The 101845-nt window shown below is 34.4% G+C and overlaps 2 protein-coding genes across 2 annotated transcripts in view; both read right to left on the bottom strand.

Annotated features, from left to right (window-relative positions):
- Window positions 1-2631: 2631 nt before the first annotated feature.
- Window positions 2632-70320, bottom strand: LOC128983428 (high-affinity choline transporter 1). Its single transcript, XM_054402716.1, has 13 exons — window positions 70207-70320; window positions 45888-46302; window positions 39166-39334; window positions 36760-36867; window positions 34960-35115; window positions 32487-32635; window positions 23198-23344; window positions 22426-22555; window positions 16394-16611; window positions 15640-15743; window positions 11535-11807; window positions 9465-9633; window positions 2632-7534 (listed from the first exon to the last, which is right to left on the bottom strand). The coding sequence occupies exons 3-13, from the start codon at window positions 39329-39331 to the stop codon at window positions 7397-7399; spliced, it is 1758 nt and encodes a 585-aa protein (XP_054258691.1). The 5' UTR covers window positions 39332-39334; window positions 45888-46302; window positions 70207-70320; the 3' UTR covers window positions 2632-7396.
- A 30364-nt stretch (window positions 70321-100684) lies between these two features.
- The window catches only part of LOC128997760 (pro-resilin-like), a 21714-nt gene continuing 20553 nt past the window's right edge, over window positions 100685-101845 (bottom strand). Inside the window, exon 3 of the mRNA XM_054423431.1 lies at window positions 100685-101845. This exon is cut by the window's right edge and continues 1988 nt beyond it. Within this exon, the coding sequence (XP_054279406.1) occupies window positions 100970-101845 (876 nt within the window). The 3' untranslated portion in view covers window positions 100685-100969.

Raw genomic sequence — 101845 nt, 5'->3', positions numbered from 1 at the left:
GACAAAACAGTGCAATTTGTGAATAACTTGTGCAAATTGCTGAAACAATTACGGTTCAAAAGTGATTGCAACTTTTGTTATTTTCACTATAAAATATCATAGTTACTCCCACCGCTTACCCATGTTAAAGGTTGACAAGCTTATGGGAGAAAGTCTGTGTCATATTGCTGATACTGTTTATTTTGGGCAATTTCAGTTTCTTTTCTAAAGATTTAAGGTACATTTTTTTTTAAGTGAAAGTAGAAAAGTAGCAAGTATTGAAATGATATGATAGGCAAAAGAATATAATAGGCTTATATATTTTTATATTTTACTAGCAGATTACCCATCCTTCGTACGATACGGGTATGGTGTATAAGTATGAAATGCTTATTACAGTTACGGTACTTGTATGCTATAGTATAACACATCTACCATAACCATAATGTTCTACCACTGTACCTAAACAATAGAATTTTTTTCATATAACATTTTATTTAATTTACACCTGTTTGGTTTGACAAAATTGAACATCAAGCAGATATGATACAATTTAAATACAGTTAGTTAGTCTTTATCCAAAAATAGTTATTTGTGTAATTAGTGAGAAAAGTGGCACTTTGCTGCACACGAGAGCAACGTTTACTTGATCTCGAGTGCAGCAAAGGCCTTTTGCACTCAAGTTACACATTATACAGGGTGTTGAAAATGTCTGGAACCAGCATTATATCTGGTGAGTGGTTAAAGAAATACAACTGATATTTTGTGTACGGATATACTATGGTTTTACCTATCTTTTGGTGCCTTATGACATTTTTTACCACTTATAGGGAACGTCCTGTGGAGGATGCAGTAAAAAGTTTTAATGGAAGCCTATGGTAAATGATACATCATTTTAAAGGCAATTTTTTTCTGAGTAAGGAGCCACAAGTTCCATCTCAAAAGGACCACTCTAGCGAAAATGGTGACTGTTGGAAGTTTTTGAAAATAATTGAATTTTAAATTTCAAACAGTCGCCATTTTTGCTAGGGTGGTCCTTTTGAGATGAAACTTGTGGCGCTACGTGACGTTCCCTATAAGTGGTAAAAAATTTCATAAGGCACCAAAAGATAGGTAAAACCATAGTATATCCGTATACAAAATATCAGTTGTTTTTCTTTAACCACTCACCAGATATAATGTTGGTTCCAGACATTTTCAACACCCTGTATTTTTCCTACAGTCACTATAAAGCATATAGGTAAATAATTAGTCTTTCAAACAATATAGACCTACAACACGTTTTAGGTTCAGCTAGGTGCCCTAGAGAAAGTAGTCCCCGGTCCAAATCACTACGCTATTTTTTCCTCGGCAAGCAATGTGCTTAAGAAAATAGTTCCGTATATTTTTGTAATTTGCAGTGGTTTCCGCGCCTAAAAAAAATTCTTTGAAGGTATTTTCTTGTTTATTAAAATCGTAGGAATGTTTTAAAAAAACGTTTAAAAGAAAAGTCCAGAAAGTTCAGAAATACCGAAAAGAGAACATAAACTATAAACACGAAATGACAGGTTAAATCGTAGTTATAATAGTCAATCAGCTGCTCAGAGTAATATTATCTTTAAGTGTTGCCAACCTATTTCCAAGCGTACATGGATTACGTGCATAATAGAACCAGGCTGTTTTGTGTTGTTTCGTTGGAATCCTGATGTGCGCCAAAGTACAAACCGTACGCCAAAGTATAAACCGTACGACAAAGTATAAACCGTACGACAAAGTATAAATATGCAGCAATTAGCAGCTTTATGTACTATAAACAATACAAGGAAGCCAACTTTGTCGGGTGACTGTAGGAAAAAAAAACTTTCCATATTTTGTTACAAAGTTTAAAGTCCATAAATTTCTAAAAACTATAACTAAAGTCCAAAACATGGCATATTTTCAATCTATATATACACAGTTGCTGTTGTCCAATAACTTTAAAGCAAGGTAGGCTTTCTAATATCTTCAAGTATTCGGCACTTAACCTTGAAATTTCTTCTTTGGTCTTTGGGATTCGACTGTCCCTGTGAAGCACTTTGATATTGATGAACCATAGTGCCTGGAGAATGTGCCTTAGAACTTTAGATTGGAATCTTTGGACAACGTTAAGATTTGATTCACTGGATGTTTCCCAAAGTTGGATACCGAACGTCCACACTGGTTCAGAATAATTCTGTATAACAGCAATAATTTATTTTCAGTTGTTAATTTTGAATTTATACAGGAGAAGGGAGGAGTGTCATTCACTGCTGAATATTATGCCATTTATTTTATTAGCAATGGAGCACTGGACGGTAAACACCACATGTTGCTACAGCAATATCTGTAGAAGCTGTGTTATTGTTTGTATTATTTTGGCTATCAAGAAAATAGTTGTAATATTGTAAAACTATGGAAGGAAAGAAAATGGGTTCTTCTTAAGATTCGTGGTATTATCATATAGTGATTGGGAGGATCTGACCCCGCGTTGTAGGGGACCAAAGTCCCCCCTTTACTACTAGGCCTGCTTGCCACCATTTCCCATTATACTGTTACCAACATCTATCAAAACCGCAAGGGAGCAAGCATTAACTGTATAGTAGTAGACATTTATAAGTTTGTCGAATGTACAAAGGGTTATAAAAAATGAGGTACTTCATACATGGAACAGTACATTTTATTGCATTCTGAGGTAACCCCTTGCTTCTAACAAGACTAGATCTAACACATTATATACAACTAGAGTCAGTAAGTAACACTTTGACATAGATATAGTGGCAACACTGAAGGTAAGGCTCATTTACTGGACTACCTAACTAACCTGCTGCTAATACAGCTAAATCTCTCAAACACAACAAGCCTAAGTTAATTCAACTATATTATACTTTATTTACTTATACAGTATTTTAATTAAGAGACAGATTTTGTATCATTTTAATTTTAAAATGTAGTAATTGACAGTTTTAAAAATAAAGAACAATTTTAAGTTATAAAAGGAGCCTTACCATTTATTATTATCTGAAGTATCCAGTGATGTGGGGAGATATCGAAGGAGTAGAACATGTGTATGGATTCAACTTTTCATATCTAAAGACCAACTCAAGATATTTTCTATGGCTAATTCATAACCCTACAAAAAATTATATCAGAGCTTTTTTATAAAAATATGTTTTGTTTGATATGATTTGATTTTAAAAATACATCTGAATTCACTTTTTTACTTAACAACCTTCCACATCACTGCAAGAAAAATGAAAATACTACAAGTTAATCTTGGACATGATGTGTGCGTGGATAATGAACTTGAAGTTGAATGCATTAGACAAAAGTAAAAAAAATGTACTGCAGTAAATAAGGTTTTAAAAAAATAAAAATTCCAGCATTTCATTTGCTAATCTCCACTATACTTTTTAAACGTTTAAGATGACTTTTATATTTGATCATAAACAAATTTAAGTGAATTACATTAATTTCTAAACTGAAACTGTCATCTAAATTTGAAGCAAGGCTCTCTCTTCCACATCAACTTTGCATTTTTAACTATGTTGTGATTGAAACCTCACTAATGTAAACTTAAAGTATATTGGTTCAAATCTTATTAAAGTTGCCAACAATTCATTTTCAAAACATACAGTATTTTGACTAGGATTACCTTAACTCAAATTTATATACCTAACAAGCTTTTTTAACATTTTAGACGATTATTTTCCGTTAAAACACCATCTCTAACCATTTATATATTTAAATTATCTCTCCCAAAGATAAATCTTAACACATTTCAATTGACAAAAAATAAGGTTTTAGTAATCACAGCCTAATCTATAACCAACAAAGATTCTACAAAAAAATCTCGGGATAGTAAATAAAAGATACGTCTAATAACTCATAAAACATTGTATTTACGCTGATTAATGCTGATCAAGAAGTTAAAATCTCATGACATAAAATGAAACTGAAAAATAAAAGAAAGATATTTTAACTCATACAGATCATGATATCCTATATTGTGTGTACTTAAAAAAAACAAAAAAAAAGAATGCAAGCAGTAAAAAGGGGTTGGCTTTTTTATATGTGAAAAAAAACACCCTCTTATATACTAAAGTAACACCAAAGGGAACACTGAATATTCCGAGACCACTGGCCCCTTGTAACTCAAATGTTCAGATTTGTGTTACTTTAGTGAAATGGGACGCCTACTATTTCTAAGGTACACCTGCTTATACTATCCTTTGACTCCTTAATTCTCAGGCAATAAGCCCTTTCCAATAAAACTTAGCCTTATAAATAAGTAAAATACAAAAACATTTTAATTTAGACTATTTTATAAACTTCTCAAATCATAAAAAACTCATTGTTATTTCGTTAAACAAAAATATTTAATATCATAACCTTTAACATATACAAACATCTTTAGTATACAGTAATATTATAGGATATTTGATCATTTTAAATTAAAACTGAAGAGTAATTTTATAAATTTCCAAAAATATACATCTTTTTAAACATAGTCTTAAAAAAATTCAACAACTTAGTAGGGATTTATTTTTCCTCTTATATTCTGGTATGTTTGGTAAAAATATGATATTTGCTGGTAACATGTTTTGTAAAGATAATTTTGCACCCTAGCTACAAAAGCCATTTCAACGCTACTTTACTTTTTTAACCATATATACTAATAACAATCTATAATAAAATATTACATTTAAGTAATTGTCGGAGTACAAAATATTCATAACAACTATATAGACATTTGATCTCAGGTGATTTAAACATAATTCAACTAATAAATTGAAAATGACACATACCTTAACCTTTCATTAACTTTTTACCATCACTTATATTAGGGCTTATGAAGTTGGATAAAAACATTTGACTCTTTAAAACATTACAAGAAATAAGTAACATATAGAATTATCTTAAGCACAGTAACAGCAAGATAAAAGAAAACTCTGGCAACAATGAATATAATATCTTCTGTAATACTGATTACACGTTTACAAGTAGATTATGGTATGGAAGCAACACAGTACATGGCAGAACAAGTCAACAACACCTATAAATCATTTAGGCCAACATACGATATGTATAGGTTGCTTATCAGTATTTGCTTTACAGATTGACCAATAGGGATCAAGTATAATGATATGTATTCGTGATGATTGGTTCCCTCAAGCCAATCACACTGGTTTAAATAATGTCAACCAATATGTGTAAGGCATTCAGAGATCTTATGAGACTGGTTTAGATGTAGATAATGATCTTACCAAGATTTCATAATTAGAGCACATAATGATATGTATTCGTTTCTGTACAGACTAACATCTAACAAATTTACAATAATTACAACTACCGGCATTACATAAAAGCGTATTAACTCTATTTTACATAGTCTATGAAGGATATGATCGGCAGTCTCATCTTCTAGACTTGATAATTAAGTATCGGCAGCACTCCAATGTTAACTTAATATTTTGTTACTATTTTATATTTTAATTTCAATCTAAAACATATTGTGATAGAATAACAAGAAAGACATTCATAGAAAATTTAACAACTTTTACTATATCACACAAATAAGATAGTTTTGACTCATATAAAATATAATCGTTTGGTAATGTTTTTAATGGATATAATGCATTGAATTATACATCTTTTAAGATAGTTAACCAACCTTTCCAATCATCTTATATAATATATTTATATAATCTGACTTTTTATAAGATATTGCTTGGTTAAAAGCACGGAAAAGAATCATTAAGAACCAAGGAAAGCAGTTTCATTAAAAAAATGAATTTCAAGAAACTAAATTTTTGTCCCATAATATAGTTATTACTCGTTCACTTGATCAAAATTTCCATACGGTACACAAGTAAGCAGCCTGGACTAAGTTGAGTTGCTGTTTGAGTACCAATGTTAAGCAACATGGTTTTACTGATGCTCTTCATTTATTTAATTCAATAGTTTACTCTAACATAATTTGAGGAAAACTAATAGTTTTATAATTTGTACACACATATCAAGCAGGTCATGGGGAATAAACTTCTCCCCTAATTTCTTCTATTACAGTAACAAATGCAATTATTGCTATGTAAGGTAGTTCAATCTTCACCACTCTCATGACGCATAGTTGATCACTGTGACAAGACCTACTTAAAGTAGTCATACAAAATAGTGTTGTAAGCTGAAGAAGAAACATTGAACTGTATTATTAATCCTCCGCTTGGAATTCATAGTACAGTAACTAGTCATATTTAAAATTTTGATATACAGTACCGGGTACTGAAAAACTTGAATAACAATTACATTATGCTGGACTTATATTGTTTTAGGAAACTGAATTTTTCCTTGGTTTTCCACTTCAATTATATTTAGAGTTTGAACTTACTAAACATTTTTATGATTAAAGTTTGATGGTTGAGTTGAGCATCAACATTTGCCACTAATAAGTTATGTTGTAGTTTTAACATGTAAAGTTAGACTATACTCAAGCTTATACATACTATAATCTTCATCCTCACAACTGGTGCCTTGTTAGTTACAGTTGTATTATACATTTACTAAATCACTAAAAAGCGGGTAACTTAACAGTATGGTACACAATTATTTTTACATTAAGGATATACAATTTATAGACTATACAAAATATGCTCTAACAGATATAAACTAAGAGGAATTTGCCTAGATAAATTAACTGTTACAATCCAAGGTACATCAATCAAAAATTGCATGAATCATTTTGACCACATCTGGCTGTTTTTAAAGGATAGTATGCTATCATTGCAAAGTATGATAATTCAAAACTATATTTCATTTACTGCCCCCCACCCCTGGGACGTACCCCTTTATCATTCATAAGTTAGGAAGAGAAAGTCCGGGCTTTTTTCACAATTTAAAAATATTTCATCATATTATATATTTAATGATTTATGGCTTGGATATAAAAAAATATTATTCTTTAAAAGAAATGTTGCAATAAGGTCAAAAGTGTCAATATTCTGTCCTCTAAACTCTGATGTGCATAACATACAAAAATTTGTTTTATGCAGTTAATATTTGTTGTGTTGATTTCACCAAGGTATCATCAGCCGAAGCACCCTTTCTCTTTACCCCAGTGTGTGAGTTAAACAAATACATTTTTTATTTTGTGACAAGTACAATAGTGATTTTCGTCATAAATTTAGTTGAACAGTGTAAAATGGTTTGGTAATTTTTAACAGGTTATTTTAATTGGCCCCGAGATAGAACTCTTTGAGTGAATTTAAATTTACGTTTAAAAGTTCATAAGAAAAATAATAACAGTTTTACGTATTATTAACTAAAGAAGTAGATATTGGGGCTAACTCTGAGGGACACACCTTGTGCGTATTCAAGTTGTTGGTAATCTGTACACCATGAGACAGAGGTGGTCATAGGCAGATGTTTACAGAGTTGTCTGTCCTGGGACCATACTGCCTCCCCCTCCACCTCCTGTCCCTCGTCGCTTCATGTCCGCAAGGTCCAGTGCTGGGTCATCATCATCCGTCTCCAGAGCTGGGTTGATACGCCCATTCATCTCATCCTTAAACATTTCAAGAAAAATATAATTTGCTCAATACTATTAACCATTACGCTCAGGACCAGGAGCGTGACGGTTAAGCTAATGGACGGAAAACAGAAATACTGTTATAAACCTGTACAGTAAGTTGATTTAAACGGTTCTGGAAACATTAAATCCTGTACAAGTGAATAATACCATTGTCTATTAGATAATAGTCAAAGATAATACATTATATTATTACATACGGTACAAGGTTAATACAGAACTGTTATTTTGTATGTTTGTGTTCAATGTTTGTACAGTGAAATAAAATCACCCCTAAAAATAATCTAAGTACTGTAGCGGTGTGACAGAAAACAGAGGGTGAAGGTTAATCGAGGTTCTACTGTAATTGTAATTACTGATATCTATCTATCTATCTATCTATACTATTATAAAGAAGAGTTGGTGTCTGTGTGTGTGTGTGTTTGTATGAGGTGATCTCAAAAACTACTGAACCGACTGAGCTCAAATTGCACACAAATGAAGCTACTGCTCCGAGGATACATATAGAACTATTCCCGCTTCGATATTGTCCTGGGGCTCTGCCCCGTAGGCTTTCAAAAATTTGAGGTGACAGATTTAAAAGTAAATATTGATTGATGGTATCCATGGTAACAAAGAACAAACCTACAAAGTTTAAAAATGTAAACCAGCAGAACTAACTGTCAAATGAATGTATATATAGATATATAAAAATTTGAACGAATGGTGTTTTTGGCCTCTGGGGACATCAAAATGAAAAAGTAAATCGGTCCCGGGCCTAGGTCTTACCATGAGACATACGGTAATAGCTACTTCCCTATAGGGAAATTCGCTAAAACTGTAATTGAATAAGGTCCTTACAAATATTTTGTTGAATAAAGTACATACGCTCCTCATGTCATGCTGTATCTAATTTAGATCTATCTAACACGCAAACACAATATTAGCTTGCAATCCATCTCGATGATTCAGGCATTATAGAATACCAACGCTAATTCGGTTGCACGGTAATATGCAATAACGAATGAATGAATGAATGAATGAATCTATATATAAAGTCAAAAGTATCCATGAACTTTTGAGAAAACTACAAGTCACACCCCCATAAACCATATAAATGTTCGTCATGACGAGAAACCTTGCGCAAAATTATTCATTATTTCATAACCTGCCCTATAAGGTCGTAATTGCTTTCCAAAAGGAACTTTCCAGTTACCTAATGTTAAAAAATACCTCAGCTGTTATTATTTGTTTGCATAACCATTACTGTATTCTGTTTAGTTTATTTCATCTTAACTTAACCAATCAATAGTTTTATTAATACTAATGTAGTAAAACGGGGTGGAGCCCGTGGGTAACAGCTAGTTACAAATATGATTTAAAGAAATCTAATATCTCATAACGTGCAGTAAGAGTACCACTGGTCTTATGACATCCTAAATATGACTATTCCATGTCACAATTGTTTGGGTCGGTGGGTTGCATTAGTTCATGGCCCATCGGCAAAACAAGATCTTAGAACAGCTAGGAAGGAGATTATTAATGTAGTAAAGTGACTGGACTGAAATAATAGCAACCAAGTAATGTGATCAAATTAAAGTTCTTCCGAATGGTGTTCAGTACTATGACTTTAATATAGGATCAATTTCCAAATTATAACCTTCTCGAACAAGATTCATAGTTATGTTTGGAAAAGAGTTTACGTAGTTGAGGGGAAAAAGATATATTAATTCCATCCATAGTTTCATCCACGTGAGTAAGTGAAAAGTTACTCTACGTGACCAATTTAGTTGTGATTTGAAAAGGTACGCAACATTTTTTTGTCTCGTGGAATGGTACACCGGGAAAATGGTTATAAAAAGATGCAGTGAGCGATTGTGTTAATTGACTTGTTAGTGCATTATAAAAACATAAACTCTAAACTAACCTTGCCAACCATAGTTGCGGCCCCGTAGCCCCGGCCGACCCCACCAGTCATCACTGACATCTGTTCACCCTCCGCCGGCTCTCCTACATGCATGGCGTCCTCTGGGATGTTGACAACACAACGGAACCAGTCATAGCCTGGAGCCAACATCCCTGTCTCGAACACATGTCTGTAACAAACAGTAACATCACTACACACTGAACATGTGTGAATGGCTAGTTAGAACTACAGAACAAACACTCCTACTCAGCTAAGTCTTATTCTTTAATACACCAAAGCGAATCTGACATGGCAAGAATGAGAATTTATTCAAGTACAATATTTTCCCTTTGTGAGTGATGTAAAGTAAGTTTGAGTGCATCTACCTACTCAGTTAAACATAATAGTCTTAGTTCCATGGGTGAAGATTGATAGAGGTTTTATTGTAACTAGTGTACATGTTGCTCGAAATCGGGCAAATGCAAAGAAGTACAGGAGTTATTTATAAACAAATAACTTGTTTAAAAACTAATAACAGTCATAATTTCCGATGATTTTAAAAGAGTCAATTAAAAGATTATTAACTAATGGAAATATTCACAATTTACATAACAGTCCTATTCTAGTTTGAAGGGTTAATTTTTTACAATCAAACTGCCCATGAACGGGAAAAGGTACGGTAAGCTTACAATTTAAGTCAACGTAAAAATAAGGCTCTCAGCTTTTATAAAGTACCGTAATTAAGTTACTTAGCCAATTTGTAGACAATAAGGTGTAGGCTACTTTAAACTCTACAGGACAGAGTTAGGCGAAAACTGGCAGAACTCTGAAATGGTGTTATTTATCATAGGCTTACTCATATGCCAAATCCTTAAAATAAAAATTCAATAACTAATAACTTATATAATTAAACACAAACCAACATCCAAAACTATACACATTTTTAATACAACATAGATAATTTACACATTGACTGTTTACAATTAACATATGTTCTTCTTCTCACTATTAATTTTTGCTTCGCAACGGGAAAAATCAGTTTCATAATCATTGAAATAGATTTATAATAACTAATCCATCATAAAGTTTAAGATTAAATAAACCTACCACATTTTGTTTAATTTTTTTGGATCAGCTGTCTGAAATTTTGAAATAGGCATTTGACAGTTCTGGTTGTTTACATTTAAATGTCAAAGCAAATGTAAACATTGTGAATTTTCACATGCTTCCATGTCACGATTACTAGAAAAATACCGGTATGGATCATAAACATAAACAAATGACGTTTTTGGCCCGAAAATAAACATTATTTAACATTGCTTAAATTGAATTGCCAAAACATATGTTCAATGATATTAGTATAGGATTCGGGCCAACAACGTCATTTGTTTATGTTTATGATCCATACCGGTATTTTTCTAGTAATCGTGTTCCATGGAGACCAATTATTAATACGAGAGGTCGTCCAGTGGTCGAAACTCGACCAAAAATATGTAATGTAAACTTACTCACTTCTCTATTTTCACCCTACACTGTAAATAAAACATGTGATTGGAGTTTCATCTATTTGTTTTGATTTTCTGTTTATATTTCGTTGTTATTTCGTCACCAGCATGGCAACGCATAAGATCCATGTTAATTTTTTCAAATTTTTAAACTCATTTTTTGTGCTTATCTTTGAGCCTATTTAAATTTATAAAGGGATTCTGCACACCTACAGGAAAATAGCTTTCTAACGGTATGCGTAGATTTACCCCACGATGCACACGAGCTGAGAAAAAAGGTTTTAAAGAAACATGCTTGCCTATTAATATATAGATTTAATTTCTGACAACAGCTGGAGTTTCAAAACAATAATTGTTTCCCATGTTAATCTTATGGAGAAATACGAAACTTTAAAGGGCCCCAGCACCTCACCCTCTAATTATTTCCCTAAAAAGAAAGTTTCCTGCACAACTTCACGTTACGCTCTTTCCAATGACACCAAGAACATGTCAATCGGTTCAGTAGTTTCGGAGGAGTAATTGTCACAAAAAACCTGCTTGCGTATTAAATAAGTATAGATGTAGGGACATAACTGATTTTACTCACTTAGTCCCAGCGGACACCCCAACTAATGTTATCAAAGATGCGAGCATAGCCATGGTGCGGAATGGGAAGAGTTGCCGTTCATTCTCGTAGTCGTAGCCGGGGTAGTGTATAGTGGCCGGTAGACCCAGTAGAGGTTCTCCACCACTCATTCGCACCAGGAAAGCCATGATGTACGCAGCCAGTGAGCCGTAGGTGTTACAGTGGTGTTTGAAATGTACCACCATCAACAACTGGGGGAACAGGATGCAGTAGACCAGGTCTGAGCACATGGACCTGTGTAAAACCAAGTGTGTTAATGTTGAAACTATACAGTAATTAATAAATAAAACACAAACAAATCAAAAAGGTTAAATATCCACTCCAGATTTATATACTTGTTTACAGCATTGTGAACTTGTTATTAGTTTATAAGAAGTTTGTTGATAAATTAAGGTCTCCATCGAGCTCCTTTTGCAGCCAAGCACGCCAGATAAAATCTGAGACCAACGTCTTGTCCACCACCATTCCCTACTGGACAAATAATTAGTCTCTAGATTGAATTCAAAAACGTTGTGAAAGAAATTTAAGTTCCTGCCAAGTATAAATTGTGGTCTGTGATTAGATTTCTGTTGAATCGGTTCTCCACCGCTATATTTGTTCATCACCACATGGATGGACGTGAATGGTGTCAAGTGTATGGACATATAAAACATTTTGATTGGTTGTGGGGAATTTGGAGGTTCAGTAGTTGTAAACATTTGGATGGTGTAAACATTTGCAGTCTACTGCGGTCATTCAGCAATCTTGTTTGAAGCAGCCACCTGATGAATTTTGCATGTGGATCACAGGGTGACTGAGAGAGAGAGAGAGAGAGAGAGAGATTGTCGAATCAATAGCATTTAGCACGTCTCTATAAGTCAAAGTCAAAGTCAAATAGTCAAATTTATTATTTTATTGTATATACATACATAAACACAATAATAAAGTTGTCACAAAATAAAGTTAAATAATAGGAATCTTATGGTAAAGTACATCAAATTCTCTTAAAGCTATTTAAGCTGCTTAAAGTTTTTGTTTTTAATTTTGCTTTTTAAATTTTCAGGTAAATGGTTTAAACATTAAGAGCAAAAATGAGAAGCTTAAAAAAACAAAAAAAACTAAGTCTATGCTGGGTTAAATTTAAATTGTTCTTATGTCTAGTATTATGAGAATGAATACTAATGCAAAGATCTAATTAATTATATTTATATCTAATACACATTATATGTACATTCAAGGATATATTGGTCATAAACCGTCAAAATATTTAGCTCAGAACATTTATTTTTCACTGATATTTAGTCTTCTAGATTTAATATAATTCTCAAAGCTTCCTTCTGAAATATCAAGAATGTATCTAAGTTGTTTTTACTTGTACCACCATAAACAGCTAAACCTTACCACATGTGAGAGTGGATATGTGCAAAATAAATAGTTTTTAAAGTGTCAAAGACTACATAACATTATCAACGACATTTTTCTAAAGAACATAAGGTGCGATGCAATTTTGTTAGCCAATTATAGTGTATGTTGGTCATTTTAAGTGATTCTATTTTATATACCAACACTAAAATATCTATTTCTCAAGCGTTTTGCTGTTTCAAGGTCAAGGTCAGATTTAGCTTGTTACCTAGTTCCCATCAGCATAAAGTACCAGTACCAACTGACTTTCTGTTCCTAAAATATTTTTTTTTGAAGGCATTCCTTGGACATAACATAGAAATAGTAATGAAAGGCCCAAAAATTGAGCCTTGAGCAACTCCATGTTTAATAGTTAAAGTTTCTGATCTATACCTGATGGTTAGTATATTTTGGTTTTTTGACATTATTTCTACATATTTCTACATATTGCTCTTTCTGAAAGATACCTATGACCCAAACCAATTTAAAAAAGTCTTAAAAATACCTATAAAGCGTTTAATTTATGTAAAAGAACTTCTTGAAATATGCTATCGAATGCTTTTGATAAATCCATAAAAATACAAATTCATATAAGACTATCAAAGACTACGCTCAGCCCTAGAAGTTTAAATCGTAGTGAGTGAAGTAAGAAACACGACGTTTGTCTTACAATTTGATCTAACATCAATCCTGCCATTTAATAAGGGATTTCAAAACGTCTACGATTTTATAGAAAAAAGGGAATATCATGACAGTTGTTAGTTAATGTCTGTCAGGAGTGTAAATATTCTCTTGCATAGTTTGTGGCTACAGTACTATGAGGAGACAGATTATCACATTCGGCTGGAACCGACTAGAATAGTAGTGGGTGTATTAGAAAAAAAAGAAAACCGGTATTTCTAATGAAATGAAAATGCTTCTTAATTGAGGCGAACTTAGGACCTCACGGTCCTTTCTTATAGTTAACGACTATATAATAATAATAATAGTAATAATAATGATACAACATGTTATGAACAAAAGTAAATTACGCTACCAATTTCGTGACATAAGAAAAATAATATTGAAATATAATTGAAGGTGAAGATGAGTAAATGATGAGTGTTGGTTAAATGAATGAAGTGACAGCTTTAATACTGATCAGATGTGTTTTGAGCCAGGGCCATTTACTAAGAGAGTTGTGATCAGGGGCAGCTGGATCCAGTTTAAAACATCAAAAAGCTTCTGACTTTTCTCAAGATCTAACTGACGGCCTACATGACACTGTTGTACATTTGGTTCACTTCGGTTGGACGTAATGGAAGATTGTTGGATTTCACAGATGACCATTGTATAAAGCACCATATTTAAATATAAACTATAAATGTTTCTACTCTGTGTTTGATGAAAATATATATAATATACTTATTACAATAAGGGTTTTCCCCGTAACGTCCCAATTCCGCCCACCTGCAAATAGTAATTAAAAATGTAATTCTCTTCAGGGCTTCGCTCCCTCAGGTTTGATTTATTTCTAGAGTCCATTTTCAAAGATCCAATTATGCTAACCAACTTTCTTTATTACGGTTTAAATGTTAATTGTAATTTAAAAGGTGATACTTCCAGGGCTTAATTTCAGCCGGAGCACACCGGAGCGCAGCTCCGGTACTTCTCAGGACACTGGAGCGAAGCTCCTGTTATCTGGATTGATAATTTATTTTTGAATCGATCTTAATTAGCTGTAAATAGTATTTTTATTTTTCAATTGTTGACTTATGGTTTTCAATTCTTTGTAAAAATCGTGTCAAATACCGAATCTTTACTTCAGGGCAAAGTATTCAAAGTTTATTATACAACGGGGAACGGTGTTCCTACTTGTAAGCCAGTCTGCCGACAGTGCCGTCTGCTGACCAGGTGCCGACTGCCACTGACTGAGTCTGTGTTCGTTCAGATCGATGATCTCAGTCCACTGACTGCGTGCTGCGTGATTGGATTGGATTGGATTGGAACAGTGGAGTGGATGTGTAATATAGGCCTATGTCAAATTTAACTCTCAGAAGAAATAAACAAAATAACAAAAACTGCATGAGAAATACAACGACAGTTTTCATAATAAAAAACTGCATGGAATGGCATTTTACAACCCAGTTAGCGGGATTATTGTTTTGGTCGTGTGGATACACTGCATACTATACTAAGTGCTTCTGCTTAGTTGCTGGCAAACTTCTTTAATTTTTACACCTGTTATATTACTATTTTGTATATAATATAATGCTGTATATGTGCATTCTTAACCATGCTCAAATGTGTTTAAAATGCACCAATTCAAGTGCAATTTTTACAAAAATCTTCCGGGGGAGGACCCCCGGACCCCCCGGTAAGTCATGGCTCCGGTACTTCTCAAATTAGAAATTAAGCCCTGGATACTTCCGTTGTTTGTTTAACCACAGTCAAGTTGTAAATAAAAGAGGCGAAATAGTTTATGTAAACGGAATTTAAATAGGCTACTTTTAAAATAATTGCAACCTGATTGATGAAAGAAAACCACTCTTTATAGTGTGAATCTAAAGCTGACAAATTCTTGAAGGGGGATAGCATTATTTGTTTTTCCCCGGGAACAAGTTTTCCTATTAAAATGCACAATTTGAGGACGGGTCCCCTTGTCTTATATAGAAATAAAAATAACATTAAGTAGCAGGTATCTTACCATAAGCCATAGATTGAAGGGATGGTCAGAGCCATGATGGTAGACAAAATCCCAACAACAAAGATGGATATTCGCATCACCCAGATTATCTCCATTTCTGAAGCCTAGAAAAATCATCATATATAGTGAAGTCACAACAAAAATATGTTAAAGATACACATCCCATCTGTTCAGAATTCCGTTCTGTTCTTTTGAAAATATTCTCACATTGATACTGATCATTTTATAACCGTAGACGAATGATGTAAGGAGATGTACTTTGTTGAAATTTGGTAAAAATGTGTTGTATCTACACTAAAATACCTATATAAGTGAAACATTAAAATTAATCAGAAAAAATAAAAGATACCGTATACGGTAAGCCAAAAGTGATGGATTAAAAGATAGAATGTAGTTCAGGTTCAGTCACCTAGATAGACATTGAAAACTGGTTTGTATTTGGTACTGCGAGATGGTTTAAAAACACCAATATAGGCTATAAAAGATATATTTAAACGTTTTAGAATCACCATTTTATTAAAGCCTCCAAAAAAACAAAAAATGAATTGCTTACCATTATAATAATATACTGAAAATGGTGTAAAATACCTGCTTAATGTAATGCACTAAATTGCATTTAGCATCTCTCTAGCTTAAAGTCTCAATAGAGAATTAGTTTTTACATCTGCTCTGTACTGTAGTGTCACTTAAAGTCTGGACTCAACTTACAGGTAGGTACTGAGTTGTGTCCTGCCAAATTAGCCTATTCACTTACTCGTTGTCTGAAGATAAGTTTATAGACGTTGCGAGCAAACATTGAGCTGGCGGAGAGGACACTGGAGTCAGCTGATGACATGACGGCAGCAGACACAGCCCCAAGGCCGAAGAAGGAGACAAAGTCTGGAGTCAGATACTGCAGCACCATCGGCAGGATCATGCTTGTCTCCTGAGTAGTGAGCGGGTAGGGACCCTTATAGGCTGTCTCGTTCCAAGCTGTAAAAAGTACACTCAAAGTGAAAATGAAAAATGAATGAAAAATGAATGAAAAATACTTTATTCCATCAAAACACAAAACACAAAAATTGTTACATAGGGTTGTACAAAACAGATGGATTATTCCCCACATAGGCACAGCCTGTGTGTGGGGAATGAGCTTCACCAGTAGTCAAACTTACATATTGATATAAAAATTAATTAATAACTAAAATTATTATTTTACATACTTTGGAAGGGAGTAAGATTGCACATTGAGCTACGGTAATACAAATTAATTTTAAAACTGTAGGAACCACAATAGGAAATAAAGGCGAAAACAAAACTATACATACTAAACAAACCGCGTACGTATCAACTGAGACTCGGAAACCACACACACACACACACACAGACATACACACACAGACAGACAACAGCACACACACAACACACAACACACTTCAGCTCAGTTGCTCAGTTGCACCAGGACATCAGGCGGCTGCTGGCCCCACAGTTCCTTTAGTTAGGCCGTCTCTGCTCTGTCCCCGCATGTCCTATGAACCATTCACTCGCTCCCTCTCACTCACACTCACACGCATGCACATCCACACACAAACATCCCAACCTGACAGTCATTCATCGTTGTATTTAACTATGACGGCTTTAGAAGGAATACATGGACACAAACAAGCTGTTGATATGCCCGCGTCCAAGTTCCACTAACCATTTATTTACCAGTTTTTTATATTTTAACAGACTGCACGGCTCCGGATTTTTTAGCTGAGTGGGTAATTTAGAAAAAATAACTGTTGCAATGTATTGGGGAGACGTTTTATTAATACTTTTAGTGATCTTAGGTAACTCTATCCCAGTGTTCAAAGCAAAATCTTGTAGAATAGTTGTGAGAAGTTTGTTTAAAAAGAGAATTTTTGTTTTTGAAAATGTATATAATTAATGATCTTATATAAAGCTGTGAAAGATTAAAAACTCTGAACTCGTCAAAGACAAATTCTGAGGGGTAGCGGCGAGGTTTCCGTAGAGCAATTTTTATAATGGCTTTTTGAATAATTTCGATAGGGGCCAGAATACTTTTATAGCCACCACCCCACGCTAGATTCCCAAATTGTAGAATAGACTGTATGTATGCATGGTAAATGTTTTTTAAAAGATCAAGAGGTAAAATTTTGGATATATTAGAAAAAACAAAAATGAATTTACGTAGTTTACATCTAATTTGATTTATGTGACTAGTCCATTTCAGCCGGCTATCAAACATCACCCCTAAATACTTATACTCATTCACACGTTCAATACTTTCACACTTGTCACATTCAATCTCGGCACCACAACTATGCAATTTTAAATCTAGATCTAAAGGATCATAATCAGATCTTAGTGAAATCGGCATGAATTTTGTTTTTGATAAGTTAACAGTTAGCTTATTCTGGTCGAACCATCGCTTGACAGTGAGAAGGCCGCGCTCGGCGTTAATGTACACCTCCAGCCAGCTGTCGCCCTCGAACAAGAGCGCCGTGTCGTCGGCGTACAGAAAGATCTGCCCTTTGTTTAAGTTAATTTTGCCCAGGTTATTTATGTATATTAAAAATAACAGAGGCCCCAAGGTCGAACCCTGGATAACTCCATAATCAATTCGTTTTTGTGAACTATTTTGGTTTAAAATCGAGACAATTTGGAAACGTTCGGCGAGATAATCTTCAAACCATTTTAAAGTGACGCCTCTCACCCCTATACATTTCAACTTATTAAGAAGTAATCGTCTGTCAACGGTGTCAAAGGCTTTAGCTAAATCTATAAAGACAATCAAGGGTTTTTTGTTTTTAGTAATAGAATCATGCAAACTATTAGTTAAAGAAAAAAGGTCATCATTTAAATTTTTGTCCGTACGGAAACCAAACTGTTTATCAAAAAGTAATTGAAAATTTGTTAAGTAGTTTTCGAATTGTTTTCTAACACACTTTTCAATGAGTTTAGCGAGTACACTGGCCAAAGTAATTGGACGATAGTTGATAAATTGATTTTTTCACCATTCTTAAATATAGGAACTACTTTACCTACTTTTAAAATTTTTGGAAATGTGCCCTGCGAAAAACTGGTATTAATGATATGTAAAAGTGGATATTTCAATTCTTCAAAGTTATTTTTGATAAGTTTTGCCGGAATGTTATCAGCCCCAGGAGCAGACTCCCCTCTCATACCCCGAACGACAGTTGACAGCTCCGCCTCACCCACGGGCGACAGCTGGAAAGTGGTATCCGTCCGGAAATCGTCATCGTTGATTACCGGCTCCAGAACCTGAGGGACAGCACGAGCTAGGTTGGCACCTACATCTACGTAGTAGTCATTAAAGGCATCAGCAATTTTTTTTATTGAGTCCTCTTCTAAAGTTTGGTTATCTGGTATAAAATGTTTTACAGGAAAATCGTCCTTTTTTTTATTAAGTCCCATAATTTCTATCATGTTTTTCCAAAGGCGACGTTTGTTATTTAATGAGTCGGATATTTGATCCTTATAGTATTTTTCTTTTGCACTTTTGATTGCAGTATTCAAAGTGTTCCTGTAGTTTATGTAATGTAATCTAAGTGCCGGGTTGAAAGGTTGTTTTTTCAACTGTTTACTGATTTTATCCCTAACACGAATAGAATTAACCAGTCCAACAGTGATCCATGGTTTTAATTTGGTTTTTTTGGCAGAAAAACATTTATTTGAAGTAGCCGCACTTGTGATCTCCTGCAACTGTCGCACAAACTCCTCGCAGGCCACATCGACGTCCTCAGTAGCGAGTACCGAGGACCAGTCATGTGACCGCAACAATCGCTGGGCGACCTCTGAGTCGACACAAGTAAAGCTTTTGTTGGAATATCTGTTTGTTACCTTATAATGATTATAGTCAGCCGATGCAACAGTTATAAAATGGTCGGTTATAGAAGTGTGTATTATTGCTGACTTAACTGTATTTACATGTTTTATGTTGGTAAAAATGTGGTCAATGCAGGTCTTGGAATCAGCTGTAACTCGAGTTGGGTTATTAATACATGGTGTAAAGCCTGCCGTATAAAGAACGTCAAGATATCTCTGGGACACAATATTTTTTTATTGTTAGGCAGAATGCAACAATTGAGGTCACCAACCAGCCAGCACCGCCCGCAAAGGGACCGATCATCCAGATAACTCTCCAGATCGTCGATAAAAGGTTCAAGGTCAGACGACGGGCTCCTATAAACAGCCAACAATGACAGCCCCTCACCGCCAAGCGATATGTCTAATTTGATAGTTGTGGCACCATACAATCGCACTTCCTCACAACTCACAGCAAAGCATTTATTCACATACACAATCACACCATCATTCTGATTCCTTCTAGCCTTACTTACAAACACATCATATCCATCCATACTTACAGGCACACAACTTTCATTGGTCCAAGTCTCAGTTAAAACTATAATACCAAATTTCTTATCATAATTATTTAAAAGAACAATTAACTCATCAAAATTCCTATTGTAGCTCCTAATATTCAGATTAAGAAACAACACACTATTTTGTACATTACAATCCACCTCCTCGAAAAAATTAAAGTTGTTGAAATTATTATAAATAAACTCATTTACTTCTAAAAGATTTTCAACATTTTCTAGCTCCTCGCTTTGCATCTTACAGCGAAAAAAGTAAAAATATTATGAAGATTAAAACCCTACCTGCCCGATTTACAAGAAAAGTGGTATAAAATCACTAACTAAATCGTCTTAAACTTAATTATTAATGAAACATTACCAGCAACAGACTTAACTAAATGACAACAAACTATCTAAAACTGTATAAAGAGCGATCAGATTGCGCTTCGGAACGGTTTTATTTTAATCAAACATAAATACGTATCTTACTTATGAATTGGCTTTACAACAGAAATTGATTAAATTCTTAAAAACTATTTTGGGATCCATGTTGTGAAATAAAAATACAATTTTAATCCTCTATCATTAAAAATGTCAGATAAGCAGAAAAGATTGTAGACAAAAATATATATTTAAAAATATTTAAGTAAAATAAAAAGATAGATTAATGATCTATCGGCTTGGCCATACTTTCCGAGAATAAAGTTACAGAAAGTTTAGTGGAGTGAAATTAATTAATAACTACTGTATGAAGATTGACCTAGATGTTGATTATTCAAAGATATTTGAGTTTATTGACGTGAATAATGGAAGTTGGTAATTTATAATTTATATAAATCAATAAACATATAAAATAAAATGAAATATATATTAGTAATAAAAATGACATGCTTCGAGTCTGCTTACGTTTCCCAAAAAGAGTTTGTCCAGGCCTATAGCAGCACTTCAACTTCACGGAGTTCCGCGTGGTCCCGTCTCTGTTGTTGTCTTCACAACTTCACCACTGCCGCCGTCCTTCGCCCCCGCGACCTCCTCCACCTCGTCCAGGTTCGTCACTCGGATAGCTCGGGAGTCTGCCGTCTTCCGTATAAAGATTTTACCCTCCCGGGTCCAGGCGTAGGTGAGATGTCCTTCTTTCACATGGTTTTTGGCTTGGCCCAGAATGGCTTTATTTCGCACGGTCAGATGTTCGACGACGTAGACTGGTCCAGGAGGCAGTGTTGTAGCCAGGTCTGACGTGTTGATCCTCTTTTGTCTGGCAGCGTCTAACCAGGAGGCACGGATGGACCTTGAGATGAACTGCACCACGATGTTGGGGTAAAACTTCTTTCCTCTCGGAGTAGGGAGTCTGTGGGCCGCAGAGATAGAATCTCGGCTAAAACCGACACCCAAGGCACGTGCTACAGCCTGTAGAACCTTGTAGACGTCCTCTTCTCTCGTTGGCGGGATCCCTCTAATTTCTAAATTATGATTCCTGGAGTATTGCTGCAGTTCGGCTACTTCGCTTTCCAGACAGCTAACCTTATCTCTCAACAATACGTTATCTTTCTTAACATCCTCGCATTCCGCCTTCAAAAGCACGTTTTCAGATTCGATGTCAGCAATTCTGCACTTTAATTCTTCTTGTGAGGTCTGAAGCGTCTCCAGTTGCTTCTCGATTGTCTCAAAATGTTGCTCCATGTATTTTTTCATTGACACAAGCAGATCTGTCACCTTGGTATCTTCAGGTTCGGACTTGTTGCTGACGGTCGATGTAGAGTCCTGTACACACTCGTCACATTTCCACGCCGACACACTACGTAATGACATCGCGTTCAACTTGGCCACGGTGCGGATGCGACAACACGCCGCGTGAAACACTGCACCACAGTCCACGCACTTAATTACGTCTTTTGCGTTCGCGATGTCACGGTTGCACCTAGCGCAGTTCATTGTTGAGGGAAAAAAGAGCCAACACGACGATAAAATAAAACAAACTACAAAGCAAAAATAGGAATATTAAATTTATATTCCTTTCAAGCAGACGAAAAAGAAATACATGTATATTCCAAGCAAACGACAGGTTGATACGGGCAGGCAGGCCGAAACACTGACTCACAACGAGGAAACCGGTAGGACGTCCGCTCGCATTGACTAACTGATAAGAACTGAATATGTGGGGGAAAGTTAATATACGAAGTTTACACATCCCATCTGTTCAGAATTTGTGAGATAGATAGTTCCTTGGGCTCGTTCTATTCTTTTGAAAATATTCTCACATACACTAATTTGTTTTAAAGTGAAACCCTAACAGCGGCCCAATACATTTTATAAACTGTATCTATTTAAAAAAAGTTAATACAATGAATAAACAGTCCAATTGTAAAAGTAAATGTATAAAAAAATTAAATTCATGAGCTACCTATTTAAGTTTGCCAACCTGTATTTCTAGCAATAGCTCCGATCAGAACTGGTGGAATGGCCATAATGATGCAGCCAAACGCTGCCACGTAAGACAAGATCTGTGCCCGGCCTGCAGACTTTGAGGACAACACTCGCTGGAAGTATACCTAAAATACAACAAATTTCTCATGTATACTTAGCTGGGTTTTTCAAATCTATATTTCAAGATTATGTTTAACTTATTGCTACCGGTACTCAGTTTTTGATTTAGAAGAACAAACATCTTCATGACAATTAATTGAGATGCCAGTGTAAATTAGTTTCATCATTAGAATCATTTTGAAGTCAAAACTATCTGTCTCAAGAGGAACTTTTGACACTGTCCAAACTGGGGTTTTGTCTATGATTAATTATTCTCCAAATGTGGTGTAATTAGACTGAAATGTCAATTACTGGGTTGCAAAGGATCAAAGTGACATACATTTATTTACAATTTGAAAAAGGCCAAACCCCCATAGAATAGCTATTGTAAAATGTCACAAGTATTTGTCCTGAGGACAGGCAATATAGCATGGTCATCCTTGCCTGAAATTTAAACACACTAAGCCAGACCAAAAACGAAAGCATAGGTTTCTTGCCACCAGTTTTGCAGGACGAGGACATACCAACATAATGGACTTCCTGGCAACCCCAGCGAACACAGAATCTGTGCAACCCGGACTGAACGTGCCAAAAAATAAAAATAGCGGGCCGCAAAAAAAGACAAAACAAAAGTGTGAACAAATCGCAAATCAGAGATGATCACTGACCTGCCAAGGAATACCTCCAAATACAAGAAGAAGTCCGTAGTCCACATAGTAGCCGTACATCTCTGAGTCTATAGATCCAATCCAGTCCTCCTTTACTGAGAGTGATGCAACGTGTTCATTCATCCAGGCGAATGGAACACACATCCACTGCAAGTTATAAGTAGTGTTACAGATTAGATTCATAGAAATCCAGTTTTGAGAGAGTAGCCATGCAAACCTTTTACGCAAATCACACTCTAATTACATTCTCAATCAATCAAATCAATCATCAGCCATTTTTGTATTCTTACAAATACACTTATCAATACATCATCATCATATATACATATATTAAAACGTGACAGGGGTTTTTTATTTCACGATTCTGAATCAACCACTTGACGGATTTTCATGATTTTTTGTGCTGAAAGAAAGATAATTTTGAGAACTAGGGAATGTCGAAGCCATAATTTTTAGTTTAGGGTTTCAGTTTAGACTTTTTGAGGAAAGGTTGGGAAAATAACAATGATCACATGTTTTAATTAATCTTGGAAGCTTTTTCTTTACTATATTTTTTGAACTGCTTTAACTAACTATGATGGAATTAGTAATAGACACTGTTGAAGAATAAAGATTGTTTGCCTTGAATGAGTAGGCTTTATTTAACACAATTCAAGTAATGGAATTCATAAGTAAGAGTTAAATCTAGAGAATGAAATAATGATTACAAACATTCAACATAAACAAATAAAATAACAATGTCCAACAACAGCTGGGAATATTTTCTATCACATTCTTCCCCGCTAATATAATTTAAAGTCTTTAAGGTGAGAAGGTAGTTTCTTCTGTCTTGAGCTTCGTCTCTGTGATTGTGTTTCATCAGTCCTTAAGGTTTGTAGAGGCTCTTGAGTTGCAGATTCTTCTATCACCTCTGCATCGGGATGAGACACATCCTGGGTCTCGTCTACTAAGTTTACATCGCTATTAAGTTCCATTGTGTGGTTCTCCGGTGTTGATTCATCATCAAAATTTGTTCTCTCAGCTTGTTTTCCACAAGGAGCTAAGTTGCGTGTAGACACTGTTGTCTCACACCCATCTGGCAATCGTACATGAGCGTAATCAGAGTTTCCTTCCAGCAATGTCACCTCCTGCACTATTGGTTCATACTTAGAGTTTCTGATAGGACGTCTCATCAACACTTTTCCAGGAGTCATCAACCAGGTTGGTGTGGAAACACCATTTTGTGATCTTCTGGGATGTCCAAACATTCGTTCATGTGGCGTACAATTCGTGGCAGTACAAAGCAAGGATCGGATAGAGTGAAGAGCTTCATCCAGAACTAATTCCCACTTTGTCACGTCAAGTTGATAGTTCTTAAGGGCAAGTTCTACTGTTCTCCAGATTATACCATTATATCTCTCAACCTGGCCATTACACTGAGGGTTGTAAGCAGTAGTCCGACTAGAAACAATGTCGTTTAAAGCGAGAAACTCCTTTAGTTCTTTTGAAAGAAAAGAAGATCCCTGATCGGAGTGAATGTAGCTAGGAGTACCGAACAATGAAAATAACTGTTTCAGTTTGCAAATAACAGTCGAAGAGGACATATCAGGACAGGGGTACGCAAATGGAAATCGTGAGTACTCATCAATGATTGTTAGCATATACCGATTTCTTGTAGAAGAGGGAAGAGGACCCTTAAAATCCAGGCTAAGACGTTCAAACGGTAATGTTGCTTTTATTAATTTTCCATCATGTTTGAAGAATCTTGGTTTTACTTCAGAACATACCTTACAGGAAGCAGTCATTCTTCTTACCTCATCAAGGGAGTATGGTAAATTTTTGCTTCTTATCCAATGATACATACGAGTTTCACCAGGATGACACATTCTTTCATGATATTGATGAAGTCTGTTCATTTTGTCGCTCATCGAGCACACTCGTGATAGAGAGTCAGCAGCTACATTCAGTTTACCAGGTCTATAAACAATATCATAACTATAGCTTGATAGTTCTAGTCTCCACCTCATGATTTTGTCATTCTTAATTTTCCCCGATATCTTAGAGTTGAACATGAAAGAGACAGACTTCTGGTCTGTTATTAGTTTGAAATGTCTGCCTAGCAAATAGTGTCTCCATTTTCGTACTGACTCCACGATTGCATATGCTTCCTTTTCAACCGAACTGTGCTTTAGTTCACTATGAGACAGACCTCTTGAGAAAAAGGCTACAGGTTTTCCTTCCTGGGTCAGTGTTGCTGCTATTACAGTGTCAGATGCATCAGTCTCAACAGTGAAGGGTAGATCAGGATTTATGGGACTCATTGAGGCATTTTCAATCTCTTGTTTCAGTTCATTAAATGCCTTTATAGCCGTTGCGGATAAAGGGAAAGAGCTGGTTGTCAGAACTTTAATCTTTTCAGAAAATCGTGGGACATATCTTGAGAAATGGGAAAACATTCCTACTGCCCTTCTTAGGGATGATGCGTTTGTGGGCAAGGGGAAATTCTTTAGAGGTAAAAGCCGATCAGAATCTGGCTTAATGGTTTTGTTGCTTATTGTATATCCAAGGAGACTAATAGATTTCATTGAAAAAGAACATTTATTTTCATTAATAGTCAAGTTATACTTGCTAGCAGCGGTCATCAGCCTGTTTAGGTTCCTATCATGCTCCTCTTGTGTTTTACCACATACTGTTATGTCATCTAAATAAGCAAATGTGTCATTAAGATTTTCTGCCCTGATTATGCCATCAATAACTCTCTGGAATGCAGCAACTCCATTTGTCACCCCAAAAGGAATTCTGGTAAATTGATACAGCTGACCACATGCTTCAAAAGCTGTAAAAGGCTTATCTTCAGCCTTGATCGGTATTTGATGGTAAGCGCTTTTTAAATCAATGGCACTAAACACTTCATAGTTAGCAACTTTATTGACAATTTCTTCAAGATTTGGGATTGGATAAGCATCGAGACTTGTAAATCTGTTTATAGTGTTAGAGTAGTCTATTACCATACGCTTCTTATGGTTTTCGGAGCTGGTAACAAAAGCTTGAGCTCTCCATGGAGATATACTTGGTTCTATTACCCCTTCATGCAATAGTGAGCGAATTTCTTCTGAAATAAACTGATAATCTGTTACTGTATGACGGCGAGATTTCACAGAAATAGGGTGACAATCATGTGAAATATGCTCAAATAGTGAAGCTTGTGGTACATTTGCAGCAGCTACAGATACTATAGCAAGAGGAGATTCGGGTCCGCCTAATGTGAGTTCTAATTTAGAATGGCGACTGAGTAAATCATGACCTATTATCAAATCACAACAGAGGTTGGGTAAAATGCACAAAATCACATTTTTGTATGAGTTACCAAGAATCTTCAAATTAACTTTGCATTCACCTTTAGTTTGAGAAGTTAACTCAGAAGCCGCCATTGATACTTGACTGATTTTAGAAGGATAGGTTTTTATTTTCAGCTGATTTACTAATAGGCTAGGCATATTAGGAATAAAAGTGGGAGTTAGCGGAAAGTTTAGGTACAGTCCTAATCATCACTTTTCTTTATGTTTTTTGGGTCGCTGAACACGAATATGAGGTTTGCTGACAGATATTTTGCCCGGAACATTGGTTATTTTGTGGAAAACCTTAAAATTTGGGCACTTTTTTTGGTTTTTCTGGCAAATCTCGGTAAGTATGGGTTTTTGAAAACATCCTGCTATGTAAAATTAAAGATGACACAATTTACTACAAGTTTCCTATATAATGTTTGTTTCTACGACGAACCGTTTCGCCACGAGAGCACACTAAAAAAGGCCAGTAGTACAAAAAATTAAAAACATTGCTAAACGCTGCCGTTTTACATTAGGTTTCCATGGAAACAACCCATGTTAAGATAATTTAAACTATTTATTCATGATAACAAACTGAAAGACACTTAAAAATACCCCCGCCACAGCAAACCTGCAGCCTAAGCGAATTTCCATTTCCCTGATTGGATTTACACTAAAATGTCTCCTTAGAAATATCCCATTTATTCCCTATTTAAATAAATGTTTAACGAGTACTTAGGTTTGCTGCAACAGGGAGGGTAAAAAGGTGTTTTTTGTAAAATGTAATAATTTGGTATGAAATGAATACATTTTCCAAATTTGATCTAAATATGTTCATAAACAAGCAAACTACAACAGTTTACTTAGTCTCCATAAGAATAACATGGGCATTTTACATTTACAGATCTTTGGAATTTTCTCCATAACCATTAAGCCTGGTTTACACGGGTCGAGTACGGCGGGCGAGTCAGTGTGCGAGTTGCCACTCGCTCTTTAACTCGCATGGTGTAGACATGCAGGCGAGTCGAGCAACGGGCGAGTTGATAAAAAGAGGTCAGTTGAGAGCGAGTCGAGTGATTTAGTTGAAAACCGAGTTGCTCGGCCCAGTAGCTACCCCCACCACCACGATTTGCCCGCGAAACACCTGTGTACTGATATCAAGTGAGTCAAGCGACCACAGAATTTATTTTTTGTGGTCGCTGAGTGAGTCGATCACATACAACGATCAGTATTGAGGCTAGTTCAGTGAGTAGTGTAGGCCTATCTCACCCTCAATGCTCAATGGTTTATATGAACAGTACGAGTGATTTTGTACAAGTACAAGTTGAACACACACAGTATTGTGTTGCATTGTCTCGTAAATCTACTCTTATAGAATTCAGTTTTCAAAATTGTTGTACAAGATCTACAGTTCTACAGTTCTGGACCGATTTTATTTATCAATGGGTCGAGAAAGCTCACTCCCTAAAAATGTGTTCTATGCAATGAACACATTGAAAACGGTGTTTTCAAATTTTTAATTTGGAGGCAACTTTTGGCTGTCTTTATATATTATTTTAAAGAGATACAGTATAGTAGGTAATTTGTAACAAATCTTTTTATCTTCCAGAATTTCACCTTTCACTTTGGTCTATTTCATCACCGTTATTTTGCAAAAAAAACTTTTAAGCAACCTCTGAATTTAAGTGGTGATTCAGTTTTATATCTAATTATCTATCTTCAGTATTAAACTCTTGAATGGTCATTTTTAAACTCAAACAACAATTAACTCGAAAGCTGCGGTATACAGAATACCCTACACCATAGTGAAATAATAAAAATTACTTCTCTGTGCCTACACTGTCACTGTTTGAAATAATTGAAATAGGAATGCGTGTAGACAGTCTAGTCAAGTACCGGACGAGTTGAACAAATCAACAACTGGGCCTAGTAACTGGGCCGAATAACTCGTCTGACATACTCGACCCGTGTAAACCAGGCTTTAGGCACATAACAACGCTTTAATATACTAAATTATTTGTTTTTTTAAGCTCTACAAAATAGTATGGAAAGAAATCGCTAAATTTTAAGTTTATAGGGTCAAAAATAGGAAAACCCAATTTTTACCCCATAAAACCCCCCATAAATCCCTGTTCCCATAGTCCGATCATGCTGGGCAAAACCAAAAATGATAACCCTAACCGTTTTACAAAGGTTTTACATTGGGTTTCCATGGAAACAACCCATGTTACGATAATTAGAACTATTTATTCATGATAATGAACTAAACACCCTTGATAAATCTATGCCAAGATGTATGACTGACTGCTGGAACATTTCCCGTTCCCACAAAACCCCCATTTACTTTCTCAGCACAGGGATGTTGCTGGCCACAGGGTTGACTGCTATAGTGATTGAGAAAAAAAGGATGAAATACATTAAAAGAGTTGTAGATAACTTTTAACTTTGGTAACGTCAAATTCAGACGAGTAGACCGTGTCCAGCCACTTGCCATAGTAAATAACGCGATGAAAGTAGAGAATTCTTACCCGTAAACCACAACACATTGTTTCAACGTATCAGCATCGCTAAGAATTCTGATGAAGAACTAAAACACTTCTTGTCCTACGAACTGGGTCCATACTCTTTCTCGTTGTTTGATAATAACGGTTTGCACAAAGAACCAAATCAAATCTTTAAAGGCCTAAAGCCCCTGTCCCCATTGAAAACAAGCACTTCCATGGTCAAGTGCAGTATGTTATTGATGGTGGGTTCCTACTACACAAAAGTTATGGCCAGAGCATCAACCTTACAACCATAAAAACAAGCATCAACCAAGAAAAACTTAATCCACAACATACTCACCACTCCTTGCCTTGCTATAAAGAAGAAAACTGTAGCAGCTGAGAATATTTAAAGATAAACTTGGTCCTCCTTGGACCCTTGAGGAAGCCTTAGAAGCAAATGAGGATGTGTAAGATGTGTTTTCTCTCATCTTGGGCCCATAAAAAAATGGATGGAATGCCAACCTTCAACCCGAAGAGAGTGAATTACATGAACCTACCAACCAACCTATTCATGAGGTTATTAACATTATAAAAAGAAAGATTGTCTCCATTTTCCACAATTTAATCCTAAAAGACGTGTATTTCTTTCAGGTTGAGTTTTGTGGTCAGAAGACACACTAGTTAGTTTATTAGTGAATTTCCCCTATAGGGAATAAGCTATTACCGTATTACTCATGGCAAGACCTGGACCCCGGACCGATTTATTTTTTTCGTTTTGAGGCCCCTAGAGACCAAAAACACCATCCGTTCAAATTCATATATGTGTCCGTTAGGGCGAGAACTCGACAAAAATCATCCGATTTTGATGAAAATTGGGACAAACTTGTAAACCTACGTCTATTCGAACGAGTTCGCGAACCAGCATGATCGGGCTATGGGAACAGGGATTTATGGGGGGTTTTATGGGGTAAAAATTGGTTTTTCCTATTTTTGACCCTAAAAACTTAAAATTTAGCGATTTCTTTGTAGAGCTTAAAAAAACAAATAATTTGGTATATTAAAGCGTTGTTATGCGCCAAATGGTTACGGAGAAAATTCCAAAAAATCTGTAAATTTAAAATATCCATGTTATTCTTATCAAATTTGGAAAATATATTCATTTCATACCAAATTATTACATTTGACAAAAAAAAAACCTTTTTACCCTCCCTGTTGCAGCAAACCTAAGTACTCGTTAAACTTTTATTTAAATAAGGAATAAATGTGATATTTCTAAGGAGAAATTTTAGTGTAAATCCAATCAGGGAAATGGAAATTCGCTTAGTCTGCAGGTTTGCTGTGGCGGGGGTATTTTTAAGTGTCTTTCAGTTTGTTATCATGAATAAATAGTTTAAATTATCTTAACATGGGTTGTTTCCATGGAAACCTAATGTAAAACGGCAGCGTTTAGCAATGTTTTTAATTTTTTGTACTTCTGGCCTTTTTTAGTGTGCTCTAGTGGCGAAACGGTTCGTCGTAGAAACAAACATTATATAGGAAACTTGTAGTAAATTTTGTCATCTTTAATTTTACAAAGCAGGATTTTCTCAAAAACCTATACTTACCGAGATTTGCCCGAAAAACCAAAAAAGTGCCCAAATTTTTAGTTTTTTCACAAAATAATCAATGTTCCGGGCAAAATATCTGTCAGCAAACCTCATATTCGTGTTCAGCGACCCAAAAAACATAAAGAAAAGTAATGATTAGGACTGTACCTAAACTTTCTGCTAACTTTCCTAATATGCCTAGACTATAAGTCACTACTCAGGAAACTAGTGGTACTACCAGTGTCAATTAGGGCTTGAGCTGCTTTACCATTTACATTAACTGGGACAATAGCTTTTGAAAGACCTAGGGGATAACTTGAAGAACAACTTATGTGGCTTATGACAGATGAAGTTGTATGTTTAATTTTTGAGTTTTGACCAAAACTTGATTTATCTATTTGAGAGGAAGACTTACATACCTTAACAAAGTGACCCTTTTTACCACAACCTTTACAGTAAGAATTTCTTGCGGGACAGTCATTTCTTGGATGTCTATTGAATCCACAGAAGAAACATCTATTATTACTCCCAGAAGTAGCGGCTATGGTTGGATTCTTTGTATCATCGTCTTGAACGATTGAGTTTTCTTGTTTTAAAACTGAATTGAGATTTGAGCTGGGTTGATATAGGAGGGCTTGTTGTTGTGCACTTTCCAAACAACGGGCCTGTTCATAAGCATCTTGAAGAGGCAGCTTAAAGTTCTCTAGCAGTCTCTGGCGAATGTGTGGAGCAATCAGACCATTTACAAATGCATCTCTAATGCAGTCATCTCTATTTTCTTCTGCAGAAGTAGCTTTAAAATTGCAGTCTTTGCTGAGTATCTTTAAAGCTTCTAGATATTGGTCAACTGATTCTCCTGGTTGTTGCTGACGAGTAGATAACTTATGGCGAGCAAATACTTCGTTCACTGGCTTACAATATAGATTTTGAAGATTACCAATTGCATCTTTAAAATTCAAACATTCACTGATATAAGTATATACTGAAGGCACCACGTAGTTGATTAGAAGTTTCAATTTCTCAGATTCATTTGCTTCTGTCACTTCAATAAAATTTGTAAATGTCCTGAGCCAGTGATTCCATTCCATTGCTGCTGTTGAAGAGTTTGGATCTATTGAAAGTTTTGCTGGAGCAAAATGTTTTTCCATGATTGCAGATATTGTGTTAAATACAATCACAGAGACGAAGCTCAAGACAGAAGAAACTACCTTCTCACCTTAAAGACTTTAAATTATATTAGCGGGGAAGAATGTGATAGAAAATATTCCCAGCTGTTGTTGGACATTGTTATTTTATTTGTTTATGTTGAATGTTTGTAATCATTATTTCATTCTCTAGATTTAACTCTTACTTATGAATTCAATTACTTGAATTGTGTTAAATAAATTGTTGAAGAATAAAGATTGTTTGCCTTGAATGAGTAGGCTTTATTTAACACAATTCAAGTAATGGAATTCATAAGTAAGAGTTAAATCTAGAGAATGAAATAATGATTACAAACATTCAACATAAACAAATAAAATAACAATGTCCAACAACAGCTGGGAATATTTTCTATCACAAGACACACTATATAAAGTTTTAATGGACTACTCAATTCCATACGTAGCACGGGCCAACAACTCGTTTTAGATTAAAGTATGATTATTTAACACACCAGTACTAATATTACACACACAATAATCACCACCATCAGTACTCAGTGAGAGCTCACCAGCAGTGTTGTAGTCATACATTCATTTTCCAGTTTAAGAAGAATCCATGTTAAAGAACAGCCTTATATAGGATTAATAAATAGGATTCTTGGAAAAAGCAAAGCAGGAAAACCGTTCCCTCTCCACCACATCACTGCTCAACATTGTTCAGAGTTAAACATGTATAATATGCTATTGTAGGTACTCATTTTTCGTACCAGCCCAATGAATATACAGAAGAGCTGGATGACGTCTGTGTATGCGACGCTGTACAAGCCTCCAAACAGAGTGTAGAACACAGCAATGCAGGAGCTGAAGACAACACTTGTCCTGTGGTCCATGTCTATGATTACACTCAGAGTGGCACCTATAACAAACAATAACCAATGAATATACAGAAGAGCTGGATGACGTCTGTGTATGAGTGTCAGAGTGGGACCTATAACAAAAAAAATCATCAAGTCAAATTGTGATAGTGATTTGTCATATTTATTTAAGAGTTATACAACATTTTTTTGTCTAAAGGGATATGTTAAAAGTTAGTATTGGTGGTTAACAGTGTTAAAGTAGTAGTGAAAGCTACCGGTCAAACATTTTTTAAACCATACTGTAATTTTACAAAGAAGTAATTAAATAGCCATGCATGTTTATGGGTAACTCCTACCAGTTCAATTTTTAAACTCACATCTAACATTACTTTAACCGTTTATTTTTTACTGTGGAATCTTTAAATACGGTTCATTTTTTTCAGAACATAAACAATTTACCTATTGTAATGCTTAACCTCTTAAGTTCCCAATATGCTACCCAATACCTGTTAGAACATAAATTCAGCTTTCTTCCAATAAATTCAAACATTGCAAAATTAACCCTTAATCATGCGCGCGGGGGTGTGACATACCCCCAAGTACGATATTGTCATAATTTTACAAGTATGGTGGCAACCCTGGTGAGCATAACAGTAGCTGCCTATAATAGCATTATGCTATCATCTGGCCGCAGGGTTGTTAGTCAACTATTATTTTCAAATTAATCAAAGGACCATATAACAAACAATAGCCAATGAATACCATGATTACCATAGTAGGACCATAGATCCAGGTTGGTAGGGTGTTTAGCTCTCGGAGAGGTGGAAGTGCGCCATCAATCTCCCATCTACCTGTGACTATGGTTCTTTGGGCTTCGGCCTGCTTGCTCTGTGCGACCAGCATTCTGTGTGGCATATCCTCGACTTTGGAAGTAGCCTTTCCTGGGGGTGAAATCGGGCAAGTACCCGTAAGCTCACGGGGACACTCTAGGGGAGCGTAACTTTCTGCAGTGTGAGGGCAACGGCTGGGCACACTCCATCAGCCAATCCCTGTCTCTGAGACCGGAAGGTATGGTTATCTAGAGTGTGGGGAGTTCTCCCTGGAACTTCAATTGAGCAAAGGGTGTCGCCATCTTTGGTGGATAGGTTCATCCGGGTGGGACCCACTTCTATTCCTGCCTCCTTTTGGGAAACCCTGATGGCCTGGCAGTGATGTTGGGCTGGACGGGCAAACGAAGTAGATCGGGTGCTGGGTTCAAGCCCGCTAGGGGTGTTCAGGGATCTATCGCCTTGGTCACCTCTGGTTTCCCAGCAACTGGGTAAGGCCTCGATCGGGTAGTGGTGTAAATAGGTGGTTGGGGTTTCCCCCATCAGCTTGCTGTGGTCCCCTTCTTCCTAGCTTTGATGGCGGGCTCTGCCTGTCAGGGATTGGATAGGTCCCGAGTGTTGCTTTCACTAAATGCGTCAGGGCATTCCATTATGGTCCTTCTGGGTTTTGTACCTGGGGGAACCCAGGTGGAGTGACGCTTAAACAAGTAGCCGGTATCCCTGGTTGGGATTGAGGGGAAACCCTCTCTCCGAAGGGTTGCTTCGGCAGCCGGTGAGCCTGATGACCTTAAGTCATCCTCCCATGATGTGCCAAAGGTTGGTGCATTAGTTTCGGCCTACATCATGGGGCCCGGTCATGTTTAATTATAGGTACCGGGCTTGCAGTCAGGGAGCTTCATGCTCTCATGACAAAACAAAATGGAAAAAAAGTAGGACCATAGAATTTACGTAACAATATGAGAAAATGAATATAGATATTACGTTAATAAGTTTAAAGAGCTAAATATCAAAAACCTTTTTTTTATACCCATTTTTATTTGGGAACTTCTTTGTTAAATGTTTTTGGCATGTTAAACTACAAAAATGTCATGGGGCCACCCATTATAAACCCAATAATTTTACAATAAAACAACAACTTTGTCGATATGAAAAGCCTTGAAGTGAGATTGGAGACAGATTTTCACACTGGTTATAAATGGCTACTACTTACCACCACCTTTCATTGCATACTATCACTTAGTACCTTATATTATCTCCGTGGCCACTAAAACGTTAAGAGGTTTCCAACAACCCAGGTGTTCTTCATCATTGGGCTTTTAATACAACTTTATAATTTAACAATTTAGTTAATTTATCTTATATAGGAATTCTATTAGATTTTATGTTTTCCAGGGGCTGGCTAAAGAGCTAGCTGATCTTAGTCAGTGAAGCTATCATCTCCAATGTACAACACTCGTTCATTCTTCAGCCATCTTCGCCTTAATATACAAACCCTGGCGTCATATCAGAGTTGTAAATTACTATTCTAATAATAATCTGAATTATTGTGTAACTACCCAGAGCTGCCAGAATGCCAGCTGCCCAGAAGACTTCTCCACACAAAGCTGGAAGGAACAACAGTCCTCCCATGCGAGAGCCGAAGGTGTCCTGTAGCGGGTCCAGCATGGTCACGTAGCCCTGTCGCCTCATCTCGTTGGCAAAGAATATGCCTCCTAGAAACACAAACATAACTCGTCAGTAGTCTGCCACCATGGGTATGCTCTTTGAGTGAGTATGCTACCTTAACTTTGGTACAGTAATGTTATAGAGAACCGGGAACTAAGGGAGGAGGTACTAAATGTTACCATGAACATACATGTTGAAGGTATTTCACACTTGACTTAATTTTTGTGAACTGACATGACAAGCAATAAAGAATGTCAAACAACGTATAAATATGCATGTGTTCTAATTAACAGTGTGTTTTGTAAACAAGCGTTCCAATTAAAAGCTGAGCTCAAAGTCTGAGGAGAGTGGCGTTTCGCCTGTTCAGGGAAAGAATCTGATTACTAATTCAAATCTCTAATTAACAAAACTACAACTACAATCAAGAGCTTACAAGCAACAGCTTTCATAATAAAATGTACGATTTTAAAAACTTGGGTTTTTAAATGTACTAAATAATTTACCACAAAAATATTAGCTTTATCATCAAAAATGTGGAAAATTAAATATAAATAGTCTTTAAACATGTCATTTATATGCTTATCCTTTTTATCAATTATTATATCAATAATTAAGATGGGAACAGCACTATGTGCCTATTTTAACCCAAATAAGAGTGAAAGATGAGTGTAGGATGAGTGGCGCAATCTTGTAGTCTTGTTAGTGACTAAGGCCAACATATTCCTTAGACACAGCTGTTAATTAATGATTTCGTAATTCAACTAAAGATGTATGTTAAAAAAGGAGGTTTTGGTACTGCTTGATTGATTTTATTTACTCCTTGTGAAAATGAAATAATCATGCATAGTCATTCTAATGTATTATCTAATGCTTATTTCAGGAAACATGTAAAAAAACATAGAATTGACATACGGTATAACATTTTATTGGTGTGCAAAACTTTCTTTGACTCTGTTGCTTAAAGATTTTTTTTGTTATATAAAATTAGAACTTATGTTAATTTAGCTATAGTCCAACTGTAGATGTGATGACATCCAATGACTTACTTAACTGCAATAGAGCACAGTGTAGGCAGCAGAGAAACATATTGCAAGCTGCAAGACAGTAGTCCGTATCCTGATTGATAACTTGTAGAGGTTACCTAACACCCAACCCAATAGAAGTTACCTAGTTACCTAAGTACCCTCCAAAAGTAACCTAGTTACCTAGTTAGGGAAGTTACCTAGCTAGTAAATCCCATGTGATCTGACAATTGTGACACTGACTGGACCAATATAGGGTTTTGTATAGGGTTTTACAAAATCTTATGGGGTCTTATACTGGAGCTATATTCACAGTTAATTGTTGTGTTGTAGTAAGCAAGTTTAATCATCCATGTTAAAGTTTAAAAACACAACACCTGCAAATAGAATCGGGCGGCCAATGGTCTTGATCAAATTTGTCATAGAATTCCAGCATGAATGAAGAACAAACTTAGAAGAGTTTTTAGTTGTAGAACATAACATGGTCCATTTTTTACTTTTGACTTATTAAAACCCCTTTTGCATTGAATAAAATAATAATGTTATATTGAATTATTGCATGTTCTACATTATGGTTAAAAATTGATTCTTTAGAAATGCAATTTGAAGAATATAGAGCTCCCTGAATCATTTGACTGGAAAAGTACAAAAAATTAGTTCTTTGCTTACCAAAGACAAGACTGAGGGCGTATCCAAAGGGAGCCTGGCACCAGACCAACCCCTGTGTGTAGATGGCTTCTGCGGTACCATTGATGTATCCACCTCCCACCCAAGTAGCTGGAACATACATACCTCATGTAGTATATAATATCAAATAATGAAATGTAAAAATTACTTTACATACTTAGCTGATAATATATCTGAACTGGGACCCCATTTTATAAAATACGAGAGCTGTTCAGAAAGAAAAGACAATTTTGGTATGTAATAGTTCATATAAGAAAATAATTTACTATACACCATTTAAAGAACAACTAAAATACTACTCTTTTACACAGTCACAAAGGAAATTGAGGCATTTGCATATAGCGGTGGCCAAGCTTTAATATTCCTTCGTGGTAGAGTACTGCTGCCTGCAATCTCAACGTTTCGGTGACACGCAATTAGAGGTCCTTGTCATCGTTAGAGCGCTGTGCTGCTAACCAAGACTTAATTTTGGAAACAAATGAAACTGACTTCGAACAAGGTTTGGACTGTAACACTTGCCTATATAAATTAATGAAAGAGATATTAAAAGAGAATGTGCGATTTTCCCCACAATGTCGGACATTGTCATGCAAAATCAAAATTTTGTACGTAACAATATTATATGTATGTAGTTTGGACGTTTAGAACTGAATGCACAATTTCTGAGTAGAACTTTCATATATTACATTGTTTTAGAATAAATTTGTAATATTACATGTCATTCATTCATCATTAACATTAATTTCTCTTTTATTTTGTATATTTTCTCTCATAATGTCTGTTAATGCCCCTGATAATGTGTTATCAGTTATTTAATTTGTTCCCCTTGTTAATGTGTTATTTTATCCAATTTTGTTCAATGTTATATAATATCCCATCACCTCACAGAAACATCATGCTATTTTATGTTACAATATAATATTTATGCCAATTCTCTCCATACCTATCCTGTACTTATCAAAAACCAACAATAATCATTTATTTAGAATAATATATAATTGTAAGAAAATTGCAATATAGTAATAAAATCTTAAATATAGTATCACTTTTCAAAATTATCCAAAGAAAATCAAAATTACTGTGGCAAGTGTCATTCATGTAAATTAACCAGCTGTACATCACTTCAACAATGGACATGGACTTCCTGAGCTTCTACCATTGCCTCTCCCCAGATCCTGCCAACTCTTCACAGTGTGAACATCATTCTATTGGAAATTGTGTTTGATTTAAACTAAAATTTATAATCCCAAAGTAAAACCTAAATTTTAAATTTCTTATCATCCAAAAGTATTGGACAAGTGCATTGAAGAGTACCAATTTATAAGAAGACAGACACTCCAAATTTGGTAACCATCAGCCATCTTATTTAACTAAGGACAAATTTAATCTTCATTGGACATTTAATCAGTATAGCCTACTAGGCCCAAAACTCAACTCATCAAGATATATACATATTTCAAATTGAACTTTTATTCCAAATTTAATCTTCAAATTCTATTTTATTTCAATAAATTCAGTGAAACCATTTGGAATCTTTCTTTGGACATTTAACATTATTATATTAATAGCATCACGAACCTAGTATTTCAGAATAATAACTAAATTAAATTATCTACATTTTAAAGAAGCCTAATATATCATTCGAACCGGCACGACCACCCCTCCCTGAGATTAAGAGCTCATATTCAAATATTAATTAGTACTTTAGAAGAAACCAACCCAATAAGCCTAGAATAATATCATCCACTTTGGAAACCCCACCATTTTGAAAATTTACCATTGTTAACTTACCCTGTAGTTAATTCAACCAATAACTTATCTTATATTTGTATTTCATTAATAAATTATATATTGTAACATACCAAACCTCTTTATTCAATAATTCATATAGGCCTATTATAAGATTAAGATAAAGACTTACCTCATTAGACAGAAATAAACACAAATTAGGAATTATCTTTATTAGGAAAGAAATGACTTTGGGTTCAATGTGGGCTAACTTATTAGCCAAAGGAATTTTGTAGGTCTAAGTTAATGAAAAGTCTATAGAAAGCTTTATGGTGCGTAGCACATCACACATTTTAGTAGGACACATTTTTATAGGTTTTAAGTTTGTGGTAAACAAAAATCTTATTACTGACCACCAGACCACACCTCACAACGAGTGGAATTTTCAACTGCAGCACACTTTTTAATCTTCAAAATTTCGATAATGGGCAGCCCAATGACACTTCTGCGGTGACGGATGGACAGTCATTGAGAAGACGAAACAATAAATATAAAACATGGTCAGTACCATACAGAAACATTCCAACCGTTACTTTTTGAACAGCCCTCGTAGTAATAAGAGTAACACACCATACAGAGAAATATTGATGTGGTCTATACCTGTCATGGTAAATATCCCAACAAACAGTCCGATGCTGCGGCCAGCCAGCATAACCTCCTCCTCCGAGTCATTGCCAGCTTGCTTCTTGCGAGCTGCCCAGATGCCGACTCCAAGGATGAGAAGGTAGAACAGCACAATGGAGATTACTCCTGATACGTTTATCATCTTCTGAAAACACATTTAAAGGTGTAATAATGTGTTGTATGTATAGCTGAGGTGAGGCGTTGCACCTTATACGAGTATGATAAACCATTTAGTTATTCTTGTTACTTAGATATATACCTTTCTACTATGACTCTTTTGAAATAATTCAATGCCTCTTTGTGTCATTGTATAAAATTAAGAAATATTAGTGGAAATAAACACTTGAAATGGATTGACTGAACTATTGTTTCTATGCAGATATTTCTATGTAGGTTATATGAAATTTTATACAGGATTACTCCCATTGAACTTGAAAATTATGTGTCCACAACTGTTTCTACACATTTACCTTGAAGTTGGTCAAAACTATGATTACTGAGGCTTAAAAACCTCCAAAATACTAAAACTAAGCTAGCATTTGGTCTGAGATGGGGTGACCATTTTTATATTGACATTGTCTTCCTTAGAATTAATGCTGGCCAGCCTGTACTCTTTTACCTTGCAAATGGCTGTGTGTACTCTCAACAACTCAACCTTGGACCGAACGCTCTGAGGGATCATAAGGGCAGGCTTAGTTTGTAGTTTATTATGAAACAGGCCCCAGAACTTTGAAAGAAAAATTGATCAAATCAAATCCTATTGAATGGCCAATTTGGCTAATTACCGGTACTGTACTGGATAGACCTAAATTTGTGATCTAGTAAATGGCCAACTGTTTAAATAATTTTTGGCCAGGTTTGGATCTTACTTAAAATGAGTACAGCATTGTACATTAACATGTTGACTGTAAATTACATATAAGATTATTGCTGTTACCACCAATAATCAAAGAACCATCACAAAACCGCCGATCTTGTTTGTACATACACCATAGTGGGAAGCTTGAAGATGAACTGGTTGGAACACCTATTTTGTTTGTGTTACAAAAGGATCATTGGCACTTTTTTACCAGTGACAGGTTAGGTTCAAATTGGAATCGAAAATTTACTTTTAATACAGTTTGTGATAAATTACATAAAACAAAAAGCTTAATATGATGTTTTTTATACAAAACATTCATTCGCTGAAGGGTAGCCATTTTTGCTTAGAATTTTGGAAATACTATTGATTATTCCAAATTGGTTTTAACTTTCCATTGATATATTTTTTTAATGTTTGAGCATAGGTACAGTTTTTCTAAAATTACAGTAACATCAAAACCTAAAAAACCTAATAACAGATTATGTAAAGTGTAAACAATTTTCTTACTGTCAACACCATTATTGATAGTATTTTAAAAAGAACACACGCAAGCTGTATAATGGGGTACTCTTTATAAAACAACACCTAATAATAGCATACATTCCTATAAATATCACAAAATGTGCAATAGGCCTAAATCTTTACCAAGGACAGGATTTTTTCAGAGAATCAATAGCCTACTGCTCCCACACATAGCAGGGCAACTTGTAGGGTTTCTAATATCTTTTATCCTCTCAAAGAAAACTGTTATCTCACTGTTTCGTGGTAAATCCTAATTGTGTATGGTATGTAGTTAATGGCACTAGCACTGCTTATACCTTCTACCTTATACCATAAATGATGGTATATAGTTATAATGGTACTAGCATTGCTTATACCTTCTACCTTATACCATAAATGATGGTATATAGTTAATGGTACTAGCATTGCTTATACCTTCTACCTCAAATGATGGTATATAGTTAAATGGTACTAGCATTGCTTATACCCTCTACCTTATACCATAAATGATGGTATATAGTTAATGGTACTAGCATTGCTTATACCTTCTACCTTATACCATAAATGATGGTATATAGTTAATGGTACTAGCATTGCTTATACCTTCTACCTTATACCATAAATGATGGTATATAGTTAATGGTACTAGCATTGCTTATACCTTATACCTTAAATGATGGTATATAGGTTAATGGTACTAGCATTGCTTTTAACTGGTTTGGTCACTATGCTTATAACATTTTAAATTGTTAAACAAAAGCTGCTTACATCCATGCACAATGCTGTTCAAGTAGTAAAAAAGTGTTTAATTAAAAGTTGATATTTTAACATAGATATTGCTGTTTGCTAAACAATTGAATTGTCAATTTTCTGATTTTTTTTTAAATAGCCCAGTAAAACTATTAGCTACATTGGCTGTTGACACAGGATGAGGGTAGAGCTAGAAACTAGAGGAGGGGAGATCACAGATAAGACACCCTTCCTCCATAATTGTTGAATAATTGAGAAAAATTCTTGCTGCCTTCCTTCTCATATATCACTCTAACTACACTGATATATTTTATGTGGTACTTTTTTTGTAATTTTATCTTTTTAGAACCATGGTATATTTTAGATTATGAATAACTTTAATAAGACTCTTATATTAGACTAGCTGCATCAGGAAGAAATAAGTTTTGAAGAACAGGTGTCCCCTTAAAATCATAACATATAATTTATGACAAGACATAGTTTCAGAATAAACAAACCTACTACATAGTTGTGTTAATTATTTTATTTAAGACTAGCTGTGTGCCCGTTCTATGCAAGTCAGTTGAAACCTTCTTATATTAAGAACAGCAGTTGGTTTGCATATTTTCAGATATGCTGGCAAAACTATTACATATAAACCTTCGCAAATACAGTATCTGACAGTTTTAAGCCAAAACAAATGCTTCCCAATTAAATATCATCGCGATCGTGTTGGTCCATGTTAAATTCAATGATTAAACTAAAAAATGCTTTATAGATCTATGAGGCATAGCCCTAAGGTAGGCCTATAATTGAAAGTTACTTTCCACAATGGTTAAAAGTATGGTACTACCTCAACCTCACAATTGAACACTTTATTCGGGTTGACATTTTCATTATCAAGGTGCTCTTGTCCTTTCCCCGAAACACTGAGAAATAAGGACATTAGGCTAATGCGTTACCAACAGACATACACACAAAAATACAGAACTTGATTAGGGAATTTGCTATGCTTAAATCATAACAAAGTACATATAAAATTAGTATTTGAAATCTTTGTTAATGTCATCAAATTTTATCATAACAATTTATATTTGCTTGGACCGAAGATGACCCGAAATGCTGTCGAAATGACGGAAATGAAGTGTAGACGATTTAACTATTGACTATACAGGGTGTTCAAAAAAGGTGGGGACATATTTTACCTAGTGACTCCTTGAGTCAAAATAAAGAGAAAATCAAGAATAACATTTTTTCCAAAATCACTTCGTTAACCAGATATCCGTCATTTTGTATTTTTTACATAAACATTTTCATTTCTGAATTTTTTCAACCGATCTTTATGAAGCTTGGTACGTAGGTTAAGGTAAAAAAGACCAATGTTAGAAAAAAAATTCATCTTGATTCAACTTAAAATTTCAAAATGGCGGCAATTTTAACTTTTTTACCTTAAATTACTAAAAAACGGCTAATGGTATGAACAAATGTCAAGAACACTTTTATTTAGCATTTTTAATTTCCTATAAAACGATATAAACGATACCAAGTTCAAAAAGATCGAATAAGAAGTTTACGAAAAGTTGAAGTTTCCTTTAAATTCGAAATTTTATAACTCGTGTCTGGATCAAATACCAACATTGAGATTTTTGCTGTATGTTGCTACAGACACATCACATATGTACAAATTGGATTTTTATAGTTTGCCCCACCAGAAATATTGCACTTCAAACTTTTGAATAATTGGAAAATTTAAATTTTTAATAGCTTATAAACAGTTAAGTAGACTGAATTCAGACTCAATATTCTGACATAGGCAAGTATTTTACCATATCTTACATGATAAAACACATTACCTATGGTATTTCATTCCTTCATTGTAAAACTAGGCCTTAAAAAGAACACTTTGTTGAAAAAGTATTGTCAAAATAAGATGACAATTTTAAGGCATTAGTGTTTGTTTTAGAGAAAATGTTTAAAGAACCTTATTTATAGAAGGGATTTCACTGAAAATAATGGTAAAAGTCTCATTGTTCTAGCTCTATTCTGTAAAAAGATATTTAATTTATTGCTGATGCCTGCAAAGCCCAAAAACGCCGTGCGTGGTCTGACAAAAATGGCCGCAACTTATAAACAGAACTAGATAAAAATATTTTAAAAACTGTTTTGAGGTCATAATTATAAAGTTAATAACATATACAATTATTGTCAAAATACAAAATGTTCAAGCAACCAAGTATTTTTATATTCACTTCAGATGGATTGACCAATTTATATGTCAAAAATAATGTCATGATAATTGACCCATTTGGCAGTTCTTCTTGTTTACATTGAAATTTCAACGCAAGGATAAACATTGTGAGTTTTCTCACGCTTCCATGGAGACTAATCAATATTTACTTTTGAGCACCTCACCTCAAAACTTTGAACATCCATAAGGGGCGAAGCCCGGGAGGAACTAGGGGAGAGAATAGGCCTATGACATTTCTATATAGATATATGGACTATCTTTGTGGTTAATTTGGATTATGGTTTAGTATTTTAGTTGTGAGAGCCGCACATACAGACAGACCACCACCTCAATTTTATAATATTATAGATATACAACAATATATATTCAAATAATGTTAATGAGAAAAAGTATTTGTTTTCCATATTACTGTAATTGGCGTATTTGTATGATATTTTATGCTAAGATTACCTAGAGTAAAAATTTACCAAAGGTTTTGATTTAGTAATGTTTTTGTGAATGCTAAATACTGGATTTTTTTTTTAATTTTGAAGATCTTTTGAGTTTTGATTTTAATTAAAAATGAAGTGCTCAAAATGTAATTATGAAGTTGGTAATAATTAATTAACTTGTTAGAAGTGTCACACAGAAAGTTCTCATTACTGGAAGGTGAGCCTTGGTTTGTTATCTCGTACTTGTTGACTTCTCTCATTCAATAAAAATACAATTTACAACTTTTTATTTATAAATAATAATAATGAAATGGACATAGTTAGCACCTGTTAAATTTGTCACAAAATGCAACTGTACTTCAGACAAAGATTATTATAATTTAATGATTTAGGACTAATACAAAGCCTAAGCCAGTTAAACAAAAATCTAGATTTAAAATTTTGATTTCAAAGTTTTGATAGTTTTGTTTTCAGAAAGATTATACAGGCATCATAGCAAACTTTGTAGCAAAGACACCGAGTTATCATACATTGCAGTGTTCTGATTACTCAACTACATCAACGATGAACCAATGAACATCACAAGCTTATTGGCATCAATTTGTTTTCCTTTGAATCATTTCCTTTGCCAACCTACATTATAATACAGGATGGCTGAAAAGTAACTTGCAACCCCCTTAAATTTTGAACCTCTTGAGATATTTTAAATCTGTTTGAAGCAACCTTCTTAGGTATGAGGATCTACAATAATGATGGAATTTTGAAAATGTTGCCCTTACCCAGCGGGGGTAGGAGGTAGCTCAAAATTTTCAAATGGCAAGTATAGTCGAGTTTGGTATCATTTTACTAGTCTTGACGGAACTAAACAATTGACATATAGAAAACCAAAATCCCCTAATAACAAAATGGTGCCCTAAAACGTATCAAATCCAAATAACCATGAGGGTGGCGGAAAATTAACATGCACCCCCCTTAACTTTTTAACTACTATTTGAGATATTTAAAATTGGTTTGCGGCAAACTGTTTTGATATGAAGGGATTTTGTTAAAATGGATACATATACTATGGATAGCCCTTACCACTGCTACCCCTAAGGGCAAAATTTGCAAAATTAACCATGATAATTGTAGCCCCTCATACCTAAGAAGATTGCCGTTGCCCAAACCAATTTCAAATATCCCAAATGGTTGAAAAGTTAATGGGGGTTGCAAGTTACTTTTCAGTCACTCTGTATAAAAGGGTTTACCAGCAATAATTCAGCTATCAACAGGGGCAGCTAACAGAGCATAATATTTTACTTCTCAATAGTTTCCAAATATCTTCTCCTACATGATATTATAAACAAATAAATGGTATCAATCAATGAAATACATTGTCCCATTTAGCATGTCAAAAAACCTTTGCGAGTGAGTGGTGAGAGTTAATTATGATATTTTATGAAAACAAATCATAAAAGCCGAAATACATTTTGAACCATAATTTTTACAGGAAAGGGGTTGTAAAATTTTGTTTGGAATTTAAAGTACCAGAACATACTAAATTTATATCAAAACCGTTAACTTAAAGCCGTTTTTGTGAAAATCCGATTTTCCATCATTTGATTGGTTTTAGAAAAATCACCATTAAAAATCCAGATTAACCCCCACATACCTAATTTCGTCAAAATCGGACCAGAGGCGTTAGTCTGTAGCTTTGTGCACTTCCACACATACATCACTTTGAAAACCACTTTTTGGGGGTTCAGGAGGACCCAAAGCGGATATTTTCACCCGAAACTCAATCTCGAGGATTTTGACGAAAACAATGCTTTCTTCATAACGTAACATATACCATGGATAGGAAAGAAAGTAAAATATTCAAAGCTTTACGTTTAAATTCCTTTCCTTAATTTCCATTGGTTATGATATTTAAGTATTTGATACTTACGTTGGATTGTTTGTCCTTTGGCTTTTCAGAAAAACTTCCTTTCTCAGTCGAAAGATATGTATCGGACTTGATTTAGCATAAAAATAAATATTTCAACTTTTAACCAAATACACTTTCACTAAAATATATTATATCTGATATAAAGTCTTCTTTTCTCCCCAGAAAAATATAGAATTCATTATTTATAACAAATTTCGAAAATAGTCTTTGAAGTAACAACGGTCAGTAGGTACGGAGTAACAAGTGAAGAAGCTAGAAGGGTTTACAACAATCGCCCCATCGCAGGGACGTCTTCTGAGAAGGGCTGTTGCGAGTTTTAAACCCTAGGCTGCACATGGGTGCTGGGTCTGGACTGCGGAGTCATAGAGAGCCGTGGGCTGACTGGGCGGTGGTCATAGACTAGTCCAATTCACTCCTGTAACAAATGTATTGCTTTACATACTGTATGACTGAATTAATAATTTTGGCAAAATTTGAAGTGGTGTGTTAAGGAAATGGAACAGGTATGGTGAAGAAATGAATAGAAATGGTCTGTAGGCAAAGACATTTTGACTATAGATCGGGTAAAAAAATGTTGGCCTTCGGTTCTCAAGTCAAACTCAGGTTGATCCAAATATCCGAGATTGGGAAATCTAACACTGCAATCGGGTCATACAATATTGTACATGATCTCCCCTAAAATTAAAATAATCAAATCTTTCCCGGTCACATTGAAATCGTAAACCCTCCCCCGGTCACGGCAAGATCGTTGGCATCTTCCTCAAGATCGTGGACACATTCTGAGGTCACGGCTGTTCGTGAACATCTTCCACGGTCAATGTGATATCGTGGACATCTCTCGGGGTCACGGCGACATCATAAACGTCACCACGATCGTGACAACCCCCAATCGCAGAGTAATAGTCAAATTTCGATCGCACATTTTTGCAGACGCTATATCACTTGCGAAAATAGAAGCTCGGCTCGATAATTATTTCAGTCCGAACTGAGCCCCCGGGCCAACTGTGGGACCCCGTCCGACCCGAAAATATCGGAGACCAGAACCCTATTTAATAATGTAAGAAATACACAAAAGATAATGTTTATGTTGAGGTTTGTACAGTATAAAATAATTTAAATGTTATATAATACTGATGAACCATCAGTTACTACAAAGGACTAAACAGTTTGTCCTGTTTCTGTTTTCCTTTTGTAGTGTCTAGTGCTTGCTTAGTTGCATTAGGATAACAGAACATAGGCAAGCTTCAGTTAGTGATTCACTGGTTTCTATCACCAACCAATTACTAATGAACCCACAACAATCAATCTTATACAGCTCATTTTTTCACTTTACAATCCTGAACCCGTCAGTTCAGATCAGTTAAGTAATCCATAATTTTTTTTTACCGATTGTCCATTTTACCACTATCATTCGATTAGAATTTGTTTCAATGTATAATACTACTGTAGTATGATTTGAATTCACACAAAATTGTGTATCAACAATTTGTATCACGATTGTTGTGCTTGTTATTTACACTGAATGAATTTTAGTTAGGTATATTTTAAGAAAGGCTTAAATGAAACACTCAACATTTAATATAAAGTGTTTACACTATGTCTTTCTTAAAGCTTACATCTTCAAACTGGGCTATTTTGATTCCCCTTAACCATATTTTGATTCATATTTCGTGTTACTGATTCAGGCATACAATTTAGTATAGGATAAATGCTGATTTTTACATGTTGTCATTTCGTCATCATGTTGTAGTCGTGCCAAGATACAAGTCAGAATGTGTTTTTTATAACAAAATATAGACACAGACTTGGCTGGATTCCCAGCATTTATTTGTAAGAAACCTTTTTAAGAGGCAAACTTTCTTGGGCTGTGGAACCAATGACAACGTTCACAAACTAAATATATTAAATAGAAGGTCTATATTAAACAAAACAAAATGAAAGTGCACATAACATCACAAAGGAAAACATTCTTTAATATTTACAAGTTGTTAACACAAAATAAATTTATAATTTTCACTAATTAAAACCTCAAATCATGTCAATTATGTAGAGATAACAGTATACTACTTCAAAGTGGTACCTTGTAATAAGTTCATTTTTACATAATTCCTGCTGGTAACTCTTAGGTGAATTTACAAGGCTTTCACGTCAATATAAAAGAAAAAAAGATAAAAATAGTGCGAGGAATATAACTAGTTAGGGCTAAAACAGGTTAATAGCTTCATGAGGATTTCTTCCAATTTAATTAACTTTTGATGTCTGGTCAAAGTACCAGATGTAGAGCTTAGGCAAAGTGATGACATCAGCTGTAATTAGTTATAAATATACTCTACTCTTGGTTCACTCACAGGATAAAAGGCTGTTTAATGTTCTACTCCATGTGCCTGCCTGCCACCTAGGCAGCTATAGCTACATCCCTGTAGGGAAACTCGCTAAAACAGAGCTCAACGATAATCTAGTTAATTCTCCAGATTGAATTTTTGAATAGTAAATTTTGAAGTACTATAAAGAATTCTAATTGATTGGAATTAATTCTACAAAAACTGAATAATTTTAATAAATACATGCAAATAGAGCTAGTTATGAAGGGTCTACAAGGAAACAAAATAAATTTGTCAACACACCACTAATCAACAATGTTTTGTTGTAAAAGAGAACACTGATAACATAAAAAAGATTACCCCTTTGATTTAACCTTTAAATTTGGTTGTGTAACTAGCACAATTCATAAAAAAATATAAACAACATACTATGTAAATCATATAAAAGATATAAACCACGTATTAGGATACTTAACTACAAAACTAATATAAGCAAATATACATTTAGGTAATTGGGGTTTGAGATATTCAGCCTTTAGAGATAAGTAGTTTCTTTTTATAAATAAATTCAATGTATTTCAGTTTTTTTTATAAAATGAATAATTATTTACATTAAAAGTATTTTTAAAAGCTGTCAAGCAAACATTTAAGTAAGACACATAAGGGTTCCCAGGATTATATTTAATTTGAAACAAATGAAAAAAGAGCTTGATTGCTGTGAGACTTATTGCAATAAGGATATAAATGAAATTATCATTTTAGTGTGGTCACGTCTTTTATTGTAATTTTCAGTATGGGGTATTGGGTCACCATATAAGAAAATGTACCATCCTTCCAGATACTGTTATACCTAATTCATACATTGCAAAACCTTCTAAAGCTGCTATTTGTTGGTGTACTCAACAGATATTAATTCTGTATTAGAATGAGCATATCAAGCGCATAGTATAAACAAAATGGATGTATAAATAAAATGAGTGCAAAATCTCAAAAATAATTGAGTAAAAACTCCTTTTAAAAACTATGGAAAATAAGAATTTTAGTTTTAAAGTCAACACAATAATAAGGTACTTCTTTCCCTTAGTTGTTTGTTGAAACGGAACGTCCCTAGCTGGAAATGTTTACGAATACAGAGATGAAATCAGACGCACCGTCGAGCACACCGTCACACTACAGGAGCTTTGTGACTCCTACTCAAACTCTCTTTAAAATACTGTATCTTCAACATATTATTTATATTCCTTAACAAACTCCTCACTCTAATATAACGGTTACTTCGCCTACATATTAAGCATACAAATGGGCATCTATTAACATTTAACTTTTAAATTAATTGAAAAGGTTACCATGTCAATATTACACTAGTTTCCTTCTCTAGGACATAGGCATAGCTGTAATAAGATATTGCAACATTCCTACACCCTAGGGAGTAAAAATCCTTTTAGTCAGGAGTATAAATCTGCTGTTGTTCACAGTTGTAAACTTCGATTGTAAGCAATAAGCATCGCATGTATCAATATTATATCGGTTGATTTAATCAATTGTATCCTATTGTTGCATTATTGTCTATAGTTCGACATAATGAACAGTAATAGACGAAATAATCGAATCAATTTCAGATCCAAACTACACTTTCTGAATCACTTCATTTACATTACCAAAATTTAAAACAAGCTGGAAGTCGTTTTCAGAGATTATTTTTTACATGAAAAGAGTTTTCGTTTTCCAACTTAGTTTGTTAAATAGCTTCGCAACATGACATGACGAAAAATATAGTTCATGACATGGACAAACATTTTCTTTTCAACCCTCGCGAGAGCTTAAAAACCTTTTCGGTTCGTGGTACGAACGCTATTTTTCACCACACTATACCCTATTACCACTACTTTCCACAATAATAATGCACACTAACATTCAACACAACTTTAACTTTGTGATTATATGAAGAAATAGTTTGAGGAATCAGGAAAAATAATAAATAACTTAGTTCTTAGGCAGCGGTGACAATAAAACAAGTTTACTGCAATGCTATGATACTGATTTTGTATTTAATATGCATTAATGATTTAGGAAAATAAGTACACATATGATTTTTGGCCCTAGGGATGTAAAAACCTGCTCGGTCCCAAAATGACGATGACAGCTGGCATGGACAGCAATGCACCTTTCGGCCTCCAATAAACGTTTGTAAAACGGCTAAAAACTTCGTAGTGTGGTGAAAAATATAATATTATTTTGTGGCACAACGGTTTTTAATTTATTTCAGCCAGCTGTTAGTCAGAAAGATAACGTTTAGAAATGTGAACAAAGAAAAGTTAATCTAGAGAAAATAATTACATGAGGATTCCTTCAAATGCCCAACTAATAAAATAGTTTAATAACTTGGAAGCCTGAAGGAAATCATCCCTAAGGAGTTTTAAGTTTGGGAATGGGAGCAAGATATATATATATATATATATATATATATATAAAAAGAAGCACAATCACACATAAAACAACAACTAACCAAAAACTCCTTCAATAAAGACTGTGTGACAAAATATCGCGGTGTGTTTTTTACAAAGCCAACACCTAGACCCTACGTCAAGACTGTACACACACAGCTCGTTACAAAGTATCATTGCCTTTATTATGTTAGAATATAAATAAGCGAGCTGACGAGATGCTGATGGAAGAACTAGTCCTCGCGTGAGCTGCTACTGACATTTCATTATAACTTTATTGTAATTCATGCTACACAAAGGAATTTAACATCTCAACCACCGTGTGAGGCTGTTTACTAATTTGATTTTCATTTCAGGGTTTTAGCAACTAAAGATAAAATATTAATTGCAACTAAGTTAAGAGTATACTTAGTCTTAAGAAATGTTTAATAAAGAAATTTTCCTTATATTCAAAGCACGATGAAAGCTGTTCAGACTTGATGAAAACACGCAAATAAAAAATTAACATATTTTAAGTGGTAAACAAATAAACTTTTTTTAACATAAATTGGTAAAATGTTCTCGGAAATTTATGTTTGCAGGTAACTAATTTGTATCTTTGATAGATAAAATAGATTCATTTTAGTGGATGCAATAATAAATACAGAAATTGATAGTGAATATAGATTTTTAGAGTAGTTAATATTTAAATTGTTTCTAGGAACAAATGTACTTCCCTGGAGTTCATCAGTGTCAATGGAATTAAACCAGAAAAAGGTATAATATAGGTAAAACTTCCCAAGATTAATTTCAACTTTTATCTATAGAGGTTCCTATCCAACATACGAAGACCTTTTGTTTCAAAAATTTGGGTCGATGATTTAGGTTTTTAAAACAACATCTCCATTTTTTGCGTAAACAATCATCAGTGTACAGCTGAACCCAATCTTTAAACAGCTTCCAAGTTGATTAGGAAATACTGTAGTCCTAGTAGAACTTTGGAAGATTACCTCTGTCCTTTATCAGTGATATTTAAATGCCTTGTATTGAAAGGTAAGCACTGATGTTGTAAACACAGCTACATGGAAGGCAGGACGGAGTGTGAGTGAGTGTGTTGTGGTGGTGTACTGATGTAAACACAGCTGCGTGGAACGCAGGACTGTGTGTGAGTGAGTGTGTTGTGGTGGTGTACTGACGTAAACACAGCTACGTGGAACGCAGGACTGTGTGTGAGTGAGTGTGTTGTGGTGGTGTACTGATGTAAACACAGCTACGTGGAACGCAGGACTGTGTGTGAGTGAGTGTGTTGTGATGGTGTCCCACCGCGCAACAGCGTGTGGCAGTGACAGTCTGTAATGACTTTGGTTGCTGTCATTGTAGCAACAACACCTCAACACTCCTACGTTAAAACATCTGGTCCCGATATACAAAGTTGAAAACTATGAAAACTTGACGGTATTGAACATATTTTAAAATATCGTTAATCGTGACCAACCTAAAAAAATGTTTGATTAAGTTTACAAAATGGTTGAATTAAGTTTACCATATTTAACCAAAACTCTAAAAGAGTCGAGTATGTAACTTTTAAGCTAGAGATATTTCTTCAATTGAGACTACCCTGTGAAATATTTTGGGTTAGGATGGAATTTAGAATATTTTTATATACTCAATAATTATACCCAAACAAATTAACAGAAAACTATTAACATATGAAAAATTGTAAATTGTAAACTAAATTTGTGTGAACGTTTAATGAGATACTGAATGTACTCGTTTATGGCGGTGTTAAATAACATCCCTTCACTGATCACTGTGGGGGCGGAAGCCTTACAATGTTTGTGTAGCTGACGTCACGCCCAGCCACTAACATCACGTCAACGTCAACTTCACATCAACATCGCCGTAACGTTAACGCCAACATTGCTTTGACTGGCTAGTCGTTGACGTCACACCCGCCCTCTAACATCACGTCAACGTCAACTTCACATCAAAATCACGTCAACATTGCCCTGACTGGCTAGTCGCTGACGTCACACCCGACCACTAACATCAACGTCAACGTCAACTTCACATCAACATCACGTCAACATTGCCCTGACTGGCTAGTCGCTGACGTCACACCCGACCACTAACATCAACGTCAACGTCAACTTCACATCAACATCGCCGTAACGTTAACGCCAACATTGCTTTGACTGGCTAGTCGTTGACGTCACACCCGCCCACTAACATCACGTCAACTAGTCACGATTGTAACTAAATGTACCTATGATACATTACGCGGACATTTACAAAATGAATAATCTGTAAAATTCCAAAAACTATGTAATTGTGACAAAAGTAGGCCTAGATTTAATGCATACCAGCCAATTCAGTGGGGCTGGTAAAATAAAATTTTCATCAACAAAATTATTGAAACAGCAACTATTTGACTCCAGCATTTGAACATTAGTGTTGCTGTTTTTCAGAGGATGTCGCTGACATCAATCCAGAGGGGTCTAAAAATATCATCTAGATAGAGAAGTTAACACGGATGTAGTTACACTTAATAAAATAAATTGAGGTAAAACTCTCGCATAGTTATGACCTTGACCCCTGAATAGTGATTCAAAGAGTTCTTGGAAAATAAATAATTAAACCTAATGAGTTTGAAATGTATAATAATTATTGACATCGGAGTTAACAAAAATAGTTCACTTTACGGTAGTCTACGGCCAGTGTTCGCTTATATCAATGTCAATATTTCAGATGACCTATTGAATGTCGTGGAAGTAATTTGATCATTGATATCCAATCAAAAATATAGTGTTGACAAACTCCGCGATGAATAAATGATTACATGTCGTTATATTGGATTGGCACTGTCTTTAGCTTTGTCCAAGCTTTGTTGAAATTCAATCGACACGAAATAACTTGACAATAACTCGACTAAATAACTGATTCCGTATTGCTCCATAAAGTAATTACTAGACACATTTCCAATATAGAGTAGTTAATGCCCTCGTTTGATTGCCGAATGGGTTGTTGCATCTAAACTTACCGTGTCAGTGCATAACGGCATGGACGTAATAAAATAGAGGTGGTGGATTCATTATTAATTTTTAAGTGTACTAATGTGTTTGCATTAAGAAGTGTCCGTCAACTAAGATATCAAGACTAATTATGTAGTTAATATACATTGTCATTAGACATAGCGTTATTGTGTTATGCTGTTTGTATTCTGGAATTTATTTGAACAATAATTAGTCATTGCGTTATAACTAACCGCTTTACGAAAGCGTATAATGACTTGTATTAGCAAAGTCAAAAGAGATATATTGAAGTAAGCATTTGTAAGTATTTGAAGTAAGCCCAGAAGGCACTTTACGCGGCCTTCTCGTGAAAAACAAGAGCATAGATCGTGATTAAAAAAGTCTTCTTGTATTCACTGGATTGGCGGGAGTGTCTTTAGCCATTAAAATATGGCCTCACTACTTTTGAAATAAAATAACAGACGTTCACAAACCCAACTTTAGAAAGGTTTTAAAGGTTTTAAAGAAACATGCTTGTCTATTAATATACAGATATATATACAAATACATCGTAGTTATGTATTTGTGTGAAATAATTGAATTTTTAAATGAATTGAATATGACATAACTTGACAACAACCAAGCATTTTGAAGAAGCTTCTATAATCGTATGCAAATGTTTCCCTCAAAAGTAACCTAGCTTATTGACGTAGGGTGTTGCCTGACTCATAGATCCCTCGAGGCAAGGGAAGGTCCCTGGGGAAGCTCACAACCCCAACACTTGCATTCATAATTCAGCCATGGGTTGAGTGAGTAATGTATACAATATCTTGAAAAGGTTCTTTCCGTTTTTAAGTATGCACATCTACCAGGTGAAACTTTAATGGTGAATTAGGAATAGTAATCTTTCAATAATTTAATTCAAGCTTTCATCTGTAAAATGTGTTTAATTATCCACTGTATATGCTATATGTTTATTTAATTATACAGGGTGATTGATATAAGTGTGCCAGCCGTTTTATTCGAAAACTATAAGAGATATTAAAAAAAGTTAAATGGTAAGTGCCTTGGGTTTTTTATTTAAAAAATTATAGTCAAGTCAAAAAAAATATTTTAGCCGCCATTTTTCCAATATGGCCGCCAACTTTGATTTTTCTTACAGAATACGATTTTATTCTTGTGATTTTTTTCATAAACCTAACCGTTTTAAAGATAATAATGGTTAAAGTTTTGAAATTTCTGCATGAGAAAGAGTTTCGAAGCAAGCATGCCAGCTGTTTTGCTCGAAAACCATTCAAAATTTCACAACTTAAACCAATATTATCTTTGAAACGGTTAGGTTTATGAAAAAAATCACAAGAATAAAATTGTCTTAAAATTACCTTTTCTACCAGAATACATCATAAAATACAGGGTGTTCCATAAGAAAAATCAAAGTTGGCGGCCATATTGGAAAAATGGCGGCTAAAATAATGTTTTTGACTTGACTATAATTTTTAAAATTAAATATCCAAGGCACTTACCATTTAACTTTTTTTGATATCTCTTATAGTTTTCGAATAAAACGGCTGGCACACTTATATCAATCACCCTGTATACCAGAAGCCCATACGAAACCCATAGTTTTTCCATTAGCCCTGCCACAGCAAACCTAAAGTATTAATTTTACATTTAGCCGCCATTTTTCCAATATGGCCGCCAACTTTGATTTTTCTTACAGAATACGATTTTATTCTTGTGATTTTTTTCATAAACCTAACCGTTTTAAAGATAATAATGGTTAAAGTTTTGAAATTTCTGCATGAGAAAGAGTTTCGAAGCAAGCATGCCAGCTGTTTTGCTCGAAAACCATTCAAAATTTCACAACTTAAACCAATATTATCTTTGAAACGGTTAGGTTTATGAAAAAAATCACAAGAATAAAATTGTCTTAAAATTACCTTTTCTACCAGAATACATCATAAAATACAGGGTGTTCCATAAGAAAAATCAAAGTTGGCGGCCATATTGGAAAAATGGCGGCTAAAATAATGTTTTTGACTTGACTATAATTTTTAAAATTAAATATCCAAGGCACTTACCATTTAACTTTTTTTGATATCTCTTATAGTTTTCGAATAAAACGGCTGGCACACTTATATCAATCACCCTGTATACCAGAAGCCCATACGAAACCCATAGTTTTTCCATTAGCCCTGCCACAGCAAACCTAAAGTATTAATTTTACATTTAGCTGATTGAATTTTTCCTCAAATATTTCTTGAAAAATGAATTTTAACTGGTACTTATAGGTTTTACTGCTACAGGGAAGTTAATAAAGTCTATCATTTATTGAAATGCAAAAAAGCAAAGTAAAAACAAACACACATATGCAGAGTTTTATCAAAACTAGAGGTCATCCAGTAGTTGAAAACTCGACCAAAATACGTAATATACAGGATTATCTATTTTCACCCCAAGCTGTAAATAAAACATGTAATGGAAATTTTTTCCATTTGTTTTGATTTTCCGTTTACATTTTGTTGTTATTTTGTCACCAGCATGGCAACCCGTAAGGCCCATGTTAATTTTTTTATAATTTCAATTTAATTTTTTGTGCTTGCACATCTATAGGAAAATATCTTTCTAACAGAATGCGTAGATTTTCCCAGCGATGCTCACGCTGTGTTTTAGACATTTTGTTTTCTTTTTATCAAAAAAGTATTGATTTTGTGTAAATAATGTGTCCAATTGTGTATTTTATTTTATATTAATAGTTATATATGCAGGTTAAGTGTAAGAAAGGGCCATGTGGCCCTAACTTTGCCTGTTGAAATAAAGGATTTTCATTCATATTCACACGAGCTGAGAAAAAAGGTTTTAAAGAAACATGCTTGCTTACTAATATATAGATATGTATACAAAAAGCAAACGAAAACAGTATATTTATTATCCATAGAATAACAGGACCATTTTAAAGGTAAAAAATTTAGAACGTCATTGTGCCAAAACGACGTGTTAAAGCCATCCGAATAAAATGGTTTACGTTGTAATGCGTTGTACACAATTATCAATCAAGTAAGTGTATATCGACAAGTTCAGCAACCTAATACTTGGCAAATGTTTGTATACTTTGAACTAATTTTTTAATGTTGTTTGTATTCTGGCCTTTTATAGCAATTAATTTGTCATTGCGCTTTAACTAGAAATTATTGTATGAAATATAAATTGTACAACAACTGGAAATTGAAATACAAACACGGAAGACCAGTGCCTTTTTCATGTTTGATTTATTCAGTTTCCAGACTGTCATTAGTTAGGAAAACATCCGTATCCAAATAGTCCGGACTATGGAGGGGTTTCTGTAGTATAAAATAATCTCGTAAAAAAATATCTCCGAAACAATTGTTACCTACGATTTCATTAAAATTCCTTGAAAAGAAGCGAGGAGTAAATATTTCCTCAGATATAAAATTCCAATTCCGGGATACAATTACAGCCAAGGCTCGTAATGAAAATCATAACGGTCGGTTTGGAAGTAATAATTAAAATGCAAATGGACTTGTTAGGAAGAAGTTCTGGGTTTGTGGGCTGGCGGTAGGAGTGAGGTGTTACAGTTCATAATTTGAATACTTCCACCAGAAACGACTAAATACAATTGTGACGAACTACGTTTTGAGTATAATATATGAACATTAAAACACTACGGCTGCCTGCTACCTACTGACTATATATCCCGTGCTAAACTAAGTTCGAGACATAATTAGCATATCAAGTTTTACATTAAGATTTATTTCCCCCATTGAAAACAGACGTAAGACAACTTAAAATGTTTATTTATCAAAGCCAAAGATACCCGATGAGCAAATTAATCTTCTACAATCTACTTGAAAAAGTTAGGTAAATTGATTTATAATCTTGCAATAGATATTTTAACGAAAAAAATTAATGCCAAGTAATTCTTAATAATTATATAAGAATATATAAATTACATATATGCTTACTGTAAACGCCATAGTGTAGATGTGGTGTCAAATATGTTCTATCCTAATCTGTTATGTACATGTTTATATTTTAATATACATTGATTGAGATATACATAAACAATATTGCAATATTCGGTGCGGCATAGTTGTAACAAAAGATTTAGGTAATCGTAATAGATAAAAGTTGTCATCAATAAACCTTGCTGCTTAATAAAATCGCATGTATCATTACTCTGTTTAAAACATAGCAAACGTAAACCAGCATTTGTATCGTGCAAAGTCATCGTTGTTTGCAGTAATAATATACTGTAGCATGATGTTTTATTGATAGATATGAGTGGTATAAGTGATAAGGGGACATGGATTAATTTATTTATATGCATTTTGTTATTATATATTAAAATCAACGACGATAGCATTTGTTTTATTCAAGCTACAATATTAATCACTTTATTGACTAACACGAAGTTGTTTTGTTGTACTTATCGTCGAGAGCCATTCTCCTCTCTAAACATGACTGTAGAAACAGTTTGTAGGCAAGTTGGCAAATTGGACTACGAGAGGGACGCAAGGGACAGTTTCAATTAATTAATTGCTAATTGAATGGCCGTTACCCAACAAACGTAGTTAAACTTTATACCGTTATATACATATTAAACAAATGAACACTGCACTTCGGCTAATTAATATGAATAAATAGTTGTGCGTTAGTTTTGCTAATTCCAGGGACAAATGTTGAAATAGTATATTTATCCACAATTATATACTATCACATGGATTGGGCCAAGCTTGTCACCTCAACTATTAGGGTGAATATGTTATAGGGAATGATTTCAATTCATTGCAGCAATACAATATAAATTAAGATTTCCTTTCATCAATATAGTGATTTTATCAACTTTAAATCAATCTAAACATCATAAAATAAAAGATCTGCCATAAGTTCTTAAAATTAGTGGTTTCTTAAACTTGTTAAAGAAATAGTTTTGACGATTATAAATAAATTACGATATTGCAGCTAGGCTATGTTTTGAAAGTGGACGAAATGTAAAATGAATGAGACACGTTTTGATGGTTCGGAACTGAACCGGCTGCCTTTGATCATCAGGTCATTGGTCCTGGCTACAGAAAACTGGTATTGGTAAAAAAAACAAAGCAGCACGAGGCATATCCTTCCATTTTACCCAAACCCTTTAATCATATCCAGAAGTTGGTAGTATAATGTTTTAAAATAAAGGTAAAATGTTGTACGGTGTAGGCCAATGGTTACCGAACTACACTTCCACGGCGCTTGACGCTGGATCGATCTACAGGTACCTATACAGCGCAACCTGACCTGTACTAACTGTACAATGCTACATGCTGCATTGATAAAATACGTACCCAAATCAACATATCGTAATTGTTTTGAATTTTAAATCTATTTAGATACCTATATTTTTAGTTGTCGCATTGCCATCAAAACAACATAATATTTAATAATAGCAATGCTTAGAAACGCGGATTATTTTAATACTTTATAACAAAAACTAAAATGTCCAATTGAAATCGATCACCACTTACCATCTTTTTTGTATATTTACCGTCTTGTGAGTAACAGTATAAGCGTAAATATATGTTTTAAGTGTTATAAGACGTTTCTTTTAATTGACTTTCCGTAAATTTAATAACACGTACAATGCTGATCAAGAAGTTATTTATTCAGAGTTCATTTTCCTACTACTGGATATTGAAGATTTTAATAATAAAATAAACAGTTACCATGTTCAATATCCTTTGGTGTTGTTAAATGACGACCGGTTTCGTGACGACAGTCACATCATCGGGTCAAACAATCCTCGTAGAACGATTCGTTATAATAAATAGGTACATAAAGTTTTTACCGAACACAAAACAAAAACACATTCTATTTACAAAGTATTTACAGACAGAAACCATCGCGATGCGTGCACGCTTATTATATACCAATAACTTATTACCAATACCTTATTACCAATACCTTATTACCAATAGCTTATTATATAAGCGTGCACGCATCGCGGTTGTTTTCTGTCTGTAAATACTTTGTAAATATAATGTGTTTTTGTTTTGTGTTCGGTAAAAACTGTATGTATTTATTATAACGAATCGTTCTACGAGGATTGACCCGATGATGTGACTGTCGTCTCGAAACCGGCCGTCATTTAACAACACCAAAGGATATTGAACAAGGTAACTGTTAAGTTATTTATTAATATATAGCCTAGATTAAAAAGCATCAATATTTTAAATGCGAATAAATACAACCCTTTCATTGACGCTCATGCCTTTAGGATAAAGTTTATCGAAAAACTGATATTTTCGGGGAAGTTTCACATCAAGACCTTTCATTCAAGTAGATGCAAGTATGCGGTTTATGGTTCTCTTCAAAATTAGTGTATCAAAAGCATGATGAAAATGTATATCATGATGTATGTAAATCCAACAATCACAAAGATTTTTTTAAATTTAATTATTCACTGGATTTTAAGTTACTTGCAGATGTTAACCGTGCATGTCCTATCACAACATCCTAATAAGTAGGCACAACAACGCCGTTAACTCTTATTTGGTTAGAGTAAAAAGCTTAGTGAAATATAAATACAGCTGGAAAAGAGACTTGATATCGCTGAGAGAACTATAAGTTTGTTCAATCTTATCTGCCTACTTATATTAGTCAAACTTATTGAAATTCATGATTCATCACGCAAGTTGGTACAATTTTTATGAATAATCATTCCACTCGTCTAGTCAAATCACATATTGGAACAAAATTCTTATTTTATACTGTTGAGGTCAAGGAAAATAATCTCTGAGTCAACATTAGTTTATTAGATGGGAAACATTAATGCACGGTGCTATGATATGTCACTAGCAGAAGCATTAGTTTGTATTATTTGTTACTTAAAAAAAAACCCTACTTCTTGGCACACAGTTGCTAACGCAGTAGGCTGGGGAGGGCGGATTTGTTTACACGAAAATGTAGGTTTACTGTGTAGAAGTGTTTGTGAGCAGAACTCCTTATTTCGTTTCCTCGTATTACTTTTGGTGTCGATGGATATACTAGAAATTGACTGTACCAAATGTTAAAACTGTTGGCTCTGAGTGATCGAGGAAGATAACTTATCTGTAAATACTTTTCCTCTTAAAGTATACATTAAACAAAGTATGTGAATTAAAACTGAATTTATTTGAGTTTATAGTTGCAATATAATCCTACTGTACAATTTTAATATTACAAGAGTATTTATATCCAAGAATTATATGTTGGCTTAATTTATGTAGAATATAGGTAAACAGTATACTTATTTGGTTTGAAATCTGAATCATTACTGTGAAATAATTTTATTTAAGGATGGTTTTAAATGAAATTAAATGCAATAGAATAATTATTTATCTACACATTTTTGAAAGTTTTACAACTCCTCCAAGTTATGATAAGTAAACTTATATGCGAGACGTAGCCTACACGTTACTTCACACAGAAAACTCGCATTTTCCAACTTGGACCTATAAAAACGCCAACAAGGACGGAAAACACTTAACAAAATGTGTTGGTAAATGGTACTAACAAATATCTATATAAATAAAATTAGAGTTTTGTCTGTACATTGCTTAGAATAATGAACTTTTTGGTTATTTTTACATTTCATAGGTCAGAGAAACCGAATCAAACCTTATCTCAATTTCTGTCTGTCTGTCTGTCTGTCTGTCTGTCTGTCTATCTGTCATTCTCTTGGTAACGCTAAAATACGCACTTTATTACAACTACTCCTCAATAACTATAGCACTGTCCCGCCTGAAACTTATTTTCCAAATACTATACATATATGAGATGGTTTTAGACGTATTTCATCGAATATGAGACAGTTAGATATTTAACAGTAAACCCTTGAAAATCAAGTTTTTGTCGATTTTTGACGTGGAATTTCTGGAAGCCCATGTTAACCTTATGAGAAATGAAATTATTGAATCTTAACAGCTGTTTCAATTAAACAAGTTGGTTCTGTTCTGTGATGTTCAATAGCATTAAAGTTACAAGGATTACCAACAGGGTGCAGCACTAGCACTATTATTTCTTTTACATTTATGACAACAGCTAATTTGCAACCTGGAGGCGAGTGAGCGTAGCGAACGAGCTAACCTGAAGGCAAGTGAGCGTAGCGAACGAGCTAACCTGAAGGAAAGTGAGCGCAGCGAACGAGCTCCAACATACAGGTGAGTGAGCGTAGCGAACGAACTTCAACCAGGACGTGATTGAGCCATGCAAACGAGATCAGATAGTAAAAATAAAAGTAAGCCTACCGTTATAGGATCGACCGGCAGACACAGAGGTAATTTAACCTTTTATTGATTGTCATACCGATCCGGAACAACAAAAAACAACATAAAATGAAGCTATGTATAATAGTTTGGCCAGCATATCTTAAAATATGCAAACCAACTGCTGTTCGTTATATAAGAAGGTTTCAACTGAATATTATAAGATCCCCGTGCGTAGAACGGGTACACAGCTAGTTCTTAACTATTTTAGTTACAGTACTATTATTTCAATATTTATAATTTACTTGAGAGGGCTCTGAGCCTAAGTACAATGAGTTAAAAAACTAATAATTACACTCCTGTATGGTATTGATTTGGAGTTTGGAGTTAGAGTTTATCAAATTAAGATAAATGATTAATTTAAAATAAAAATAAATTAATTCCTTAAAAATAGGCAGTATAATAGATATGATTGTTTCCAAAAAGATTAATAATACATAACAATCAGTAATAACCAAAACTGTTATGGATCGTTGAACAATTATTCCACGCCTTTCAAACTATGAAAATAAAATAAAAAATATTATTTTAAAAACGGGTTTTGGTTTTGCCAAAAGTCATTGTGGTTTTTGACCTAAAATAATTGTTATAATTTACGATTGTTATAATTATTGTTGCACATCTCACCACGTGTAGACTGTAACTAGAAGATCACAAAGTAAATACCTGTAATTGCATGTGGTCAATGAACATTTTTCTCAGAGACCACTTTTTTACACATTTATTTAGTTCATTTATTCCTATCAACTCTTATTACTTAAATCTAAATGGTAAATGGTATCTAAATGGCCCACTAATGAAACAAAGAATTCTCATAGTAACATACGACTACAGTGTCAATAATACAATAATATATGATATAATTTTATATACCTTAAGTCAATCAGTAAAAAACAAATTATGCAATACGTTGTTACCTATCTCTGCTACCTAGTAAGCCAAATGTAAACGTTAGATAACATTTAATTCTATAACTAGGCAGCTTTTGTCCGTTTTTGATGTTTTAGTTGCCATAAAATCTAAAGCAGTATATATTATGAGAAATGTATACAGAAAATGCTAGTGAGGCAACGCAATGGATAGTCTTACTTATGAAATACAATGTCACATCAGTCGGGTTCGGGGTTAAATGTTTGATAGAGCTTTTCATCATCAGTATGAAAACAGGCACCGGTAACTTAAAACAGATTATAATTCTGCTGCACATTGTTGTAATGTGCTTTCATTCCTAAATATCCGACTGAAAATACTTTTTTGAATAAAAGTGCACATAAATAATAAGTAATAGAAATAATGAAGGCAACTTTTCATCATGTTGATACAAGTGAGCAAGGTTTTCTCAACACGTTGATAGTTATATTGACCAAAATACCTGTGGCCACGCATCAAGCCGTGTTGGCCTCCTCGCCCCTAATCCTCGATATCGACCCTACAATGTAGGCCACTCACTCCCTCATACCTTATACCTACCTGGATCATTATAACCTTGTCGTTGAGAGCTCAGTGGTGAAACTTACAAACTGAGCTTTTTAAAAGCCCTCATTACATTTTCACTGGCTTATGTTCCATATTTCTTACTCATTTTACGAATTGAAACACTGTCGTTGTAATCAACTAATCAAGAGTACTGTGTTATGTTTTGTACGTATTTATTTATGTCAACCTCGATGCATGATTTTTGTTATAAAACTTGACTTATAACAAACTTTTTCAAATAATTCCTGATTTTAGAGCTGGATTTAGATGAATTGTACCTACTGTAGGTGTTACATTAGAAATAGAAAATCATGTTGAATGGGTTTGTAGATCTTACACTTAATTCAATACTGATTGTAGAACATTTCTATCGAGAATTGAAGTGACATCAGTTTCGACAGTCAATCCACTCATAATGTACTCAAGTTAAAAGCGTATATATACTGTAGTTTAAGACATAAAATAATTTGCACTTGTATAACACTAGGAGTTTTAAACGAAAACTTTGATTTAGCCTTTGTACAGGCCTACAGGTTGATGCTACTTAGGAGAAAAATATATCATACTGGTATTCTGTATGTTATTCTCAACAAGTAATGAAAAAAAAATTTCTACACTTTATTAAATGCAATGCTTAACAATACGTGAACGTGGTTTGCGAAAGAAACTTTTTAAAAGGTAAAAAAGTGTTTAAGATAACCGTTCTTTTCAGTTATAAAACTAAAAGAAAAAAAATTAAAGCAATTTATTTTGTTGAATTAAAACGTCGTTCTAGGGTCCCAATGCTGGTGCCAAATTGTTGAAATTGCTTTACCCCTCATCACCCTCACCCCAACCAGGACGGTGATAACAGTGTCACCCCTACATAGGTCAGGGGAGGGGCGATCTTAATGTAGTGATTAAAGGACTGGACCAGTCGTATCACCGTAGATGACTTCATCAAGTACACCAGCTCTATAGAAGAGTTGCGACATGAGGTTTGACATGAATCACATCGGTTGGTATTGCTGAATTTTTAAAGACCGAAACTCCTTGAACTTAGTCTTTAATAACATGGTGGACGGTTTGAAATATGCATAAACAACAACAATGTAACAGTTGATATACGACTATTTAACAGTGTTGCCAACATACTTTATATGTGTATACCATTATTAAGATTATGCTACGTTTACTGGCTGTTTCGTACTTTGTTAAATGAAAATGTTGTCAATCTGGAGTGCAAACCACTAAAAAGTGGTAGTGGCATTACTTATAGCGTTGTGCGAAAAAAAACGGATGCTACTATGTGAGATACGAGGTGGAATTATTATTTTGTGTTATTCTGTTCATAAATATTCGCCCTTTTAGGTAACTGTAATGTCTGAAATAAAAATTTTATTAATCAAAATAAGGAAGCATAGTTAACGAAAATAAAGTTTTCGTCATACTGCAGCAAAAACAGCCGTTTTTAATGCATGCGTTGCGGGTATAAACACAGAAAACATAGTACTATAACCAGCATTTAATCATTTTTAGTCTCTAGGGAGTAAAAGTCATTTTTAGTCTCTAGGTAGTAAAAATCAGCTTGTAAACAGTTGTAAATTTCGGTTCTGGCTATTGTATCGATTAAAATTATTTATCGACTGATTTATTGGGCAAGGTTTTAGCATTGTTGTCGATTGCTCGACATAACGATGGTATAATGTAACAATCGTAATAGACGAAATGATTGAATCACTTACTAAACAGCCGCTTATTTGCATTACCAGAATTGATAACAAGCTGGAAGTCGTTTTGAGAGATTTACATAACAATTATTTAGTTTTCTGTCTTTGTTTGTTAATTAATTATGATGCTAAATAACGAAAAATATAGTTAACCACACGGGTAAAAAGTGACTTTTTAACCCTCACTCATTTTCCGACCTTGGCTTCGCCTCTATCGTAAAACTTGACCTCGGGCCAAAAAGAGTCACTTTGGGACCTAGTGATGACATATACTATTATGGCTAAACAGTTTTTGATTCAGAACAGCGGGTTTCGATTTTTTAATTAGGTTAACCTAGAATATCTCAATCTTTATATACAATTTCCAAACATATGGTATACACTCATCAAATAGCTAAAATTGAATGCCCATAAGAGTAAACTTGGAAATTGTCTGGGGGGAAGTTTTCTAGTGCGCCACCCTTAAATAATTAATGTGAAAAATATTTAGCTTTCCAATTTTCAACCTGAATAACAAGTATACCAAAGCCTCCTATCCGGGTAAGGTATTTAGGTAGCCTTCTAGAGGATTTATTGATAGATCGGTCAGTCAGTTAGTGAGGCTTTCACTCTTATATGTTCAGATTGCACAAAATACCGATAATTACTTAACAATAAAAAATTTTAAGTTCGGATCAAATATAGGATGAGATAAGTAAAAATACTTCCAATGAAATTATAGTCTATTTAAAACTTGAGATGGTAGGCAGCGTGTTTAAAAATAGTAATTGTCTAATTGAACTCATTCTTCAGTCGTTAAAGTTACCTACTGTTACTTTGATTTAAGCTTCTGTTTTATATTTTCAACGACACCAAGCGTAAAGGAAGTTACGATGAACATTGCACGTTGACTCCTGTGACCTGCACCATCCTAACTGAGGACAGGTAAGAGCATTGTACAGTTCTGTGATTATATCTCTAATGGTTATTAATGAAAATACTGTGGCATGCTAAGGCATTCTCTTCCATACTTGTTATGTATTGGTTTATAAGTTCTGTTTACAAGAATTAAAACAATGTAAATGTAAATGTCGTCTGGTTCAAGTAAATGGAGTGACTACTTGTAGTATCCGAAGTCAATAAATAGTATACAGCATTTGTTTAACATAAACTTAAAGCCTATTTTCAGTATCTAAAGTCGATGATGCATAAACCTAATTGGTTATTTATTTAGTAGGTCCAGTAAATTGTGCTTAACTGTATCAATCCGATCGTTCTTCCCTTTTGGCCTGAATTTGTAGTAAGCTGGTAATAGACATATGTTACAACTCTTTTGTTTACCTTTTTATTTATCTTGCAAATCCTGTTATCAACCCATAAGGACCATGCTAATTTTCTAAAAGATTAAATTCACGAAGGGAAAACAACTGTAGTTAGATTTGTACCATATCAGATTTATACCTTACCATAGTTGGTTACTATGACTGTGCTAAATTCCGTTCGAATCACTTCAGCCGTTTAGAAAGAGTAAACGGAGATTTGTAAAGCAAAAGCAGGATTGTTGTGTAAGAGCTCTGCTTAGTAATCGCATTATATTACCATTGACGCTCACCATCAAGCTTCCGGAATATCATTAACAATTTGAAATTGAGACAAAATTTGTGGAGATATAAACTGTTAGGGTGATTAATATATTGTTGACAATAAATTATTGTTTCCTAATAAAGGGGAGTCAAAACACAGTGATGACATTATATGCTTTGACCTGTAATTTTATTCAAGGTTTAAACCTCTGAGGTGGTAAACCAACTTTTCTATAACATATTGGAATAGTTTAGCTGGTGATAACCTAGAATCTAACCACGCAACGATTCATTTTGTTCACACAATTTTATATTCTGTTTCAAAAATGTATTAGCATCAAGTGAGTTTTGTCTTTGGAATCTCAATTCCAAGAACCCTTGTTCTGGTTTTCGTCGATTAATATATTAATCTGATTAGACAACTCCTGTGTAATCTTGCGAAACATTCATCTCATGGTCGTTATAATATGTGTCGACAAGATCGATACTAATGAAGTATTGCATGCTCAACTTATGCAATGATCATTTGCTCTGCCGGATCCAAGATCCAAGCATTGTAGCTCTTCTGTATACTTGGGTCTCTTCTACACTTTGTATAAAAAAAAGCTCTCAAAATTCCTGCAAAGTTTACGCTTGACTATTCATACTTGCAACTCTTTGATTTTAGTGTAGAAAAAGGTGTACATTTTTTATTACTATTCCAGAGACTTAAAACTATGATCAAATTTGTTCTCCATGGCTGAATTGTTATTATTGTTCCTGATGGTGAGGTCAGAAGATGAGGCCGCCGGGCGGGTGTTGGCTAACGTTGCTGTGCTGCCTATAATCATGCTTGTTCATTTTGAAAAGTTCGAACCTTTTGCTACCAACGGTATTGAAAGCACACCATATCAACCATTTTTTGGGAAAAATATGTATAGACTACATGTAAACATGTCAATTTTGTTTACATTCTAACATGTGGTTCTAGTTATCAAAAAAATTAACTAAGCTTTTCTTAAATAGACCTAAGTATTGTTGTTGAATTGCAATTGTTGTTAAATTGAATCGTTTCCTAATAATATAAAATGTGAAGGAAATAGCTAAAGTTTGTCTAAAGTTTGCATTATTAAGAATGTTTGATTTGCAAGATAACACTGATATACGACTGAAACACACGTAATAGTTAAACTTGTTTTGTAAGTATTTAATAGTAAATCTTGTTGAAACTGAAACCAAGAACTAATCACACATTAAAATAAAAGCTTGACGATGATTGCCATTTACGATTACTCTATCAACCATTTCCTGATGAACTGCATTTAAAAGTTAACAGCTGATCTTAAGCCTTTGTTTACGATTCAAACTGCATCCAGAATACTTTGAAACATTAAGATCCCATAGGGGTGGAATCTTGGTAGAAGTTTTTAACGCCATATATAGGTTGGCAATCACCGTTATGGTCTTTATCACCATGCAAAATGTGAAAACGGATGCTTTAGCCATCTAGGAGGAGTGTGCATAAGACGAAATGCATGAGTCGACCTATAAGGGTTTTGCTGAACAATTACATGTTTGTAAGCTGTACCGATTCGTTTAGAGGATACAAGAATTGAAAACCGCAAATTTTACCACATAAACCCTTGTACCCTTAGTCTGACCATGGTGGTACACGAACTAGTTTGAATAAATGTTGGTATATTATAATAACGTTAAATTTAATCAAAATTGAAATGTTTTTCTCTAATTGTTGTGCTAACGGATAAAATCTGCATACGCTTTAAAGGGGTGGTGTTTTAACCATCGATGGTTTTAACCACTGGCAACATCAAAATGAACAAAAAATGGTTCCGGGTCTAGGTTTTACCATAAGACCTGCGGTAATCGCTTATTCCCTTTATGAACAAATCCCCAAAAGATCGTAAATAATTTTTAATAACACGAAGGTTAGAGCGTTTAACTGTATGATCTTAACAGCATTGTATCAGAACTTTATGTTTCACGCAAAAACACCTCGTTCTTCACAATAGACTACTATAATAATTAATTCTTGTGTTGCTCATCATTTTATCGTTTAACGATAACCCATTTAAATACGTTGTCTTTAGCTAATGTGATTTTGCCGAGTTTTCCAAGGATTTGTCCTTCTTTCTAAGTTACCAAATATTCTTGGTAGCCTACTTCAACCGTAACGTACAACGAGGATGGTTGTGGTAATGTAATTTTATGTTTCGACAGTAATCCAGTGAACACTAGTGTTAATAGTTCCAATGACGTCATAGTTTAGAGAGACAAACCAGATCCACCGTGTATCATGTATCATGTAGTTCGTAGCCTGCACCTTGGTCGGCGCCGCTCCATGTAGACGAATGACGTGTAGCCATCGATTGTACAGGGCCTCAGCTTCTAACTTTAGCGATTACAATCATGGTGTATTCAAGTATACTGTTCCTGTTCTAATTTGATAATATTTTAATTTATAAAACGGATTTTTATATACAGTCTTTAGTAAAATGCAAGATTGACCCATTTACCAACAAATGTATATATTTATACATGTTATTAAACCCATATCATTAATTTTCATTATGAGGATGGATACGTTAGCGAAATATTTTTACTAAAAACACAAACCAAATTAAACATCACTCGTGATCACCGTCCTTATAGATTCCTAATAAAGCACGTTCAACATATATAATCTATAATGAAACACAATAAGTGTTCCATGTAAACAAAAATTGAAAATATCTTATTCATAATAAAATATAAAAAAAAAACCTATGACCATTTCATATAATTTGTCAAAAAATAAACTAATGAACACAATTATGCATTTTCGCGAACGCCCAAAAAATCACAATTAAAACGATAAGTTTAAGCCAAAATATATTTTCCAAAATTCTTGACTAAAGCGTTGAACACGGTGAAAAAAGGGACATAGCTTTATTACAAAGAGGACTATGTATACAGTTCTTTTGTAGGTAATACAATTTACAACGTTTTTCAACAACTATAAAATGAAACTATTGAGGAGAAAAAACATATGTTTTAAGCTACTACTGATACGTTGAAAGAAATAAGAAGTAAGGATTTAAGGTGACTCCCCAGTATACTATGTACGTTTCTGAAGTACCAGCTCACATAGTAGTAAAGAGATAACGTGACTATCATAAAATACTGTAAGCACTAACCAGTATGGAGAGAACTCACCACATAACTAAAAACACATTTTTATTACTTTTGACTTATAATTTAGCGGCCACCTAACCTGCTATTGACCTACATTCAAATGTCTTTCTAATTAAGGTTATGTTAAAATGAACTGACAACATCCTCAAAGAGTATCAGTCGGTGTAAGTATCGACACACATATACGATTGGAGGTCTAGTTGTCACACACATGATAAATTCGTATAGTTTCTGTTTCTCTGATGAGGTCTGAGGGTTGCTAAATGATCGATCACATGGCATGCCACCAAGTCCAGCCTCGAGACTTCTGTGACTAGGTGAAACACAGAATATAACTCACCTTCCGGGCGACGTGGCCGTCCTCCACCTCGGCAACTGCGGATCTTCCGACGGAAAATAAAACCACAAGTAAACTGAACAACTAAAAAAGCCACATGCCCGTGGAGTGAACGAGTCTGAGGCTCGTTGTAAAAGACGAGAATATTGATCGGACGGGGGTTGAGAGAGGCGCACGCCGGCGCGAAGTATCTCCGCCGATTGGTGGCCAACATAGCCCAGGTCCGACCCCGTCCCCCGACTCTACTACTACTAAAGGTCACCTAGTTTTTGTTAATGGTAGCGGTTGCCTGGGTAACGGCATAAATGGTGAAATAGACGTGGGTAAGGGTCGTCATCCGTGTCGGAAGAATATGCTGTCTCAGATTGTAGAGAACTAGACGTGAATGAGGGTCGTCATCCGTGTCAGCAGCTTACGTTGTCCCAGATGGTAGGGAACTAGACGTGAATGAGGGTCGTCATCCTTGTCAGCAGCTTACGTTGTCACAGGTAGTAGAGAACTAGACGTGAATGAGGGTCGTCATCCTTGTCAGCAGCTTACGTTGTCCCAGGTAGTAGAGAACTAGACGTGAATGAGGGTTGTCATCCGTGTCAGCAGCTTACGTTGTCCCAGATGGTAGGGAACTAGACGTGAATGAGGGTCGTCATCCTTGTCAGCAGCTTACGTTGTCCCAGGTAGTAGAGAACTAGACGTGAATGAGGGTCGTCATCCTTGTCAGCAGCTTACGATGTGCTAGGTGGTAGGGAACTAGACGTGAATGAGGGTCGCCATCCTTGTTAGCAGCTTACGATGTGCTAGGTGGTAGGGAACTAGACGTGAATGAGGGTCGCCATCCTTGTTAGCAGCTTACGTTGTCCTAGGTGGTAGGGAACTAGACTTGAATGAAGGTTGTCATCAGTGTCAGCAGCTTACGTTGTCCCAGGTAGTAGGGAACTATACGTGAATGAAGGTTGTCATCAGTGTCACCAGCTTATGTTGTCCAAGGTAGTAGGGAACTAGACGTGAATGAGGGTTGCCATCCTTGTCAGCAGCTTACGTTGTCCTAGGTGGTAGGGAACTAGACGTGAATGAGGGTCGTCATCCTTGTCAGCAGCTTACGTTGTCCTAGGTGGTAGGGAACTAGACGTGGATGTGGGTCATCATCCTTGTCAGCAGCTTACGATGTGCTAGGTGGTAGGGAACTAGACGTGAATGAGGATCGTAATCCTTGTTAGCAGCTTACGTTGTCCTAGGTGGTAGGGAACTAGACGTGAATGAGGGTTGCCATCCTTGTCAGCAGCTTACGTTGTCCTAGGTGGTAGGGAACTAGACGTGAATGAGGGTCGTCATCCTTGTCAGCAGCTTACGTTGTCCCAGGTAGTAGGGAACTAGACTTGAATGAAGGTTGTCATCAGTGTCAGCAGCTTACGTTGTCCCAGGTAGTAGGGAACTATACGTGAATGAAGGTTGTCATCAGTGTCAACAGCTTACGTTGTCCAAGGTAGTAGGGAACTAGACGTGAATGAGGGTTGCCATCCTTGTCAGCAGCTTACGTTGTCCTAGGTGGTAGGGAACTAGACGTGAATGAGGGTCGTCATCCTTGTCAGCAGCTTACGTTGTCCCAGGTAGTAGGGAACTAGACGTGAATGAAGGTTGTCATCAGTGTCAGCAGCTTACGTTGTCCCAGGTAGTAGGGAACTAGACGTGAATGAGGGTTGCCATCCTTGTCAGCAGCTTACGTTGTCCTAGGTGGTAGGGAACTAGACGTGAATGAGGGTCGTCATCCTTGTCAGCAGCTTACGTTGTCCTAGGTGGTAGGGAACTAGACATGAATGTGGGTCGTCATCCTTGTCAGCAGCATACGTTGTCCTAGGTGGTAGGGAACTAGGCGTGAATGAGGGTCGTCATCCTTGTCAGCATCTTACGTTGTCATAGGTGGTAGGGAACTAGACGTGAATGAGGGTCGCCATCCTTGTCAGCGGCTTACGTTGTCATAGGTGGTAGGGAACTAGACTTGAATGAGGGTCGTCATCAGTGTCAGCAGGTTACGTTGTCCTAGGTGGTAGGGAACTAGTCATGATAGCCAAAAACATTATTTAGTTGGTTTCATGGGTTGTCCGATGCTCCTGGTGGAAGGACGGTTAATGTTGTAAATGAAGAAGTTCTCCCTTTTTGTTGATTTTATAAAAATGAATTTAATAGAAATACATTTTATTTTCAAATTAGGTATATCCGTAATTTTTTTTAAATAATATTTTTATCAGATGCAACATTTAATATTTCTTTTATTTAATAGTCGTGAGCAAAGCCACCATGGGAGTACTAGAACTCCTAAAAAACTTAAGGATACTTTATACCGATACTCAAACACACATAGGTGGAGTTAAGGGTGGATTGCAGACCGGTTAAACATTACTGGAGTTTAAAACGTGAATAAAATATATGTACCTATCAAAGTATCTTTAAATTTCATTTCTAACTGTGATTTTTGCTCTCAGTGCAGTACAAAAAAAAAAATAAATAAATAAAACAAATACATGGTCGGAAATATTAAAACCCCTTTCCTTAGACAGTGAACGCTTATCTAACAAGGGGGTCAACAATTACTTATTGACCCGAGATTGATGTGCGTGACCTCTGTACACACGCGACACGCACTTGCCGGCCCTAGACGTGTATAAAACACACACACTCACACACACACACACACACACACGCGTGTGATAACATATGATGTATGCCCATGCCTGTGAGAGCAATACCACCTACTATGTCCTAGGAAACGTCACAACATAGAATGTAGATTTGGAATGTTGGCGAGAGCAACTCCACGTAGAAGTTTATTAATTGACAAAAAGTTCATACAATTACAATTTTTAGGAATATCCCAGTTGCAAAAATATTCGAATTAGTTCAGCAATATGAACAACTGGTAACAATGATTGTACCTATGTATGAAATTAGTAAATTTGGAATATTTTTTCAAAAAACTGAACAACTGCCCTATCATAAATGGTTTACGCTGCTGTTCCTTGTAAAGGTTAGGTTGGTTTCATAACCAATCTAGTATAGGTCGAGTAAAATTACTTTGTTTAAAACGAATCCCGTGTTACAAGACCTCTTACTGAAAGGATGGTTTTCTACAAACAACGTTTACAGCTAAGCTTCTCGTTAGAAATGCTGTGCTGGTGCAACAACAAGAACATAAGCTGAATAACAAGCTGTGTTTACAATCTTGTAATTGAATAGTGATTTGGTGAAATGTTGTAAAACGTGAATATCTCTATTTTTAGCCTATCAGCCCATAAACCTACCCTGTTTCCTCGCACTTCCCTGTACTAAGATAGTTTTGCTTTAAAAAAATGTGTTATGTTTGTTGTGTTATTCTGAGCTTAAAATTTATCCCTAATTACAATTTTCTACATAAATCTATTTACTTCTCGATACTTATTCTGAATGAAGGAATAAAATTGAGACGTATTAGAAGAGGCTACAATTAGTAATTAGAATTCAATTGAACGTAAAACAGCTACTTGACAATCATTCATTGCACTAATTAAACACTATTTGTTAAATTTGTTAGTCTCTATTTCTTGGAAAAGATAACTAGACAATGCTTCTTTGCTCCAATTTTGGTTAAGATTTGCCATGAAGGTATAGGACGGGATAGACTTGGTAGAGTTCGCGAAATATCAAGATCGAAGAAACGGAAACGCGGTGCAATAGAGTTTTTGGTTTAAAATATATTTTTTAATGCACTAAAATGATTTTTTTTATAGCATTATAAAATTTAAAAATAAATAATTACTATTTTGTTTATTGAAAAACATCTCAGCTTGCAGGCTACGGAAAAAACTGTACATATAAACTTCCTTAAATTATTCTTATAGAGAAAGAGTAAATTGTTAATAAATAATTAATAATGAATAAACAAGTTTGCCTGTTTTAGCGAATTTCCCATATAGGGAATAAGCTATTACCGTAGATCTCATGGTAAGGCCTAGATCCGGAATGATTTACTTTTTCGTTTTTAAGTCCCTAGAGGTAAAAAAACACCCTCCGTTCAAATTCATATACTGTAGGTATATGTGTCCGTTAGGGCGATAACTCGAGCAAAGATGATCCGATTTTGATGAAATTTGGTACAAACGTGCAAACCTAGGTTTATTCAAACGAGTTTGCCAACCAATGATCGGACATGGGCAAAGGAGTTTATGGGAGAAAAAATTAGTTTTTCCCATTTTTTACCCTAAAGACACAAAATTTCACAATTTCTTTTCTAACTATTTTGTAGATCTTAAAAAATAAATAATTTTGTATATTGAAGCGTTGTTTTATGCCTAACCGTTACATGGATAATACAAAAAATTTAAATTTTTTTAAATTGCCATGTTATTCTTACGGAGAATAAATAAACTGTTGCATACTGAGCTATCAACATTTCAATAAAGAAAGAAGAGCCTGATAATAAAGAAAAATACCTTAATACTTTCCCTGTAGCAGCAAACCTAAGTACTCATTAAAATTAATGTTATTTAAGGGTGCGCTCTACCTCAGCTCGGATTTCTCAGTACGATGTTGCTTAACGCCGATGTCCCTATACCATTGCATTGAACCATTCCATGAAGAGCGCTTGCAAGCCTTTCGACTCTGGATGATTACATCGTTATCCTTCAAGTTTTTAGTAAACTAACTGCAGATTCTTGTTTTTAAAAATCTATTGCACTTTCCCAGTTTTAGCGAATTTCCCATATAGGGAATAAGCTATTACCGTAGTACTCATGGTAAGACCTGGACGCGGGACCGATTTTTTTTTTCGTTTTGAGGTCCCTAGAGGCCAAAAACACCATCCGTTCAAATTCATATATATATATATATTTATATATATATATATATATATATGTGTCCGTCAGCACGATAACTCGAGCAAAAATGATCCGATTTTGATGAAATTTGGTACAAACGTGTAAACGTACGTTTATTCGAACGAGTTCGCGATCCAGCATGATCGGACCATGGGAACGGGGGTTTACGGGGGGTTTTATGGGGTAAAAATAGGTTTTTCCTATTTTTGACCCAAAAAACATAAAATTTAGCAATTTCTTTCCAAACCATTTTGTAGAGCTTAAAAAAACAAATAATTTAGTATATTAAAGAGTTATTATGCGCCTAATGGCTATGGAGAAAATTCCAAAAAATTGTAAATTTAAATTTCCCATGTTATTCTTATGGAGAATAAGTAAACTGTTGTAGTTTGCTTGTTTGTGAACATATTTTGATCAAATTTGGAAAATGTTTTTATTTCTTACTAACTATTCACATTTTACAAAAAAAAAAAACAAACATTTTTACCCTCCCTGATGCAGCAAACCTAAGTACTTGTTAAACTAATTCTATTTAAATCAAGAATAAATGTGTTTTAAGTAGACATTTCAGTGTAAATCCAATCAGTCAAATGGAAATTCGCTTAGTCTGCAGGTTTGCTGCGGCGGGAGTATTTTCTCTAAAAATCATTGGCATTAATTAAAACTTATGATAAAAAACGCGTATTTTAACATTTTTACCAATCTTTGAGCCCAACATTTTTTAAATTATCAAAATTTAAAAAAACGGCAAAACTACAATGATATTTAAAAATCGGTTCATAATTGGGGCTACAAACAGTAAGAACTAAAACCCTTACATTTGTGTGTGCCAGACGGGTAGAGCGCAGCCTTAAATAGGAAATAAATTTTACAATTTTAAGGGAATATTTTAGTAGAAATCCAGCCAGGTAAGTGGAAAAACGCTTAGTCTGCATGTTTGTTGTATTCTGATCTAATTTGGAAAATTTGTTTGTTTAATGCTAAACTACAGTGTACAGTATTAGCATTCAACCTAAAACACCTTTCCTTTTACTGCAGCAGCAAACTCAAGTAATTTTTGTCTAAAGATGGACAAGACTGCCATATCGGCCTATTACAGACATAATGTCAAACACGAAACACTTGGCGATTGACAGTTTGTGAGTTCTGCGTTATTGACTGAAGTAGCCACTAGCCAGTACAACACGTTCATAGCCGGAGCCTGATTTTATGGCTGTTGTCAGTAGCCACTAGCCAGTACAACACGTTCATAGCCGGAGCCTGATTATATGATTATTGTTAGTAGCCACTAGCCAGTACAACACGTTCATAGCTGGAGCCTGATTGTATGGTTATTGTCAGTAGCCACTAGCCAGTACAACACGTTCATAGCTGGAGCCAGATTGTATGGTTATTGTCAGTAGCCACTAGCCAGTACAACACGTTCATAGCTAGAGCCTGATTGTATGGTTATTGTCAGTAGCCACTAGCCAGTACAACACGTTCATAGCTGGAGCCTGATTTTATGGTTATTGTCAGTAGCCACTAGCCAGTACAACACGTTCATAGCTAGAGCCTGATTGTATGGTTATTGTCAGTAGCCACTAGCCAGTACAACACGTTCATAGCTGGAACCAGATTGTATGGTTATTGTCTGTAGCCACTAGCCAGTACAACACGTTCATAGCCGGAGCCTGATTGTATGGTTATTGTCAGTAGCCACTAGCCAGTACAACACGTTCATAGCTGGAGCCTGATTTTATGGTTATTGTCAGTAGCCACTAGCCAGTACAACACGTTCATAGCTGGAGCAAGATTGTATGGTTATTGTCAGTAGCCACTAGTCAGTACAACTCGTTTATAATTAGAGCCTGATTGTATGGTTATTATCAGTAGCCACTAGCCAGTACAACACGTTCATAGTTGGAGCCTGATTGTATGGTTATTGTCAGTAGCCACTAGCCAGTACAACACGTTCATAGTTGGAGCCTGATTCTATAGTTATTGTCAGTAGCCACTAGCCAGTACAACACGTTCATAGCTGAAGCCTGATTGTATGGTTATTGTCAGTAGCCACTAGCCAGTACAAAACGTTCATAGCTAGAGCCTGATTGTATGGTTATTGTCAGTAGCCACTAGCCAGTACAACACGTTCATAGCTAGAGCCTGATTGTATGGTTATTGTCAGTAGCCACTAGCCAGTACAACACGTTCATAGCTGAAGCCTGATTGTATGGTTATTGTCAGTAGCCACTAGCCAGTACAAAACGTTCATAGCTAGAGCCTGATTGTATGGTTATTGTCAGTAGCCACTAGCCAGTACAACACGTTCATAGCTAGAGCCTGATTGTATGGTTATTGTCAGTAGCCACTAGCCAGTACAACACGTTCATAGCTGAAGCCTGATTGTATGGTTATTGTCAGTAGCCACTAGCCAGTACAAAACGTTCATAGCTAGAGCCTGATTGTATGGTTATTGTCAGTAGCCACTAGCCAGTACAAAACGTTCATAGCTAGAGCCTGATTGTATGGTTATTGTCAGTAGCCACTAGCCAGTACAACACGTTCATAGCTAGAGCCTGATTGTATGGTTCTTGTCAGTAGCCACTAGCCAGTACAACACGTTCATAGGTGGAGCCTGATTGTATGGTTATTGTCAGTAGCCACTAGCCAGTACAACACGTTCATAGCTAGAGCCTGATTGTATGGTTATTGTCAGTAGCCATACTAGCCAGTACAACACGTTCATAGCTAGAGTCTGATTGTATGGTTATTGTCAGTAGCCACTAGCCAGTACAACACGTTCATAGCTAGAGCCTGATTGTATGGTTATTGTCAGTAGCCATACTAGCCAGTACAAAACGTTCATAGCTAGAGTCTGATTGTATGGTTATTGTCAGTAGCCATACTAGCCAGTACAAAACGTTCATAGCTAGAGTCTGATTGTATGGTTATTGTCAGTAGCCACTAGCCAGTACAACACGTTCATAGCTGGAGCCTGATTGTATGGTTATTGTCAGTAGCCACTAGCCAGTACAACACGTTCATAGCTAGAGCCTGATTGTATGGTTATTGTCAGTAGCCACTAGCCAGTACAACACGTTCATAGCTGGAGCCTGATTGTATGGTTATTGTCAGTAGCCATACTAGCCAGTACAACACGTTCATAGCTAGAGCCTGATTGTATGGTTATTGTCAGTAGCCATACTAGCCAGTACAACACGTTCATAGCTGGAGCCTGATTGGATTAGAGTCGTTTGTCACTTTGTCACATCGCGCCACACAGGAGATGAATGTCACCTTTCCGAGAAACCTTTTTCTGTGACAACAAGTGTAATATGGACTCAGTGTAACAATTTTGTAACGAAAATAATAATTATGGCTGTACTCAATGCATCATAATGTTATTAAATAATTAAGGTCTTTAAATAAAGAAGTTACAACTATCAAACACAAATATACTGAAAAGATACTACATGAATATCTTTAATAAGTATTCTACGACGATTAATATAATTGTAATCTTTACAAAACATTAAGATTAATAATTTCTTAAGGGCTGTAAATCATAATGCTAAATAAGGATTTTAATAAAGAACCCTGCCTAAACCCAACAGGGTGCATTTATTCCTATTAATTCTTTTTGCATTTATGACAACAGCTAATTTGAACCAAGCAGCAACAAAAAGCTATGAGAACTTTACTTTTTTCTATTGTTTAGGTGCAGTGGTATACCATTGTGGCTATGGTAGATGTGCTATACTATAGTATACCGTAAATTATAGTAAACCAAATTGTCTTAAAACGTGTCCTCTTCCATTGAAAACGCAAAGCACGAGTATATCTGCAATAAGCATTTTATACTTATACGCCAACCCCGTACGAAGGACGTGGTAAAAATATCATAAAGATATATGCGTATGTTAAAAACAGCGAACACAGAGGATAAACATCAAACATATTTTATACATATTTAAATCAAAGTTTTGCTAAAATAAATTTATTTGCATGAGAAAAATCAAGAGAAATATAATTTTAGAAGTGAAATCAATATTTTTACATCATAATAGATCCAAACGGGCTCAATGTATCCCTATTAGAAATATTGATTTCGATCTCTTAGTTAACTGATATTTCCATAACATGGTAAATACAATAACAGTGACCGCTTCGGTAATTTTTCCGCTTGACCCCTGACATTTCCAAAGTTTGAACAGCGGAAATTGTTCTATCTGACAGCACAATTCGTTGACCGTGGATGACCTTTGAGCCAAATAATGTGACTATCAGATCAGAAACTGACCTCCCCTGAGAGTCAGAACTTATCAAAGACAACTTGGTCCTACGGTTTTAGATATATTTTTGTAAACACAATCTTAATTTCTCTTGCCTTTGCATACCTTTGTTTAAAGAATTTAAACCAAAGCCTACTACTCTCTTTTTTCTAATGTTTTGTGCACATTCGAGTGGCTTTTCTATGCACTCATAAAAAGGTGTAAGGCTAAAACCTGGTCTTACTTGTTGGAAAACAATGTTACCTAACCCAGTGACAAACAGTGGCTACTGTACCTAATTTTTCAATATCAAAAGAGCTGTTGTTAATACATTTTATACTCGAAGGTAAACACCACAACTTTAATAAGTTTTAACCTTAACTAATAAAAAATACTATCAGCACAGCAAACTAGCAGAGTAAACGAATTCCAATTTGTTTAGTCTCCACTATAATATTCCTTAAGTGAAGATCCTTATAAAACTGATAGATTTATCATTTATTTTATTTAAATGACACAAACTTTAATTAGCTGGATTTGCTGCTTCATTCAAGGTAATAAGGTGTGTGTGTTTTCTCAAATTTTTGTTGAAAAGTTGATAGCCAAATTTTCCAAATTCGACTACAATAGTTCCAAAAACCAGCAAACTACAACAGTTAATTCACCGTAAGAATTATATGGGAATTCGTTATGCGTTAAATTATGTTAAATCGTATTGCATGCATCGCTTCGATATACTGAATTATTAGTGTTCATGCCCTAAAAATCGTTTCTGAAAGAAACTGCGAAAGAAGCCTGAAAGAAACCTATATTGTTTCAACGGATGGTGTTTTTGGCCTCTGGGGACATCAAAACGATAAAGTAAATCGGCCCCGGGTCTAGGTCGTACCACGAGAACTGCGTGATAATATAATAGTTTTTTGTCAGTTAGAGCATAATAGATTGACTATTAGTGGATTAATTGAACATTTTTTGCATCATTATTTGAGTGAATAAATGGTTCCATGTAAAAGTTTCGAAAGTTTTTTTTAATCTGGTAAAACTGAGTTCAATTCACCAAAGTGATTGTAATATACAGGGTGTTGAAAATGTCTGGAACCAACATTATATCTGGTGAGTGGTTTAAGAAAAACAACTGATATTTTGTGTACGGATATACTATGGTTTTACCTATCTTTTGGTGCCTTATGAAATTTTTTACCACTTATAGGGAACGTCCTGTGGAGGATGCAGTAAAAAGTTTTAATGGAAGCCTATGGTAAATGATACATCATTTTGAAGGCCATTTTTTTCTGAGTAAGGAGCCGCAAGTTTCATCTCAAAAGGACCACCCTAGCAAAAATGGCGACTGTTTGAAATTTAAAAACCCACTTATAGGGAACGTCCTGTGGAGGATGCAGTAAAAAGTTTTAATGGAAGCCTATGGTAAATGATACATCATTTTAAAGGTCATTTTTTTCTGAGTAAGGAGCCACAAGTTTCATCTCAAAAGGACCACCCTAGCGAAAATGGCGACTGTTTGAAGTTTTTAAAAATAATTGAAAGCTTAATTGGTTTTCTGTTAAAAATAAGTTTAGTAAAACAACACAAACAATTTAGTTAAATGTTTTTTTTAGTCATTTTTCAGTTCACCACGTGATAAACTACTGTACTTCGTATCTGGCTTGTAATAGCATATAAGGAAACAAATACGGACCATTTAAATAGCAATGTTTTTAAATTTCAAACAGTCGCCATTTTTGCTAGGGTGGTCCTTTTGAGATGAAACTTGCGGCTCCTTACTCAGAAAAAAATGGCCTTCAAAATGATGTATCATTTACCATAGGCTTCCATTAAAACTTTTTACTGCATCCTCCACAGGACGTTCCCTATAAGTGGTAAAAAATTCATAAGGCACCAAAAGATAGGTAAAACCATAGTATATCCGTACACAAAATATCAGTTGTTTTTCTTTAACCACTCACCAGATATAATGTTGGTTCCAGACATTTTCAACACCCTGTATATGAAAGCCAATAAACTTTCAATGATTTATTGATTATTAGGATTTTGGATTACACAACTAAAAAAAAATATATATCCGAGCATCTTTCATTTTTTTCTATTTTTTTTTTATTGTGGGGGTTTGTGAATAAACCACGTGACGGATTTTCATAATAATTATGGAAAACCGTTATTATAGTTATTATTCTTCTGTTAAAAAAAACATAATTTTGAGAGAAACGGTACGTCGAAGCCATAAATTTAATGTTGTTTTTCAGTTTTTTTTTTATCGAAATGTAATTTTGAAAAGTGAAGCAGGCGTTGGGAACATTTTATGATTGTTTTAGCGAAATATAATTTGTTTCAACTAACTTGGCCTATAAAAATATTCTATAGAACTAAGAGGTAAGTTTATTTACTATATAAGACATTGTCGTTGATTATAGGAAAAAAGTAAGATTCTATAACCGTTGATGTATACCAACTAAGCTTCTGCCATCAAATTTTGTAAGAAAAGCCTTTGCAAATCATTATACTACTATTTTTTTATTTTATATTTTTTTGTAAAGAGTAGAAAAATTGCAATCAGCCAATCTCCAATACAAGGCTCGTGGTGAGATATAAACCGAGGACCGGGACCGATTTCATTTTTCGTTTTGAGGTTGGATTTTGATTAAATTGGTATCATGTAAACCAACATTAGTAGTGGCGAACTACCGGTTTAAAGTCACTTGGGGCACGTTTTCCCATAAGAAATAACATGGGATCATTTTTTGGCCACTAAAACCAAAAATCCTGATCTTTGCCTAAATATCCCTATATAATTGTCAAACCTTATTTCTTACTTATTCCCCATAAATATATTTGATATTAAGCTAAAAAAGCTATTTCTTACATTTATTGACCCTTACAAGTGTAAATGTAGAGTAGAGGCAATAGGGCAAAGAGACGCCACTTTAGGCACGTTTTCCCCATAAGAATAACATGGTGAGCTTTTTTTGACCACTTTTAAAAAAATCCAGCTCTCGGCCTATACAAGCCTATATAAATGTTCAATACCATTGTATAACACTATTACTATTTCAAATCCATATCTATTCACATGTATATTCTCAAAATCATCAACTTGATAGTGCGAGGTTTGTACGCGAACTCGGGCGCGCTCCCGGCTCATGATGTATGCGTGCTCCCGACTTATGGTCAGGCTTCTCGCTCCCGACTCATGGTCGGTTTTCTCGTCTCTAGTGGTAGCTCTTGATTAAGCCTTGGGTGGGTGACCTCCCGTTGAAATAATTTCTAGTTAAATTGTTTAAAAGTTTTTTAATTTCTAGCTAAAAATTTTGAAAATTTCACAATTTCTGGTTAAAAATTTTTGAAATTTTCGAAAAGTCTATAAATAGAAGTGACATTCGGGTGATATTTCATTCTGGACCATGAGGCCCACCTGTCAACACTGCTCCGTGTCGCTCTCCACCAAAAGTAACCTGATTCGCCACTACAAGGTAATTCATCAAATGAAGGTGAAACTGTGCAAGGTTTGCAATTTAATCTGTGATAATAATGTGGCTCTAAAGTCGCATATATTACAAAGACACAAGAGTTGTAATTTTTGTAAAAGAAATGTTGTTGGACATTTTAAAAGACACGCCAATTCTTGCATGAAATGTCCATACACAATGATAAAATTTGTTGGTGAATCGATTAGAGCTGACCTTGAAAGTACTCTGAAGTCTTGTCCTCTGCCAATAAAATGGACTTAAGTTAGGAGAATCAAATTTATAAAATATTCAATGGATCAAAATGGAAAATTAGTTAATGAAAAAGAATGTATTGCAGATTTTAGAAGCCTTACTACCTTAACTATTGAGAAGAGAGATTTAAAGTCTCAAATTGAAAATGCACTTTTAAAGATTGATGCTTCTATACACAAATACCAAGCCCAAGGTAGTGGATGGATATATGACTATACTAAGTATTGGCAGTTGCACGTTTACAAGTATAAGCCCTTAACTCCAAAAGTCATATATTCCCACACCAAAAACTATTCAATCGAAACATGCAGTTTTAAATATAAAAAATGCTGATAATAAATGCTTCCTTTGGTCAATTTTAGCAGCTTTACATCCAAGGAATTGTATCAATGAAAATGCTGAAAGGGTCTCTCATTATCTACCCCATGAAAGTCAGTTAAATATGACAAACATAAAGTATCCCGTAAAAATATCTGATATAGATCAATTTGAAAGACAAAATAATATAAGTGTTAATGTATTTGGGGTTGAAGACCAGAAATTCATATATCCATTAAGAACAACCAAACCAAATAGTGATACTCATGTAGATCTATTGTTATTACAAGATGGTCGTAAATCACATTACTGTTTAATTCGTGATTTTGATAAGTTAATGTTCCACTCTACAAAAGATGACCATAAGAAGCATTTTTGTAAGTTTTGTTTACAACATTTTTACACTAATGATATATTAGAACGTCACATAACATATTGTAAAAATTTTGATGCTCAACGAGTGGAAATGTCTAAACAAGATACATTACAATTTAAAAATTATAAATATCAACTTAAAGCTCCATTTGTGATTTATGCAGATTTTGAATGCTTTATAAACTCTAACAATCATACTCCATCTGGATTTGCATTTGTCTTAGTGAGAGATTCTAAGATTATTTCTGAAGAGTTATATAGTGGTGCAAATGTTATGGATGTGTTTTTCAAAAGGTTATTTGAGACTTATGACTTCATTAAACGTCAAATGGCGATATATATTCCCCTAGTAATGACTCCTGAGCAAGAGGTGTCTTTCCAAAACTCAACGCATTGTCACATTTGTGAAAAGCCCCTATATCTTGATAGGGTGCGAGATCATTGTCATTCATCTGGTCAATACCGTGGAGCTGCCCACAATGATTGTAATTTAAACTATAAAGTAACAAAGAAAATCCCAATATTCTTCCATAACTTAAAAAATTATGATGGACATTTAATAATGCAACATTTGGGAAAGTTTAATAAACGTAAATTAAATTGTATAGCTAAAGATATGGAAAAATATATATCATTCTCTGTAGATGATTTAGTATTTTTAGATTCATACAACTTTCTGTCCCTTCCATTATACAAATTAGCTTCCAATTTAAACACATTTAGATTCATACAAAATCCACTACTACAACGTAAAGGCGTATTTCCCTATGAATACATGACGGGACCAGATAAGTTTGCAGAGTCTCTACCCCCAATTGAATCATTCTATAGCACTCTAACTAAAGAACATATATCTTCCAATGAATACGAACATGCTAAAAATGTCTGGACCCATTTTAATATAAATAATTTACAAGAATATCATGATTTATATCTTAAAACAGATGTATTGCTACTGGCTGATGTGTTTGAGACATTTAGAGACCTGTGTTTAAAGGATTACAAACTGGACCCCGTACATATGTATTCACTTCCTGGATTAACATGGGAGGCCTGTCTTAGAATGACTGGTATAAAATTACAACTATTTCAAGATATTGACATGCATTTGTTTATAGAAAGTGCGATTAGAGGAGGAGTCAGTATGATTTCCACACGTTACGCTAAAGCCAATAATAGATATATGGGTGAACACTATGACCCCAATCAAGAGAGTGTCTATTTAATATATTTAGACTGTAACTCACTATACTCTACAGCAATGTGCGAGCCACTGCCTGTGGATGGATTTCGTTGGACTAATGAGATAGACTACAAATATAATCAAAATGATGAGTTTGGATACATTTTAGAAGTTGATTTAAAATATGATAAAAGCTTACATGATTTACATAATGACTATCCATTAGCACCAGAGAAAATGAATGGCAAATAATTACCTAATTTAAATGACAAAACTAAATATATTTTACATTACAAAGCATTACAAAAATATGAGGAATTGGGTTTGATTGTTACAAAATACCACAGAATTTTAAAATTTAGACAGTCTAAATGGCTTGCGCCCTATATTAATTTTAATATTGAAAAACGAAAATGGGCTAAAAATGATTTCGAAAAAGACTTTTACAAATTGTTAAATAATAGTCTCTTTGGTCGAACAATTATGAATCAACGAAAGTTTCGTGACATTTATCTCAAGGATGAGTCACTATTAACAAAATATGTCACTAATCCAAGGTTTGACTGTAGCAAAAAGTTCGATAACAATTTACATGCTATACATTTAAATAAATTAGTTGTAAAGTTTAATAAACCTATATATTTAGGAATGACAATTTTGGATATCAGTAAAGTAATAATGTATGATTTCCACTATAATTATATGTCAAAATTTAAGAACAAAAGATTTCTTATGACAGATACAGATTCTTTAATGTATTCTATAGTTACACAGGACTTTTACAAGGAAATAGAATGTGACTTGCACTTTTTTGATACCTCTGGATATAGTAAAGACCATTTCTTATACTCTGATAAAAATAAAAAAAGTCACTGGCAAGTTTAAAGACGAATTAGATGGTCATATTATGTATGAATATTGTGGTTTAAGACCAAAATTATATTCTTATATTCCTCTAAAATGGTTATATGAAGAAGACAAGCAAGCTTTAGAGGTGAAGAAAGCTAAAGGAGCTGATGGTGCTACAGTTAAACATCTCCTTAGACATCAACATTATTTGAACTGTCTGGCAACTGGGCAAGATTACTATGAGAATGTGACAAGAATTAAATCTACAAATCATCATCTTCAAACCTTGACCATGAACAAGAAAGTACTATCCTTTGACGATGACAAGAGGTTTATTCTTGAAGATGGCATTAATACTCTTGCGCTTGGTCATTATAAAATTGATCAAACATGAATTGTATGTGTAGATATAAAATAAAATGCAAATGTTAAAAAACTTCAGTCTTTCATTTATTTAACCTTACCATCCTCTTGATAGAATTGGTCAAACATAAATCTATATTTACCATTATTCTTTGACCTTTCTTTGTCTATTACAAAAAAGCCATATTTAGTTTTATCCCAACATTGATGACAGAGATTTTTAAATTGGTCAAATGAAAAGTCATTACCAACATGATTGTGATATACATGTTTTAAATTTAAATCATCTTGTTTGAATAATATTAGGAAATTTACATTATCACGTAAATGTTTGTGTACTTTGCTGTAAGATTGACACAAGTAAAAACAGTTAATATTTTTATGTCGACCCATTGAGAAAAATTGTGTAATATTTGGACTATTTATGTCATCAAATACAACAACTGACTGTGATTTTACATCATTTGGTGTGATTTCACAGTCAGTAAACGTGTGTAATTTCACTTCATCACACAAACTAAATATTTCAATTATTTTTTTATATTTTTCTTGTTCTAAAGATTTAGATATTAAATATAAGTTTGTAAATTTTAATCCTTCCTTTCTTACAATTAAGTTATAAATTACAACCGTCTTCCCACTTCCACTTGGACCACAAATAACACATCGAATATTGGTAGGAAATAGACCCAACTTCTTTGGTATATTTTCCTTAGTATGTACTATTTTAAATTTATGTTTTTGTTGAATAAAAGACATTTTTTATATAATAAAAATGGTAAAAAATGATAATAAGAAAACATGTAAAAAGGGCAAAGGGTTATTCCTAAAACCTTACAGGGGCCGAGGGTTATTGAATACTCTTATAAATAACCTTCCATTCCCACTTCACATACCATCATATCAGTACTGTGGACCTGGAACGAATGTACGTGAGAATATAGCTAAAAATGTACCTCCAAAAAATAAACTAGACTCTTATTGTAAAGAGCATGACATATTCTACATGAATAATCCCGATACTGCTGCTCGGAACAAAGCAGACATGAGATTAGCAGACTTAGCTTGGACTAGAGTAACGGCCAAGGACGCAAGTCTTGCCGAAAGAGCTGCTGCTTATGCTGTGACAAATTTGATGAAGGCAAAAGCAAAGATGGGAATGGGATTAAAATTTAATAAAAAAGATGGACAACTACCAGCTGTTAGAGGCCGCAAAAGACGTGCCTCACTTCAGGGGGGTGTACCTAAAAAACGAGCTAAAAAATCTAACACCAAGAGTAAAAGAGTGCGGAATAGTTAATTTAGACAGTTCATCTGGCACACATTGGACAGCTTATCGTAAAAATAAAGATATTGTAATTTATTTTGACCCATTTGGAATCCAACCTCCAAAAGAAGTAATTAAATATTTTGAGGGATATAAAATCTTCTATACAACCGATCAAATACAAGATTTAAATAGTTCTATTTGTGGAATTTTATGTTTATCATTCATAAAAAATTTTTGTTTATAAAAATGGATTCATTTACTATAACATTTTCGGGTACAGAGCCAGAGCTTAAGTCAGTATTCTTTCCTCCCATAGAATTAAATGATGATTATGTAATTGGATTAGTAGATTTTCAAAGTTATAATTCTATATTTAATGTTAAAAAACCTCTAAATACTTTAACATATTATAAAGTAGAGAAAAAAACATTACCAAAAGGAGATATCTCAGTTGATGATTTAAACCAGTTATTAGATGGTAAACTTAAAGTTATAATAGATAAAAATGGAGACGCATTAATTAATACTAAATCCAAACTTTTATTCAAAGGGCTTATTCCAAAATTAAATCAACTTAAAGGCAACAAATTAACCATTGGAGAAGGTGATGATGTTTTCTATTATGACCACAATGCTCCAGTTACAATAGAAATTTCTGAAGGAACATATGAGGTGGTTGAGCTTGCAAAGGAAATTCAAAAGCAAATCCCAGACTTTTTCCTTACAGCTAATAATAAAACTATGAAAGCGACATTACTTTCTAGCCATGTGTTTGATTTTACAAAACCATGTTTAGGGTCTATTTTATTAGGATTTAAAGGTGTTTCTACTCCTGGTGTTCAGTTTGAATCTACAAATAAAATAAACATTAATAATGTAAATGTGATTAGAGTAAAATGTAATATTGCAAACGGGTCCTATTTAAATGGCAACAAATCACACACCATACATAGCTTTTATCCAGAAGCTCCTCCTGGCTACAAAATTATTGAAGTTCCAAGAAATATTATATATTTTCCTGTAAATAAGAGAAGTTTAGATGTTGTCAGTATTACATTTGCCGATCAACACGACAAGGCAATTGACTTTAACGGAGAAGAAACTACAATTACTTGTCATATAAAAAAGATATGAGAATTTATAAGAATTTATCTATTAGTGTACAAAATGCTAGGTTCCTAAAGTCAATAGGACTAAAGTTAAAATTTTCTATTAATAAAAATGGAAGATTTTCTAGACGTTACAGGGAAATCCCAATTCGACGATAGTGTGGTTAAAATTACAAATCACTCCTATGTTCCCCACAACACTTTGGCAATAAATAATTCTGATGAAATTCGAATATGTATTAATAATCAAGATTTGCTAACTCTCCCATGTAGGAGTTATCTGTATATTAAGGGAGAAATTGAAAATCATGATAAAGGTCATTTTATAAATAATGCATTTGCATTCTTATTTGATGAAATTAGATACGAAGTTGCAGGTAAAGAAATAGACATTGTAAGAAACCCAGGAATTTCTAGTCTTATGAAAATATTGAGCTCTTACAATAAAACAACTAAATTGTCAAATGTAGCATTTGATTCTGACACGAATTTAAAAGAGTTCCATAAAGGTGGCAAGTTTAGTACATGTTTGCCATTAGAGCTGTTAATGGGTGTATTCGAGGATTTTAATAAGGTTTTAGTAAATGTCAAACAAGAATTGGTGTTGAAAAGATCCAAAAATGATTTGAATTGTATATTAACAACCACTAGTGCTCCAGCCAGTGGCACTGCTGATACAATTCCCAAAATTACACTTAACTCAATTCAATGGGTAATGCCACATGTGATACCATCAGATGGGGAGAAGTTACAATTACAAAAGATGTTATTGCAAAATAAAAATTTGCAAATTGCATTTAGAAGTTTAGAGTTGCATGAACTTCCATCATATCCCAATACCACAAGACATACATGGTCAGTAAAGACGTCTTCAAGTTTGGAGAAGCCTAGGTATATTATATTTGGTTTCCAAACAGCTAGGGATAATAGTGCACGAAAAAGAACTGACGAATTTGATCACTGTAAATTAAAAAATCTCAAAGTATTTCTAAACTCTGAATATTATCCTTATAGTGATTTAAATCTCGACTTTGAAAATGGAGATGTCTCTAAAGCTTATGAGATGTTTATGAGGTTTAGAGAGACTTACTATAATACTATCCCAGATCCTATGATTAGTAGGGCTGAGTTTATGAAGAAATATCCACTAATTATAATAGACTGTTCTAGACAGAATGAAACAGTGAAGGAAGGAATTGTTGATATTAAATTAGAGATTGAAACTGCAGAAAATGTGCCAGCAAATACATCTGCATATTGTTTGATAATACATGATAAAGTGTTTGAGTACAATCCTTTGTCAAATGAGATAAATAAAATGTAAATAAAAGATGAAAAACATTCAACAAGAATTGGTTGACTCTGCAAATCAAATACGAGAGAAATATAGAGCTTTAAAACGTGGCAAGTTTCTAGAGGCTGAAGAGAGGTTCCAAACATTCCAACCTTTAATAGAGCCATTACAAGAATTAAAAAAAATCACAGCTATTGGCAAAACAGAGAGGCCTCAAATGGAGATACTCCCAATGACTCCATCTAGAATATCAATGATACCAAGATTACAACCATTACAACCAATACAACAATCCACTCCACAGAAATTAGATTTTGGTCTTTTAGCATCAGACTATTTAGGAAATTACCTCAGTAAAAGTAGTATGACAGACACTACATATGGTATTAGACGAGAAGCAAATAAATTTTTTATTGGAAATAAGGAAGTTGATATTGCCAATGATGATGTCACAATTGCAAATAAAACCTACAAGGGGACAAAAGGCTTGTGGCAGTTGTTAACTTTAAAAGAACCTGAGGATTATACTCAGGTTGATTTGCAAAATTATAAAGAGATTTTGGAAGCCATAAATGGGCATTTAAAGAGTTACAAAGATGGTGCACCAATTTCAAGTAATAGACATACTAAATATCTTAATATAATTAAACCTCTATTTAAATCTGTTGGTGAAGGTTTGAGACAAGTGACTGGTAATAAAATAGACTATATTTATTGGGATGATCCTAATGAGCTTGTAGATAGGTTAAGACTTCTTTGGCTAAGTCGCCAAGCCGGTAACTCAGGAGTGGATAATGAAATAGATTCCATTATTGAGGAATTAAGAGAAAGTGGTATTATTTATTAAATAAAAATATGTTTATAGATAAATTTTATCGTTTATATAATCCATATAATAAGCCTGCAGAACCCAGGGCTAGTAGTGAACCTACTTTAAATTTACAAGACGATAGTTGGAATTGTTTAAACCGTAAAATTGGTAATGTTAAAGATGGAGAGTTTGTAGATGATGTATCAACTTTGGGTCAGACATTAACTAGAAAAGGTGATGTCTTTTTACAAGGTAAAACTAAATATGAGTTTTTAGAATCTAAGAATAAAAATTGGAATGCTAAAAAACAGAAAATTACTAATGTGGAAAAGGGTGAAAGTTTAGATGATGTGCCCACTTTACAACAGACTTTAATACGAACAGATGGTGGTACATTTGTACAAGACAATAATAATTATGAATTTTTAGAATCAGAAAATGGTGTTTGGAATGCTAAGAAACGGAAAATTACTAATGTGGAAAAGGGTGAAAGGTTAAATGATGTGCCCACTTTACAACAGACTTTAATACGAAAAGAAGATGGTAAATTTGTACAAGACGATAATAATTATGAATTTTTAGAATCAGAGAATGGTGTTTGGAATGCTAAGAAACAGAAACTTAGCGATTTGATGGAAGGTACAGATAGTAAAGATGCTGTGAATGTTTCACAAGTTCCAAAAATGGAAGCAGGCTATTGGGATTTTAATAATAAAAGGTTAGTATGTGTTAAACCTGCCATTGATGACACTGACTGTGTTACAAAAGAACAGACTATAACTTTTGATAAAAAAGAAAAATGTTGGGATGCCAAAAAACAATATATAAGAAATCTACCAATGGGGGAATATTTAGATGATATTTGTTTAATGTCACAAGCTATGTATTATGATGGATCAAAATTTGTATATGGAGGAAAAAAATTTAATTTGATGGAATACAATCCTGATTTATTAGTTGCCGACCCCACATCTTTGAGTGGATTTAAGTATATAGATAATAGACCATATATACCAGAAAACTATGTATTTAAAAGAATGGAAGATAATCTATTGATTGGGGCTAATGGTAATATATTTACAGTACAAGGAAAGGATGATGTTATAAAAAATGAATGAAATTGCATACGAACTTCATAAGCCTGCAAGAAAGAATTTCATTAGAAGGTCTTTTAAAGTAATAGGTATAAACGAAACTGTACAAATAGATTTAATTGATATGCAAAACTATGCTAGAGAGAATTCTGGCAATAAATATATTTTAACTTTAATAGATACATTTTCTAAAAAAGCTTATGCTGCTCCACTAAAAAATAAGACAGGGTTAGTGGTTACAGAAGCCATTAAAACCATTCTACCAAAGGGGGTTAAAAACATTCAATCTGACAATGGAAAAGAATTTTTTAATCAATATTTTAGCAAACTAATGAAAAAAAATAAATATTAATCACTATCACACTTTTTCTACAACTAAGGCTGCGATTGTGGAGAGGTTCCAGAGAACTTTAAAGAATTGGTTATATAGGGAATTTAGTGCTCAGGGAAGTTATAAATGGGTGGATTTACTTCCAAAGTTAATTCGAAAATATAATAATAAAGTGCATAGATCTATAGGTATGAAGCCTAACCAAGTGAGTATTAAGAATAGTAAATATGTGCATGAGAGGTTGACTTCTAAAGTAGTGCAAGTTAAGAAGCCAAGATATAAGGTAGGTGATAGTGTGAGGATTTCCAAGTATAAACATGTGTTTAGTAAAGGTTATACTCCGAATTGGACAGGGGAATTATTTACAATAGCAGAAGTTAAGAATACAAAGCCTGTGACTTATATCTTGAAAGATGAAAATGGCAATATAATCAGAGGAGGATTCTATACAGAGGAGTTGTTAAAGACCAAGTATAAAGACATGTATTTAGTAGAAAAGGTAATTAGAAGGAAGGGCGATTTATTGTATGTCAAATGGCTTGGGTTCCCAAGTAGCCAGAACTCATGGATTTCCACTAAGGATGTCCAAGGGAGCGCGCCATAAGCCAGGAGCGCGCACACGCCATGAGCCGAGTTCGCGTGCAAACCTCGCACTGTCAAGTTGATGATTTTGAGAATATACATGTGAATGGATATGGATTTGAAATAGTAATAGTGTTGTACAATGGTATTGATCATTTATATAGGCTTGTATAGGCCGAGAGCTGGATTTTTAAAAAAGTGGTCAAAAAAAGCTCACCATGTTATTCTTATGGGGAAAACGTGCCTAAAGTGGCGTCTCTTTGCCCTATTGCCTCTACTCTACATTTACACTTGTAAGGGTCAATAAATGTAAGAAATAGCTTTTTTAGTTTAATATCGAATATATTTATGGGGAATAAGTAAGAAATAAGGTTTGACAATTATATAGGGATATTTAGGCAAAGATCAGGATTTTTGGTTTTAGTGGCCAAAAAATGATCCCATGTTATTTCTTATGGGAAAACGTGCCCCAAGTGACTTTAAACCGGCATATTGCCTCTACTAACATTTATTTATTCGAATAAGTTCAAGATCTAGTAGCATGATTGGACTTTATGGAAACTGGAGTTTATGAGATTAAAAATTGGTTTTCAAATTATTGACCATAAAAATATCATGTTTTGTCATTTCTTTCGAAACTATTTTGTAGAGCTTAAAACAAATAATATAAAAACAAAAAAGTATAATAACAAAAAAGTATATAAAACAAATGTATATTGAAGCGAGAAGCGACGCATGCATAACGATTAGGGATAAATTTCCAGTACGTTTAAATTTAAAATTCCCATATTATTCTTACGGTGAATAAACTGTTGTAGTTTGATTGTTTATGGAACTATTGTAATCGAATTTGGAAAATTTGGCTATCAAAAATTTTAGTTTATGAAGCGCTGTTATGCGCTTAATTGTCAAGGAGAAATAAAAAAACTGTAAGTTTAATTCCCTATTTTATTTTTATAGAGAATAATTAAACTGTTGTAGTTTGCTTGTTTATGGATTTATTTTGATAAAGTTTATTCATTTCATACTATACTATTAACATTTTGATCAAAAACACTTTTTCACTATTCTGTAGCGTTTGCTAAGTAGGCTACTGTTCTTAGGTAAAATGAAGCAACTTGAATTAATATTATATCTGAAAAAAACTGTAGTAAAGAAAATATTTTGATTTTGCAGGCTTTGCCTTCCGCCAAATACAACTGTTTACGTTTCGGTTAAGATGAGAGCTTTTTAAACTTCGCCTACTAAATTGTATAAATTATTACTTTATATTTTTCACATCAATGTTGTTGAAGCCTGTATGTGTACGTCGGTAGATGCCGGTGCTACACACACACACGGAGGCAGCAATGTAATGGTGTTTATTTTCCGGCAATGTTGGATATTGAATTTTCTGATTGGATGCCTTCCTGCCTCTCACATTCGACTGAACATTCTCATCTGGGCGTATGTTGCAATAACATGCATCAATAGCAATTATTACTATGGTATACAAAAACTATGTATCTTTGTAAACAGTATACTATACAGTTTTAACCCTAGTAAAAAAATGATAATTAAAATTACCTCCCTTTCCAGTCTTGAGAAACTGAAACAATTAATGACCAGACAATAATACTTCGCAAGGATACCGTTAATGTTAGTATTTTGTCGAAATTAATTGTTGGAAGTATATACAATGAAGGATGATTTAAACGCACTGTATTATGATACAGTGTGACGAAACGACTATGAATCCGCAAAGCAACACGAGCGTACACAAAAACCCTTTATTGTACTTAAAGTGGGTCACAGGTTGGCGAACTTTATGAGCAAATCCCTCTAACGAAACGTTGATGACGCCAGCTGCATTTCAAACAAAGTTTGAGACCAGATGGTTGAGATCCTTTTCGTCGTTTTCATACTAACCATACCACTAGCCGATCCTTAGCCTGGATAGTTTGATAAAATATAAGTGGCCTTAGTTATTGATATTTATGTGTCACATTGGAACCAGCAAAAGCTACAGAAATTTATATTTATATAGGTTACAGATTTAATCCTATGTAAACACATAGGATTAAATCTGTGGCCTTTTGTTTACTAGGCAGGCACAATAAAATTCATTCTTTTAACTTTTTGTGTAACAATTAGGCCTTAAGTACGTTGCTAAGGCAGCAAAAAGTATACTTTACTTAGTCGAATGTTTCGTGTTTATATAAAGAACTAGCTGCTGTACCCGTGCTTCGCAACACAAAGATGTACTATACCGTCTAATCCAATTATTTGTTAAGTAGTTCAAATTTATAAACAAAGAGCCACCAAATCTAAACAAAAAAGTATGATCTACATTGTAACTGCCCTACTGTTTACATTTAAATATATAACATAATTTTCCATAATCAATGACATGAATAAACCTACCACATAGTTGTATTGTGTAAAATATTATATTCAATTTGTTTGGATCAGCTGTCTAAAATCGGGAAATAAGTATTTAGCAGTTCTGACTGTTTACATTAAAATGTCAACACAAAGGTAAAGGTAAACAAAATTTGAAATTTATCCCTAATCGTTATGCATGCATCGTTTCGATTGACTTAATTATTTGTTTTTAAGCCCTACAAGTTCCCCATAAGATGATGGTGGTATTAAACAATATTTAATATTGTGAATTTCTCATGTTTCCATGGAGACCAATTAATATTTACTTTTGAAACCCTCACCTCAAAACTTCCAAGGGACATCCAAGGGGCGTAGCCCAAGAAGAACTCAGGGAAGTGAATAGGCCTATGACATTCCTAGGTATGTGGACCATCTTTGTGCTTAATTTGGGCTGTATCGGTTTAGGATTTTAGTCGTGGCAGCCGCACAGACAAACAGACAATCTGACAAACAAACAGACGGACACCCCCTCAATTTTATAATAGTATAGACGATTATAACATATCTTAATAGCTCTAATAATTGATGTGCTAACATGCTATCAAACATCGTACATCGAGTATCATCCTCGAATTGTTTAATTGCCAATAAACCTGTCAAATCTTGCATGTGACTATTTCTGATTTCTGATTTTTGAACTGAGCTCACAACTTCATCATTTGGAACAGTATGGACGTAACAAAAACCTGGAAATAAATGAAGTGGAGGAAATGCAGGAAGAGGATACAGTATTGAACAAATTGTTGTCAACGTTGCAAAGGAGTTAGGGGTAGCCTTGGAGAAGGAGGACATAGAAGCCGCGCACAGACTACCCAAGACCCGTACGGACAACAGGCCTGCAACCATCGTCGTCCAGCTGGCACGGCGGAAGAAGGCCAAGAAGAAAGGAAAAGAACTGGGTTATAAATATGTTTGGTTTAAGAATGGTGTTAAGGCGAGAAAAACTGATGATTCGAAAGTGATCCAGATAAATGATATTTCTGACCTGGTTAACATTAAGTAGGGCTACTTTATGGCATTTTTGTAGTATTCTTGAAACATTTCATGGGAAAAATTGATTTTGATTGTGTAAATTCCGAAGAAAGTGTTACCGAAATTCATACAATTTCAAGTGAGTTTAATGAATCATGTAAAGTTAATAAATATGGAGAGGGCTTAACAGTCTTTCATTTAAATATTAGATCAATAAGAAAAAAATTGGATTAATTTTGTACCTATTTTAAGGACTCCATAAATATTTTTGATGTAATTATTTTGACAGAAATCTACATTAAGGAACAGTTTTCTGAGCTTTTAAAACTTTTCTGTTTGGATAATTTTAATCAAATTAGCCATCTTAGAAATGAAACTAAAGGTGGGGGGATTTTAATTTGTGTAAAAAATATTTTTCAGGTAATGGATAGTATGCAACAGCAGTAATTTTGAATGCATGTTGATAAGTGTGAAGAATGATGTTTTTAATGTTATCATAATATCTGTGTACAGACCACCATCCAGCAATGAATTAAAGTTTATTGAGGATTTAGATAAAATAATTCAGACAACAAAAGTATATGTGATTATAATGGGTTACATAAACATAAAATATAAAAAATGAAACAAATAACTATGTTCAAGACTACAAAAATATTATGACCCTAAATGGTTTCAAATCACTCATTAATGATTATACTAGGGAGGAAGTTAGAGCTGGAAAATTAAGTCAGACATGTATAGACCATGCATATCTTAGAACAAGGAAGCTCAAAGTTCACTCAGATATCCTACAGATAAAGATATAGGACCACTATCCTTGCGTTATCAATGTCCAGCCTGACAACTCCTGCCCAGCTTATCACACAAACAAACCACAGCAAATTACCAATGAACAGCTGCTGGGACAGGTATTGGGGCAGATGGACTGGAAGTCTGTGGAATGTTTAAATGATCCTACAGAAATTTATAAAAAACTGTACACAAACATGACGAATGCATACAGGGACAGTAGGGTGGATACTAAAATGAACAAATATACAAGACCTAAAAATCCTGGATAACCCACGCTATTTTAAATATGATAAAAGAGACAGATAAAGTTTTTAAATTATTTAAGAACCATCCAAATAATATTCATTACAAAGAAAGATGAACCAGACTAAGAAACCAAGTAAACAAAGAAATATACAAGGAAAAGAGAAATTTTTATCACAAGTTCTTTGATAATAATAGGAAAAACATAAGAAACTCACGGCAGAAAATTAATTCCTTATTAGGTAAACAGAAAAAAGAAAGTATATATGGTATTGTGATGAAATACATGGCAAGAACATCGACAGAGCAAGAAATATGTGATAAATTTGCAAAAAGTTTCACTGAGGGCATTAATAAAGCTATTCACGACTGTTCAATTACAACGATTAACAGTATGCCAGCAAAAGAATGTAGTTCAACATTTTATATACCATTAATAAATAAGGAAAGATTAATGAAATTACTGAATAATATGGCTAGGAAGGGACCAGGGCTGGATGGTATTAGAATTACAGATTTGAAAAAGTATGCAAACCTATTAAGTGGTCCAATCACTAAATTTGTTAACTTATCTCTCAGATATGCAGAAGTACCAGAATCTTAAAAAAACAATAATTAGACCTGTTTATAAATCTGGAAGCCACTTTGATTATTCAAATTATCGTCCAATATCAATCTTGTCATCAGTAGATAAAATACTGGAACTTTATGTAGCAAATTGCCTGACAAACCACTTAGAGAATAATAACATAATAAGTCCCTACCAGTATGCATACCAGAAAAACAAAGATACAAATGAACTATTGGCAGATTTTTCAGATTATTTAAATGGTGTATTGAGCATTGGAAATCAAATTTTAGTGCTTTTTATAGATTTTTCAAAGGCGCTTGACATTTTAAAACATGAAAGAATTGGAGTTGCACTGAACAAGGCTGGCATCACAGGTCAAACCAAGAATTGGTTTATGAATTATTTAAGCAATAGGGAAATTATGGTCAAAATAAATAACTCATTTAGTAATTCGGAAAAATTGAAATATGGCGTTCCGCAAGGAAGTATATTAGGGCCACTCATATATTTAATTTATGTAAATGGAATGTCAGAGATTATGAACAATAGTAAGATATACATGTATGCTGATGGTACAGTTCTGGTAACATCAAACAAAAATTTAGAATATGCAATAAGAGATATACATTCAGATTTTTTAGAAATAACAAAATGGTGCCATGACAATGGATTAAGTGTAAACTGTACGAAATCTAAAATAATGCATGTCCATTCACCTTTCTACAGTTGCAAAGGACCTAGAGTGAAAGCACACTCACATAACTGTTTGCATAGTAAGTCATACTTAAAAGACAAATGTGAATGTCAAACATTGGAAAGCGTTAAAAGTTTTAAATATCTAGGGGTATTTGTTGATCATAATTTATAATGGGACTCTCATATTGCATATATAAAAGATAAACTTAGAGTGTGTGCCTCAAAACTTTATTACTTACGAGACTACTTACCGTTTAAGACGATGAAACTAATTTATCCATCTATGTGTGAGTCACTTCTTAGGTATGGATTAAGATCATGGGGAAATGCATCAATATCAGAATTACGGAAACTACTGACTGTTCAAACAAGAATATTAAAAATTATCACTAAGCTTGATTCTGCTGTTGTCAGTGAAACTCCAATATTGTGTTATCAGTTGACAGGGGTTTTACCAGTGGAAAAGCTGTTCACTTATTTGTTGATAATAGATTATTATTTTTCAAACAGGTTCAAAGTAAAAAATGTGCATAGATAAAACTCTAAGGAAAAATTTTTTCATTGTTCCTACTGTTAATAATAAATACACAAAGCGTACAAGAAACGATTTGGTTCCTACATTGTTTAATAGTTTGCCACAATGTATGAAAGAAATAAAAACATACAAATTATTGAAGGTAAAACTGAAAACATGGTATATGACCGATTAGTTAACGTTTTTAGAAAACTCTTATTTATTGTTATTGTTAAATCATAGTATAATACAAGTTGTGTCTTTTGTTGATTTAAGTTGCTGTTATTCTTAACAGAATTTTCCATATACAGGGTGGCTGAAAAGTAGCTTGCACCCCCCCTTAACTATTCAACCATTTGAGATATTTGAAATCGGTTTGCGGCAACCTTCTTAGATATGAGGGGCTACAATAATTATGGTCAATTTTGAAAATTTTGCCCTTAGGGGTAGCGGGGGTAGGGGGTAGCTCAAAGTTTTCAAATAGCAAGTATAGTCGAGTTTGGTATCATTTTGTAGGTCTAGACGAAATATAACAATTAACATAAAGGAAATAGAAATCGGATCATTAATAACAAAATGGCAGCTAAAAATGATTGAGACAATGGTTATTTAAAGTAATTTTGAACTGCCATTTTGTAATTAATGGTCCGATTTCTATTTACTTTATGTGAATTGTTATGTTTCGTCAAGACCTAACAAATGATACCAAACTCGAATATACTTGTTATTTGAAAATCTTGAGCTACCCCCTACCCCCGCTACCCCTAAGGGCAAAATTTTCAAAACTTACCATAATTATTGTAGCCCTTTGCATCCAAACAAGTTGCCGCAAACCGATTTCAAATATCTCAAATAGTTAAAAAGTTAATGAGGGTTATTTGGATTTGAAACGTTTTAGGGCGCCATTTTGTTATTAGTGAGCCGATTTTGCTTTTCTTTATGTCAATTTTTATGTTTCGTTAAGACCTGTAAAATGATACCAAACTTGACTATACTTGTCATTTGAACATTTTGAGCTACCCCCTACCCCCGCTACCCTTAAGGGAAAAATTTTCAAAATTGACCATAATTATTGAAGCCTCTCATATCTAAGAAGGTTGCCGCAAACCGATTTCAAATATGAAAAGTTAAGGGGGGGGGGGTGCAAGTTACTTTTCAGCCACTCTGTATATATATTTTATCAACTGTTAAAAATATAGTTCCTGTTTTATTATATGTTATAAAGTTTGTTTCAGCTGTTATTATTCCTTGTTAGACATCTATTTGTTTGTTAAATGTTTGTAATCTGAAATTATATACTCATGTTAAATAATTTTAAGAAGATTCCTTGCATATTTGCATTGCACTTGTTCTTATTCTTTTACATTTAATTTATTTTTCTACAGTTTTTTTGCCCCTTCAATATTTAAATTGTTCGTTATCATGTACAAATGTTATAAGCCAAATTTGTTACTGTTAAAGAAGTAGGAAATATATTGTTGTACAGTTAATAGTTTACACTGACTCAAGAACAAGATAAAGATGGAAAAGACAATTAGTATTGAAAGAAACGCTGCGGACAAGCCTTTTTTTTTAAGGCTTATGCAGTTTGGTATTGTAAATTCATTGTATATGTGCTGTACTAAGTAATAAATAAATAAATAAATATATAAATAAATAAATAAATAAATAAATAAATAAATAAACAAAAAATAAATAAATAAATAAATAAATAAATAAATAAATAAATAAATAAATAAATAAATAAATAAATAAATTCTATTCGTGGATAACCTCAGAACTATTAGGGATATTAAGGAGATATTCAAAGAAAAATTGGAGAACAGTTACAAAATACTCACGTTTTATTACAAAATTCTAAATAAAGAGTCTTGTTTAAACTAACAGCTAGTATTCAACAGGCAAATTATCTACAACATCATACATATATAAAAATATTTACATAGTTTTTAAGTCACAAACTGTTGCAACATCATCCTTAGTATTAAATTTGGCATTTAAAATGGCTCGTTCATGATAGCCAAGAAATGTTCTTCAGCCATTTTCTCCGCTTCCTTTCATGAGCAAATCATCTTGAAAGTAATAGGACAATACCTATAGAGCAAGATAACAAGATTTCTGTAAATCAAAGCTAAAACAGCCTAGTAAACGTATCCACCGTCCTCTGAATACTGTTGACCTCCCGTTGCTGGGACGCCGTACGATGTAGAGGGAGATCCTCCGGATGATCCACCACCTCCCCCACTCCAACCAGCAGATCCCCCGCTAGATGGGGCACCATATGATGATGATGGCTGTGATGGTCTACTACTGCCTCCACCTCCACCCCCACTCCATGATCCACTCCCAGCTGAGGGTGGCCCATAACTACTTGAAGGTCTTGAAGATCCTCCACCACCACCGCTCCAACTCGACCCTCCTCCGTTGGTAGGTGCTCCGTAGCTTGAGGAAGGTCGCCCACCACCTCCTCCACTCCAACTGGAGCTAGTGCTTGGAGCTCCATAGGAACTGGAAGGCCTGGATGCTCCACCGCTGCCTCCCCCACTCCAACTTGATCCACCTCCGTTCGCACCCGATGCCGGAACGCCATATGAACTGGATGGTCGAGATGCACCCCCACCCCCTCCACTCCAGCTAGAACTGCCCCCACTAGCAGGTGCCCCATAAGATGATGATGGCCTTCCACCGCTTCCCCCACCTCCACCGCTGCTCCAGCTAGAGCCTCCTCCGTTTGCTGGCGTTCCATAACTTGTTGAAGGGATGCCAAAGCTCACAGACTGAACGATGGATGTGCTTGTAGATCCACCTGATGGAGCTCCATAGGATGAGGAGGGTCTTGATGCACCACCACCACCACTCCAGCTAGACCCCCCACCTCCTCCGCTGCTCCAACTAGCGCCACCAACCCCACCTCCAGGTGCTCCGTAATTAGAAGATGGTATAGCAGCAGGTGTTCCATAACTACTAGATGGTCTGGCTCCTCCTCCGCCACTAATATATCCCCCTCCTCCACCTCC

The sequence above is a fragment of the Macrosteles quadrilineatus genome, unplaced genomic scaffold (genome assembly GCF_028750875.1).
Source record: "Macrosteles quadrilineatus isolate MER2022 unplaced genomic scaffold, UCM_ALF_1.0 Scaffold_1__1_contigs__length_201487025, whole genome shotgun sequence".
NCBI lineage: Eukaryota > Metazoa > Arthropoda > Insecta > Hemiptera > Cicadellidae > Macrosteles > Macrosteles quadrilineatus.
This window is presented reverse-complemented; position numbering and strand designations above follow the sequence as displayed.

Excerpts from the sequence above, each read along its gene's own strand:
- LOC128983428 (XM_054402716.1), bottom strand. The coding sequence starts at position 39,331 with ATGATAAACGTATCAGGAGTAATCTCCATTGTGCTGTTCTACCTTCTC. Across the intron at positions 36,868-39,165 it reads TGGGATATTTACCATGACAG|CTACTTGGGTGGGAGGTGGA; the intron begins GTATAGACCACA and ends TGTATGTTCCAG. Across the intron at positions 16,612-22,425 it reads AGCTATTGCTAGAAATACAG|CTTGGAACGAGACAGCCTAT; the intron begins GTTGGCAAACTT and ends TACTTTTTACAG.